General features: G+C 41.8%; 2 protein-coding genes, 1 long non-coding RNA gene and 2 pseudogenes across 9 annotated transcripts; 2 read left to right on the forward strand and 3 right to left on the reverse strand.

Annotated features, from left to right (window-relative positions):
* Positions 1 to 21610: 21610 nt before the first annotated feature.
* LOC118677559 lies at positions 21611 to 22854 on the reverse strand. Its single transcript, XR_004974418.1, has 2 exons — positions 22812 to 22854; positions 21611 to 21917 (listed from the first exon to the last, which is right to left on the reverse strand). It is a non-coding gene; the product is annotated as an uncharacterized LOC118677559 (long non-coding RNA).
* On the forward strand, positions 21854 to 21920 carry LOC118677921 (annotated as a pseudogene).
* A 6214-nt stretch (positions 22855 to 29068) lies between the features above and the next one.
* LOC118677000 lies at positions 29069 to 31411 on the reverse strand (annotated as a pseudogene).
* Positions 31412 to 44825: 13414 nt separating this feature from the next.
* SERP1 (stress associated endoplasmic reticulum protein 1) lies at positions 44826 to 49210 on the reverse strand. Its single transcript, XM_036347720.1, has 3 exons — positions 48798 to 49210; positions 48474 to 48549; positions 44826 to 46815 (listed from the first exon to the last, which is right to left on the reverse strand). Exons 1-3 carry the CDS (start codon positions 48879 to 48881, stop codon positions 46775 to 46777), a joined length of 201 nt encoding a protein of 66 aa, XP_036203613.1. The 5' UTR covers positions 48882 to 49210; the 3' UTR covers positions 44826 to 46774.
* Positions 49211 to 49417: 207 nt separating this feature from the next.
* On the forward strand, positions 49418 to 103291 carry EIF2A (eukaryotic translation initiation factor 2A). Of its 7 annotated transcripts, XR_004973852.1 has the most exons (15): positions 49421 to 49605; positions 63189 to 63258; positions 68578 to 68652; positions 72544 to 72662; positions 74157 to 74256; positions 74597 to 74679; positions 77194 to 77267; positions 77392 to 77536; positions 77729 to 77845; positions 82901 to 83472; positions 89141 to 89254; positions 98935 to 99063; positions 101748 to 101813; positions 102894 to 103016; positions 103089 to 103291. XR_004973852.1 is itself a non-coding variant. In XM_036347714.1 (14 exons), the coding sequence occupies exons 1-14, from the start codon at positions 49578 to 49580 to the stop codon at positions 102957 to 102959; spliced, it is 1758 nt and encodes a 585-aa protein (XP_036203607.1). In that variant the 5' UTR covers positions 49421 to 49577; the 3' UTR covers positions 102960 to 103291. The 7 variants fall into 7 exon arrangements, 6 of the variants coding, with proteins under 6 accessions (XP_036203610.1, XP_036203609.1, XP_036203608.1 ...); XM_036347714.1 differs by having other exon boundaries at positions 102894 to 103291; XM_036347716.1 differs by lacking the exon at positions 98935 to 99063 and having other exon boundaries at positions 49419 to 49605; positions 102894 to 103291.
* The last annotated feature ends 32399 nt before the right edge of the window (positions 103292 to 135690 follow it).

Raw genomic sequence — 135690 nt, forward strand, 5'->3', positions numbered from 1 at the left:
TGATCCCACTTCTAGGAATATATCCCAAGAAACCAGAAACACCAATCAGAAAGGATATATGCACCCCTATGTTCATAGCAGCACAATTCACCATAGCTAAGATCTGGAAACAGCCTAAGTGCCCATCAGTAGACGAATGGATTAGAAAACTGTGGTACATCTACACGATGGAATACTATGCTGCTCTAAAAAGGAAGGAACTCTTACCATTTGCAACGTCGTGGATGGAACTGGAGAGCATTATGCTAAGTGAAATAAGCCAGTCAATGAAGGAAAAATACCACATGATCTCACTCATTCATGGATAATAGAGACCATTATAAACTTTTGAACAATAATAGATACAGAGGCAGAGCTGCCTCAAACAGATTGTCAAACTGCAGCAGGAAGGCCGGGGAGGGTTGCGGGGCAGGAAGTAGGGGGGTAAGAGATCAACTAAAGGACTTCTATGCATGCATAGAAGCATAACCAGTGGACATAAGTCATTGGGGGATAGGGGAGGCTAGGGGACTGTCTAGGGCGGGGGGATAAAATGGACACATATGTAATACCCTTTGTAATACTTTAAGCAATAAAAAAAAAAAAACATTGGCTATTCTCTTTTCTTTAATATATTTTATTGATTTTTTACAGAGAGGAAGGGAGAGGGATAGAGAGTTAGAAACATCGATGAGAGAGAAACATCGACCAGCTGCCTCCTGCACACCCCCTGCTGGGGATGTGCCCACAACCAAGGTACATGCCCTTGACAGGAATCGAACTCAGAACCCTTCAGTCCGCAAGGCCGACACTATCCACTGAGCCAAACCGGTCAGGGCTCTTTTCTTTTTAATTGTGATAATACACACATCATACATTTTACCATATTAATCATTAAGAGTACAGTCCAGAACATTCACATTGTTGTGCTACCATCACCACCAGCCATCCACAGAACTCTTTTCACCTTAACAAATAAAACTCCATCCCCATTAAACAATAACTCCACATTCTCCATCCTCCCCCCGCCCACCCCCAGCCTCTGGCAACCTCCGTTCTTCTCTCTCTCTCTGTGAATTTAACTACTCTAAGTACCTCACCTAAGTGAAATCATACAGTATCTGTCTTTTGTGACTAGCCTATTTCACATAGTATGATGTCCTCAAGGTTCATTAATGTTGAAGGCATGTGTCAGAATTTCCTTCCTTTTTAAGTATGAATAACATTCCATTGTGTTTATCCATCTATCAAGGGGCATTCGGACCTTCTGTCCAATGCTGCTATGAACATAGTTGTAACATTGGCCATTCTTCCCTTTTAATGAAGAGATGGGGGTGTTCAGTAGACTCCTAAACATCTAGCTTGAATTGAACATTAGAACATTGTCTTATTATTTTTTTCTTTATTGATTAAGGTATTACATGCATCCTTATCCCCCCATTGCTACCCCACCCACCCACCCCCGCTCATGCCCTCACTCCCCTAGTGTCTGTGTCCATTGGTAATGCTTATATGTTGCATACAAGTCCTTTGGTTGGTCTCTCCCCCTTACCCCCACCCTCCCCTACCTTCCCTCTGTGGTTTGACAGTCTGATCAATGCTTCTCTGTCTCTGGATCTGTTTTTGTTCATCAGTTTATGTTGTTCATTATAGTCCACAAATGAATGAGATCATGTGATATTTATCTTTCTCTGACTTATTTCACGTAGCATAATGCTCTCCAGGTCCATTCATGCTGTTGCAAATGGTAGGAGTTCCTTTCTTTTTATAGCAGCATAGTATTCCATTGTGTAGATGTACCACAGTTTTTTAATCCACTCATTTGCTGATGGGCACTTAGGCTATTTCCAAATCTTAGCTAATGTACATTGTACAATACATTGGGGTGCATATATCCTTTCTGATTGGTGTTTCTAGTTTCTTGGAATATATTCCTAGAAGTGGAGTTACTGGGTCAAATTTTTAGTTTTTTGAGGAAACTCCATACTGTTTTCCACAGTGGTTGCACCAGTCAGCATTCCCACCAGCAGTGCACAAGGGTTCCTTTTTCTCTACATCCAAGCCAGCACTTGTTGTTTATTGATTTGTTGATGATAGCCATTCTGACAGGTGTGAGATGATATCTCATTGTCGTTTTGATTTGCATCTCTTGGATGATTAGTGACTTTGAGCATGTTTTCATATGTCTCTTGGCCTTCCTTATGTCCTCTTTTGAAAAGTGTCTATTTAGGTTTGTTGCCCATTTTTTGATTGGGTTATCTTCCTTTTGTTAAATTGTATGAGTACCCTGTAAATATTGGAGATTAAACCCTTGCATTGTCTTATTTTTATTGCATATGTTTTTATGGTTTTATTTTTATGGCAAGCATATTAGTTTATGAGGGCCGCTCTAACAAAAATAAAAATAAAAACCACAAACTGGGTGGCATAAGAAAACAAATGTAGCTTTCTGGTTTCAGCGGCAGAAGCAAGATGACCTTCAGCAGCGCAGCAACAAGGCGCACAGCAGTGGCTCCAAGACTTCCCACCTGCAAAGGCCAGATAGGGCAAGTGCCGCACAGGCGCAAGAGGCAGTGTAACTGGAGTGCCAGGGCCAAAGGACAAAGCACCACTGGAACTGGTCGTAGGAGGCACTAATAATTGTGTACCGCAGATTCAGGCATGGATTCCGTGAAGGAATGACACTGAAACCCAAGAGGGCAGCTGTTGCTGCATCCAGTTCATCTTAAGAATTTCAATGATTAGTCATTCGCACAATAAATGTCATGGTTTTAGGAAAAGAAAGGAAAAGAAAAAGAGGAGAGGAGAAGAGAGGAGAGGAGAGGAGAGGAGAGGAGAGGAGAGGAGAGGAGAGGAGAGGAGAGGAGAGGAGAGGGGAGGAAAACCAATATATTGCCATATAGTTAGACGCTAGAGGTTCAAAACCAAGGTATTGGCAGAGCCATGCTCCCCCTGGGACTCTCGGTAGAGTCCTTCCATGCCTTTTCCTAGCTCTTTGTGGTGACCGGCTGTCCTTGGCGTTCCTTGCTTGTAGCTTTACTCATCCAATCACTCTCTGCCCTTGTCATCACCGGACCATCTTCACATTGTCTTCCTTCTGTGCATACCTGTGTCTGCCCAAATGTCCCCTTTTCATAAGGACACCAGTAAAACTGGAGCAGGACCCACCCTAATGACTCCATTTAACTTAATTATCTCTGTAATGACCTTATTTCCAAATAATGTCAAATTTTGGGGTTGTGGGGGTTAAAACTTATCTTTTCAGGGGTCACAATTCGATCTATAACAACAATGAAAATTGGTTTTCCACTTAGATGGTGATATAGAGCAGCAGAATCGAAATCCCATAGTGACTAGATATCCATTATCAACTAAAAATGAACAAGTTCCCTTTTTTAAAAAATCATCAACCGAGGACATGTTCATTGATTTTAGAGAGTGGGGAAAGGGGGGGCAGGGAGGGAAAAAGGGAGAGAGGGAGAGAAACATCTATGTGAGAAAGAAACATCTATTGGTTGCCATATGCGCCCCAACCAAGGATCAAACCTGCAATCTGGGTATGAGCCCTGACCAGGAATCAAACCCACAACCTTTTGGTTTTGGGGCTGATGCTTCTACCAACTGAGCCACCCAGCCAGGACAACAAGCTCTCCTTTAACAGGAAGAAATGGCACATGGTTCCTTTTCACCTTAAATTTCCATTTTCTATTTCACTCCCCCCACAATATTGTAGCCTAATGCAGTGATTCTCAACCATGGGTGATTTGTCCCACAAGGGACTTTTGGCAATACCTAAATACATTTTTGGTTGTTATAACTTGGTGGGGATTGCTACTGGTATCTAGTTGGTAGAGGCCAGAATGCTCCTAATTATCCTTAAAAATACAGGAAAGATCCCTCGCCCCTCTACACAGCAAGAAGATGGCCATCTATGAACCAAGAAGCAAGTTTTCACCAGACACCAAACCTGCCAGAAGCTTGCTTTTGGACTTCCCAGCCTCCAAAAGGTGACAAACACATTTCTATTGTTCATAAGACATCTAGTCTAAGGTTCTTTTGTTATAGCAACCTGAACAGACTAGGACAGGGGTGGGCAACCTTTTTGTGAGTGCGTGCCAAAACCAGCAAAATCTCTGACTCAAAATTCTTTTGCGTGCCAACCCTAATTTTTTGAGAACATGTTAAGCCTACTTGATATCTCTTAAGGTGTACATATGTGAAGAACCTTGAAGAAATAATGAAATTCATTTGAGCGACAAAAACACAGTATATGATGATGAAAAATACATTTATTTTTTAATGTATACATATACACTGATAGTTCGACAGAAAACTTTATGACTCCGTTTGATATTATCAGTGGGACTTTTGCTGCTGTATCACTGATGACAGAGATTTTACATCAGGTTTATATTTCATGACCTTCAGAGATATGCACGAGCTACTACTTTCATCCATCAGACTACTCCTATTATGAGACTTAACAAAATTCATCACTGAGAACAAAGATTCACAAGCGTATGTGGATGAAACGAAAACACTGGTCGGATCTAGGAAGGCAGGGAGAGTTAAGGCAGAGGCATAGAAATTGCTCTTCCCCTCTCTCGTCAATCCATGTCTATGGTCTTTAAGATAACTTGTTATGTAAAATTATTTATTTATCTAAGATGCACCTACACTGAATTTATCTGAAAAATAAAGAAGTCGATATTAAGAAAAAAATTGTAAATGGAAGATTATAAGAGAGGGTTTCATGTGCCATCAAAAGTTACTGGCGTGCCATGTTTGGCACGCGTGCCAGGGGTTGCCCACCCCTGGACTAGGACAATTTTTATTGCCCGAGACCATACAGTTCTAGGTGTTAATTTTTTTCTCAATTAATTATAATTATATCAGCATAATTGTATAAGTATACAATTGATCAAAAAACTAAATATATTGAAAAGCATGATACATTTCAAACTTAAAAAGAAAAGCTGTACTGGAAACACACATCTTAGTAAGATGAATATGGCTTGGGCAGCTGGGAGGAAGGGGCAATGACGGCCACCGAGATTTCCGTGCCCCCGGGACCGCGGCCTTCCGGGCTGTCACCACCCCTGGGGTCGAGGCACAGCCCTGCTTGTCCCAGCCCCCGCGCCCACAGCCCCTCCTGCAGCCCAACAGCCCGGTCCTGGGTGACGCCCCCGCATGCCCTGTGTGGCCTCCGCCTAGCAGGCGGTCGAGCGCAGAGCAAGGGTGCCCCCTCGCGGGACGTTGCCGAAGTGCAATGGGTGAGCGACGGTGGCACGTGGACCGCTCTCAAGTAGGACAGCCACCGGGAAGGGAGTAGCAGCTGCCACTCATTTCACCACGGTCCTGAGACCCTGCCCTCTAAGGCTCAGCTGACGCTTCCAGGGAAAAGCTAGCGGATGACAGCTGCCACTTTCTCCTGCTTGGCCGGGCCACCGCTGTTGGGGGAGGAGACCAGAAGCCTGAGCAAAGCAGAAGCAGAAGCACCTGTGACCTCAGGCACCTGGGAGGTGACTTCGTTCTGTGTAATCATAGCACAAGGTATGAATCCTCCTGTGCTTGTCCTGAGCTGTCATCACAGTGCCTGACACAAACTTAAATATTTAACTGTGGTTGTTAAGTACAGCCTGCAGATATGTGAGAGGTTTTGAACGTGACTTTGCTGCTCCCCTCATCAAGAAGTTGAGTTTATTTCTCCACGTTTTGCCTCAGCTGAATATGACTTCTGGATAAAGGAATCTATGCCTGTTCCCAATCGAGGCCCCTAGAGGCCTGCTTGTTTCTGCTCCTTCTCTTAGAACCCTGAAGAGCTGCTCTGGGTACAGACTTGAGGTCACCTACGAGGTGGCAGAGACACACAGTGTGGTCCCTCTCCCATCGCTGGTCAGTAGTCCAGCGAAGCCACTCTGCTGACTTGCTGCACAGGTATGTGTGCCCAACCGAGACAGAGAGACCTGCTCGGCAAACCTGGCTCAACAAACCCCAGCCGTCATCCACAGAATCATGAACTAACAGTGATTGTTGTCAAATCATTAACCTTTGAAGTTGTTTGTTACACAGCAAAGCTCACCAATACACTATGTGCTTGTGACCTTGAGGTTTGGATCAGTATTTCTGAGGCTGAGCTTGGCTTGCCTACAAATGGGCCATGCTGATCTGGAAAAGAGCATGTTCTCATGTAGTCAGAGAAGAAAGGAAGGAGAAACCCTTGCCCCCATTCCTGTCAAGCCATTTGATACTGAACTATGTAACCTTCTGAATATGTGGGGACTTGGGTCAAGTTTAATTAGCATATATTGTGACACTTTGGTTCTGTAGCTAAATTACTGTCACATTTTAAAAATAATAAAAAAATTTTAAAAAGGTGAATATGGCTGGTAACATTTTTAAGTTAACTCACATATCCATGGATGAATATTGTTTACTGATTGAATGAGACAGATTTAGCACCAATTCTACTTCTGTTTTTCATTTTTATAGATGTTACCTCTGAAAAACCTGTTGACATAAGTAGATGAGAATCAGAATTTTCTTACAGTAATGATGATCTTTGAATTCACTGGAGTTCTACCCCAAAATGCACATAGTGATGTCTCCTCAGATCAGCAAGCTGAAAACTCAATTAGGTCTCTCTTCAATTGTGCCAAAACCAAAAGTGGAGAAACTCCTACCTTACACAATGACTCATTACCCATTAATACCAAAGCTGATATTTTCAATTGCCCATTTTGGACCCTGGAGATTTTTATTCCCAGGGCAAGTCCACACACTAAAAACAATGGGGATAAGGGAGAAGGAAGGACACATTCTCATTGTTAGTAAAAAAAAGTACCTATGGAAGTTTAGGGTCTGAAAAGCAATTGCCTTAAAACTATCCTTCCCTGAGTCCCTTTGTGAAGTCATTATTCCCTTCTTTGAAGATTACTAATTTCTTTTTACAATATGCTTATGTAAAACCAAAAAGAGTGGATTTTTTAAAAACTATATTTTATTGATTTTTTACAGAGAGGAAGGGAGAGGGAAAGAGAGTTAGAAACATCGATGAGAGAGAAACATCGATCAGCTGCCTCCTGCACATCTCCAACTGGGGATGTGCCCGCAACCAAGGTACATGCCCTTGACTGGAATTGAACCTGGGACCTTTCAGTCCACAGGCCGATGCTCTATCCACTGAGCCAAACCGGTTTCGGCAAAAAGAGTGGATTTAGAAATATACCTTAACCACCGGAGCAAATGGAGTGAGCAGCTGAAACTAATAACACCCACCCCGAATTGGCGAAATTGCTCAGCTGGTGAGACGGTTTGCAGCCGGGAAGAGCAGAACTCCCCTGGAAAGCAGATCCAAGCAACAGCAACCTCCTGAGCACCACACCCTCTGCTGAGGAAGAGCAGCTGTACGTGAAACCTCGCCCCACCAGCCAGAAGAGCCACCACAGCTGTGAACAGCACCCACCAGAGGAGCTGCTGCCAACTGAAGAGCAGTTGCTACCACAACTGCCCGAAGAGCAACCACAGACCAATAAGTCACTGCCACCAAGGGAGCAACCACTGAATGACTCAACGTCTAGATCTGTCAGTGAGATCAAACATGGGTAGACAAAGAAACCCCCAAAGGAAAGAGAAGGAGGACTCTCCAGAAAAGCAGCTAAGTAATACAGAGGCATGCAACATGACAGAAAAAGAATTCAGAATAAGGGTCCTAGAGTGCATAAACCGGATGGAGGAAAAAATCGACAACCTCTGCAAGAAGCAAGAAGAAACAGATGAAAAAATCAATAACATATGGAAGAAGCTAGAAGAAACAGATGAAAAAATCAACAACTTAAGTAAGACCCAAGAAGAAATGAAGAGTGATATAGCTGCAATGAAAAACTCCATTGAAAGTATCAACAGTAGACTAGGAGAAGCGGAGGACCGAATTAGTGAATTAGAAGACAAGGAAGCAAAACACACCCAAAATGTACTGCAATTGGAGAAAAAAATTAAAGACAGGAGGAGAGCCTAAGGGAGCTTTGGGACAACATGAAATGAAACAACATACGAATAATAGGGGTACCAGAACAACAGAAAGATGAACAAGGATTAGAAAACCTATTCGAAGAAATAATATCAGAAAACTTCCCTGAGGTGGGGAAGAAAAAGTCACACAAGCCCAGAGAGTCCCAAACAAGATAAACCCAAAAAGACCCACACCAAGACATATCATAATTACCATGGCAAATGTTCAGGACAAAGAGAGAATCTTACAGGCTGCAAGAGAGAGACGGAAAGTTACATACAAGGGATTTCCCATTAGATTGTCAAATGATTTCTCAACAGAAACACATCAGGCCAGAAAAGAATGGACGGAAATTTACAAAGTGATGCAAAGCAAAGGACTGAATCCAAGAATACTCTATCCAGCAAGGCTATCATTCAAACTTGAAGGGGAAATAAGAAGCTTCACAGACAAAAAAAGGCTAAGGGAGTTTATCACCACCAAGCCAGAAATGCAAGGAATGCTAAAGGGACTGGTATAAAAATAAGAAATAAAAAGCTCAGAAAGAAAACAGCCACACAAAAAAAGAAATGGCTACAAACAAATACCTTTCAATAATAACTTTAAACGTAAACGGACTAAATGCTCCAACCAAAAGACATCAAGTGGCTGAATGGATAAAAAAACATGACCCATACATCTGCTGTCTACAAGAAACCCACCTCATTAGAAGGGACTCACACAGACTGAAAGTGAAAGGATGGAAAAATATCTTTCAGGCAAATGGAAAGGAAAAGAAAGCTGGGGTAGCAATACTTATATCGGACAAAATAGACCTCAAAGTGAAGGCCATAACAAGAGATAAGGAAGGCCACTTCATAATACTAAAGGGATCAATACAACAAGAAGATATAACCCTGGTAAACATATATACACCCAATGCAGGAGCACCCTAATTCATAAAAAAACTCCTGGAAGATATCAAAGGAGAGATCGACAACAATACAATCATAGTAGGGGACTTTAATACACCACTGACAGCACTGGATAAGTCCTCTAGACAAACAATCAGCAAAGATACAGCAATCCTAAATGACTCAATAGATCAGATGGACTTAATGGACATCTTCAGAACACTTCACCCCAATGCCCCGGAATATACATTCTACTCAAGTGCTCATAACACATATTCAAAAATAGACCATATATTGGTCACAAGCAAAGTCTCCCGAAATTCAAGAAGATTGAAATCATAAAAAGCGTCTTCGCAGACCAAGATGGCATAATATTAGAAATAAACTACAATAAAAACAACCCAAAATACTCAAACACCTGGAAGCTGAATAGCATGCTATTAAATATTGATTGGGTTACCAATGAGATCAAAGAAGAAATTCGAAACATCCTGGAAACTAATGACAATGAAAACACAACAATCCAAAACCTATGGGACACAATGAAAGCAGTCCTGAGAGGGAAGTTTATAGCTCTACAGGCCTATCTCAACAAACAAGAAAAAATGGTAGTAAATCAGCTAACTCTACAACTCAAAGAATTAGAAAGAGAGCAACAAGAAAACCCCAGAGTGAGCAGAAGGAAGGAGATAATAAAGATTAGAGCAGAAATAAATGACATAGAGACCAAAAAAACAATACAGAAAATCAATGAAACCAAGAGCTGGTTCTTTGAAAGGATAAACAAGATTGACAAACCTCTAGCCAGACTCACCAAGAAGCAAAGAGAGAGGACCCAAATAAATAAAATCAGAAACGATAGAGGCGAAATAACAACAGACCCCACAGAAATACAAATGATTGTTAAAAAATACTATGGACAGCTCTACTCCAACAAACTAAACAACCTGGAGGAAATGGACAAATTCCTAGAAAAATACAACATTCCAAAACTCAATCAGGAAGAATCTAAAAATCTCAACAGGCCAATAACTATGGAAGAAATTGAAGCAGTCATCAAAAAGCTTCCAGCAAACAAAAGCCCAGGACCAGACGGCTTCACAGGGGAGTTTTACCAAACATTCAAGGAAGAACTAAAACCTATCCTCCTCAGACTACTACAAAAAATTCAAGAGGAAGGAACACTTCCAAGCTCATTCTATGAAGCCAGCATCACCCTAATACCAAAACCAGGTAAAGACAACACAATGAAAGAGAATTACAGGCCAATATCCCTCATGAACATAGATGCCAAAATCCTCAACAAAATCTTAGCAAATCGGATCCAGCAGTACATCAGAAAGATCATACACCATGACCAAGTAGGATTTATCCCAGGGATGCAAGGATGGTACAATATCCGCAAATCAATAAACGTGATACATCACATAAACAAATTGAAAGAAAAAAACCACATGGTCATATCAATTGATGCAGAAAAAGCATTTGACAAAATTCAACACCCATTTTTGATAAAAGCTCTCAGCAAGGTGGGAGTAGAAGGATCATACCTCAACATAATAAAAGCCATATATGACAGGCCCACAGCCAACATCATACTCAATGGACAAAAACTAACACCATTTCCCCTAAGAACAGGAACAAGACAGGGATGCCCCCTCTCACCACTCCTGTTCAACATAGTACTGGAAGTGTTAGCCATTGCAATTCAGCAAGAAGAAGAAATAAAAGGCATCCAAATTGGAAAAGAGGAAGTAAAACTGTCCTTATTTGCAGACGACATGATATTATACATACAAAACCCTAGAGACTCCATCAAAAAGCTACTGGACTTAATACATGAATTTGGCAATGTAGCAGGATACAAAATTAACCCCAAGAAATCCGAGGCATTTCTATACACCAATAGTGAACTTTCAGAAAGAGAGATTATAAAAACAATCCCGTTTACCATCGCACCAAAAAAATTAAGCTACCTAGGAATAAACTTAACTAAAGAGGTAAAAGACCTCTACTCAGAAAACTACAGGACGTTGAAAAAGATATAGAGGAAGACATAAACAGATGGAAGAACATACCGTGTTCATGGATTGGCAGAATCAACATCATTAAAATGTCCATACTACCCAAAGCAATCTATAAATTCAACGCACTTCCCATTAAAATACCAACGGCATACTTCAGAGATCTAGAACGAACTCTCCAAAAATTCATCTGGAATAAAAAAAGACCTCGAATAGCTGCAGCAATCCTGAAAAAGACCAAAGTAGGTGGGATCTCAATACCAGATATCAAGATGTATTACAAAGCCACTGTTCTCAAAACTGCCTGGTACTGGCACAAGAATAGGCATATAGATCAATGGAATAGAATAGAGAGCCCAGAAATCGGCCCGAACCAATATGCTCAATTAATATTTGACAAAGGAGGCAAGAACATACAATGGAGCCAAGATAGTCTCTTCAATAAATGGTGCTGGGAAAATTGGACAGATATATGCAAGAAAATGAAACTAGACCACCAACTTACACCATACACAAAAATAAACTCAAAATGGATAAAGGACTTAAATGTACGACAGGAAACTATAAAAATTCTAGAAGAATCCAAAGGCAACAAAATCTCAGACATATGCCGAAGCAATTTCTTCACTAATACAGCTCCTAGGGCACTTGAAACGAAAGAGAAAATGAACAAATGGGACTACATCAAAATAAAAAGCTTCTGCACAGCAAAAGAAACCATCAACAAAACAACGAGAAAACCCACTGTGTGGGAAAACATATTTGCCAATGTCATATCCGATAAGGGCCTAATCTCCAAAATTTATAGGGAACTCATACAACTTAACAAAAGGAAGCTAAACAATCCAATCAAAAAATGGGCAAAGGACCTAAATAGACACCTTTCAAAAGAGGACATTCAGAAAGCCAAGAGACATATGAAAACATGCTCAAAGTCACTAATCATCCGAGAGATGCAAATCAAAACAACAATGAGGTACCATCTCACACCTGTCAGACTGGCTATCATCAACAAATCAGGAAACGACAAGTGCTGGAGAGGATGTGGAGAAAAAGGAACACTTGTGCACTGCTGGTGGGAATGCAGACTGGTGCAGCCACTATGGAAGACAGTATGGAGTTTCCTTAAAAAACTGAAAATGGAACTCCCACTTGACCCTGTGATCCCACTTCTAGGAATATATCCCAAGAAACCAGAAACACCAATCAGAAAGGATATATGCACCCCTATGTTCATAGCAGCACAATTCACCATAGCTAAGATCTGGAAACAGCCTAAGTGCCCATCAGTAGACGAATGGATTAGAAAACTGTGGTACATCTACACGATGGAATACTATGCTGCTCTAAAAAGGAAGGAACTCTTACCATTTGCAACGTCATGGATGGAACTGGAGAGCATTATGCTAAGTGAAATAAGCCAGTCAATGAAGGAAAAATACCACATGATCTCACTCATTCATGGATAATAGAGACCATTATAAACTTTTGAACAATAATAGATACAGAGGCAGAGCTGCCTCAAACAGATTGTCAAACTGCAGCAGGAAGGCCGGGGAAGGTTGCCGGGCAGGAGGTAGGGGGGTAAGAGATCAACTAAAGGACTTGTATGCATGCATAGAAGCATAACCAGTGGACATAAGACATTGGGGGATAGGGGAGGCTAGGGGACTGTCTAGGGCAGGGGGATAAAATGGACACATATGTAATACCCTTTGTAATACTTTAAGCAATAAAAAAAAAATAATAAAAAAAAAATAAATAAAATGTTTGGAGACTAGTATTGTAGAAGAGAAATGTAAACTTTGTGTCATATCCCATTGCCATAGTCAGGGGGCAACTTGATTCTGACCTGTTGGGGCAGTTCCAACAGGAAGTACAGTTCTTTTTCTGGATTAGAAAACTGTGGTACATCTACACGATGGAATACTATGCTGGGGTAAAAAAGAAGGAATTATTGCCATTTGCAACAGCATGGATGGAACTGGAGAGCATTATGCTAAGTGAAATAAGGCAGTCAGAGAAAGATAAATACCACATGATCTCACTCATTTGTGGAATGTAGAGAACAACATAGACTGATGAACAGGGACAGATCCAAAGACAGAGAAACAGTGATCAGATTATCAATCCCCAGAGGGAAAGTAGGGGAGGGAGGGGGTAAGGGGGAGAGATCAACCAAAGGACTTGTATGCATGCATATAAGCCAAACCAATGGACATGGACAACAGGGGGATGAGAGCATGAGTGGGGGGCGGGGAGGTTGGGGATTAATGGGAAATGAGGACACATTTGTAATACCTTATCCAATAAAGAAAATTTTTAAAAAAATAAAAATAAAAAAATAAAAATATACCTTAACCAAAAAGTAAAGTCGTGCTACATGTGGCAAATGTTAGCAGTGAGTGATGACTGAAGCACAGGAAATCTTGCCATGGTGAATACAGGACAGACTTTGACATCAAGCAAGCACGAATTTGAATTCTAGGGACCTTGCACTAGTCAGTTGTTTTACCACTTTGAGCCTCAGTTTCCTCATCTGTAAAGTGGCAACACCACCTGATTCCCTTGCTAGATGTAACAATTGTGTCCTAAACCATTAAGATTCAGCAAATAATAAGGTTGCTTCCTACCCCAGAACGCTAGGAAATTGCAGAAGAAAAGTACTCATATGTAAGTGCATGAAGTGAATGCTGGGAAACACAAACGCTATCTGGTTACACACCTCTCCTGCATGACAACTGCTCCACAGCAGGTGTCTTACCACATAATAGCTACGCACCTTTGAAGTTACAACTTGAGGTTTATGACACTGCTATCAATATAATAAAAGTGTAATATGCAAGTAGACCAAAGGGCTGAACAGCAGAATGACCATCCAGACAACTTTCTGGATGAAGCTGAGGCTGTAAGGGCCGAGCCCCTTGTACGAATTTTGTGCATTGGGCCTCTAGTGTACTTATACAGATTTGTTCCTCATGGGCCTAAGGCTGAAAGAAAAAAGTTTTAAATGAAAAACAGTCTTGTAGTTCAAGAGCTTTGTGCAAATTAAAAAAGGAAAATAGTTGAACATGTCAACATAAAAATGAATGAATATAGCCATCAGATTCTAGAAAAATCAGCAGAGAACTATCAAACAGTATATAATTAAAGATTTTTAGAGTGTCTAAATTAAGAATATACGAATATCATGAAATGTCTATATTGTCTATGTGCTTCTTTCCTTTGTTATTGTGCTCTTACATAAAAATGGGATTTTTAAAATATTATGCTAAGACAACACATAACAAGAGGTCTGATATTTTACCACACATAAGGTTTTTACCCTAAGACAGTAATGCAGCTATTAAGCTATGTGATAAAATACCCCAAAAAGGTATTTAATTTAAGAGTTTTTTTTAATGCTATTCTATATAAAAAAGAGGTAATATGCAAATTAACCCTCACACCCTCACAAGATGGCTTCCTACAACCAGGCCAGCAGGAGGGACAACCAAACGACTGAACAAGCAGGCTGCATGGGGCAACCAGGCCAGCAGGGGGGCCATGAGGGGCAACCAGACTGGTGGGGGGGGGGGGCAGTTGGGGGAAACCAGGCCAGCAGGGGGGGGCTGTTGGGGGTGAACAGGCAGGCAGGGGGGCAGTTAGGGGTGACCAGGCTGGCAGGAGGGGCACTTAGGAACAACCAGGTTGGCAGGGAGGAGGCAGTTGGGGCAACCTGGCCAGCAGCAGGGGGCAGTTAGGGGTGACCAGGCTGGCAGAGGGGGGCAGTTGGGGGGCTGTTAGGGATGAACAGGCAGGCAGGGGGGACAGTTAGGGGTGACCAGGCTGGCAGAGGGGGGCAGTTGGAGGTGACAAGGCTGGTAGGGGGGGCACTTAGGAACAACCAGGTTGGCAGGGAGGAGGCAGTTGGGGGCAACCTGGCCAGCAGCAGGGGGCAGTAGGGGTGACCAGGCTGGCAGAGGGGGGCAGTTGGGTGCAACCAGGCTGGCAGGGGGGGCAGTAAGAGGTGACCAGGCTGGCGGGGAGCACTTAGGAGTGACCAGGCTGGCACAGAGGGGGCAGATGGGGGCGACCTGGCCAGCAGTGGAGGGCAGTTAGGGGTGATCAGGCCGGCAGGGGGGGGAAGTTAGGGGCGATCAGGCCAGCATGCAGAGGCAGTGAGGGGCAATCAGGACAGCAGGGAGGGCAGTTAGGGGCAACCAGCCAGGCAGGCAGGTGAACATTTAGGAGCCAGTGGTCCAGGATTGTGAGAGGGATGTCTGACTGCCAGTTTAGGCCCGATCCCCCGAGGGGTCCCAGATTGGAGAGGGTATAGGCTGGGCTGAGGTGACCCCCTGGTGCACAAATTTCATGCACCAGGCCTCTAGTATTTTATAACAAAATACAAAATGAAAACATTTTACTTAATCTCATTATACATTGTTCTTAGTAAAATGCAATGATTTAATTTTTCATCCTTATTATTCTTCCTGTTATAAACATTAAAAATTCAATATATTAAATTTACATCATTTCTTGCAGAATTAATCTCTTCAGGAGACATTGTTTACCTGACTCCTTTAATCTAAGCACACATTGTCTGCCTTGAGTTCTTGTGGATATGCAGTCAAAATACATTCTCATTTTCAAAGTGTTCTGAGGTCAGTTAAGTTTGGTAGACATTAAATTAAACATTTAAAATCTGCCAGTATTCAAAAGAATTGACTAGATATATAATGACACAGCAAAACATCCATGCTTTATTGTCTGCAGAAAAATTGTAGCATAACATCAATAATCATTCTATTTTTTAAAGGCTATATGTATGGATACTTTAAAAAATCAGAAAATAGCCTCAAAACTGTTAGAAATGGTTATTTGGGGGGTTGAGGCTGAGAATGGAAGTGGGGTATCAGAAGGTTTTCAGATTTTTAGACATATTTGTGTTGAATATATTTACAATGTGCAGATATTTGTATAAGATTTTATTCTTAATTATAGTCAATTGGGAATGTAGTTTTAGCAGTAACACAATCAAGTCAATGGTAATAGTTACTTTTACAAGTGGAGTCTCTACCCCACCAGTGTGTTTGAAACTTGCCTGAAGGAATTTGAGGACATCTACTCGAAGGCCTGCACCAAAGTCTCTGAGTCCAGGGGCTGTCCCACTGCCAGGAGCAATACTGTGGGCATGCAGGGCTCCCTCTGCTAGTGCTTCTCAAGCAGCCAGAGTGCCAGAGCTGAAGTGCTGGGCAGAACTGCAGGGCAACCGTTTCAGGAGAGAATCCCAGGCTCAGCTCACTCAAAATGAAAGAAAGTCCATTTCATTCCATTTAGAAATGTTTAGGTGGTTCCTAGCTTTTAATTTTCTGATTTGAATTATTTCCCAGCCTAAAATTTGTTTTCTCTGCAACAGCAGTTCTGCTCTGTAACAGTCATATTCTACAGACTCTCTAATTTCCATGTTTCTTGGTTAAAGTGTCTCCCAAACTTGTCTGATCACAAGAATCACCAGAGATGTTTGTCATCCTATCTAATAATAGACAAACATGGTAATTGATCGTACCTTTGCTACACCTCCCATTGACTAATCAGCGTGATATGCAAATTAACCACAACAAAGATGGTGGCTAATTTGCATACTGCAGGCAGATCCCGCTGCGCCGCCCCACCTGAGACTGGTGGCAGCGCGATTCCCCAGCCGCTGGCCGCCCCAGCACAGGATCCGGGCCTGCTGTGTGCAGAGCAAGGCGGGGCGGGGCGGGCGGGGCGGGTGGGGTGGGATTGGGCGTGCCATCTGCCACCAGGGGAGTGGGCCTAAGCCAGCAGGTGGTTATCTCCTGAGGGGTCCCAGACTGTGAGAGGACACAGGTTGGGCTGAGAAGCAACCCCCCCCCCCCGCCCCTGCCAGTGCACAAATTTTTCTGCACCGGGCTTCTAGTAAATAAATCCTATCTAATAAAAGAGAAACATGGTAATTAGCGTGTGACCGCTACCCTTCCCATTGGCTAATCAGGGTGATATGCAAATTAACTGCCAGCCAAGATGGCGGCCGGCAGCCAGGCAGCTGGAAGCGAACATGAGGCTTGCTTGCTTCACTGACGGAGGACTCCAACGTTCCCCGCCTGCCACTACCGGCCTCTGAGCTGCAACTCTAAGCAACTATGTTACAAATATAGAAGCTAAACAAAACCCCAGAAACCTGCTTTAGTCACCAGGCTTCAGCCAGCAGGATTGCAACATTGTTTCAAATACAGAAGGTAAACAAAGGCCAGAAACCTGCTTTCAGCAGCAGAGGCCTAAGAGCTGGAGCCTCAGAGCTAAAGCTGGCCCAGAATAAAAAAAAGAAAAAGAAAAAAAGGAGCGGTTGGGAGCTTCAGTCACCCGCCAGCCTGCAAACAGCCCTCAGCCCCTCACCAAGACTGGCCAGGCATCCCAGTGGGGACTCCCACCCTGAAGGCTGTGTGACCAGCTGCAAACAGCCATCATCCCCTCATCCAGGCTGGCCAGGCACCCCAGTGGGGACCCCCACCCTGATCCAGGACACCCTTCAGGGCAAACCAGCCGGCCCCCACCCGTGCACCAGGCCTCTATCCTATATAGTAAAAGGGTAATATGCCTCCCAGCACCGGGATCAGCATGACAGGGGGCAGTGCCCAAACCCACTGATTGCCCTGCGGCTGTGTGTATGACAGGGGGCGGGGCCACAACCTCCCTATCTGCCCTGCTCTGTTCATGACAGGGGAAGGCGCCCCAACCCCCTGATCAGCCCTGCTCTGTGCCTGATAGGGGGGAGCTCCCCAACCCCCTGATTGCCCTGTGGCTCTGTGTGTGACAGGCTGCGGCACTCCAACCCCCTGAGTGGCCCTGCTCTGTGTGTGACAGGGTAGAGCCATAACCTCCCCATCAGCCTTGCCCTGAGTGTGACAGGGTGCGGCGTCCCAACCCCCTGATCCGCCCTGCTCTGTGTGTGACAGGGGGCGGTGCCCCAACTCCCCTATCGGCCCTACTCTGTGAGTAACAGGGGGGTGCTCCCCAACCCCCTGATCGGCCCTGCTCTGTGCATGACAGGGGGAAGCTCCCCACCCCCCTGATCGACCCTGCTCTGTGCATGACAGGGGGCAGCGCCCCAACCCCCAGATTGGCCCTGCTCTGTGCGTGACAGGGGGTGGCGCCGCAACCTGCCCATCGACCCTGCCTTGAGTGTGACAGGGGGCGGTGCCCCAACCCCCCAATCGGCCCTACCCTGAGCATGACTGAGGGTGGCATCACAACCTCCAGATCCGCCCTGCTCTGTGCATGACAGGGAGCGGTGCCCCAACTCCCCAATCAGCCCTGCTCTGAGCCCGACCAGGGGCTGCACCTAGGGATTGGGCCTGCCCTCTGCCACCTGGGAGCAGGCCTAAGCCAGCAGGTCGTTATCTCCTGAGGGGTCCCAGACTGCGAGAGGGCACAGGCCGAACTGAGGGACCCCCCACTTGCCCCCGAGTGCACAAATTTTTGTGCACCAGGCCTCTAGTAAATAAGTAAGATTCCAAGTCCCTAGTCCCCCATCCAGACCTGATTATTTAGGATCTCCAAGGTACTTTTAAATCACCCAGGTGATTCTCATGATCAAGTAATTTTGAAAAATATTGCCTTACTTAAAGGAATATCTTAACAGAATCTTAAGCCTTTGTAACCAGATGAATTCTGGAATGTTCTAAGCCAGAGGTTCCATGGTCCAGCACTTGGCAGAACCACCAGGAATGTTCACTGAGCCATAATTGCTGGGCTGAACCCCACTTTCTGATACAGTGATTCTGGGGTGGGATAAAAGAATTTGCCTTCTTAACAAATTCTCATAGGTCTCTGCTGCTCGCCCAAGGATGGCACTTGGAGAACCACTGTTCTAGTCCACATTGTCTCAAATTTTTTTAACCACAAGCCACAATAGGAGAAAGATTTTATATCATTACCTAGTATTCACACATATTCATCTGAAAAGTTTCACAGAATAATACTTAATTCTTACTGTGAGCAATACACTCTAATATTTTATTTCACTCTTTAAAAATACACTAAATTTATCACAAACCAAAAAAAAAATAAGTTGCAACCAGTAATTTGAAAACACCAAATCTAGCCTAATCTTTGAAAGGTATAGATCAGTAATCACTTTTTTTTTTATTGTTGACAGCATTACAGATGTCCCCCATTTCTTACCCCCTTTGCCACCCTCCACCCAGCCCCGTTCAACCCCAGGCCTTCCCCACACTATTTTCTCTGTCCATGGGTCATTAACAGTATAACATTTTTGAGCATATACTTCCAAAAATTGTACATTTATAAACAAAGTAATTGTATTCTGTTGGTCCTAATATCAAATACTAGTAAAGCTTAATATTTTTCCTTGCATTTCAGATGGGGAAAAAAATATAAGTAAAGGTTCCAACATTTCCTCCAGCTGCCAGTTTCTCATCTTGGCACAGGCTCCAGGGACGCGCACTCCAGGGATAGGTGCTCCAGGGAATGTGTGCTCCAGGGACACCTGCTCCAGGGACACCTGCTCCAGGGACTTGTGCTCCAGCATCAAGACTCAGACACCCAGAGACATTCTATGAGTATCTCAAGGTCACACAGCTGCTTACAATGAGGCAATTTTGTTCTTGTTTTAAAGCTCTTACAAGTAAATAGGTACAGTGGGGCCTTGACTTATGAGTGTCCCGACTAACGAGTTTTTTGAGATACCAGCTGTCTCAGCCGATTTTTTGCATTGAGTTGATAATTTAACAAGCTCGGTCTCTGAATGAATTAAACTCGTAAGTCAAGGCCCCACTGTACTTGTTAAATAAAAAGACAGTGTTAGCTTTTTGGGGATTTTTGTTCCATTTTTTAAAATCCTCAGTTGGTATAGGACGAAATGTGAATACTGTTGTATATTTGTCAAAAGACTACCAACTTTCATGTGATGTAACTTCATAGAAGCCTCACATTATCTATGAGATGGGCTTTCCTGAAACAATGAGTCTAGTTCCAGTACCCTCATTACTTTCTAGTTACAGTGACAGCTGTGCCGGACAGTTTGCTAGACATTTCATGGGAACAGTAAGACCCTCCCAGAGAAGTTCTGCACACACCTGGGATCTGGCTCATTTCACTGCATCCAGTTCCTGGGAAAGAAAGAGAAGTGAGCTACAGACACAGGGCCATTTCCCTCTTTGCGGTGAGTTGTAATGACTGAAACTTTGGGATCCCTCCAGAGGCAGGAAGCAGGGTCTGCTGTTACCCCTGTTCCCCAAAGGGAAATTCTTTGTTCCAATCAGAGAACATCTTCACAGGGCTCTAATTAGGTATGCAGGCATGAGCTGTGGCTCTCTCACACACATAGACAATAGATTTGATTGGCAATGTATGGCCACTAGAATTATTATAACTTCCAATGGAATGAAAACCCCTAACTTAAAAAAAAAAAATAGACATAAGGCTGCCTGGCTGTTTCTGAATAATAAATAGCTCATCCCCAAAGCAAGCACTTGTAAAGTTACAAAGAGGGGACTTGAAAATCTCAAGTGGTTTCTTTATAGGGGTGAGAAATTTTTCACGTGTAAAGAAAAGGGAATTTTTGCTTTAAAATTAAACTTTGAAGTTTGCAAATAAAAGCAGACCCAATTCCCAGTCCAGAAAGGGGATGCTTGGAGGTTAGTCAGCCTTTGAAAGAGCTCTGTGGGGCTGCTGACCCGTATCCCCTCGATGCACAGGGACAAGAAGGTTCAAATGGTGCTGACCCCAGGACAGACAGTCTCCCCAGCACCCCCAGCTCAGCCTTCCCCACGCCCTGTGTTTCACTCTGTGTAGGCCTGTCTGTGTCTGCTGTTCTTCCTTCCTCTTTTTTTCCGACTGTTTTTCTCTACTTCATCTCACCCATCTTCTAACTGGCAAAAATGTAACATGGAAATATGTTTGCTTTTGTTAAACTTATTAAAAATACAGAGGTTTCCCAATTTCAAATCATTCATTGATTTGAACACATTATGGTTCCCTTTGAAAATTGTGTTTGTTTTGAATTGGCATGTGGCTTTGATTTAGGTGGTTTTATTCCCTGAGAGGTCAGTGGCTCACTCACGGACAAAAAAGTAATTCTCCGTGCTCCTGACTTAGCTTAAGGAATTGTTCAGTTAAAGAAGAAGAGCCCTAGCTAGTTTGGCTCAGTGGATAGAGTGTTGGCCTGTGCACTGCAGGGTCCGGGTTTGGTTCCAGTCAAGGGCATATGCCTATTGCTGGCTCAATCCCCGGGGAGGGAGGGAGGGGATGCGTGTTCAGAAGGCAGCCAATCAATATTTCTCTCTCATCATTTATATTTCTATCTCTCTTTCCCTCTCCCTTTCTCTATGAAATGAATAAAGATGTACTACTTAAAAAAAAAAAATGGCAAAAGACATACAGGGAATACATTAATTAGTTTTGTGTCATCTCCACCTGGTGGCTGGAAATCAGAACACAAGCCCTTAATGGAACTGGAAAAAAGACTCATTTCAGTTCCTCTGCAGACACAGAATCCACAAATAATGAGGGCACACTGTGTTTCTTTAATGTCAGTGTCCCTGCTGGACTGTGAGCCACACAAGGGCAGGACCTGTGGATCTGCCTGTTCCTCAGGGTACAGGGCCTTGCCTGTAGTCTACAAGTGTACTGTAAACAAACAAATCAGCACAAGGCACTTTACACAGTTCCACTTCTAATGTCTTTCCTATTGTTATAGTTCTTTTAATATACCATAATTATATTTTACATATATTTTTCATATTTAATGTTACAGAGAAATCAGGATGAGTCATATAACTTGACTGTGTCCTGTTTTCTGTCTTCAGGCAGCAGCTGTGGCATCGCTGTGCCATTAATATGACTGTCCATATTCTCTTCTGCTGAACTGTTTCATTGTCCTATTGGATGTGTTAAGCTTTACTGCCCTTTAAAATGTCTTCAAGTGCTTACAGCTCTTTTTGAATTTGTCCAGCAGATAGGTCTTCTGGCTTTTACAGGAAGGCCCTAAAAATAATAATAATAAAATAATAAATTAAAATGTCTTCAAAATTTTTATACTGTGATACACCCATCGAAGCAAAAAGTCATTGTATGCAAAGAGAGGCCTAGTAGTGAAGATGTGAGACTTAAATTTGATATTTGCAAAGTAAATATTTGTTGTTGGAGAAATTACTATAACTCTATGTTTTTTTGCAAAGCATTAATCAAGTGCTTTAGAATACCTAAAAAAAAGGAAGATACACATAAGCACATGAAGAGGAGTTCCATTTAGTTAAAAAGATATATGTAAAAGACTGCCTGTTACTCAACAAATGGTGTGTGACCAGGAGTATCAGCATTATCTGGGAGTTTATTAGAAATGCAGAATTTTAGCCCCACCCTAGACCTACTGAGTCAGAATCTGCACTCCAAAGTGATTCATGAGTTTGAGAAGCACTAGTATATCACACGCCAAGAAATGACCTGAATAAACTTGGCAATTTTGCCAAATCCCTCAGAACAGATGAAAGAATTGTCAAAGTAATGAGAGATTACTGTATTAGGACTTTGCTGAGGCACTGTGGCATAGAGTAATTGGCAGCATTCTTTTTTGTTCTTAGTGATACAGGCATGCCTCAGAGACATTGCAGGTTTGGTTTCAGACCACCACAATGAAGTGATTCATAATCTTTTGCTAGTGGAAGGTCTTGCCTTTAATTTGCAAACAAAGCAACATCTGTGAAGCACACCAAGTACAAGAAAACAAAGTATTCCTCTGTATAAAATAATGGTCCTTCCTATAATCAATGGCATCTTAGATTTGATTAAATGCAGTACTATTAGTTCAAGACCTTTTTTGCTCTAAATTATCATGGTCAGGTGTGGAGACCAAGAAGGAGATAATGTGTCACAACTTACAGTCATTGAAGCAGCAAGCTCTCAAATCAATAATGGTTTTCAGCTTCAGCTCTAGGGCGAGCCCAGGTTAAAGCATCTATGAAGCAGAGAGAGACAAAGGGCCATTCTTTGGGGAGAAGAAAGACAATAAGCTACCTCTTCACAGGTGATCAAAGTACATGAAAGAATTACTACTATGATTGAAGATTGAAGGAGGGGTTTGAAAGGTAGAAAAGAAAAAATATGCAAAACTGCTCTTTTAGAGAGGTAAATTGTCTTTAAAATTTCCATTAAAAATGTTACAAAGAACCAATAAATGCAGGTATTCACTGCCTTCCACAACCACATCAAAATTACAACTAAAATATAGCAAAACAATCATTCAGAACCACCTGAAAACTGGCTGAATGGAAGTCCTATAACTAGAGAAGTAAAGAAGAAAACACACTGAGACTGGTAGGAGGAGTAAAGGCACTGAACAGGCTGGTCCGACACCCACATGTGCTGTTTTTTTAATCTGGAGGGAGATCATCTCTGCAGAAGCCACCCATGAGAAACAAGGGGTCCCAACCCCACACCAGACCCCCAGCCCAGGGTTCCAGAGCTGGGAAGAGAAGTCCCTATAACTACAAGCTGTAAAAACCAGCGGGAACTGTGGCGGAGTGACACAGAGGCTGCCGAAGACCCAGGTGTTCCTCTTAAAAGGCTGGGCATGAATGTACTCAGACTCGATATCTCTGAGCTCCAGTACCAGGCATCTCTGGGGGACCCAGACACATACAGGGAAGAACTGGACTATCTGGCATCAGGGCAGGGACTCAGGGGTGGCTTTCTCCCAGATAGGGGTGCTCACAGGGGTCATTGTTCCTGCACTGGGACCTCCCCTGTTTCAGGGCTGACTGACAGCCATATCTGAGTTTCTGTCAACCTGAAGCACACTGTTTGCTCCACCCTGGTGATTCCCTGATACCCTGCCCCATCCAATTTGCAGCCCCATCCAAGCTGTTTGCCCCATCCAAGCAGCTTTTCCATATGAATGGCTCAGGCTTTGGAATTTGCTGAAATCTCTCAAACAAGCTGTAGCTGGTAACAGTGTGTCCCAAACCTATCAATAATAGGCCTAAGACCCAGCACTAGCAGCAGTTCAAGTTGCTTCACAGCTGGGCCTCACTTCCTGTACAGCAGCTCTCCCACTATAGTCACAGCTGATCCTCACAGCCAATTGGCCTGGAGGTCAAGTCCTCCCAGAGATTTCAATAGCAATCAAGGCTCAACTACAAGACTGCACACAGCCCACACAGGGGTGCACCTAGAGTGCCCAGCTCAGGTGACTGGGGAGGCTGAACCACTGGGCCCTACAGGATACCTACTACACAAGGCCACTCTACCAATTCCAGGAGACATCATAGCTCTACCTAATACATAGAAACAAACACAGGGAAGCAGCCAAATTGCAGAGACAAACAGGTCACAAATGAAAGAAAGGGAAGTAAGTAAACTATTGGGTACAGAGTTGACAACCATGGTTATAAGGTTACTCAAGGATCTTGATGAGAATGTCAATGACATGAAAAAAGACCAGTTAGAAGTTAAGCATACACTAACTGAAATAAAGAACAATTTACAGGTATTCAGCAGTAGAGTAGAGGATTCCGAGAATCAAATCAATGATTTGGAATATGAAGAAGCAAAAAAAAACCCCAATTAGAACAGCAAATAGAGGGAGAACCAAGATGACATAGGTAAACACCTGTACTCACTGCCTCCCACAACCATATCAAAATTACAACTAAAATATAGAACAACTATCATCCAGAACCACTGGAAAGCTGGCTGAATGGAAGTACTACAACTAGAGAAGTAAAGAAGAAACCACACTGACACTGGTAGGAGGTGTGGAGTCACAGAACGGTGGTCTGGTCTGGCACCCAGGTGTGCTGCTTTTTTAATTGGGAGGGAGATCACCTCTGCAGAGGCTGCCAGGATGAGCGAGGGGTCCCATCCCCACACCAGACCCCCAGTCCAGGGTTCCAGAGCTGGGGAAAGAAGTCCCTATGGGCAGTAAGAACTACGGACTATGAAAACCAGTGTGGATTGGGGCTGAGTGACACACAGGCTGCTGGATACCTAGCTGCTCCTCTTAAAAGGCCAGCACCACAAACTGAATTTACAAGTTCCCACTTCCTCTGAACTCCAGTGCCAAGCGAGGCTCTGGGGGACCCAGACACATATGGGGAGAAAATGGACTGTCTGGAATCAGGGCAGGAACTCGGGAGTGGCTTTCTTCCAGACGGAGGTGCTCGCAGTGGTCATTGTTCCCATGCTGAAACCTCCCTGGTGCAGGGCTGACTGGCAGCCATTTCTGTTTATTCTGCCCTGGTAATTCCCTGAGACCCCACCCCACCCAATTTACAACCCCACCCAAGCTGTGCACAGCGGCTTTTAAGCATATGAATGGTCTGTCCTTTCTCAGGCTACAAATCTGTCCAACAAGCTGCAGTTGGGTCAGGGAGCCCCAAACCTATCAATAAAAAGCCCAAGACCCAGCACCAGCACCAGCCTGCCTTGCTTCACTGCTGGGCCTCATCTGGGCACTTCCAAACCCCATACAAAGAAGAGGAATCTGCAGATCTCTCTGTAGCTTTTGCTGGATAGTCCCAGGTAGTGGCTGACTTTGCACCTCCCTGGAAACCCAAGAGCCAGTGTACCCAGTGGTCAGTATGAGACCATAGCAGATTACAACTCTACACATCCATAGCAACACACTCAAGGGGCAGACTCAGTGAGCACCAAAGCCCCACTGAAGCAAGTCCTGCCCCGTAAGAGTGTCTCCAGCACAGTAGTTCTTCCATTATAGACAAAGCGGGTCCTCACAGCCAATTGGCCTGGAGGTCAATTCCTCCCAGTGATACCAACAGCAATCAAGGCTTACCTAAAACAAGACTGTGCACACAGCCCACAAAGAGGTACACCAAGAGTGTCCACCTCAGGTGATTGGCGAGGCTGAGCCACTGGGCCCTATAGGACACTTACCACACAAGGCCACTCTATCAACACAGGGAAGCAGCCAAAATGTGGAGGCAAAGAAATATGTCACGAATGAAAGAAGTGGAGGAAAGCAAACTAATGGATATAGAGCTCAAAACCACAGTAATAAGGTTACCCAAGAATCTTCTAGAAACCTCCAAGGAACTTAGTGAGACCTTCAAGGATCTTCATGAGAATGCAAAAAAAATGGAAAAGGACCAGTCAGAAATTAAGCATACACTGACTGAAATAAAGGATAATATACAGAGATCCAACAGCAGACTAGAGGATCCCAAGAATCAAGTCAAAGATTTGAAATACGAGGAAGCAAACAACACCCAACCGGAAGAGCAAAAAGAAAAAAGAATCCAAAAATATGAAGATAGTGTAAGGAGCCTCTGGGACAACTTCAAATGTACCAACATCTGAATTATGGGGGTGCCAGAAGAAGAGAGAGAGCAAGATATTGAAAACATATTTGAAGAAATAATGACAGAAAAGTTCCCCTACCTGATGAAAGCAACAGACTTACAAGTCCAGGAAACACAGAGAACCCCAAACAAGAGGAATCCAAAGAGGACCACACCAAGACTCATCATAATTAAAATGCCAAGCACAAAAGACAAAGAGAGAATCTTAAAATCAGCAAGAGAAAAAGAGTTAGTTACCTACAAGGGAGTACCCATACGACTGTCAGCTGATTTCTCAACAGAAACTATGCAGACCAGAAGGGAGTGGCAAGAAATATTCAAAGTGATGAATAGCAAGAACTTACAACCAAGATTACTCTACCCAGCAAAGCTATCATGTAGAATTAAAGGAGAGATAAAGAGCTTCACAGACAAGAAAAAGCTAAAGGAGTTCATCACCACCAAACCAGTATTATATGAAATGCTGAAAGGTATCCTTTAAGAAGAGGAAGAAGAAGAAAAAGGTAAACATACAAATTATGAACAACAAATACGCATCAACAAGTGAATCTAAGAATCAAGTGAATAAATAATCTGATGAACAAAATGAACTGGTGATTATAATAGAATCAGGGACATAGAAAGGGAATGGCAGTTAACCTGGAGGTCAAATCACCCCCGGTATTGCTGACAACAATCAAGGCTTACCTACAACAAGACTGCGCACAAAGACCACAAGGGGGTGCACCAAGAAAGCATAAAAAATGCGGAGACAACGAAACAGGACAAAACTGTCAATGGAGGATATTGAGTTCAGAACCACACTTTTAAGATCTCTTAAGAACTGTCTAGAAGCCGCCGATAAATGTAGTGAGATCCTCAAGAAATCTAATGAGACCCTCGATGTTATGATAAAGAACCAACTAGAAATTAAGCATACACGGACTGAAATAACAAATAGTATACAGACTCCCAACAGCAGACCAGAGGAGCGCAAGAATCAAGGCAAAGATTTGAAATGTGAAGAAGCAAAAAACACCCAACCAGAAAAGCAAAATGAAAAAAGAATCCGAAAATACGAAGATGGTGTAAGGAGCCTCTGGGACAACTTCAAGCGTACCAACATCAGAATTATAGGGGTGCCAGAAGATGAGAGACAGCAAGATATTGAAAACCTATTTGAAGAAATAATGACAGAAAACTTCCCCCACCTGGTGAAAGAAATAGACTTACAGGTCCAGGAAGCACAGAGAACCCCAAACAAAAGGAATCCAAAGAGGAGCACACCAAGACACATCATCATTAAAATGCCAAGAGCAAAAGACAAAGAGAGAACCTTAAAAGCAGCAAGAGAAAGAAACTCAGTTACCTACAAGGGAGTACCCATACGACTGTCAGCTGATTTCTCAACAGAAACTTTGCAGGCCAGAAGGGAATGGCAAGAAATATTCGAAGTGATGAATACCAAGAACCTACAACCAAGATTACTTTATCCAGCAAAGCTATCATTCAGAATTGAAGGTCAGATAAAGAGCTTCACAGATAAGGAAAAGCTAAAGGAGTTCATCACCACCAAACCAGTATTATATGAAATGCTGAAAGGTATCCTTTAAGAAGAGGAAGAAGAAGAAAAAGGTAAAGATACAAATTATGAACAACAAACATACATCTATCAACAAGTGAATCTAAGAATCAAGTGAATAAATAATCTGGTGATCATAAATGAATCAGGGACATAGAAAGGGAATGGACTGATTATTCTTGGGGGGGAAAGGGGTGTGGGAGATGCGGGAAGAGACTGGACAAAAATCGTGCACCTATGGATGATGACAGTTGGTGGGGAGTGAGGGTGGAGGGTGGGGTGGGAACTGGGAGGAGGGGAGTTATGGGGGGAAAAAAGAGGAACAAATGTAATAATCTGAACAATAAAGATTTAATTTTTAAAAAAGTTTTAAAAAAGTTCTTACAATTCAATAATAAAAGTAAACAATTCAATTTTTAAATGGTCAAAAAAGATCTTGTATTAAATGTTCTTACCAAAATAAAATAAAATGAGCAAGAGGATCCGCATAGGTATTTCACCAAAGAAGATATACACATGGCCAATAAGAACATGGAAATCATTAGCCATCAGGGAAATGCAAATTAAAACCACAGTGAGGTACCACTTCACATCCACTAGGATGCCTAGAATAAAAAATACAAAGAATAATAACAAATGTGGGCAAGGATATAGACAAAATGGAATCCTCATACCCTGCTGGTGGGAATGTAAAGCAGTGCAGCAACTTTGGAAAACAATCTGGCAATCCTCAAAAATTTAAACATAGTTACCATTTGACCAAGCATTCTATTCCTAAGCATATATCCAAGAGAAATAAAAGCATATGTTCACACAAAAACAACAAATGTTCATGGCAGCATTATTTTTTCATTTATCAATTTTATTTTTTTATATTTTGTCCTTACACCATTTTTTCCCCCTTCACCTGATTTAATAGCTGTAAAACACCAACGAGGAGGGGCTTCGGTTTTGCTGGCTCTACTTTAAAACATCATGGCTTTCTGTTCTGTTTCATATGAGAGGAAAGGGGCGGCAGAGGGCCCAGCCCACGGGAGTGACTTTGGTTAAGCCCCTGATCTTGCTGCATAGACGAAGCTGGGGTTCGAGAAGACACCGAGGCACAGGTGCGAAGTTCCTGGCTGGTCCCACCCAAGCCGGACAATGTGCTACCTCACTCCACCACCAGGAGGCAACTGTTCCATCTGGCTTTTCTTCTTTTGGGGTTGCTGGCGGGATGGGGGGGGGGGGGGGGACAAGAAAAGGGATGTAGTGTGGGATCGCGGTAGGTGAAGCGAGACCTAGGCCTGGAAAGCTTCCTCTCTTTCTGCGGGGGGGTCCGATGCGTGAGGATTTCTCCCTGACTTAAGACTGGGAGAGGGAAAGTTATAGGGCCGGGCAGCAGTTAAAGTTGTCTCGTCTGCAAGGGAACCTCTTCCTTCAGAGGACGAGCTTTTAGGAAACGCTGCCTTCCCCGGTATGCGCATTACCCGGTCTGGGTCAGACTCCAGAATTTAACTGCGGTGGATCTGAGAGAGGCAGCCAAGCTGGTTTAACTACATAGATAGGGATGGCTCCGAACTCCCTCTTTCAGCCCCCGAAAGGATGGGCTGGAATTCTAGAAATTCCCAGAGGGAATACCAAAGTGAAAGGGAAAGGAAGTTATAAAACTAGATTGTCTTTCCCGATCTCCCTTCCCCACTCCTCGTCGGGGCGCCCCCTGCAGGCAGCCATCTCAGCACGCCTTCAGCACTTGCTGCAGAAGCGAGGCGCACGTCGTGGGCTGTCTCCCAAGGCACCAGGGTGGGCGAAACGAGCTGGGCTCGACCTTCCGCGCCTCCAGGATAAGGCAGTGCATGAGATAGCCACGGCGCGGGAGGGCCACGTCGCTGTTGGCTGAAAGGGCGAGGGCTACGCCCTCCATCTTACCCTGGATCCTCCATGTTGGGGCAGAGGCCATGTGCTCAGAAAAGTGCCTTCTTCCCGAGCCCAGGCCCCTGCTGGCCACGCCCAGGATTTCTTTGAACTAACCAATGACAAGCAAGGGATGTGCGTGCCATAGAGATGACCACATCCTGTGTAACAAGACCCGACTTGCGCCCGGCCAATCGGCAGGGCCACAGCCAGCTCCCCTCCCCTCACTATTAAAGCCCTGATTTTCACACGGGTCTCACTCGGTTTCCGGTCGCTGCGTCGACTGGAGGCCCGGGTCGGGTTAGCTAACTCAATAAAGGACCTTCTGCTTTTGCATCGGACTGACTCCCTGGCATGGTTTCTTGGGGATCTTGAATTCTGGGCATAACATTGGCCAGCAGTCCCATGGGAAGGAAGTCATTGGCGCTGTCGCCCACGTAGAAAAGGCACTCGAAGTGCGCGCCGTCTTGGACCCGCACGCGCAGGGAGTCGCTGAGCACCTTGTGCTTGCACATGTTGGTGGGGCACCGCGCGCAGCTGTGCGTGTGGAAGGACCGCAGCGCCAGCAGCCCCCCTGCGTTGGGCCCTGACAGGTTGCTGAGGATGCGGCGGAACAGGCCCAGGTGGCCGGTGGCGCTCAGAGCTCTCTACGACGAAGGTATTGGCAACCGAAATGCGAATCACCTCGAAGCCAGCTCCCTGCTTGGCCACACACTGCAGCAGGTCGCCCATGCCCCGGGACAGGGCGATGGCCTCACAGACGGCACGCAGGTCCCGCTGGCGCACGCCCTGATCATCCAGGTACTTGAAGACCCACTGCATGTACTCGTTGTAGAAGCCCTCGCGGTAGGTGGCATGCAGGCCGCTGGCCCCACGCTGTTTTCGTCCAGGATAGTTTCGTCCAAATCAAAGGTCAGTAGGTAGCGGGGCGCCCCTGCACAGCTATCCCGCCGTCCTGGGAGCAGGGGAAGAAGAGGAGGAAGCAAGCGAGGGCAGGCGCGGCAGGCGCTGATCCGGGAGAGGCTGGTTAGCAGGCCTCGGCCAGAGGCGCTGGCACATCCAAGACCCTAGCCTAGACAGACATGGAGGCCAGCAACCGGAAAACACCCACTCTTGGCTGGTACACCACCCGGAGCACTGCCTGTAGGGACTGTTGGTCTCTAGCCATCGTCCAGAGCTCCTCTAGAGCAGCGGTTGCCAACAGGTGGTCCGTGGACCACTGGTGGTCGGTGAGATCCGAAAGGTTGGCGACCACTGCTCTAGAGCAGTTTTGTCTTGAATTATCAAATCATTTTGTGTCACCCAAAAGAGTTCCTCAAATAAAAGGGGCACAGGATCTCTGAGCTTCTCCAGCAGGCTCGGTTGCAGGCTCCTCCCTGGCCGGTACCTGGCCAGAGCTTGTGCAGGAGGCCACCAGTTGACATGTTTCTCTCACATCAATGTTTCTCTCACATGGATATTTCTCTGTCTTTCCATCTCTCTTCCACTCTCCTGCAGAGCTGTGGTGGCAGAAATCTGTCCCTGCTGAGTTTGAAGTGCAGAGAGTGGAGAGATGTGGGGAGCAGATATAGGGTTAAGCCTCAGACTGACCTATTGGCAAAGTCACAAACAAGTCCCAGCTTAGAGGGCACAATCCTCAGCATAATTAGGCTTGACCTTATAACTCTCCCTAGATATTGTCTGGGAAGCTGATGGGCTGAGGGAGGTGCAGGAAGTGGCCAAAACAAGTGAAACTCACAAGAACAGTGTAACTATGGTCAAAACAAGTGAAACTCACAAGAACAGTGTAACTATGGTCAAAACAAGTGAAACTCACAAGAACAGTGTAACTATGGTAACCACTACCTTGTTTACCTCTGACTATAAAATGAAGGCTCAGCTTGCCTCTGCATCTCTCTCTGTGGCCTCAGCCAGGCACAGGGAAGATCCACGGAGAATAATGCTGTCTCCGTGTAAATCATGCTTCTTCCCTTTTTTTGTTTTTATAGAAAAGGTTTATATTGATGGAATTGTCAGTTTTTCTTTTTGTGTCAAGAGCTAACTTTGATGTGTTAAAACTAAGTAAAATGCATTTACTCAATCCAAAACAGGCATTAAAAAGAAAACCCCCAAATGCTCTCTTGTATCCATTTTAAGAGTAGGACTGGCACTTTCCGCTATTACCTGAGTCCTGATCTATCACCCCAGGGAGAGCTTGCCAATCCTGTACTTTCCCAGGGTGGGAAGGCTGCCAGTGGGGTTAAGGATAAGGCTCCTTCGGCCTACCTTCTCCCATGTCTTTACATTTACCTTTCCTTCCTCAGAAAGGTAAATGTACATAAAATAGACATACTTCTTGTATAAAACGTTCTGTCTGACTGGGAGTAACATTAACTCCTCTGCTAGCAAGCATATGTGTTAAAAGATAAATACAGTCTTTTTCCTTTAGACTCAGTATGGCACATCTTCTCAATCTAAGTTCTGTACTATCCACCTTCTTACCCTACTTATCCTCTATTGGGGGGTCTGCAGCACCCTGGTGGAGTCCTATCCATCCCGAGTGTGGGGTTTCTCAAGTTGGGGGGGGTTACCTAGGGGAATCCTGTTCAGGCGCCAGATGCCGGGCTCCAGCCCCAGTGGTCCAGTGGTTCCCAAATGTGTGGATGGAGTCAGCGAAGAATGATTTACACGGAGACAGCATTATTCTCCGTGGATCTTCCCTGTGCCTGGCTGAGGCCACAGAGAGAGATACAGAGGCAAGCTGAGCCTTCATTTTATAGTCAGAGGTAAACAAGGTAGTGGTTACCATAGTTACACTGTTCTTGTGAGTTTCACTTGTTTTGACCATAGTTACACTGTTCTTGTGAGTTTCACTTGTTTTGGCCACTTCCTGCACCTCCCTCAGCCCATCAGCTTCCCAGACAAGATCTAGGGCAGCTGTGGGCAAACTACGGCCTGCGGGCCAGATCCAGCACGTTTGAAATGAATAAAACTAAAAAAAAAAAAGACCGTACCCTTTTATGTAATAATGTTTACTTTGAATTTATATTAGTTCACACAAACACTCCATCCATGCTTTTGTTCCGGCCCTCCAGTCCAGTTTAAGAACCCATTGTGGCCCTTGAGTCAAAAAGTTTGCCCACCCCTGATCTAGGGAGTGTTATAAGGTCAAGCCTAATTATGCTAAGGGGACTGTGCCCTCTAAGCTGGGACTTGTTTGTGACTTTGCCAACAGGTCAGTCCGAGGCTTAACCCTATAGCTGCTCCCCACAGAGAGAGTGGCTCGGGGAGGTATTCTGGGGCAGGATGGAGCCCAGAGTGCTTACGGGAATTGGAGGGGATGCGGCATCTTTTCCACCCTCAGATTTTTGGGCTCATGAGTGCCTCAGGTTGACCGGAGGGGCTGTGGCTGATGTGCTTCTGGGGTGTCCCCTCCACCTGCCTTCCATCCTCCGCCCGGGCCTCCGCACGTCCCGAGAACCAGAGCTGGAGCCACACTGGCTCTGCCCCTCCACCATTTTTTATTATTATCCTCCTCCCCTATCCTTCGACAACTGTCAGCTTGTTCTCTATAGCTATGTGTCTGTTTCCATTTTGTTTTGTTTATTCATTTGTTTTGTTTTAGATTCCACATATAAGTGAATTCATATGGTATTTGTCTTTCTCTGTCTGACTTATTTCACTCAGTACAATAACCTCTAGGTCCCCAAATGGCAAGATTTTATTCTTTTTATTGCAGAATAATATTTCATTGTATATATGCACATCTTCTTTATCCATTCATCTATTTTTTAAATTTTTTATTGTTTAAAGTATTAGATATGTCTCAATTTTTCCCACTTTGACTTCTCCCTGGCCACCCCCACCCACAGCACATGCCCTCACCCCCTCTCATGCCTGTGTCCATTGGTTATGCTTATATGCATGCATACAAGTCCTTTGGTTGATCTCTTACTCCCTCACTCCTCCCCTGCCTTTCACTGAAGTTTGGTATCTGATCGATGCTTCTCTGTCTCTGTATCTATTTTTGTTCATCAGTTTATGTTGTTCATTATATTCCACAAATGAGTGAGATCATGTGATATTTATCTTTCTCCTACTGGCTTATTTCCCTTAGCATAATGCTCTCCAGGTCCATCTATGCTGTTGCAAATGGTAAGAGTTATTTCTTTTTTACAGCAGTGTAGTATTCCATTGTGTAAATGTACGATTGTTTTTTAATCCACTCATCTGCTGATGGGCACTTAGGCTGTTTCCAAATCTTAGCTATTGTAAATTGTGCTGCTATGAATATAGTAGTGCATATGTCCTTTCTTTTATATATGTGTGTGTGTGTGTGTGTGTGTGTGTGTGTGTGTGTGTATACTAGAGGCCCAGTGCACAGATTCATGCACTGGTGGGGTCACTTGGCCTGGCCTGTGGGGATTGGGCTGAAACTGGCTTTCCGACATCCCCCAAGGGGTCCTGGATTGCAAGAGGGCAGTTCTCAGGTGACACACCCCAGAATCGGGCTTCCTTCTCTCTGGTTACAGGTGCGTCAACCTAGAACCACAGCTGCCAAGTCACCACAGCTCAGCAGCTCCTGCATTGAGCATCTGCCCCTGGTGGTCAGTGCATGTCATAGCTACTGGCTGGTTGGCCGGTCGCTTAGGCTTTTAAATATAGAGATTTTTATTGTTTTTTTTTCAGAGAGGAAGGGAGAGGAATAGAGAGTTAGAAACATCGATGAGAGAGAAACATCAATCAGCTGCCTCCTGCACATCCCACACTGGGGATGTGCCCACAACCAATATGCCCTTGACCGGAATTGAACCTGAGACCCTTCAGTATGCAGGCCAATGCTCTATCCACTGAGCCAAACCGGTTAGGGCCATATGTCCTTTCTGATTGGTGTTTCTGGTTCTTGGGATATATTCCTAGAAGTGGGATTACTGGGTCAAATGGAAGTTGCATTTTTAAATTTTTTGAGGAAGCTCCATGCTGTTTTCCACAGTGGCTGCACCAGTCTGCATTCCCACCAGCAGTGCAAGAGGGTTCCTTTTTCTCACATCCTTGCTAGCATTTGTTCTTTGTCGATTTCTTGATGATAACCATTTGAAAGGTGTGAGATGGTATCTCATTGTCATTTTGATTTGCATCTCTTGGATGATTAGTGACTTTGAGCATGTTTTCATATGTTTCTTGGCTTTCTGAATGTCTACTTTCGAAAAGTGTCTATTTAAGTCATTTGCCCATTTTTTTGATTTAATTGTTTATCTTCTTTTTGTTAAGATGTATGAGTTCCCTATAAATTTTGGAGATTAGGCCCTTATCGGATATAACATTGGCAAATATGTTTTCCCATGCACTGGTCTTTCTTGTTGTTTTGTTGGTGGTTTCTTTTGCTGTGCAGAAGCTTTTTATTTTGATGTAGTCCCATTTGTTTATTTTCTCCTTAGTTTCCATTGCCCTAGACGCTGTATCAGTAAAGATATTGCTACAATATACATCTGATATTTTGCTGCCTATGGATTCTTCTAAGATTTTTATGGTTTCCCATCTTACGTCTAAGTCTTTTATCCTTTTTGAATTTTTGTATATGGTGTAAGTTGATGGTCTAGTTTCTTTCTTTCTTCTTTCTTTCTTTCTTTCTTTCTTCTTTCTTTCTTTCTTTCTTTCTTTCTTTCTTTCTTTCTTCTTTTTTTTCATGTATCTGTCCCATTTTCCCAACCATTTATTGAAGAGACTGTCTTAACTCCATTGGATGCTCTTGTCTGCTTTGTCAAATATTAATTAAGCATAATGGCTTGGGTTGATTTCTGGGTTCTCTGTTCTGTTCCAATGGTCTATATGTCTGTTCTTGTGCCAGTACCAGGCAGTTTTGAGAATTTTGTGCACTGGGCCTCTAGTATAAATATAATGTTCAAGAAGTAAATGAAAACCTGTAATTTTACATTTGAATTGGAAATATCAATATAAACTTATGATGTATTTTTTCCTAAAAATACTTTTTTTCTAGCTTTGTTCAACAAAAGTCTTAGAAGCAGTGAGAGCACAGTTGCAATGAGCTCCCCTAGCGTTCAGACTGTAAGCTCTAAATATCTTGGAAAAAAGAACCACAGCTCCTTGGAAAAATTGCTGATTCCAAGTCTAGGGGAGAAAATATATCAGGTGAATTGGGGGCATCTTATTATGCCAGTCTCTTTTCTATGTGCTTTACTTGTATTCACTCACTTATTTCATTTTATAGCTGAGAAAACAGCATTAAATAGAGTGCCCAAGATCACATAGATATAAAGTGGAGGGAAAAAATACAGCGCAGGGGAGGGGGGAAAATGGCAACCTAATAGGCAGACCTAATAGTGCACCTCGTCCCAGGGCTAGACTGGAAATACAACTAAAATGGAAAACATTCATCTGGAATTAACAAATGAGGCCCAGCTGAGGAGGTGATTTATAGTAAGGAAGTACAGAAAACATCTAGAGACCTGTAGGAAGGGCTGTGAGGTTGTGAGAGGGTGGCAGGCTGGCAGGCTGAGAGGGAGAGGGGGAAACTGCATTACAGGAAAATCTGTTCCCTCAGAAAAATAGAAGCCTGGTCCAGGCTGATCACCAGAGCTATGTCCTGTGGTAACATGCATAACAACCAACTGCTGGCTGCAGGGAATCTGGACCTGAGACCACAGCCACAAAAGGCAACCCCCACGAAAGGGGAAAGCAGTTCAGTGCTGGTGGGAGAGAAAGCCGATGTTTCATTATTGTTTTTGTTTTATTTTGTTTTTGTTTTTAATCTCTAAACCCAGAACACAGGAGTTTTCAGTTGCACCCACTCACCTGAGGCTTTGGTGCAGGGAGGAGGGCGCAGACTTGAAGTGCCTGAGGAGAGGCAGGGGAGGAAAAGCAGGGCAGGAAGAAGTGGAAAAGCAGTAGCCAGAAGTTCTGCATTGGGACATTCATAGGCTTCCAAACCTAAAGGGCCATTTCTCTGCAGAGGAGCTAGCCCCTCCCAATAGCCTCAGGGCAGGTGATAGAGCCTGCCACCCCCTGCATTTTGAGCTTTACAGAGGAAACAAAGGCAGAGGCCAAGCTTATGGGTTTGAACAGTCTTAAGGAACCTTCAGTGACTGTATTGAAACAGGAGCCATCCGCTTTGCTATTCTGGGGACCAGACTGATAAAAACTCCAGGGTCCCAGCTGACCCCATTGGTCTCCATACAAGAGTCTCTGACCAACCAAAGGCAGAGTAATATTTTGGGCCATCTCGGAGGAGTACCTCTGGGACAGGAAAAAACACCCATCATATTCCCTGAAAGCAAAACAGCACCAACCCCTGTCAGAAACAGATGCTTGAGTGATTAAGATTGACAGCTGGCAGACAGGCAAAGAGGGCAGATAGGTCCCACCTGCTTGCAGCCAAGGCCTGTGGAGACAGACACAGCAGTGGACCAGTGGATTGCTTGGAGCTTCAAGCAATGTGCTAAAAGCCAAAAAACAGTGCCTGACAGTGCTAGCACCTATATATCTAATTGGAAGCCCCGAATTGGCAAACAGGACAGAAGAGTGGGGTCCTAAGCCAGATCCCATGGGGCATTAAACTCAGCTGAAGTGAACAACACTTGACTTTATTATTTTTTATTTTCTTTATTTTTTTACACCTTTTTCTGCCTCTCTTCTCTTTTTTCCTCCTTTATTCTTCTCTTTTCTCCTTTTTAGTTTTTCTCCCCTTTTAAAAAATTGATCCTTTTTATCTATCTACTTTATTTATTTGTTATAATTCTAGTCTCTGTTGGTTTATTCATATATCTAATTTCTTCTTCCCTATTCTTACTCAGTTTCCCTTTCTCTTTTCTTTTTCATCACTACTCAATTTTTTCCCCTCTCCTCTGGCTCATTTCTTCTTCTCCTATTGTTTTCACTTGCTTCATTTCCTAAAGTTAGGCCTATCTGCTCTCTCCTCTATTCTCCTTTTCAAACTTTTTTTTCTTATCTTCTCATTTCTTTTCTCCCTTCTCTATTCTAAACCATGGTCCTTTCCCCATTCCTCTAATTCTTCAACCTTATCTTCTTTATTTAAGCTTGGCATCTATAGATTCTGCACCATCCCCCTCCCCCTTTTCTGGGTGTTTTTTGTTTGTGCTTTTTGGTTTATTTGTTTGTTCTGTTGTGTTTTCTCCACATATTTTTTCTTTCTTTTTTTTCTATCATTCTTGCTCTATTTTCTCTTTCTGGTGGTCACTTTTATTGTGGATATAGGGCACTTGTGTACATTCTTTTTCTGTGTTGTGTTTTGTCCTGTTATATTTTGTGCTGTTCGGTCAGCACCTCCACAACAGCTGGCACAACATGATACAGAGTGAGCCACATAATCAGACACCCTGAGTGGAGACTCCATCCACAAACAGGACAATTACATTCAAGACCCAGCTACAACAGGAGAACCCAAACATCACAAGTAGGGGACCTTCCTAAAACACCCAGCCCAGGAGACCTGAGGGAATGCACCACTGGGTCTCACAAAACATCTACTACATAAGACCAACCCAGAAAATCTGGGTGGCATGGAAGTTTGATCTAAGACATAGAAACAAATAGAAAGGAACAGCAAAAATGGGTAGACAAAGAAACAACCTCCCGAAAAAGAAAAGAAGGAATCACCAGAAAAGGAACTAAATGAAATAGGGACAAGTAATTTGTCAGAGAAAGAATTCAGAGTAATGGTTCTAAGGATGCTCAAACTTCTGAATGAGAAGGAAGAAGCACCTCAATGAGAATTATAAGGAGCTGAATGAGAAATACACCAACATGAATAAGAATCAACGGGAAATAAAAAATGACATAGCTGCAATAAATAAAACCATGGAAAGTTTCAACAGTAGACTAGAAGCTGAGGACAGAATCAGCAAGTTAGAAGTCAAGGTAGAATAAAACACCCAAGCAGAGCAACAACTGAAAAAAATTTTAAAAACAGGAGGAGAGTTAAAGGAGCTTTGGGACAACATGAAATGAAACAACATCCACATAATAGGACTATCAGAAGGAGAGGAAGCTGAGCAAGGAATAGAAGACCTGTTTGGAGAAATAACCACAGAAAACTTCCCTGACTTTGGGAAGAAAAAAATCACACAAATCCAGGAAGCACAGAGAATTCCAATTAAGATAAACCCAAAAAGAACTACACAAAGACATATCATAATTAAATTGGCAAATGTAAAGGAAAAAATCTTAAAGACTGCAAGAGAGAGGCAGAAAGTTACCTACAAGGGATCTCCCATAAGACTATCAACTGGTTTCTCAACAGAAACACATCAGGAAATGGCATGAGGTATACAAAGTGATGAAAAGCAAGAAACTGAATCCAGAATACTCTATCCAGCAAGGCTATCATTCAAAATTGAAGGTGAAATCAGGAGCTTCACAGACAAAAAAAGGCTAAGGGAGTTTTTTGCCACCAAACAACAATGCAAGAAATGCTAAAGGAACTATTCTAAAAAGAAGAAATAGAAAGGGATGACGGGACACAGGCATAAAGAATAAAATGGCAACAAACAAGTACCTATCAATAACTGCAATGGATTAAATGCTCTAGTCAAAAGACATAAGGTAGCTGATTGCATAAGAAAACATGATCCATATATATGCTGTCTACAAGAGACACACCTCAGAACAAAGGACTCACACAGATTGAAAGTGAAGGGATGGGAAAAAATTTTCAGTCAAGTGGAAATTATCAAAAAAGGAACTGCGGAAGCAATCCTTCTATCTGACAAAATAGACCTCAAAGGTCATAACAAGAGATAAGGAAGGCCACTTCATAATACTAAAGGGATCGATACAATAAGAGGCTATAATTCTGGTAAATATATATGCACTCAATACAGGAGTATCCAAATGTATAAAAAAAAACTTTTGGAGGATATCAAGGAAGAGATGGATAACAATACAATCCTAGGAATTCACTGGAAATCTTCTAGAAAAAAATCAACAAGGAAACAGCAATCCTAAAGGACTCACTAGTTCAGATGGAACTAATTGACATCTTCAGAACATTTCACCCAAAAGCTAAGGAATATACATTCTTCTCAAGTGCACACCGGACATTTTCAAAGATAGATCACATGTTAGGACACAAGATGTATAAGTAGCAAGGGATCCTAAGAAAGCTGGCAATGTCCTTCCTGCCAAGTAAAATACAGAGGCTGCAGGTCCTTCTTGTTTTCAGTGAGAAAGGCCTTTCACCCTTTGTTTTGGCAATTCACAACGTTACTGTCATTAGGTTTCATAACAGTTGCATGTCACAGAGAAGCCTGCGGAATTTGGGAATTTGCTTAAGGCCCTGGAACTAGAATGCTGAGCCCTCTTGAACACTGCTCACATGCTTAATTTGCATTCGATTCACCTGGGGATCCTGTGAAGATGAAAATTCTAATTTAATGGCCTTGTGTGGGGCCTGAGATTCTGCATTCCTAATAGGCTTCCAGGTTATTGTTGGTCCTCTGGCCATACTCTGAGTAACAGATTACTCCTTTTAGACCTCTGACAGAGGCTGGGTGTTAAACTGCACTAGTCTGCTTTCCCTGTCAGCCAGGTGGACTATAATGTAATGTTTAGCCAAAGAAAGGTATTTCACCTTTAAAAACATTCTGATTACTGTTCTCAGTCAAACAGAAATGACTTCAAGGTTCTGAGATGGTTTTCATTCTCTGTAGCACCTTGCTTCTTCATGTCATCCACCTGTAATTAACAGGTGGGGTGTGCATGAGTAACCAAGGCTGGAGGTAGGCAGACACATGCTTGGGTACTCCCAGTATTTACCTTTATGATTTGGGTTTTGTCAGAAATTAAAATCTCTCTCAGTCCCAGATGAAACTTGAGCCTTAGAATCTGGTCTAAGGGGCACTCCCAGGTGCCAGGAGGTAAGCACTCTTCCCAAACGAAGTGCTCTTTCCAAGCTCTGCATGTGTGTGTGGATGGCATTTTTCCAAACAGGCCCTGGGAATCTCCTTTGCACAATGTATGAAATCTATAATTTGGTAATCCTGCCACATTTTAAATGCCAGCCAACATGGCCTTACTGTAGAAAATTCCTTTCTGACGACAGAACAAGCTATCTCTGCCAGAGACTGGATATGGTTATGGGAGTACAGAGCCATTCTGGTTTTGTGGTCTGGTGTGAAGGGCACATATTGTGGCATCCTTGCCCCTCCTGCAACTTAGGATAAGATGGGACAGAGCCAGCTGAAAGCCCTCAAACACCTGCTGTAAACAGCAAGCATGGTTGTTTGACTTTTTCCTTATAACTGGACAAACTGGTGTGGTGAGGTGTCAGCTTTCTTTATAAAACACCTTTTGGTTTTCTCAGTGGCACTTACTATGAACAGGTCCTCAAATATGACTGAAGGACAAATACCTCTGTTGATACATTTCCAAAAATCAAACATATCCTGGGAGAGTTTGTTTCAAGGGCAGACTGAATTCTGGTGCTTAGCCCAGCCATTAAGCAGAGGTTGCCAGGATTGGAAAATGTTGAGGTAATGGCTATATCAGCGGTAGATGATTTTATAAAACATGTTCTTTTTTAAAGATTCTGATATAAGAGGGCATTCATCATTATCTTACACTTGATCACTCAACTAAAAAGGTGAGCTCTCCCTATGTGTGTAAAGTTTCATACTAACCTTGAGGGTGGTGAGAGTAGACGAGAGAGAGAGAGAGAGAGAGAGAGAGAGAGAGAGAGAGAGAGAGAGAGAGAGAGAGAGAGAGTTCTTAAGGATTCCATTCTCTGAGAAACTAAGAAATAAAATTTAAAAATAAAACAAATAAATATGGCAATATAATAAATGGTCCAGAGTCATAAATCCCAAAGAAAGTGTTTCTGATTTCCATGGCCAGGGAAAACTTCACAGAGGAGGTAAAATTTAAGCTAGACTTTGAAGAATAGGTATTTTAATGAAGGTAAACTGAATAAAAACACAGAGAGTTCAAGATATCTGAAAAATGAAAGTAGACTCTTTGGGCTAGAACGGGTCTATGGAGGGAAGCCGTGGGGAACAAGGCTGAAAAGGTAGGTTGTTGCCACGTTGGAAGTGTCCTGACAATCAAAGCTAAAGCTATTTCCATCGCAGTTGCAGTGGGAGCTCACTGAAGTTTAGTAAATCTTCAGATTTACCTTAATGGAACACTCATGGGGTTTCCTAAGATTAATATATATAATCTCCTAAAGTAAAGGGAGACATTCCTACACAACAATAATTCCTTGGCACTCAGAACACTAAAGAGCCAGTTTTTTGTGTTTTTTCTTTTTGTACTTTTCTTTATTAAGGTATTACAAATGTGTCCTTATTACATATGGTCATCCTCTCCACTCATGCCCTCACCCCCTGTTGTCTGTGTCCATTGGTTATGCTTATATGCATGCATACAAGTCCTTGGTTGACCTCTCACCCTTACCCCCACCCTCCCCTACCTTCCCTCTAAGGTTTGACATTCTGATCGATGATTCTGTCTCTGGATCTGTTTTTATCAGCTTATGTTGTTCATTATATTCCATAAATGAGTGAGATCATGTGATATTTATTTTTCTCTGACTTAAAGAGCCAGTTTTCTAATCCTTGCTCTGCTAAGGGCTCGTTGGTAATGGGAAAGGTAACTTCTCTAGGCCATAATTTCAACTATAAAATAAAGGGTTAATCAAGATCATTTCTAAAGTTCCTACCAGCCCTAGCTGTTTGGCTCAGTGGATAGAGCATCAGACTGCAGACTAAAGGGTCCCAAGTTCGATATTGGTCAAGGGCACATGCCTGAGTTGCGGGCTCGATCCCCAGTAGGGGGCGTGCAGGGGGCAGCTGATCAATGATTCTCTCATCGATGTTTCTATCTCTCCCTCTCCCTTCCTCTCTGAAATCAATAAAAAATATATATAGATAAAAATAAAGTTCCTTCCAGCTCTAAAATCAATTATTCTCATTCTCCTGTTAGAGACTTTCTCTAGTGAGGAAAGAAGAAAAACCTGTTATAACCTATTTAATGACACTGAAATCACAGTTTTAATTATTTAAATTTGCAGATTTGTTCTAATTCTGTCTGCACTGCAAAGTAGAAATTTGCACACTGGAAGTCACTGAACCTTTGATTTATTCACTGAACCTTTGTTATAAAAAGCACCTATGGAGAGCAAATGAAGGCATTTTTTTGACTAAATTATCAAATTATTTTTCAACATCACAGATGAACATTTTTAAAACAAATTACAATAAAATTATAGCAAAATACTTTTAAAAAGTGTACACTTGAATGTTATAGTAGATAACACTACTGATTTGATCTTTGTATTTTTTGTGCTGTACAGGAAATGCGAATACTAAATTTGTCACAAACTCATTTTCAAAAGAAATTGCATCCATAAAGGAACAAGTTCCTCCCTCCCTCCCTCCCTCTTTTTCTTTCTTCCTTTCTTCCTTCCTTCCTTTCTTTCTTTCTAATTAGCAACATGAAAAAAAAATTAAGAGCTTTTCTAAGAACAGAAGAAGAGTCATGGAAACAGAAGTGTTCTGTGTGAATGCTTCGCAGTCATCCCTAGGTTTCCGCAGGATACACTGAGGCAGAAAACCTTGTTTCTAGTTTCTTCTCTACCTCAGTTAGCTCTGTGAGGGCAGAAACCATTTATCAGGTTTTACCTCTCCTTTGAAATACTTACCACAATTATGGTCATCATTGTCTTTTCTCTCACTACTGGATTGCAAGATCTAAGTGCCGGGACTCCGTATTCACAGCTCTCTCTATCCAGCATGTAAGTTACTCAATATTTACTGAATGAATTTTTTAAATTAGCTGTAAAGTGAGGTAGTTGGACAGAATTTCCCATGTCCTTTCCACCTTTGATTCTAATAGATATGAACTTACTTTGGATTATCTAAGTCCAGACTGTTGAATTTTCTCCTTCAGCTTACTTTATAGCCTTTTATTGCATACTAGTACTTCTCCAAATTAGGACATTTTTGTTTTAATTCAACTTGAAGATAAAGCAGTACAAGGATTATGTCTAGACAAGGAAGGATTCTGAGGGAGTGATATTGCACATGCTCTTGAACCCAACTCCTACCTCTTGAAGTTGTGGTTTGTGTCTAAAACAAGTAAAAAACTAAAAAGGTAAAGGCAAATCAAACTTCAGAACAATTTATAAAATTTGATGATACTCTACATTTTACAGGTGCTAATGCACAATAAGTTTGTTGAACCTCCAAGAACATAATCCAGCACAATATGGTATTCCTTTGTACCAACAAAACTTAGTAAGAAGAATCATGAATTTTTTTATTTATCTGTAAAGGGATGCTTTGCACTTGAGTATACATATTTCTTTAATGTAAGTCAAAAGCCCATTACAGTGTATCCTGTTACAATGAAAATCTTTTACTTAATCTGGAAGCTCACTCAATTATTTTGAGCATTATATACAACTCAACAGATACAATGAAATCCTTGACAACTCTTTGAAATGTTGTAGCTAAATTACAAAGAGTAATTGGATAATGCAGACAACTGCAACAAAGCATTTACTCTCATACTGTGCTCAAAATTAGATGACATATAAAATTCAATTGGGAGCCCGGCCAGTGCGGCTCAGTGGTTGAGGGTCAACCTATGAACCAGGAGGTCACAGTTCGATTCCAGTCAGGGCACATGCCCAGGATGTGGGTTCCATCCCCAGTGGGACGCGTGCAGGAGGCAGCTGATCAATGATTCTCTCTCATCATTGATGTTTCTCTCTCTCTCTTCCTCTCTGAAATCAATAAAGATATGCTTTTTAAAAATTCAATTAGGAAAGGGAGTTAAAAAGAACCGTGCTTCTTCCTTGAATCAGACTTGGATAAACATGAGATAAGGGTAAATCCTAGGTGGGGAAGTATTTAATTCATTGTGCTTTTATATATTTTTCTTGTTACCTATTCCCAGTTATAAACTTTAAATCCGTGCATTTGGGTACTATTTGTTTTATCTCAAGTACAACATAATACTAGGCAGTCTTTAGAATCATTTTCTATTAATTGTAAAATATACATTCAGATAAGAACTCTGGTGAGCACTTGTGATCTTGGTTTCCAGCATGCATCAATTTGGTTCAAACAAATTCTTATTAAAAAAAAAAAAAGGAACTCTGTAAAATCATTTTCTTTTAGAAGGCATAAAATATCCAGGGAACTTTTATTTTTAAAGATCAAATAAGACATAGCTTTCATTGACCCAAACATGCATAATCCATCCTTAATATAAAATGCACTCAACTGGAAAATTACACATGAAATACAAAGGGAATGCAACTTTACATATGTAAAATGGTTGCTAGCTATAGCAATTTAACAAATTAATAGACATTGTATATTAAAAGACATCACCACCATCTTAAAGTCAATTACCTATGATACACCAAGGGAAATTCTGATATGGAATGGTTTGACTCAAAGCAAAGAATAAGGCACCTGCTATGAACTCAGAACAATAACTTTCATTTTAAAAGTTACAATAAAATAGAATTAACCAAGATACTTGTTTCAAAGAGGGAAACAAGTATAGGAGTTGACTTTCTGGGTGAGAAAGGCAGGTAACAATGAAGATAAAACCTGCTGGCCCCAGGTCAGCTGATTCTTTTCCTATTCTAGAGTAGTCAAATTCCTGACAAGCCTTACCACTCCCCTCCCACACTCTCTCCCATACCTTGGGGCATCAGAAGCTCTCTCTGAAGTTCACACTGAGTATAGACAAAGTAGCAGATTTCCCTTCTGTTCCTCTTAAAACAGCTTATTTTAAAAGAAATATCCTGAGGCAATTAAACAAAGCAAAGAAGCAGCTTTCTTTCCGATTAACAGACATCTCTCAGGTTTTTTTCATCAAGTTATGGCTAAGTATTTAAATAGCCAATACTTTCAGTTTTCAACAGTACCAGAAAACCCCAAATCTGCCTTCTTATTCCCCCTTACCATTACAATGGAAGTCTGATCATAACCTATAAAATTATACAACAAACGGAAAACTAAGGACTGATCCCTTATCAGTAAATCCATTTAATTCCAGATGATACATTAGTCTGATGTAACTAGAACCCCAACAATTTTAATCATAAATCTAGAAAAAACATTTCCAAACTAGGTGTAACTTTTTAGTTGTTGTGCCTTTTTGATGTTAAAAGTGCTAATAATATGCTAAGATGTCTTATGGCACATTGGGCTCAATAGTATGTCCTGATGAGGCATCCATTTTTAGTCATATTTTTCCTCTTAGACTCTGTCTACCATAGTAGACCTCTTTGATACACTAAAGTAATTCTGATGAAATCACTGGTGAGATAAACAAACCTTTCCTGACTGTACTCCACCATGATAGGTTTTAGTAAAACTGAAGTGACTAAATTACAAAATGCTCAACCAAGTTGTTTTCTTATGGCATCTCAGGTTAGTATATTCACTCATGCAAAATCCAGGGTAGTGTACCAGAAATAATATTAAAGTAAACATGGCTGTAAGCATCTCCTTTTACATTAGGCGTTTAGAAGCTTTTAGAATTTCCTAGGTGCTATAGATTGTGGGAAAACTAGGCTAACTGTATAGTTGTTCCATTTATAAGCACCTTATTACAGTACAGGTCCATGACCCTATATGGGAGTGTGCTTTCAATTCAAGATATTGTAATAAGTGCCTAGCTATATAAAAACCATAAGATTCCAAATTTTAAATTAAGCTAACTGCATGTACTCATTAGTTAACAAAATCTAGACCCTGTCCACACAGACTTAATCTAATTACCTATACTGTATACTGTTTTAATAACCACATTAAAAAACTTACTCTTTAATGACTGAATAAGTAGGGTCCACTATGGTAGCTTAACAATCAAATTTTATTGCTTTATTCATGTGGTGCTTTTGCAAGGCACTGTGGTATGAACTAGAAAATTTGGAATGACTTGTGAAAAAACCTTGGAATGACACATGAATGATGATATGAAAAATCATTCTGAGGCAGGATGATTTACTGAATTGTTTTTACCCAGGGTATCAAACATCGGGAATGAGTTCAAGTTAAAATTCACAGGAGAATGGAAACATCTTAAGGTCAGTCTCTTCACATGCCCATCCTGATACTTTGAATAATCTGGAAAATTGCTGTAAAGAGAAAGAACAAATATTAAAACATGCTTTGAATAAATTGGTCTGGCAAGGGGCAAATATTTATTAACACATTGCGTACCGCTCACGAGTTTTCTCGTGTATCGCGCGCCATCTGTTAAGGACGGCTCACGAGTGTTCTCGTTTTTTCACGCGCCATCTGTTATGGACCTTAGATGTCAGCACACTGTCTTGTCCACTGTGGGGCGCGGTTACAGTGTTTTGGCCAGGTTCAAGCCTCGGACTAATGAAAGGACAGGGTCCTCTCACTGCCACGTTTAAGTCCCAGCTGGAGGGCAGGGCCCTCCCAAGAACAATCATAGCCAACAGCTGGGTTGTAAGCTAGAACCTATGGTCCGAACACGTAGCCCCTAAAGTACTAGAAACTTTAATTGTTTAATTGTTTTTGTAAATAAAAATGTTATAATTATTGAAAAACAACACCTAAAGTGCATTATGATCTGTCGTTATGATGATTTAAATAACGTGCAGTTTGCCCAAAAACGTGCGGTCCCTGGCGTATGTCTTAGAGATTTCTATGCAGTACGCAATGTTAAGGTAGGGTACCCTTAAGTAACTCGCAAATGCTATGTAACTTCATTGTAATAAGAAATGAAGACACGCCTACCATAAAAAAACAAATGTCCATTAAGTTATTTTTTAAAATCTCAGCTTCTGAGTTTTCTATTTAAATGTCCCAGAGAGTTTGACAACAACATTTCAGAAAGAACTTAAAGTACCAAAGCAAACAGGTTTTTCAAGCACAGAATTATTTTGGTTTATCACTAGATATTACATGTCCTCTGAAGGCCTGGCCTGTAACATGCATGTTTCCTCATTCTCACAAGGCTGAAATTCAATCATCTTTAGGTTATATAAATTGCTTGGCTCTTGGCCATTTATCAGGAAAGCTTCCAACTGGTAAGTTTAGGAGACAGGCAAAGTGAAATGTTTAAAAGAAACCCCAATAAAGTTAGAATGTCAGAATTTGAAATGCAGAAACATGTACGTCAATATCAACAGCTTATATAAGATAATAAATGATATTCTGTAATGCATTTGCAGAATCTATAGCTAACAGCAGGCTGCCCTGATAACGAATTTTTCTACCATATGTCAAATGTTTCTTTTATTAATCTAAAACCATTTGTCACATATTAAATTGCCACGTTTCTTCTATAGTGAATCAGTTCTTCGCACTAGCTTTACCCTAAAATACACCTAGCTTTTGACATAAAGATGTTAGATTCTGGGGCATGTTAAATTAAGTTAGAACATCCATATGTACATAATATTCAAGCTTCTTTTTTTGCAAAGGGATTGATAATGGAATAGCAAACCATCCTATTTCCTTCTCTGAGATGTTTTCGTTTTTTGTTCTGCTCTACATTTTTCCAGCTTGATCATTACTAAGAACCTGACGACCTCCTTTTCTAGTATCCTGTGGGCACAAGTCAAGCTGGGAGAAGTTTCTGGAGCATCACCCTCTGCGCATATGTGGGACAAGTAAATTTGTTCGGATGAAAGAGAATTATGTGGAGCGCGCGGCAGGTGGGTAGAGAACTACGTGGTTCAGACTCACCACTGGGAGGTCACCACGTCATCCTAAACCCGTCATCCCACTTCCCACCCGACGTGGCCCCCAGAGCACTTACCAGAACCACAAACAACAAAAATGAAGAGAGCCAATAACCAAGGTCCTACAGACGCCTTCTCTTCGGGAGCATTTCTCTGCAAAAAGGAAAACCCATCGTTTCAAATGCAAAAATCCACTGCGACTCAGGACTCCCACAGCGGAGTCTCTCCTCCGTTCCCGAGCCGCCCAGCTCCGGCACCCCCTTCCCCGAACCCCCAACTTAGTGTCCAGCTCGCGGCCTCGGGCCCCCACAGCCGGCCGGGTCTGGGGAGGACTCGACGCGGCCCTAGACTCGGGCCTCAGCTCCGGCTGCAGCACAGAGGCGCGTCCGCTCTTTCCTTACCGAGGTCTTGGCTACGTTGCCGCGCTGGGTGATATTCTTGCTGTGCTTCTCGTTAGCCATACGGATCCGCTGTTTGGCGACCATCTTCGCGGCGCCACCACTAACCCAAACCACCCTTGGCCTCGCTCGCTCCCCCTCGGACCGCTGCGACGCCCCGCTCCCGGTGCCGCGCCGCGGAAACCGGGAGGTTCTCAGGCGGGCGCTAGGTTGGGCCTGAGAGCTGCAAACGCGGTGCTGAGCGCAGGCGGGCGTGGGCCGCCGGCTGCCTGGGAACCTGGGCGCGCCGGCGAGCGAGGCTGGAGCGCGGGTGGACAGCAGGCCCGGAAGAGGCTCGCAACGCCGCCGCCGCCGCCGCCGCCGCCGGGAGCGTGGAGTGAAAGAGGAAGAAACGAAACAAGTGGACCTCGTAACCCGTCAGCTCGAACTACTTCGGTTCGGCTGCCAACGTCAGCACTCGGAGAACTCCGCCCCGCGGAAGTGCGGGCCCCACCGGCAGAAGGGGGAGAGGGTGAAGGCGGGCGCAGGGGCCCTAGCCCAACCCTCCCAAGTTCTGTAAAAATGTGTTCCCCCCGCCCACACACACACACACCCCCCAGAGCTGCGCGTGCGCCTTGAGGCTCCTTCGCTGCTACAGTCTCCAAACGGAAGTGAATTGGCCCCGAGGCTGGTGACCCCGGAAATACTAAATTGCCGTGCCCACGCCGGAGTGGACGTGTAGAGGCCGGGTTTGGCCCTCGTAAACTCTGACCCGAGTGCATAGTTTTCTTTTTCCGGGACGAGATGGCGCCGTCCACGCCGCTTCTAACAGGTGAGTTCTGAACCAGCAAGGGTCTGTTTCTTCAGAGCAGTTTCTTTTTTGTGTCTTTGTCCTTGGGTTTGGAGTCCGATACGGCCTTTTTCTCGTAGATTGCGAAAGAGCCGGAGGGACGTTTGGGTTTTTTCGTGTTGCGTGGCAATCGGAAGTGAAGTCCCCGCCTCTGCGCTTCTGCGTTTCCTTTCCCTTTTGCTCATCCATCATTCTTTCCTGCCGTTTCAAGTTCTGCGGGATTAGAGGAAGGGTGATAACTGAAAATGCTAGTTGAATTTGTTACCCTGGGTTTGCAATCCTAGTATTGTAGGAACCCTTATTTGTTGACAGGCTTTGTTGACCGTGTGAAATCATTTAGCTTTGTAATAAGGAAAAAATATAAACACATGGCTAAGTTCACTAGAATGACCACCCAGGAAGAACACGTGAATTTAAGTAATACCAAGTTTTGTACTCCTCGCCTTGATGAAATTTGTAGGACTTAAAAGAGTGGAACTGTGGCAGTACGTGTGGTCTGGGATGGTAGCAGTGAGCATTATAGAGATAATATAGCACTGTTTGGTGTTGAAATGGTTATGAGCATTTTAGCATTAGAATATTAGAGGATTCCTGAGATTTTGAAGCTGACGCAGAGTTTATAATGTTGGAGAAGATAATAAACTTAGTCTTGGACAGTGTCAGGGAAGACTCTGGACTAGGGTAATGGCTGGGAGTCTCAAGTGAGCATCAAATAAAGACGGGGCAATTGAGAGGGGAAAAGACGGCTTTGATTAAATCACCAGCGGCTTAATAACTTATGTAGAAGGAAAAGAAAGTCATTAAGAGACAGGATGTTTACTTTTATGGAAAAGGATTATTTCTACCTGAGACATGAAAGGAACCTTTTTAACTTTTCAATTCTTCTATATTTTAAGATCGACATCAAGCGTGTGAAACTCAAAGGCTAACACGGGCCAAATAAACAAGGTTTAAGTTGATGTGGGCCGCAAAAAAACCAAAAGCTTCAATTTTCATAGAAACATAGGTTTATTTCGATAGAGACATGCTGAATACAAAGGGCTGAAATAAATGAGTAATCGTTAACATAAAATAATAGAACATTTTAATAAAAATTAATATTTTTTCTTGAACATTAACTTACCAGACACCGAATAACTGCACAAATTAATAAGTGTAACGCAAATAAACCTATTTTTCTTGTTCTCTGAAAGCAAAATATTTCCTGTTGCGCACACCAAACAAGTCAGTCCAAGACTAATGACGTGGCAATCGGCTGCTAAAATATTTGCTACTAGTATTAGTGGAGAGAAATGGTGCGCCTGCACATAAGGTGCGTACGGGAAATAAATGCAACACGATTATAGTAATCAGTCATTAGTAAATGTTCTAGTTTATTAATAATTATGTATAACAGGATATTGTAAAAATTAAGTTAGGAAATTTTTATTAAAATGTTCCTTATATACCATTATATTGGCTGGGCCGCAAAAATATTCATTGTGGGCTGCATGCGGCCTGCGGGCCCTGAGTTTGACAAGCTTGATCTACATCATACTACATTTTTAACATCTTTGTTATTATGTACTGTGCCCACTCACATTCAACCTGTCTACTATAGTTTATTCATCAAACATTTATCAAATACTGACTATAATTTGTTAGATAATATGCCAGGCAGATACTATTTAAAAGGCATAACTATATAATTAAACTGGAGGCCCGGTGTACAAATTCATTCACAGGTGGGGTCCCTTGGTCTGGCAGGCGATCAGGGCTGATTGGGGCCATGGGAGGTTGGCTGGCCGGGGGGAGGGACTTCAGGAGGTTGGCTGGTCAGGATAAGAGACCACAGAGGGGCTGCAGGAGGTTGGCTGTGGGAGCACACTGACCATCAGGGGGAAGCTCCTACATTGAGCATCTGCCCCCTGGTGGTCAGTGCAAGTCATAGCGACCTATCAACTGGTCGTTCAGTCGTTCAGTCGCTTAGGCTTTTATACATAGAGATTAGGTTTTTTTCCTTTAGCTTTATAAAGGTAATTTGTATGCTACTCACAATTTTAGAATACTAAATGCTTAAGGGTGCATATTTCAAAGGTGTGCTAATGTAGATGCACAGAAACAATGGACAGGGATTGCTTAAGGCAAAGATAAACCTTTTACTAAAATGTTATATGTCTGGACATGACTCCCCACCATGACTTCCCAGTTAGCAATTTATGATCTGATCACCCTGTGAGATTACTTTCCATAGGACTCCTCTTTTTCATCCACATGATTATATCTTTAAACACTTTTAGTATAGATATTTTAGTTAACAATAGATTCTTTTACTTCCAGAATCTTTTTAAAACTTATACTCATGGGATTTGTAGTTGTGAATAATTTAGAGATTATCCAGTAAATTGTATTAGTCATGACTTAATTGGAAATGACAAGGGGATTTTTTTTAGAAAACTTTATGTAACCTTAAAGCTTCAGTATTGTTGCATCTAGGTATTTGCATGACTCCAAAAATCTGTTTTTCTCATCCCTGTCTCTTGATTTCTTCACAGTTAAATTCATTCTCAGGCTAACATTCTACATGATAGCTCAAGGTTTGCATTCAACCAAATCAGTAGCCCCAAAGGAAAGAGCACATTGTTGCTAGTCACAAAGCTGGCTGTTTTTAGCTTGGCTTGACTCTTGCTCATCTTTGATTCAGTCATTTTTAAATCAGATCACCAGGACCAAGTTATATTCTAACCCCTGGATAGTTTTCAAAGGAAAATTAGAGTAATCTAAAAAAGGAGGGGGATTGGATGCCAAACAACAGTGGCCTTACACGAAACCCATACTGTCTAGTCAGCTTGCTTAGTTGAGGCCATTGAGATAATTTATTAAAAATTAAGCCCTAATCGGTTTGGCTCAGTGGATAGAATGTCAGCCTGCAGACTGAAGGGTCCCAGGTTTGATTCTGGTCAAGGGCATGTACGTTGGTTGTGGGCACATTCCCAGTAGGGGTTGTGTAGGAGGCAGCTGATTGATGTTTCTCTCTCATTGATGTTTCTAACTCTCTCTATCCCTCTCCCTTTCTCTCTAAAAAATCAATAAAATAAATTTTTTTAAAAATTAAGTCATTTTTTCAAAATTGATATATACTTCAGTGAATGTAAAGGTTGAAAAAAGTATCATTTATAATAATAAAAGCATAATATGCAAATTGACCAAACGGCCGAACAGCAGAATGACCATCTGACAACCATTTGGATGACCACGCTATGACACCCACTGGTGCCAGGCCAGCCAAGGCAGGTGCAATGCAATTGTTCCGGGGCCCGGCTATCGCCTCATGATTGCCCTGCAGAGGGAGGTCCAGGCCACCGGCCAGCGGTGCCATCAGTCAATTGGGGGGCTCCATGATCACCCCAAAGAGAGAGGCCCAGGTCACTGACCAGTGGGCTGCAGCAGGTGGGCAGGGCCTACCTTTTTGGAGCGATCGATCGTGGGGCTCCCGGACTGTGAGAGGGCACAGGCTGGGCTGAGGGACACACACACACACACACACACACACACACACCTACCTCTCCAGTGCACGAATTTGTGCACCGGGCCTCTAGTATTATAATAATCACCATATCCCTGCCATAGGACTCTTGTTAGTTGAAGCCCAGTAGTTTTCTCATATTAACTCAGGCCTAGAGCAATAAATTGAACGTGAGTATCTGGAAAGGATAGTACGTTTTAAAAATATGTATGTACAATATTTAATATAATTATTTTTAAATAGTTATTTTTTTGTGAAAGTCTGGCACTTATTTGCTTAATGAAAAAAACTTTAAATTCTAGGTTTTTCTTTTTAATTGGATTATCACCACATTCCCTTTGATTGAAAAGGGAAATCATTAAAAATAAGAAATCATATCAAGTCTCAATACATTATTAAGGTAGCTCCACATTCTATTCACTGTTTCATTCAGTTACTTCTAATTATTGAAGAATTTGTTTTGAATTTATGTTTTTGCTTTTGTTAACTTGTAATACAGTTTATAATCTGTTATGATCCTTGATTTTGTGTTTCTTCTAATAAACTTTGTATATCTGTTTATTTAAATTTGTGTAAAAAGTTGCTCAAACTGATTAAATCCAGTAAAGTATCTTTAGTGGTACCAAAATCTCTTGCAGTACTTTCACATAGTTATACTTCTATGAAGGGGGGTGTGAAGTAAAATAATTGTTTTGAATAATGTTTATATGTATGAACAAAACTGGAACAACTCAATATGATTTTTGTGATGGTTTCAGTGGATAATTAGCCCCCCTAAAATAGATATATCTATCTTAAAGCATCATGTACAAAGAAGGTTGTCTAATTTAATGAGTACTTTTGTCTCATGGAATATGTTCTTTATTACAAAAATCTTGGTCTATTCAATTTTTTATTTTAATTTAAAATTTTTGAAGAATGTTGCAAAACTTATAATTAGTTTAATTTCTTGTATTGTGAACAATTACCCCAAAAGATAGGCTTTTTATGGACCCTTTATTTTGATATAATTTAAGTATAAGAAGTTACAAAAACAGTTAAATAGAGTTTCCATGGACCCTTCACCTAGTTTTCCCCAATGAAGTCTTATATAATCATAGTACGTTATCAAAACCAAAAAATTGACAATAGCACAGCAGTATTTACTAAACTACAGTCTTTGTTTGAATTTCACCAGTTTGTGTATATGTGTGTATAGTCTAAGAAAATTTATCATGTGTAGATTGATGTAATCACCACTGTCAGAATATAGAACTGCTCCATCACCACAAATACCAACCTTTTATGTAACACCTGCTTCAAACTCTAACCCTTGGCAACCACTGATTTGTCTTCTATTATGATACTCTTGTCCATTTCAAGAGTGTTACATAAATGGAATCATAGCACATGTAACCTTTGGATTTTTGTTTTTAAAGTGTTCATTACGTCAAATGGGAATATGTGCGTGTTAAAAAGCAGTTGATTAGTTTGACTCAAGATTTTCACTTCTCCAGAAACATACTGAAACCAGGAATTGTAAACCATATGAGACTGAATGCTAATTGAGCAGGAAAGACATGACCCTTTTCACACTGACTTCTCTGTCAAGTGTTGCCTTGTAAGATTTGGATTAATCTACATGAAAGACTGTGGGTTAGGTGGGATTTCCACCCCCCCCCCCATTTCTGTCTTAGTCCATTTGGGCTCCTATAATAAAAGATCACAGGCTTATAAATAATAGAAATTTGTTTCTCACAGTCTAGAGACCAGGGAGTTCAAGATAAAGGCACCTGTAGATAAAGTGTCTACCGGAGCACTCATGTCCTGTTTTCTCTGTGTCCTCAAATGGCGGGAGAGGCAGGGGACCTCCCTGGAGTCTCTTTTATAAGGACACTTACGTTACCTCACAAAAGTCTCACCTCTAGATGCGATTGAATTAGGGATTAAATTGCAACATATGAATTTGAGGGATGGAGAACACAAGCATTTAGCCTGGCAACTCCTTTGGGGTCTTTTGCCTATCTTAGTTTGGGGTGTAGGTATGAAATAAGAATTTAGAAAAGGAAAGAAAGCCTTGTTTCAAAAAACCCTGAAATTTCAGTTTTCCCCAGGTAAGCATTGTGGTCACTGATAATGGTAATACAAGTATGAGGACCAAGGTCACTAATTACAAGTGTCATGAGAACATAAGCCAAGTTGGGCAAAGCTTTTTTCTTTTTCTTTTTTGCCAGTCACCTCAAGCATATGGGGTCAGCAGTTAAGTCAATAAAACATGGTTTGATTATATCACCATACTAGAGGCCCGGTGCACAAAAATTTGTGCACTCAGGTGTGTGTGTGGGGGGTCCCTCAGCCCGGCCTGTGCCTTCTCGCAGTCTGGGACCCCTCGGGGGATGACCACCTGCTGGCCTAGGCCTGCTCCCTAGGGGGGTTGGGCCTAAGCTGGCAATCAGACATCCCTCTGGCAGCCCGGCAGCCCTCGGGGGATGTCCACTTGCCAGCGGGGAGCAGACCTAAGCTGCAGTCGGACATCCTTAGTGCTACTGAGGAGGCAGGAGAGGCTCCCACCACCACCGCTGTACTGGCAGCCATCAGCCTGGCTTGTGGCTGAGCAGAGCTCCCCCATGTGGGAGCGCACTGACCACCAGAGGGCAGCTCCTGCATTGAGCATCTGCCCCCTGGTAGTCAGTGTGTGTCATAGTGACCAGTCATTCCCAGTCTTTCTGCCGTAAGGGTCAGTTTTCATATTACCCTTTTACTATATAGGATAGAGGCCTGGTGCACGGGTGGGGGCTGGCTGGTTTGCCCTGAAGGGTGTCCTGGATCAGGGTGGGGGGTCCCGCTTGGGTGCCTGGCCAGCCTGGATGAGGGGCTGATGGCTGTTTTCAGGCTGGCCACACCCCCTTCAGGGTGGAGGTCCCCACTGGGGTGCCTGGCCAGTCTGCGTGAGGGGCTGAGGGCCGTTTCCAGGCTGGCCTGTGACTGAAACTCCCAGCCTCTCCTTTTTTTTTTTAATTTTGGGATTTATTTACCTTCTATAATTGAAACTCTGTTGCCTTCACTGGCGCCCCAGCTCTGAGGCCGCTGCTGGCTGAAAGCAGGTATCTGGGGTTTGTTTAGCTTCTATAATTGAAATTTTGTTGCTTTTGGAGCTGTTGCTTTCGGGCTCAGAGCCGGGCCGTGGCAGGCGGGGAACCTTGGCTTCCTCCATCACTGGAGTAAGCAAACCTCCTGCTTGCTTCAGCTGCGTGGCTGCCGGCCGCCATCTTCGTTGGCAGTTAATTTGCATATCTCACTGATTAGCCAGTGGATAGCATAGTGGAGGTACGGTTAATTACCCTTTTTGTCGTTTATTAGATAGGATGGCATATTTTCTAATTACATTGCAGCTTAGTTGGCGATATGCCATTTTGTTTTCCTATGCCTGTATGTGGTTTCTCAAAGAGAGCTCTCAGTGTGTGCAGTTGCCACTGCAGCTTGTGGGAGGGACCTCATTAGGCTAACAAAATGTTAAATAACCTAGTTAAAGTAAAATCTGGTAACTGAACTCCTTAGTTTGGAAAATTCATTTTTTATTAATCCCTCAAATAAATGTTTGTTAAAAACTTAATTACAGTATTAAGAAAAGAATCTCCTGTTCTCTTTTAAACCATACTGTATGGTACATGATATTGCAGCAGATGATTGATTTTGATGATAAGAAATAGCATCATTTTGCCTGTGTAGTAAGAGAATAGTCAAAAGGCCAAGAAGTGATTAAGAATTTTCATGCTAGCCCTGCCAGTGTGGCTCAGTAGTTGAGTGTTGACCAATGAACCAAGAGGTTACGATTCTGTCTCATCATTGATGTTTCTGTCTCTCTCTCCCTCTCCCTTACTCTCTGAAATCAATAAAATATATTATAAGAAAAGAATTTTCATGCTAAAGAATTGAACTTCATAGTTTTAATTTTTATTATTTTTTTGTTAATTCTCACCTGAGGATATTTTTCCATTGATTTTTAGAGAGAGTGGAGGGGAGGGGGAGAGACAGAGAGAAACATGACATGAGAGAGACGCCTCACATCCATTCATTGCCTCTTGAATGTGCCCCAACCAGATCTGGGGATCAAGCCTGCAACCAAGGTACATACCCTTGACTGGAATTGAACGTGGGACCCTTCATGCTACAGTCACTGAGCCAAACCGGCTAGGGGTTTTTTTTTGTTTTTTTTTTTATTTTTTTAAATGTTTTTATTGATTTCAGAGAGGAAGGGAGAAGGATAGAGAGATAGAAACATCAATGATCAGCTGCCTCCTGCACGCCCCCTACTGGGGATCGAGCCCACAGTCCAGGCATGTGCCCTTGGCCGGAATTGAACCTAGGACCCTTCAGTCCGGAGGCTGATGCTCTACCCACTGAGCAAAACCAGCTAGGGCTTTTTTTATACTTTAAACGTATTTCTTTATGGATTTCAGAGAGGAAAGGAGAGGGAGAGAAAGATAGAAACATCAATGATGAAGAGAAACATTGATCAGCTGCCTCCTGTACACCTACACTGGGGAATGAGCCTGCAACCCGGGTATGGGCCCAGACTGGGAATCAAACCATGACCTCCTGGTTCATAGATCAACAATCACTGAGCCACACTGGCCAGGCAAGTTCTTTTTCTTTCATTCTAACTTTAAATTATTTTCTTTGGGAGTGAAAATTTTATCACTTTTGATAGCTAAAAATTGAGTTAATTAATTCTCAGATAGAATATTAGCAATCTGAGAACTGTCCGTGGAGAAGGAAAAGGAAATATGGACTAAAGTTGGAGCCAAGAGTGGCCCCTCTCTACTAGTAACCAAGAGAAGAGTGGAAGATTTATGAATAGCTGGCAGAAAAGAAAGCAGCTGTAATTGTGGCCATGGACCTCAGTAAAACTTTTCTTCTTTTCAGCTCTTATGCTATTGCTGAATTCTAGCTCATAAAATAGTAACTCTAGCTCATAAAATAGTAAATCTCTAGGCTAAGTCTTGTTAGTTTTATATTTTACATATTGAACACTCATTCTCTGCCTTCCATTTCCACTGCCCCACCCTAGCCCAAGTTTTCTTAATCTCTCCTGTGAGGCTACTGTAGAACCGCCTTGATTAGTCTCTTCACATCCACTCTTACTCCCGTCTAGTTTATTCTCTAAACTGACCTTTTCAAAATGCAAATCTAGTTTTTAAAATCTGCTTAAATTCCTCTTAAAGTCTCCCACCATTCTTAGGCTACGGTGAGAGACCAGTACTGCCAAACTTAGGCCACAAAATTCTGCTTGGTCTGAGCCCTTTTTTATTCCCCAACTCCATCTCCTTCTAGCCACACATGCCTTCTTTCCCTTCCTCTGATGTTTGGTCATCTCTCTTGCCATGGAGTTTTTGCACTTGTTCCTGTTCTCTTTGCTTGTTAACTGCTATTCAGCCTTCAGATGTCAGCACACAAATTACTTAATCAAGAACATGTTCCATAACCTTCCATTTAAAAAACTTTTATTATTCACTCTATTAGTCCCTTATATCTTTCCTTTCTAGCACTAAACAGTAATAGAATTCCATATATTTGACTAATTATTTGATTAATGAGGTCAGGGACAAGGCTGATTTTTCTCCCTGTTGTACCTTTCCAGTATTTCAACATAGGCTCTGAGAGGTAGTTTTTTGTTCCTGTTGTTGTTTTCCCCCAATAAGCATTTGTTGAATATTGAATGAATTTAATTGGTTCAGCTTTAGAAGCTTCTAATTCAGCCATTTTCAAAAGTATAATCTAGTTCTATAGATGTTTATGCTTATTAAATCTTTAATTTTGTTCACACAATATTTTAGGACATTACTATCATTGGGGACTTCGTAAATGAATGTGTCTAATCCCACTTGCTTTCTTAGTTTGAGAAAGTATAAATATATTAATAATGCCTTACATGTTTATTGATTTCAGAGAGGAAGGAAGAGGGAGAGAGAGGTAGAAAGATCAATAATGAGAGAGAATCATTGATTGGCTACCTCCCACACATCCCACTCTGGGATGGAGCCTGCAAGCTGGGCACGTGCCCTGACCAGGAATCAAACTGTGACCTAGTTCATAGGTTGACGTTCAACCACTGAGCCATGCTGCCCAGGCATGCCTTACATTTTTAAGAGCTTTGAATATATACTGTATTTTGATGTCATCATCTATATACTAGGGGCCCGGTGCACGAAATTCGTGGGTGTGGGGCGGTGTCCCTCAGCTTGGCCTGCACCCTCTCCAATCTGGGACATCTTGGGGGATGTCTGGCTGCCAGTTTAGGTCCAATCCCGCAGGGACATCTTTCTCACAATCCGGCACCGTTGGCTCCTAACCACTCACCTGCCTGATTACTTCTAACTGCTTCTGCCTGCCAGCCTGATTGTCCTCTAACCTCTCCCTGCCAGCTTGATCGCCCCCAACTGCCCTCCACTGCTGGCCTGATCGCTCACAACTGCCCTTCTCTGCTGGCCCGATTGCCCACAACTGCTCTCCCCGGCCCGATCGCCCACAACTGCCCTCCGCTGCTGGCCTGATCGCCCACAACTGCCCTCCCCTGCCGGCCTGATTGCCCACAACTGCCCTCCTCTGCTGGCCTGATCACCTACAACTGCCCTCCCCTTCCACGACCCGCCTCCTCTGCGGGGACCTGCCTCCTATGTGTGAGGTGGCGGGGACGCCGGGACTGGCCTCCATGCTGTGCAGAGCCACGCGACCCCCAGGCCTCACCACGCGGAGCGGCCACCGGGCCCCGCCTCCGCTGTGTGCGCAGCCATCTTGTGGCAGCGTTGCGTGAGGGCATTGCGTGAGGGCATGACGCCAACTAGGCTTTTATTATATAGGATATAAAAGCCAAGTGACTGGAACAACCAGTCACTGTGACACGCACTGTGGCTGGTCAACCTCCCGCAGCCCCTCCCTCCGGCTGGCCTGGCCCCAATCGGTGCACTGGGCCTCTAGTTTATATAAAGCACACAACCACCCTCTGTTCTAATACTTTCATTTTTACAGATTAGGGAACAAATTTAGAGGTGATATAGCCAGGGATTCACAGCCAGATAGAAACAAAAGTCTGCCTTTGAGTTCAGGTCCTTTCTATTATAGCACAATTACATTTTCATGAATAACAGCTAAGATTTTGAGTTGTTATTTATAAAAGTTACTTGAAAACTTAAGCTGATACAAAGAAAATTGAACTTAGACTCAGCTTCTAATTCTGTTTCCAACATCAACACATTCTGAAAATGAGATTAAATATGTAAAAATAGCTCTGACCAGGTAACTCAGTTGGTTAGAGCCATCACCCTAATATGCAGAGGTTGCAGGCTTGATTCCTGGTCAGGGCACACACAAGAAGCAACCAATAAATGCATAAATAAGTGTAACAACAAATTGATGTTTCTCTCTCTCTCTCTCTCTCTCTCTTTCAAATCAATAAATAAAAATTTATAGAAATGTGAAAATGTAACACTAAAATCACTTTTTTCATTTGAATGAAGTAATACAAGTATGAATGTTGTATCTCAGTGTACTTGCATATCCTAGCTAATAATAGACAAACATGGTAATTAACCGTAACTTCGCTACCCTTCCCATCGGTTAATCAGCGAGATATGCAAATTAACTGCCAACCAAGATGGCGGCCGGCAGCCAAGCAGCTGAAGCTTACATGAGGCTTGCTTGCTACAGCGATGGAGGAAGCCGAGGTTCCCCGCCTGCTGTGGCCCAGCTCTGAGCTCCGGATGCAACAATGTTGCAATTATAGAAACTAAACAAACCCCAGAAACCTGCTTTCAGCCGCCAGCGGGCTCAGAGCTTAGAGCGCCAGTGATGGCAACAGAGTTTAAATTATAGAATCTAAACAAACCCAGATACCTGCTTTCAGCCTGCAATGGCCTCAGAGCTGGAGCCGGCTCTCAGTTCCAGTGACAGCCATAGAAGGTAAATAAATCCCAGAATAAAAAAAGAAAGAAAAAAGAAAAGAAGAGAGCCTGGGAGCTTCAGTCACCCGCCAGCCTGAAAACGGCCCTCAGCCCCTCACCCAGACTGGCCAGGCACCCCAGTGGGGACCCCCACCCTGAAGGGGGTGTGACCAGCTGCAAACAGCCATCATCCCCTCATCCAGGCTGGCCAGGCACCCAAGCGGGACCCCCACCCTGATCCAGGACACCCTTCAGGGCAAACCAGCCGGCCACCACCCATGCACCAGGACTCTAGTCTATATAGTGTAAGCGTAATATGAAAACTGACCCTAACAGCAGAAGGACTGGGAATGACTGGTCACTATGACACACACTGACTACCAGGGGGCAGACGCTCAATGCAGGAGCTGCCCTCTGGTGGTCAGGGCGCTCCCACATGGGGGAGCTCTGCTCAGCCACAAGCCAGGCTGATGGCTGCCAGTACAGTGGTGGTGGTGGGAGCCTCTCCTGCCTCCTCAGCAGCACTAAGGATGTCCAACTGCAGCTTAGGTCTGCTCCCCGCTAGCAAGTGGACATCTCCCGAGGGCTGCCGGGCTGCCAGAGGGATGTCTGATTGCCGTCTTAGGTCCAATCCCCTGGGTAGCGGGCCTAAGCCATCAGGTGGTCATCCCCTCTGGGGTGCCAGACTGCAAGAGGGCACAGGCTGGGCTGCGGGACCCCCTCCCCTCCAAGTGCACAAATTTTTGTGCACCAGGCCTCTAGTCCTATATAATAAAGAGCTAATATGCAAATGGTTGTCAGGCCTGCATGCCGTCGTGCTAGAACTGCTCAGACACTCAACACTGGGGAGAGAGGAATGGGGACAAGCCAGGCACAAATGAGCTGGGGAGAGAGGAGTAGGGACCAGCCAGGCAGAAATGAGCTCATGAGAGAGGAATGAGGACCAGCTAGCCTGCGGCCCGGGATAGGGACAAACCGCCCACCCCACGGTCCCAGGCACCAGCGGCTGCGCCTGTTGCCCGGAGAGGGACAAGCCACCTGCCCTGCAGTCCCAGGCACCTGCGGCTGGGGCCCAGGCAAAACTGCCTGCCCACGGTCCCCTGCCGCTGTGGCCAGCCCAGGTGAAGCTGACCCGGGTCCTAGGTGCCTGTGAACAGCCAGAGGGAGCGAAGCCCGGGTGCTGGGCGAGGCAGAGGTGGTTAGGGGCGATCAGGCCAGCAGGGGAGCAGTTAGGGCCAATTTGGCCTGTAGGGAAACAGTTAGGGGCAATCAGGCAGACAGAGGTGGTTAGGATCCATCAGGCAGGCAGGCAGAGGGGTTTGGGGCGATCAGGCAGGTAGGTAGGCGAGCAGTTAGGAGCCAGCGGTCCTGGATTGTGAGAGGCAGTTGGACATCCCTTGGGGGGGTCCCAAATTGGAGAGGGTGCAGGCCAGGCTGAGGAACGCCCCCCCCCCCCCCACACACACACACACAAATTTCGTGCACCGGACCTCTAGTATTTCTTATAAAATAGTAAAAGTGGATTTATTGAAGTAATCTCCTTAGAGACTAAATGAATATGCTTTATAGGAAAAGAAATGAGGGGTATTACCTGTCTTAATTTGGACTTCTATAACAAATTGAGTAGCTTATAAACAACAAATTTATTTCTCACCGTTCTAGAGGTTGGAAGTCTGAGATCAGGGTGCCAGCATGGTTGGGTTCTAGTGAGGGCCCTACTCCAGGTTGTAGACTACCAACTACTTACTGTGTCCTGACATGGCAGAGAGCTAGCTAGCTCTCTAGGCTCTTCTTACAAGAGCACTAATCCATCCCATTTGTAAGGGCTCTGCCCTTGTGATCTAACTACCTCCCAAAGACCCCACCTTCAAATATCACCTTGGGATTAGGGTGTCAGCTTGAGGATTTGGGGTGGACACAAACATTCAGTCTGTTGCATTACCTATTTATTCTCAGCAGTTATATGATTTCATGCAATAGGGTAAGAAAATTGTGCCCTTTTCACACTAACATTCTATAAGTCTAAGAAATGTTTTATAATTTTATTAATATTTTGACAGAAAGCTTTTTGTTTCTTAAGACATTTGTGGTAACTATTTATTAACAGAGTCATGGTGATTCTTTTCATTTTATTTCTTTAGTCCGAGGATCAGAAGGACTGTACATGGTGAATGGACCACCACATTTTACAGAGAGTACAGTGCTTCCAAGGTATGGTTTGAGTGATGTTAGCTGGAACTATGTAATACACTCTAAATTATTTTTGTTGTTATATTCTAAGAAGGAGAAAAAACGGCTAGTTTCTTGTGGCACATTGTATAGTATTAACAGAAGTTGGAAAGAATGCATATATTCTATCAAGAAAAATGATCTTTAGATTTGAAAATAATAGATTAAGCATGTTTAAAAGAAAAGGTGTAGACCAGCGGTTCTCAACCTGTGGGTTGTGACCTCTTTGGGTTCACCTAAGACCATCGGAAAACACATATATAATTACATACTGTTTTTGTGATTAATCACTATGCTTTAATTATGTTCAATTTGTAACAATGAAAATACATCCTGCATATCAGATATTTACATTACGATTCATAACAGTAGCAAAATTACAGTTATGAAGTTGCAACAAAAATAATTTTATGGCTGGGAGTCACCACAACATGAGGAACTGTATTAAAGGGTCGCGGCATTAGGAAGGTTGAGAACCACTAGTGTAGACAATAGTGTAGTTGAGATCAACCACTACCTTCGAAGAATTTTGTCTTAGAGAATGAGGAAAAACTTACAAAAAGCACTGTCTATAATTTTCATGAAATCACAGAATGAAGAAGGTATTAAAAAGGAATAAAAGAATGAATATCCTATCTAATAAAAGAGAAACATGGTAATTAGTGTACGCCCGCTACCTTTCCCATTGGCTAATCAGGGCGATATGCAAGTTAACTGCCAGCCAAGATGGCAGCCAGCAGCCAGGCATCTTGAAACTAACATGAGGCTTGCTTGCTTCAGTGACGGAGGAAACCAATGTTCCCCGCCTGCCTTGCTGGCCTCTGAGGTTGCAGTTTGAAACATAGTTACAAATATAGAAGCTAAACAAAACCCCAGAAACCTGCTTTCAGCGAGCCGGGATGTCAGAGCTGGAGTTGATACAGTGTTTCGATTATAGAACATAAACAAACCAGATACCTGCTTTCAGCAGCAGAGGCCTCAGAACTGGAGTCAGAGCTAAAGCTGGCCCAGAAGAAAAAAAGAAAAAAAGGAGCAGTTAGGAGCTTCAGTCACCCGCCAGCCTGAAAACAGCCCTCAGCCCCTCACCCAGACTGGCCAGGCACCACAGTGGGGCCCCCCACCCGTGCACCAGGCCTCTATTCTATATAGTAAAAGGGTAATATGCCTCCCAGCACCGGGATCAGCGGAGCCGCGAGGCCTCCCGGCACCGGGATCAGCGTGACAGGGGGCAGCGCCCAAACCCCCTGATCGCCCTGCGGCTCTGTGTGTGACAGGGGGTGGGGCCACAACCTCCCTATCCACCCTGCTCTGTTCGGGACAGGGGAAGGCGCCCCAACCCCTGATCAGCCCTGCTCTGTGCCTGATAGGGGGGAGCTCCCCAACCCCCTGATCGCCCTGCAGCTCTGTTTGACAGGGTGTGGCGCCCCAACCTCCTGATCGGCCCTGCTCTGTGTGTGGCAGGATGCAGCGCCCCAACTCCCCCCCCACCCCCCACGGGCCCTGCTGTGTGTGTGATGGGGTAGAGCCATAACTTCCCCATTGGCCCTGCCCTGAGTGTGACAGTGGCGATGCCCCAACCCCCTGATCCGCCCTGCGGCTCTGTGTGTGACAGGGGGTGGGGCCACAACCTCCCTATCCGCCCTGCTCTGTTCCGGACAGGGGAAGGCGCCCCAACCCCTGATCAGCCCTGCTCTGTGCCTGATAGGGGGGAGCTCCCCAACCCCCTGATCGCCCTGCAGCTCTGTTTGACAGGGTGTGGCGCCCCAACCCCCTGATCGGCCCTGCTCTGTGTGTGGCAGGGTGCAGCGCCCCAACTCCCCCCCCACCCCCCACGGGCCCTGCTGTGTGTGTGATGGGGTAGAGCCATAACTTCCCCATTGGCCCTGCCCTGAGTGTGACAGTGGCGATGCCCCAACCCCCTGATCCGCCCTGCTCTGTGTGTGACAGGGGGCGGTGCCCCAACTCCCCTATCGGCCCTACTCTGTGAGTGACAAGGGGGAGCTCCTCAACCCCCTGATCGGCCCTGCTCTGTGGGTGACGGGGGGAGCTTCCCAACCCCCTGATGGGCCCTGCTCTGTGTGTGACAGGGTCCAGAGCCCCAACCCCCTGATGGGCCCTGCTCTGTGGGTGACGGGGTGGCGCTGCAACCTCCCCATCGACTCTGCCTTGAGTGTGACAGGGGGCGGTGCCCCAACCCCCCAAACAACCCTACCCTGAGCGTGACTGAGGGTGGCATCTCAACTTCCCAATCCGCCCTGCTCTGTGCATGACGGGGCGGCGCCCCAACTCCCCAATCGGCCCTGCTCTGAGCCCGACCAGGGGCTGCACTTAGGGATTGGGCCTGCCCTCTGCCACCCGGGAGTAGGCCTAAGCCAGCAGGTCGTTATCTCCCGAGGGGTCCCAGACTGCGAGAGGGCACAGGCCGAGCTGAGGGACCCCCCTCCCCGCCGAGTGCACAAATTTTTGTGCACTGGGCCTCTAGTTAAATATAAAGGTAGGGAGTAAATTCAATAAAATTGGCCATGAGTTAATTATTTAAGCTTGGTGTTAAGTACATTATCATACTCTTTCTCTTTTTTTTGTATGTATATTTTAAGTTTTTCATTTAAAAGATTATACCAGAAGGCTCTAGCGAGTTTGGTTCAGTGGATAGAGCATCGGCCTGTGGACTGAAGGGTCTGGGGTTTGATTCTGGTCAAGGGCACATGCCCGGGTTGTGGGCTCAATCCCCAGTAGGGGGAGTGCAGGAAACAGCCACTCAGTGATTCTCTCTTATTGATATTTCTCTTTCCCTCACCCTTCCTCTCTGAAATCAGTAAAAATATATTAAAAATAAGTAAATGATTATATCAGATGGAAATAGACCAAATAGCCTAATTGCCAAGATTGAAAAAAAGAATTAAATTCTGGATTCTGTAATCTAGTAAGCTTGCTTTGAACCTTAAACACTATTCTAGAATAAGTTATTAAAAAGACAGTTTATAATCATGATATAAAGGGCTGATTATTAGAATCAAAAAGAGCTTGCTAAGAACAAATTGTGTTTTTTTTATGACTTTAATTTTTTTTAAATATATTTTTATTGATTTCAGAGAGGAAGGAAGAGGGAGAGAGAGATAGAAACATCTATGATGAGAGAGAATCATGGATCAGCTGCCTCCTGCAAGTCCCCCACTGGGGATCAAGCCCACAACCCGGGCATGTGCCGTTGACCGGAATTGAACCTGGGACCTTTCATTTACCAGGCTGACGCTCTATCCACTGAGCCAAACTGGCTAGGGCAGCGGTCGGCAAACTGCGGCCCCTTGGGTGTGGCTCTTCCACAAAATACCACGTGTGGGCATGCACGTACAATGCCTTTGAAACTTCGTGGCCACACTCAAGGGGCCAAAGAGCCGCATGTGGCTCTTGAGCCACAGTTTGCCGACCAGTGGGCTAGGGCAAGACCAAATTGTTTTAAGTTTAACTCATTTCCTTTCCGAGTAGAATTTCCAGACACATCAGAATAAAACTAAGATCATGATTTTGGCAAAGTATCTGAGAAATGATAGTCTTTTGTTGTTGTTGTTGTCAATCGTCATCCAAGGATATTTTTTCCATTGAATTTTAGAGAGTGAAAGGGAGGGAGGAGAGACAGAAAGAGAGAAACATCAGTGTGAGAGAGACTCATCAATTGGTTACCTCCTGAATGCCCCTTTTACTGGGGCCAGGGATCGAGCATGCAACCGAGGTATGTGCCCTTGACTGGAATTTAACCTGGAACCGGGTGTGCGGGCCAATGTTCTATGCACTGAGCCAAACCCGCTAGGTTGACAGTTTTTTGGGTTATATGATGATAATGACAGTGTTTTTGGTTAAGAGCTGTGAAGTCAGCTGATAAATGAGTTGATTTTATTTTGAGGGAAGGACTATTGGTGAGCCACAGGATCTTAAGAGCTCATTCAGCATTCTTAATACTTAATTTAAATGATAGCTTAGGATGATGTTTTCTTTTTGTTTTTTTTTTTTAAATTTATTTTATTGATTTTTTACAGAGAGGAAGGGAGAGGGATAGAGAGTTAGAAACATCGATGAGAGAGAAACATCGATCAGCTGCCTCCTGCACGCCCCCTACTGGGGATGTGCTCGCAACCAAGGTACATGCCCTTGACTAGAATCGAACCTGGGACCCTTTAGTTCATAGGCCGACACTCTATCCACTGAGCCAAACCGGTTAGGTTCAGGATGATGTTTTATACTTCATGCATTCCATAAAGCTGTAAGGAATAACTAGTGTCTTAAAAGAGAAAAATCAAGATGTAAGTACATCTCTGTAGGCTAGAATAATAGACCCAAACCTGAGTGGAATTGACTATGATAATTGTAAAGTTCTGCCTTAAGATTCAGAAATGATTTTCACAATATAGGATGAAGGACATCTTGGTCATAGCTGTAAGAGATAAAAAATAATATTTTGGTAACCACAAAATGAGTATAAGCTGCCATTACTGTGTGATTGCAGAAACACAAATGTCATGTTCAGATGAATTAATGCAAAGATAATAACCTGTTTAAAAGGGGCGTAGTGGTTAGTTCTCAATGCACTGTTGTTTAATAATTTAAATATTTATTAGCCATGAAGTACTGATCTAATGTTGTGACTAAACATGGACATCAACATGTAAACACATACACTTTCTGTTTGGATCCTCACTATCACTGGGAAATCATAGTAGCCATCTCCAGTTGAGAGATACGGTACTTAGAGTTTTAACCATTTGGTAGAATATTGCCAAAAGTTAGTGTTTTCTACAGAATCCTGCATCTGCATTTATTAAATGTGAAGATCCTCATGTTATACTTTCTGTCTCTATATATGATAACTCCAGGGGAACTTCTTAGCCAATTGAGGATATTCTATTCACCATTGTTTTTTATGCAAGTGGTCTGGGACATTCTTCAAAAAGTCTCCCTTTTGAAATCCTTTGCCCTCTCAGTTTCAGGGCTGATAGCTGGTAACTTCCACATTCATTTACATTTTAGGGTTGTCACACAAACTAGATATTCACCCTAAACAGCCCCCCCCCCCCCCCTTAATATTGACCAGTTGGTATAAAATAAATTTCCAGCTTACTTCAGTGTTTGTTGAAGCTGCATTTTAAGAGATAAAGTATTTTGGTAGACAAAAGCATTTTAGAATTATTTTCTAAAATTTATATAAATTCTTAGTTATTAAATTAGTAGTAAGATTGTGAATTTTTAATCAGTTGTTTTTAAGTATTAATGCTTATTAATTTAAACTTTTTTTATTGTCCTTTTCAGGGAATCTGGGAAAAATTGCAAAGTCTATACCTTTAGTAAGGATGGGACCTTGTTTGCCTGGGGCAACGGAGAGAAGTTAGTGTTCATTTACATAAAATTTTATGTATGTGTCATGAATGTGAAACATAACCAGCATTATTTGAGTAATATGTATTTGGGTGTCATTAATAAAGTCCATCTTTTGATGTCATGATGCAGTTAGGTATTATCTCCAACATAATTTCCATGGCCTACCTCCAAAGTTGTTAGTTTATACTTATATGCCTGATTCATTTGAGTTATCTAATTACTTAGAATATAAAAGTAACATATGAGAAAGGGCAGTTAATTTAATGCTGAATAACCTGAGAGGTTGTTTTAAATAGTGCTTTCAGTTATTGGGTTTTTTAACACATTGTTTGCGGGTAGTTTTTATCGCGCACTAACAGGTGGCGCGGGCCATTTTTGCTAATTTTTTGCGCAAATGGCAACGTTCAGTAAAATTACGATAACTTTAGTTTACGTATTTATACATTACCCGCATTCTACCGCTAGTCTATAAAAAACGTATTAATACGTGTCCCGTGCTCTACTACACTGGTAGAACGTATAAATACGTAAAACGTGTAAACACCTTTCCCGCATACAATGTGTTAAGTTCCATAGTAACACTTAGAAAATAATTCTTGCTTGTTCAAGTACTAGAAGCCTGTTGCACGAATTCGTGCACGGGTGGGATCTGCCTGACCCTCCCCGATTGGGGTTGGAGAGGCTGATCAGGGGCGGGACTGGCCAGGGGGAAGAGCCATGGGCGGTTGGCCAGCCAGCCCCGCCCCCTGGTCGAACTCCAGGTAAAAGGGACAATTTGCATATAAGCCTCTTATTATATAGGATTTGTAAGGCATTCAAAATATGTTTAGTATAGTCTATATTAATATACATAAAGTAATTGAAAGTATGTTTAGTACAGTCTATATTACATAAAATAATTAGATTACAAAATTGATCTTGCAAAAAAAAAGTATTTTGATTAAATGCTCATATTTTACTAAGAAAACCAGTCCTTTTGAATTTTTCCATAGTCAGTATGTCAGTTAACAGAATCAAAAAGATGCCCAAATATTTGTTGCTCAGTTTAAAGTTATTTTGTTGTTGTTTTTAACCAGATATAATATCTTTTTTTTATTTCTTTATTGATTTCAGAGAGGAAGGGAGAAGACGGAGAGGGAGATAGAAACATCAGTGATGAGAGAGAATCATTGATTGGCTGCCTCCTGCACACCCCTTAGTGGGAATCGAGCCCGAAACCCAGGCATGTGCCCTTGGCTGGAATCGAACTTGGGACCCTTCAGTCCGCAGGCTGATGCTCTATCCACTGAGCCAAGCCAGCTAAGGCCAGATATAATATCTTAGGGTTTTGTTTTTTTTTTAAGGGGGAAAATACATACATTAGTCCCAAAAGCACATTTTAAATGATTTTTACACAGTGGTATTATATTCTGAAGTCTTTCAACTATCAGGTCATATTGGATAAAACACATGATTTTAAAAAATTAATGCTAAAAAGATTGTGCTGCATTAGCTGATTCACTTTTTTAAAAAAATATATTTTTATTGATTTTTTACAGAGAGGAAGAGAGAGGGATAGAGAGTTAGAAACATCGATGAGAGAGAAACATCGATCAGCTGCCTCCTGCACACCCCCTACTGGGGATGCACCCGCAACCCAGGTACATGCCCTTGACCGGAATCGAACCTGGGACCCTTCAGTCCTCAGGCCGACGCTCTATCCACTGAGCAAAACCAGTCAGGGCAGTTATATATTTTTAACCTTTTATTATTAAAAATATTAAATCAGTTTTTTATTTTTTAAGTTATTAAATCCAACCAATAAACTACTATCAAATTATTAAGTATATAATCATGTTGAGTCTTATCTACAATGTTGACAATCTCAATCTCAGCCTCAATGAAAAATGTACTGTCAAGACTTTCTTATTACTTATTTTACTTATTTATATTTTGGTGAACCTGTTGTGGGCATTTGGCTTTTATTTTTTTAAATCCATATTTTAATTTATGCTATTTGAGTAATGAATTCATAGAAATTTACTGTCTAATGGGACCTACCATACTTCTTTTCATTGTCTGTTATCTTTTTGTGGTAACCCTATCCTGTTAGCTTAGAGTTTATTGAGTAATCTGTTTTTACCTTGGTAGTTATTGTAATTATTTTATCTATTTCACATCTCCACTTGGCTTTCTCTTGGGTTCAACTCTGAATATTTTTTATTTTTTAAAAATATTTTTAAAAAATATTTTTATTGATTTCAGAAAGGAAGAGAGAAACCACACCAGCCAGGCATCAACTCTGAATATTTTTAATATGTCCCCATATGTTATGTCCATCTTTTTAATAGATATTTTCTGTACCTGGTTCTAGCATTTATTTCCTTAAGTGCTGTGGCTCAAATACATATCATGTCCCTGGGACAGGAAAAACATGTAGTGTATGTGGTCTTTGCTGAATTCATGGTTAACTAAGTCAGAAACTCTAGGTGATTTTTCCTTAAATATGTGATTTTTTTAAAAAATTTCAAAACAAACACCTTTCATTAAACATTCTAAGAATAACTATTCAAGGTTATCAACTACAAAAAAGAAAGCTTTATGTAATTCTAAAATATGAAATTCACAGTAAGTTATAAAAAATTTCAAGTGTTAAAACAATATGCAGTAATCTTGTATTCTTACCAATTTCTGCTTATCCTGATCCAGTGTCCTCAAACTTGAGTAGAACAAAGGAATTTCTGGAATAAAATGGATTATATCTTTTTTTTTAACCCCAGAGAATACATATTAGTAAGTCACTAAGCTGGTTTTAAAGGTTAACTCTGGCATTTATCAGTAGTATGATCTTGGGCAAATCATCAAATCACTTAATTTTTCATCAAATCATTTTTACCATTTGTAAAGTTGAGATGATAATACCTATTTTATAAGGTGTTGTGAGGATGAAATGAGAAAATGTGCATAAAGTGATTAGACTAGAAAAGGGTACATAGAAAGCATCAAAGAAAATGGAAGCTGGTACAGTTATTCTAATATTTATCATTATCATACCAAAATAACTCTTACAGTCTATCTTTTCAAGACTGCTTCTAAAATTTTAATAAGCATCCAAAGTCTCTTTGCTGATTTCCTCAGGGGCTACTCAGTTTTTAACATATACTTTTTCTGCTCAGCCAGTGTGGCTCAGTGGTTGAGCAACCCATAAACCAAGAGGTCACTGGTTCAATTCCCGGATAGGGCACATACCTGGGTTGGAGGCTCGATCCCTAGTAGGTGGAGGGGCAGGGGGGAGATGTGGAGGTGGATGCAGGAAGCTGATCAATGTTTTTCTCTCATCAATGTTTCTATCTCTCTATCCCTCTTCCTCTTTCACTAAAAATCAATAAAAACATATTTAAAACATACTTTTTCTGTGCAATGTGAGAACTAAGAAAGAAGGCAGCTTTCTACAAGCCAAAAAGAGGGCTCTCACCAGAAACCTAAGCTTCCAGCACCTTGATCATGGACTTCTTAGCCTCCAGAACTTTAAGAAATAAGTAACTGTTAGTTAAGCCAAAAATAAAAATTAAAAATTAAATAAAATGTGCTTTTGTTTTAGCATCTCTGTTTTCTCTTTGGTTTGATACATCTCATCTTGTCTTTAGGTAGCTCTGTTCAATTAAAATCTTATTGTGATTGTATCTTTCTATTAATTGCATGTAATTTCGAAGCACCAGCCTTATATAGGGGCCTTTTGGTAAAATGTATACTTTTTTTTAGTTAAGGTGTTTATTGGATATTTTCTAGAACTAACTGAAAATTGATTTTATGAAAAATAGATAGAGTGACCTATATTTGAAAGAGTTAAATGTTTTTGTTAGTGCTGGCTATTGTGAAACAGTATTTTGTTGCTGAAGTAATTTCTTTTGAAACCAGAATAAATATTATCAGTGTCACTAACAAGGGACTACTGCACTCCTTCGACCTCCCTAAGACAGTTTGCCTTGAATTCTCACCAAAAAACACTGTCCTGGCAACATGGCAACCTTACACTAGTAAGTATTTTCCAATTATAAAAATATTCTAACAGGCCCAATTCAATTCGGTGGGAAAAAAATGAGAATTTATAACTTATAAGAAAGTAATTAGTCTTTATGGTAGTAAATAGTGTGTAAATATTTTTAATCAACAGTGAATCTTGTATTCCCCAAATGTAATGTACTTTAAGTAATTGCATAGTAGGTTAATGAAAAGATCCATCATGAAATAGAGCAAAAGAAAAAGCCAAGGGAAATTTTATAAAGTAAATAACACTGGATAGAGAAGATCTCAAAAATTAAGAATAATAACCTTATAAATAAAAGCATTTAAAAAATGATTTCAGAGAGAGGAAGGGAGAAGGAGAGAGAGAGAGAAAAACATCAGTGATGAGTGAGAATCATTGATCTGCTGCCTCCTTTACGCCTCCCACTGGGGATCAGGCACACGTGTGCCCTGACCAGGAATCAAACCCTGACCTCTCCTGGTTCATAAGTTGATGCTCAACCATTAAGCTACGCTGGCTAGGCCATGTTTCTTTTTCTAAGTAGATAACTTTGAGTACTCACGTGCCAGACACTGTGTAAGTATTTTGTTATCATCATCTTATTAACTTCTTAAATAATGTGTATCTGAATCTAAAACATGTTTCTTAAAATAAACCCCGATACCAGTTCCCAGTATTTTATTACTTATCTATGAAGTACAGCTATATAAAATGTTTATGTAACATATTATATCTCTAAAAGTGTTAGACAATGGCACACCATTACCTGTTCTTTGTCATACCATACACATTTCTTAGATGTTGAATCTACTCTACTTCCTCTTTCATTTATAATGATTATTTAAAATGTTTATTTTAGCTGGCCCGTGTTGCTCAGTGGTTGAGCATCAACAATGAACCAGGTTGCAGGCTGGATTCCCAGTGGGGCATGTGCAGGAGGCATCCAGTCAATGAGTCTCTCTCATCATTGATGTTTCTATCTCTCCCTCTCCCTTCTCTCTGAAATCAATAAAAATATATAAAAAATAAATTAATTAAAATAAGTAAATAAGAGAAATGTGTCCTAATTTATGTGGATATTAAGCAAAATATTATAATAGCTCCTTGTTGGATTGTAAACCTCTTGGGTGTGTTCTTCCAAGAGGCATGGACTCTAATGAATCTTCTTTTTCCAAGTAAATAAAAGGGAAATTAAAAATCATGAGTCATATAACTCTGTGTGTGACTTATAGATATAAGCTTTCATATAAGACAGTTTAATCTACTTAACAGTAAACCTCACTAAACAAGAAATCTCTTTTAAGTATTCTCAGCTGTCATATTGTTATGGCTTTAGGAATGGGGGAGTAAATCCATAATTAAAAATAGTGGGGAAAGTTGATTTAAAGCAACTCTCTTACTTGACCTGTGTAATCTTGTTCAAATTGTTTCTAAAAATGACATCTTTTTTACTAGTGTTAGGAGACAATTACTATAAAAAAAAAAAATGTTGTTTCTACTTCAGCTTCTAAAGATGGCACAGCTGGAGTTCCCAACCTACAACTTTATGATGTGAAAACTGGGACATGTTTGAAGGCTTTCATCCAGAAAAAGATGCAAAATTGGTAAGTAAATGTTTTAGAATACTTATTATTATTTACAAAATATTTTAAATATCTTCATTGTATAATACTTGTTTCTTTGGTATTGGTTTAGAAAATAACTTCTCAGACCAAAATCTAGATCTATTAAGAAATTTGTACATAGGAATGTAATAAACACTTGATCTTTCTTTTGTTTAGTATTTTGTCTATTATATATACTGACTAAAACTATTAGTAACTGACTTAACATCATCTTATAAGTATTTTTCCTTAAATAGTAAGCAATATCACAAACTTTAACATGTTAACATGTGGTATTACATTCTGTTTAAATGTTTTTTATATTTTCTTTTCAATGTAGGTGTCCATCCTGGTCAGAAGATGAAACTATTTGTGCCCGAAATGTTAACAATGAAGTTCATTTCTTTGAAAATAACAATTTCAGTATGGAAAGATTTATGAAATAATTTTATTATTTACTATAAATGTATATAGTTTTTATTGCTTTATATGTATCATAGAGTTCTCTAAAATACTGTTAACATATTAATATTAATACATTGCTATATATTTATATACATACTATATGTAAACATAAAATATATTAAAATTACTATAGTAATTCATTTGAATAACTTATAAACACTAGTGAAATTTTGTAACACAAAAATTTTCTTTCATAATAACTTTTTATTCCCTAAATATCTATTAAACCAAGACATTTTAAATGTCTCTTTCTGTATTTATTTGCTATTGAAATTCTGTGATACAAATGAATGTTTTATTGTGTAGAATTTGAAACATAAATTAGACACCTAGTCCCAATAACCATAAACTCAATGCCAATCCTCTCTTATCCCTCTGTCCATCTTCCATTCCTCTTACTCTGCTACAGCAAATCCTAGAGGTCATATAATTTTACCTATAAGCATTTCAGTATGTATCTCAGGAGATTAGGACTCTTAAATTTTTTATAACTTAGCCAAAAGACCATTATCCCAGACTATAAAATACCTGTTCAGTGTTAAATTTCTAATAATCACAATGTTACAGTTATTTTAAAACTTATAATCCAAATAAGATTTTTCACATTGCAATTAACTGATGTATCTTTTAAGTTTCTTTTAAGCTACAGGTTCCCTCTCCATCTTTCCATCTCCCCTCTTGCAGTTTATTACTTAAACAAGGTTACTTGTCCTATATATTTTCCCATAGTTTGAATTGTATCCCATCCTATAATTTAACTTGTTCATCTGTCCCCTATTAGTAACTCATTTGGATCCAGTGTTGGTCAATTTCAGCATCTTTTCTGGGGGAGATTAGAGTAAGATTACATCATAAGACAGTATTGAATTATTTTATCAAGAAGCACATACTGTCTTACTGTCTTTAATTTTGTAGGGTTAACTGACATTAATGTTCAGTGCCTATTTCATGAGTGGTTGCGAATTGGTGATATTCTGATTATCCTCCTCTCTCATATTAGCTGTACTACTTCTATAAAGAGAAATTTTCTCATCTACTATTTGGTTGCCTAGTAGTACTGTATATATAGGAAAGGTAAGATCAATATTCTTTCCTTTTATCACTTTTGAAAGAATGAGTTCTTTCTTTGGCAATCTTCATTGCAACCAATTGTTCCCCTATCCCCGCCCCCCCATCTTTGTGAACTAGAAATTTAAACATGTGTTTCAGTCCACTGCAATTATTATTCTTATTGATGGCTCAGATTATCCCATGATTGGTCAATTATTCCTTAATGACTATTTTGCTATATAGTAAGACAAGCTGTTCTGAGACTACCGTGTTTATTATTTCCTGCTGTATACCTAGAATCAGTCATTTCTTTGAAATACTCTGGTTTCTTTTAGTGGAAAATGGTATTTAGAGACCACAATATGGGTGTGTGGGGGTTTTGTTGATCATTGTTTTTAGGCCTTTTTCTTTCTTTATTTTTTTTTATATCTTATATCTGTATTATCTTTTGCCAACACCAGGAATCCTGGTTCTCTGGAATTTCATTTGCTTTATTTCACACGAACCACATAATATTCTAAGAATAGCAATGCGAACAGTAATACCAATAACATGATTACTGAAAATGATTTAAAGAAAAAGTTTTGTAATTTCTTTTGTCCTTAGGGTATCCCATTAGTGACTGTACACTTTTGAGTATATTACAATAGAGTAGGAATTGGTAACTCTGTTAACATATACCAAAGGTGGCATTATTCACTTAATCTTTATAGCTGTACACTTCATTATCTTGCTTTTGAGGCTCATTCTAGCCCCCGCTGATTTTGGGTTCACTTGCCTGCCTCTTTGTGAGCATGCCAGAAGAAGGGCGCTGCAATTTGGCAGTTTAGTGTGCTACTTTTGAAGAGCTGTTGATCTCTGAATTTGAACAAAGGAAGAATAACAGCTCTTGATCCCATTAACTAGGGAAGTAGTATTATTCATAACATGGGTTCTGACTGCCTGGCACAGAGTTAGAACTCAAAAAAATGTCCACCACTGTTACTCTTGTTATCATTATTGTCATGTAATTAGTTATAGAATATCTATATCCACATTTTATATTAGTCTAAAAGTCATCTTTCCCATCTAATGGGCTCTAAAACTACTTTATTTCAGAAGTTGAAGAGAAGGGAACTGATGTTTATTAAATACCTATTATGTGCCTGATACTGTGCTCTTAAAAACCAATCACTGGGAATTAGGTGTGTAATCTCATTACTTGCCCAAGCTCGCACAGCTAATAAGTGACTGAGTAGAAACTCAAGTGTAAATCTGTCTACCCCCACCCATGCTTTTTCCACTATTTTGCTCTGCCTCATCTATATGAGACTACAATGATCATTATTGTGTATAGTTACACTAACCTTTTAAAATGCATTCAGAATTTAGCATTCACTATTAGCATCTCTTATCAATCTAACACCACTTCCTTTTTTTTAGATACAACTGCAAATAAATTGCATTTGCAAAAAATTAATGATTTTGTGTTATCACCTGGACCCCAACCATACAAGGTAATGGCTATGTTTGTTTGTTTATGTGGAATATTATAAGATTAACCTCTTTTTTAGTTTTTAGTGATATCCATCTTAGTTTATATGCTTCATAAATTAAATTATTCGTGTCTGTGTATCATAGGTGGCTGTTTACGTTCCAGGAAGTAAGGGCGCACCTTCATTTGTTCGATTATATAAGTACCCCAACTTTGATGGACCTCATGCAGCTTTAGCCAATAAAAGTTTCTTTAAGGCAGATAAGGTTACAATGCTATGGAATAAAAAAGGTACAATAAATATATTTTCTCTCATTTTGTTTATCAAGTATTGATTTAGACTTGATTCCTATGTGTATAGGAGAATGTGTCAATGCTTATTTAATGAACTTTTACATGGCTGTATTATATTGTTTAATATATTTTTTATCACCATTAGGTTAATTTGTGTTTTAAATCTAATTAAAGTTTTCACTGTTATAGCTACTGCTGTGTTAGTAATAGCTAGTACAGATGTTGACAAGACAGGAGCTTCCTACTACGGTGAACAAACGCTGCACTATATTGCAACAAACGGAGAAAGTGCTGTGGTACAATTACGTGAGTATTTCAGCCATCTTCCTTTGATAAAAACATTAGGGCAGTGAAAAAGATGATCTAGCCCAGCTGGCATGGTTCAATGGTTGAGCGTTGAACTATGAACCAGGAGGTCATGGTTCGATTCCAGGTGAGGGCACATGCCCTAATCCCCAGTGGGGGGCATGCAGAAGGCAGCTGGCTGATCAGTGATTCTCTCGAATCATTGATGTTTCTATCTGTCTCTCCCTCTCCCTTCCTCTCTCTGAAATCAATAAAAATATATGTTTTTTAAAAAAGATGATATAATCTAAATTCTTGATCAGGTGATAAGACTAACATGTTTTATAATCTTTATGATAAAATTCCTCTTGATTAAGAAACTTAAAGTCATTTCCAGACACACCTGATTTTCGCATAACCCAGTTAATTTAGTTATGATAGTTCTTTAGTAGGAAACTTGCCAAGTTAGGTAATTCAGTTGCTGTAGCTCTTTGGGGACTTATTGAACCTATTAGGACAGTAAGTTGATCTAGTGAGTTTAGCACCATCTTCAGTACTGAAGAATGTTAGTACTTCATCTTTGTTTTGTTAGGCTAAATTAACTATAGAATAATATAGATCTAAAATTCTGGCAACTCCCTAATTTTTTCATTTTGAATTGAACATGTAAAGAAAACGTTCTAATGAAGTCACAGACAAAACAAGGGTGACTCCCCGTTCCACTCTTAGTTAACATTCTGAAAGATCTACTTAGTATAACTGATCAAAAGATAACATATATAACCCAGCTGGTGGCTCAGTGGTTGAGCTTCGACCTATGAATCAGGAGGTCACAGTTCCATTCTTGCTCAGGGCAAATGCTGGGTTGTGGGCTCCATTCTCAGTAGGGGGCATTCAGGAGGCAACCGATCAATGATTCTTTCTCATCATTGATGTTTCTGTCTCTCCCTCTACCTCTCTGAAATCAACAAAAATATATATTTTTAAAAAAGGTAAAATATGCAGTCTTACTTATTTTTAGTTTTTAATCCTCACCCAGGGATATTTTTTCCATTGAGTTTTAGAGAGAGTGTGTATGAGAGGGAGGGAAACAGGAGAGAGAGAGAGAAACATCAAAATTGGTTGCCTCCTGCACACACCTCAACTAGGGCCAGGGATCGAACCTGCAACCCAGGTACATGCCCTTGATTGGGAATGGAACCCGAAACCCTTTGGTCCACAGACCATGCTCCTAAACACTGAAGCAAACAGGCCAAGGCAAGTATGCAATTTCATTTATTTTTTTTTAATTATTTTTAAATATATTTTTATTGATTTCAGAGAGGAAGGGAGAGGGAGAGAGAGAAACATCGATGATGAAAGAGAATCATTGATCGGCTGCCTCCTGCATGCCCCCTACTGGGGATTGAGCCTGCAACCCAGGCATGTGCCCTGACTTGTACTAGAACCCAGTACCCTTCAGTCCACAGACCGACACTCTATCCACTGAGCCAAACCGGCTAGGGCAAGTGTGCAGTTTTAAAAGGAAGAAAGAAAATCATCTCTGCTCATAGATGAAGTCACCATATAACAACAGCCACTTAAACATAATGGAAGGGAAGATTTCCTGTATGTATAGCAACAAAAAACAAATAGTATAGGTCCAATGGGGAAAAAAACTTCTGAGGAACAAACTGTGACCTTTAAGAATTTTATAAAGATGTCATTTCCCTCCAAATTGATGTAAAAGTGAAATTAAAATGCCAGTAGATTTAACTAGGTAAGCTGATTCTAAAGTTGATACTGAAAAATAAACTTGCAATAATGTTTTGAAAACTGCAAAAGAAGCCGAAACCGGTTTGGCTCAGTGGATAGAGCGTCGGCCTGCGGACTGAAGGGTCCCGGGTTCGATTCCGGTCAGGGGCATGTACCTGGGTTGCGGGCACATCCCCAGTGGGAGATGTGCAGGAGGCAGCTGATCGATGTTTCTCTCTCATCGATGTTTCTGACTGTCTATCTCTCTCCCTTCCTCTCTGTAAAAAATCAATAAAATATATTTAAAAAAAAAAAAAAAAAAGAAAACTGCAAAAGAAGAATAGGATGGGGGGATTCTTACACTATTAAATATTAAGATGTATGGCAGTTGTAATTAAGTCACTTTGGTTCTGCCTGCTGGATAGACAGGTAAACAATAAAACAGAACCGAATTCAGAAAGAGATGCACATTTCCATTGCTGCTGCTGTGTAAGAAAGTCAGCATTTGAATCAATGGTGGAAAATACTGATTTTTTAATATGTGGTATGGGAACAACAGTCTAGCTATTTGGAACAAAATATTAATAGTGTTGCCTCTTTCTGTGCACCGAAAGGTCATGAGTTTGATTCCCGATCAGGGCACATGGTGGGGTTGTAGGTTTCATCCCTGGTCTGCCAGAGGCAACTGATGAATATTTCTCACATCAGTGTTTCTTTCTCCCTCTTCCTTCCTCTCTTAAAAAAAAGAAAAGAAAAGAAATCAATAATGCTGCCTCTTCATCAAAAAAAAAAAAAAATCAAGTTGGGCCAAAAAATTATATCTAAAACTATAGAACTAGAAGCAGATATTTGTGATTTTCTAAAAATGGAAAAAGACTTTGTAAAGACTGAAGTTATGAGGGAAAAGGAATAAATTTAAATATATAAAAGTTATAGATTTCTACATTAAGGGAAGAAAAGAATTTAAAAATTAAGCAAAGCAAACAATAAAAATTGGGGGGGGGGATTTGTTTAGACTGCAAGAGATGAGTCTGAGAAAAGGTGAATACTGTTACTGTATCAAGTAAAGCAATAAAAGACCAATAACTGAAGAAAGAAATGGACATGGAACATTAAAAAATAGTCCACAGAAAGAGAAATGAAATTATGTATAAACTAGAGGCCCGATGCATGAAAATTCACTCAAGAGTAGGCCTGCCTTCCTCTGGTTGCCAGCACTGGCTTCCCTACGGCATCCAGGACCCACGCTTCCCTCCTCCGGCCACTGGTAGGCACCCAGGAACCAGGCTGGCTTCTCTCGGGCCCCGGCTTTGCAAGGAAGGACGTCTGGAAGACTTCTGATCTAATTAGCATATTGCCCTTTTACTATTATAGATTACTATTATAGATATATTTAAAAGGTGCTTAGTTTATAAGAAAATAGAAAACAAGATACAGTTTGCACCTTAGTAGGTTGGCAAAAGTAAAAATAAGAAACTACAGAGCATGAGTGAGAGTGAGGGAAAACTCCATATTGTCAAAAGTTATTCATAGTGTAAATTGGTATGTCTTTAAAGGAAAGTTTGGTGGTATGTCATCCAGTGACTGGGTGCGCCCTTTGACCAGGCAGTTGCACTTCTACAGATGTGTTTGTGAACACTCACAGAATTTGTAATGGAACACGGAACATCTGAAAAAGAATGAGGCAGATCATAATGCGCTTATGTGAAAAAATCTCCAAGATAGAGTATTGAAATGAAACAGGCCGAAACCGGTTTGGCTCAGTGGATAGAGCGTCGGCCTGCGGACTGAAAGGTCCCAGGTTCGATTCTGGTCAAGGGCATGTACCTGGGTTGCGGGCATATCCCCAGTGGGAGATGTGCAGGAGGCAGCTGATCGATGTTTCTCTCTAATCGATGTTTCTAACTCTCTATCTCTCTCCCTTCCTCTCTGTAAAAAATCAATAAAATATATTTAAAAAAAAAAAATTAAGAAATGAAACAGAGGGTAGAACTTTGGGGTTTTTTTGTATGTGTTTAAGGGAGAGAAGCTAAATTTCAACAAAAATATTCAGGAAGCATCCTATCTAATAATAGACAAACATGTTAATTGACCCTACCTTCGCTACGCCTCTCATTGGCTAATCAGCACGATATGCAAATTAACCACCAACAAAGATGGCGGTTAATTTGCATATGTAGGCTCCAAGCGGTGGAGCGAAGCCTCACGGCCCCGGGGCCGGCAGAGCAGCGAGGCCACACGGCTCTGGAGCCGGCTCCGGCCAGAACTCGGCCAGAGCGAAGGCCTAGGCCCCAGGTGCTGGAGGCAAACCAGTGCCAGCAGCCAGGGAAAAGGAAGGCCTATTGCACGAATCTCTTTGTGCAACAAGCCTCTAGTCTTACCTAATAATAGACAAACATGTAAATTGACCGTCCCTCCACTACGCTAACCAGCCAATCAGGAGAGTACGCAAATTAACCCAACAAAGATGGTTAATTTGCATACATAGGCATGAAGCGGCGGAGCAAAGACTGAAGGCTCCGGCCGGAGCAGTGAAGACCGAAGGCACTGGCCGGAGCAGCGAAAACTGAAGGCTCCCCGGAGCAAAGGCCTGGGAACCAGCTGCCAGAGGAAAAGTGGTGCCAGCAGCCAGGGGAAGGGAAGGCCTATTGCACGAATCTCTTCATGCAACGGGCCTCTAGTACGCAATAAATATATCAGAGAAGCCCTGGCGGATGTAGTTCAGTGGTTAGAGTGTGATCCCCCATGCAGATTCCTGATCAAGGGCATATATGCAGGTTCAAGTTCAATCCCCCGCTATGTCAGCATGCCTGTGGGAGGCAACCAATGTGTCTCTCCTTCTCTCTCCCTCTTTCCTCCTTCCTTCCTCCCACTCTCTCTAAAAATCAATGGAAAAAATACTGTTGGGTGAGGATTAACCAAAAAAAGAAAAGAAATATAACAAGTTTGCCTTTAGTGTAGAGGGGTTTATTTTTGTGGTGTGTCTTTTTATATAGTTCATATTTTTATTGCTATATGCATATACTACTACCTATTTCAATAAAAACTAGTTAATAACTAGTAGTAATAACCTATGCTACTATGAGCCCACATTGCCAAAATGTAAAAGAAATTAAGGTTTATTAGAGATTCTTAAATTTATGATTATACATTAATTTTTATATATATCATGTACAAATATTTTAATTTTAACATACCATGAAATTTTCGGGGTTTTTTGTTTCTTTTTTTTTTTTTTTTTTACTGTTTGACATGTTTGAGTGTTATGTGATTATAATTAGTGCTAATAAATATTATATTCATATAATTATTGCTAATTTGGGTTTTATATAATTTTTCCAGCAAAAACTGGCCCCATCTATGATGTAATTTGGAATTCGAATTCTACCGAGTTTTGTGCTGTTTATGGTTTTATGCCTGCCAAAGCAACGATTTTCAACTTGAAGTGTGATCCTGTGTTTGACTTTGGAACTGGTCCTCGTAACGCAGCCTACTATAGTCCTCATGGGCATATATTAGTACTGGCTGGATTTGGAAATCTGAGGGGACAGATGGAAGTATGGGATGTTAAAAACTACAAACTTATTTCTAAACCAGTGGCCTCTGATTCTACATATTTTGCTTGGTGCCCAGATGGTGAGCATATTTTAACAGCTACATGTGCTCCCAGGTTACGTGTTAATAATGGGTACAAGATTTGGCATTACACTGGCTCAATCTTGCACAAGTATGATGTGCCATCAAATGTGGAATTATGGCAGGTTTCTTGGCAGCCATTTTTAGATGGAATATTTCCAGCAAAAACAATAACTTACCAAGCAGTTCCAAGTGACCTACCCAGTGAAGAACCTAAAACTGCAACAGCTTACAGACCCCCAGCTTTAAGAAATAAACCAATTACCAATTCCAAACTGGTAAGTCAAGTTTACTACTTTAGTGGGAAAAGGTTTTCCAGTATGTGGAGCTTTCTAGACCTTTTTTTCCTCAGGCATGTGCTTGTGTTACTTAGTACCTGATAAGAGTATAAACTCTAGGGTAGAAACCATGGAGAAACTATTGCTGAAAATGGTGAACAGCTCATATTAGATTGATAGAGTAGTTAATTTGAAGCAGTTCACATTTTGCATGTCTGGGAAAGATAACTGAGTATATAACATACCAGCTTTGTAGACCGTGGGCTCAAATTCAAAGGCCTGCCAGTGTAAGACCATGCTGACTAGAAGAGATCATGCCCTCCTTAAAGGCCACAGCAACCACACAGCAGTAGTTCATTGTTTCCATAGGAGATTTTAGTCCCACTTTGCCAAAATGTTTGATTTTTCAAGACTAAACAAGTCTGGATGTTTATGTAAAGTTTCTGTTTCTGAAACACTGTTGCTCAAACAAAACATTTATTGTCCTTAGGCCATCAGTTCCCAACTTTGTTGTAAAGTTATGACCATAGTATTGTTCAGATTCTTATCTGCTCTAAAATGTTAGTATTTCAGAGTTCAGGAGAAGGCATTTGTAAATTACTTAAGTTTCTGTGGTGATGTTAAGGAACAAAGGTGCTCTGTAAGTCTTTCTATTATCTATTAGAAAGGTGACAATACAACAGGCTGGGACTGTTCCAAGTAAATGGTGTTATACAGCTACTTCATTATTAAGCACTCAGGGAAGTAATACTTTTTTAAAGGATAAATATTCCTATGCCTTCCTTGTGCCACTCCTCACCCTCTCAAAAACAAAAGAACCACTATCCTTTTCCTTAAAATGTAGCAGTGGTCTGTAACTTCTTAAAATGTTCTGTTGAAAATTTTTTGTTGTATTATTTAGTAAATATATATAAAAACTTATTTAACCAAGTAAGCCCTATTTATGATATTTTTAATAGGCCAAAAAAGAAAAGTATATTGTAATCAGATTTGTCCCATGTATATTGAGATTTTTCTTACCTAAATTGAAAACAGGAATAACCTCAACCTATCCTGCTTTCTAAATTCATGTCAAATAGCACAAGAGGAAGAAATTCTGAATTGGTGTGTATTTTTTTTCTCTGATCCATAAAACTAGTTTGTTTTAGTGGAGGAAGGTAGAGAAATTAATATAGAAAGATTATAGTTTGAAAATTGTGATAAAACTAGGTAAGAACTTCTTAAAACCAAAATTTTTTAGCATTTAAGATTTTCACTAAGCTTTTGCTTTTGTATGTGACATGGTAATTATGTGAGCCTAACAAATCATTTTAGTCAGTAACCACTCATGAGAAATTTTTGTTTGTATCTAATTACAGAAATTAGGTAAATGGCAAAGAAAATACTGTCAAGAAATTACTAGAAACAAAGATATTCTAGTTGATAACTTCACAAAGGAAGGGGGTTACACAGCAGACAGAAATAAAAATGTTGGGATTTTTCCCCTTGAAGAAAAAAGTTACTTTAAAAAAAAATATATATATATATATATATATATATTATTTCAGAGAGGAAGGGAGAGGGATAGAAACATTAGTGATGAGAGAGAATCACTGGCTGCCCCCCACTGCGGGGGATCGAGCCCACAACCCAGTCATGTACCCCTGGCCAGAATTGAACCTGGGACCCTTTAGTCCACAGGCTGACTCGACGCTCCATCCACTGAGCCAAACCGGCCAGGGAAAAAAGTTACATTTTTATAAGTAAATTTTTTTGTATAAATTATACTTAAGGAAGTATTTATTGGCTTTCGAAAAAAACCACCTTCACTTTTATTATATGTTCATCAAAACAGTCACATAAAAATTGTTATAACTGAAGAAACAAAATTTATTGATTTTTAATCCTCACCTGAGGACATGCTTAGAGAGAAAAACATCAATCAACTAGAGGTGCCTGTGCATGAATTCATGCACGGGTGTGGTCCCTAGGCCTGGCCAGCAATTGAAGCGCGAGCATCTGGCATGGAAGGGACAGTCCCAGCTGACCTCTGGACCCTGGGCAGCACCTGGGCCCCCACGTGCCACCCTCCACCTGAGTCAGGGTGTCCCCCACCCCCCACATGGAGTTGCGGTGAGCGTGACTGGACACTGTAGGCCGGGGCACAGCATGGACCTCTGGACCGCCCAGCAGCGCCACACGGAAGCCAGGTGGGCAGCACGCTCTCTCCAAGCTGGCCTCGCAGACCAGCTCCTATGTGAACCCACGGGGAGCCCAACTGGCCCCTGCAGCCCCCTGGCTGCTGTGCCCAGCTCACCCAGAAGAGGCTGCGCAGGTGTGGGGTGGGCTTCTCGCAGGTGCCTGGCACCTGAGTGGGAGGACTTCCCCGGCACACGAGCCCTGGTGTCCCAGGGGAGGGTAGCAGAGGGAGTGAGAGTGAGCTCAGTGGATACCCTGCATTCTCACTGCACCCCCGCCCCCAGGTAGCTGGTGAGAGGTTGCAGAGCATCTCTGACACCCGCCATGTTCTGCACTGCCCCCTGGTAGTCAGTGCACGTCATAGTGAGAGATCGAACTCCCGGTGGAACGACTGCCCAAGGGGACCATTTGCATATTAGGCTTTTATTATACAGGATTGCCTTTTGTACGTGCCCCAACAGGGGATCAAACCCAATACCAGGAATGTGTCCTGACCAAGAATCAAACCTGCAATCAACTGAGCTATTCTGGCTGGGCAAAGAAACACATTTTATTAGTAAGGATGAAATATGTACAGTGGTCACATAGAACTAAAGCCAGAAAAGGTCATGTTGCTTAGGAGCTGTGTGGATTTTTTGTTTTGTCTTAACTGAAAGTCTGTCAGTGGCTACATGGTTTGGAAGAGATTTGTAACTCATTCTTTCTTCTTACATCATTTTTTAATTGCTTTGTCATTTTTTAAAAAATATTTTTATTGATTTCAGAGAGAAAGGGAGAGGGAGAGAGAGAGAGGTAGAAACATCAATGATGAGAAGGAATCATTGATCAGCTGCGTCCTGCACACCTCACACTGGGGATCGAGCCTGCAACCTGGGCATGTGCCCTGACTGGGAATGGAACTGTGACCTCCTGTTTCATGTCAGTGCTCAACCACTGAGCCATGCCAGACAGGCAGCTTTGTCCTTTTCTGAAGTTCTTTTGAAATGAGTAGAAATTTTCTGCTGAAGCAAGATACTATACAAGAGCCACTATTGAAAGGATTCAGATGTATAAAACAAATGTTCAGCACATTCCCATTGTACTCAGAGTGGAGACAAAAAAAGACGTGACAGAGGCTTATCCTCCAAGTTTCTCTGTTTTACAAATGTGGGTTTTTATATATAGGGTGGAGCAAAAATAGTTTTATAGTTGTCTGTATGGAAAATAATATGATAGCCCAGTCAGTGTGGCTCAGTGGTTCAGCATCGACCTATGAACCAGGAGATCACGGTTCAATTCCTGGTTAGAGCCTGGGTTGTGGGCTCAACCATCACGGGGGGACGTGCAGGTGGCAACTGATCAATGATTCTCTCTCATCATTGATGTTTCTGTTTCTCTCACACTCACCTACCCCCTCTTTTCCTCTCCCCCTTCATCTCTGAAAGCATCTCTGAAATTAAAAAAATGTATTTATAAAGAACGAAAATAATCCTATATAATAAAAGGCTAATATGCAAATTGTCCCCATGGGCGGGAGTTTGACTGACCGGGAGTTACGCATGCGCTGACCACCGGGGGGGGGGCGCAGAACATATTGGGTGACCGCAGCGCAGCGCTGGCAGCAGGCGGCAGTGGAGGCACTGCCGGCCCTGATGAGCCTGACAAGAGTGGTACCACAGCAGGATGGTGGAGCAGGTGAGCGGGCGGTGCCAGGCCAAGGCAGGTACAAGCGGGGGCCCCAATCACCCTGCCCCTCGCCCACAGATGGCGATCAGCGGCAATGGCAGGGGGCAGGGCCAGCGAGTGGGCGATGCCAGGCCAAGGCAGGTGCAAGCAGGGGCCCAGATCGCCCCACCGGTCGCCCCACAGATTGGCCCTGATTGCCGACCAGGCTTAGGGACCCTACCCGTGCATAAATTTCGTGCACCAGGCTTCTTCTGGTATATATATATATATATATATATATATGCCTAAGCGACCAAACAACCAGTTGACCGGTTGCTTTGACATGCACTGACCAACAGGGGGCAGACGCTCAATGCAGGAGCTGCCCCCTGGTGGTCAGTGCACTCCCACAGCCAACCTCCCGCTGCCCCTGGTGGCCAACCTGTGGCCCTGATCGGCCAGGCCGAGGGACCCCACCTGTGCACGAATTTGTGCACTGGGCCTCTAGTACAATAAATAATAATAATACAGGAATAAATTCTGTGTTTCACGTACTCACAACTGTAAACCTCCTTTTGCCCCACCCCGTACTCAGCGGCTCCAAGTAGGAAATTTATATGCTCAGAATTTTAATGATCTGAAATAGTTAATGCAGCTGTTAAGATAAAGTCACTATGGTTTCCTACTTATTCCTCTGTATCTTAAATGTTTGAGCCCTGCCCATTTCCTGATAGCACTTTCAAGTTCAACACAGATCTGAGATCTAGTACTCAAAAACGTCATGAAGTTCTGGTCCTTTGATGTACAAGTATGATAGAGCCTAAAGAGACAGTTAAAACTAAGATAATAGCAATGTAGATAGAATCAATTGTTAGATGAATTTTTTTGTTTTGGGTGAAAACATTTCAGTTCTCTCTTAGCAAATTTCAGTTATACAATACAGTGTTATTTACTATAGTCCCATCTTCTACATTAGATGCTCCTCGATCCTATACTTAATTCACCCTCTTTCTGTTGTGGAATGTAGTTGATAGGTGTTTATATAAATATCCGGTGATGGAAATGACTATTTTCATTGTATAATCTGACAAGTTATTTAGTTTTTTATAGACCACTTCATTATGTTAATTCTAGATTTATAATTATGCAGTCACTTATTCCTTACTATTTGATCTGTTTTCTTGATGCCTGTTGTAGGTTTTCTATTTGCTTTTATTTTTAATCTCCTAATCTGATTTTGTAAGTAAAGATCTAGCAAATAATTCTTAGTTCAAAGAAAATAAATCAGGAAACTGAGTTTCTGTTTGCAGTAGTCAGATCCAAAAAGATTCCAGAAGAAGCTATTGTTGGTATCTAATTTAATTTCATAAGGATCATGTGTCAGTAGTAATACAAAAAAAAAAAAATGAAAATATTCCAGCCCTGGCCAGGTGTCTCAGTTGGATGGAGCATTGTCCTATACACCAAAAGTTGGTGGGTTCAATCCCTGGTCAGGGCACATGCAGGAGGTAACTGATCGATATTTTTCTCTCTCTTCCTCCCTTCTTCTCTGTAAAAATCAATTTTAAAAAATTAAAGTAAGGAAATTCCATTGTTTAAACAAAATTGAATTTTGCCAGTTCTTATGTAAGATACATCTATCAACTAATAGGCAGAACCTCATTAAATCCACCCTGACAGTTGGAATGTGCCTACTACTAATCAGAGTTTTGAAATATTCTTTGCTGGTAATCTTAAATTTGATTAAATAACTTTATCCCATACTAGCAAAATTGTGTAATTTGTTGTATATGTTTTTTAAAACATGGACTCTATTTCAAAATTGTTTCTTTTACATTTTCCATAGCATGAGGAGGAACCACCTCAGAATATGAAACCACAACCAGGAAATGATAAGCCATTATCAAAAACAGCCCTTAAAAATCAAAGGAAACATGAAGCTAAGAAAGCTGCAAAGCAGGTATTTGGGGATACTAATCTCTTCAAAACAAAACCTGTTAAATTAGCTTCAAGCCTTAAAGTTTTGTTGACCTAAAGACTTGACTGTTATGTTGTAAAATAATGTTGGAGTTAGACTTACTTAGAATGTCTTTCTTTTGTGTTTGACTATGAATTTTTAAGTATTCTCGTGTATATAATAGGAGAGTAAGGAAACTGCATCTGACCTTAAAACCTGAAACCCTAATGGCATTATGTAGTACTAGTGGCCCGGTGCATGAAATTCATGCACGGGGGGTGGGAGGGTGTCCCTCAGCCCAGCCTGCACCCTCTCCAATCTGGGACCCTTCAAAGGATGCCCTACTGCCGGTTTACAGGGATCGGGCCTAAACCGGCAGTCAGACATCCTTCTCACAATCTGGGACTGCTGGCTCCTAACCACTCACCTGCCTGCCTGCCTGATTGCCCCAACCACTCTGCCTGCCGGCCTGCTCACCCCCAACTGCCCCCCACTGCCGGCCTGCTCACCCCCAAATGCCCCCCCCGCCAGCCTGATCACCCCCAACTGCCCCCCCTGCCAGCCTGCTTGCCCCCAACTGCCCCCCGTGCCAGTGTGCTTGCCCCCACCTCCCCTCCCCACTGGCCTGCTTACCCCTAACTTCCCCCCTGCTGGCCTGCTCACTCTAAATTTCCCCCCCCCCCCACTGGCCTGATCACCTCCAACTGACCCCCACTGATGGGCCTGCTCGCCCGCACCTGACCCCCCCTGCTGGTCTGCTTACTCCCAATGGCCCCGCCCCCCATCAGCCTGATCACCCACAACTGCCGTCCACTCTTGGCCTCTAACCACCTCTACCTCGGCCCCGCCACCATGGCTTTGTCCAGAAGAACCGCTGGAAGGTCTCCCAGTCTAATTAGCATATTACCCTTTTATTAATATAGATAGAGGCCTGATGCATGGGTGGGGCCAGCTGGTTTGCCCTGAAGGGTGTCCCAGATCAGGGTGAGGGTCCGCTGGGGTGCCTGGCCAGCCTGGGTGAGGGACTGATAGCTGTTTGCAGGCTGGTCAAGCCCCCCAGTAGGGACCCTCACCCCATGGGGGTGTGGCGAGCCTCGCTGAGGGGCTGAGGGCCATTTTCAGGCTGGCCATGCCCCCCTGGCAACCCAAGCTCCCAGCCTCTCCTTTTTTTCTTTTCTTTTTTTTCAACACCTCCTTGAGCGGAGGCTGGGGCGGGCTGGAAGCAGGTATCTGGGATTTATTTATCTTCTATAATTGAAACTGTAGCCTTGAGCGGAGCCCAGGGCCAGCCAGGGCAGGCGGGAAGCCTGGCTTCCTCCATCTCCAGGGACAACCCAAGTGTCCTGCTCGCTCCATCTCCGTGGCTGCTGCCATCTTAGTTGGGTTAATTTGCATACTCACTCCTGATTGGCTGGTGGGTGTAGCAGAGTGATGGTTAATTTGCATGTTTCTCTTTTATTAGATGTTACTTGCTGTAGACTTCTGTGGGTAAACCTTTGTGAAGTGGTGTAGTTGCTTTATTGAAAATGTGTTTGTTAAGAGACCAAAAAGTGCATGCCTACAAAGCCAATTTTTCACTCAGCATTATATTACTATAGGAAATTATTCAGTTGGAAATCTAAATACCAGAAGTATCCAAACAATGGGATTGTTCTAAAATAAATTTTTTAGTATATATTTTCATTGATTTCAGAGAGGAAGGGAGAGGGAGAGAGAGATAGAGACATCAATGATGAGAGAGAATCATTGATCAGCTGCCTTCTGCATGCCCCACACTGGAGATAGAGCCCACAGTCCAGGCATGTGCTCTGACCAGGAATCGAACCATGACCTCCTGGTTCATAGGTCAACGCTCAACCACTGAGCCACACCAGCTGGACATAAAATAATTTTTAATACGACTGTAGTTGCAAAGCCACACCAGTGTAATAGTTGACAAATTGCAGTCCTGTGTGGCTTACAGTTAGACCTGCTGGGTTGGGACTCTGGTTAGTGAAGTCATAGTAACTACATATTTGAGATTCAAACAATACTATTTTGCTGATAATACTTTAACTTTTTTGACAATTCTAGGTTGCTTATGTATTTTGGTAGGCAAGTAACTGTTTTTAGGTGTAGAATTGCATTTGCAACCATATTCTGCTAAAATGTGGACTTAAAAAATCAGTGTGCTCTTTTGTAGTTAATAGATTTCATCCAGAAATATCTTTAAATAGCTCAGGTTTAGGTCATTCTGAGTAAAATAATCTACTCCACGTATTAAACTTGTGTAAAGCAGGACTTGTCCTTTCATCATTATGGCCCTGAATGTTACAAGTTACATTATTCTTATAACTCGTAGGTAACTTTCCTTCTTACTTTTTTTCTAGCTAATATAATTGACAAATAACATTTTTTTCTTTAAATATATATATTGATTTTTTTACAGAGAGGAAGGGAGAGAGATAGAGTCAGAAACATCGATGAGAGAGAAACATCGATCAGCCGCCTCCTGCACATCCCCCAATGGGGATGTGCCCACAACCCAGGTACATGCCCTTGACCGGAATCGAACCTGGGACCTTTCAGTCCGCAGGCTGACGCTCTATCCACTGAGCCAAACCGGTTTCGGCAACAAATAACATTTTTAAAGTGTACAACGTGATGATTTGATATATATGTACATGGTGAAAGGGTTCCCACAATCAAGTTAATTACACATCCATCACCTCACACATTTATCTTTTTGGGGGGTGAGAACATTAAGTTCTACTCTTTCAGCAAATTTTAATGCTACAGTATTGTTTTATCAACTATAGTCACCATATTCTACATTAGCTCCTTAGACACTATCTTATAACTGAAAGTTCTATCAACTCTTTTATCAACCTCGACATTCTCCCACACCCATCCCCTTGCAACTACCATACTAAATTTGAATTTCAACTTTTTTTTTAGATTCTACATACAAAGTGATACCATGTAGTATCTTATCTTTGTCTGGCTTATTTAATTTAGCATAATGCCCCCAGTTCATTCTTGTTAATGCAAATGGAAGGATTTCCCTTTTTTACCTTATTTTTTATAACCTGGGCTATTGTGCATAATAGTGAACATGGGAATACAGGTATCTCTTTGAGATAATGATTTTATTTCCTCTGGATATATACCCAAAAGTGGGATTGCTGGGCCATAAGATACCTCCGTTTTTAATTTCTTGAGGAACCTCCATACTACTTTCCATAGCAGCTGAGCAAGATTCTTTCTAATAGAGATTTAAGGGCCTTCTGAAACCCACCCACCTTAGAATCCTATCTTATAAATGATATTCTTGTTATCAGATATTTTCAATATGACTATCATTTGTACTGCACTAATAAAATGTTAGTTGTTTATTTTGTGTGTTTTTCTGATAAAATTTGTGTCGGGGGTCATTTAATCAGTATCTCTTATTTATAAAAATCAATTATTTTAAAATATTTACATTTTCTTAAAGAGAGCCCGTGTGGATGTTTTGAAAAAAACAAGCAGTGCCATTAATGTAAAATATAATAACTACAAAAACCAACCCCACCCCATACAACATGTTGTCATCCACACCTGTTACATACCAAAGATAATACCATCATTTATAGAGTTGCTCTTGGTGTGTTTTCCCAGTGATGGCAAAGGTTTTCTACTTGCAAGATAATCCTTTCAGTATGCATTTTTGAGATGACCGGCTGGAGTTAGCAAAAGTTATGATTGTGTGATAAAACAAAGTAAGTGGTCCATGACAGTGTCACCGTGACCACACCTTCTCAGCCTGGCTCCGAATATACTAACCAAAGATAAAGGAGTCAGATGTATATAATCTAACCAAGTACTTTTATAAACTGGTGATGATTTTATAAGTTTACCAACTGTACCAAAAAGAATTGAAACTAAAAATTTAGTTTTACATAACCTTTCCAGAGAATGACCAGAACTTAAGTATTATAATGCAGACATTTTAACTTATTCTTGGCATTTAAAGTATGGTAGAAATTTAAATTTTATATTTTGCTTAACTTTAATAGTCTTTCATATTTCTAACATTAATGTTACTTCTTACATTACAAATAACTAAATTTAAAATTTTTTAACCTGATGTCAAAAGTGAATTTTGATAGCAAAATATTTTTCTTCTCCTTTTATTCACTCTTATTGAGAGTAGAAACTAGTTTATTTCTAAATACTTTGTTAAAGTGCTCGGTAATATGTTTTCTATAGAAGGTAAGGAATTAATGTTTGCTGCATTGGAGTGTATAAAAAAGTTCAAATAAAATGACTTTCTAAACATGATTTTGTACTCTAAAAACTCTCAGGCACACATTTTTAGATTTGGAAATCTAGGAGTGACACTTGTTCCATGTTGCCCGGATGCTTTGGGAACTCTGAATAAGAGGTTTTGGATTCTTGGGGTTCTGTGTATTCCACTAGGAACTCTATAAAGAAGTAGAAGTTGGAGAAACCAAGATGGCGGCATAGGTAAACACCAGAGTTTGCTGCCTCGAACAACCACTTCAAAAATACAACTAAAAGACGGAACGGACATCATCCAGAACCACAGCAAGGCTGGCTGAGTGGAATTTCTACAACTAGAAGGAACGAGAAAAACATACCGAGACTCAGAGGAGGCGCAGTGCAGAAGTAAAATACGAAGGTATAGAGGCGCACACGGAGCGGGCTGGCGGCTGAGGGCGCGGTTGTCGTTTTCAATCGGGAGGGAGTCTCAGGCTCTGAGCTCCAGTTCCGGGCGAGTCTCAGGGGACCCAGACTCATACGGTAGAAGCGGGACTGTCTGGCATCAGTCGGAACTCGAGGGCAGCTTTCTCTCGGAGGGGCTTGCAGCAATTGCCATGACACTGAGAAGGGGGCCTCTGAGAGCAGCCATAACTGCTAGCCCCGCCCTGTTGATCCTGTGAGACCCGCCTCACCCAAGCCCTGCAGGGAGTCTTTTGCTGGATAGCCTAAGACAGAAGCTAGATTAGCACCTCACTAGAGATCCAGGAGCCAGTGTACCCAGAGGTCAGAGTGGGACCATCCAGTTTGCAGCTCCGTGGAACCATAAAGGACACACTCAGGGGGCAGACTCAGCACCAAAGCCCCACTGAAGCAAGTCTTGCCCCAGAGGGGTGTCTCCAGCACAGAAGTTCTTCCACTGTAGACACAGCTGATTCTCATAGCCAATTGGCATGGAGGTCAATTCCCCCCAGTACTACCTACAACAATCAAGGCTTAACTACAACAAGACTGTGCACAAAGACCACAAGGGGGTGCACCAAGAGTGTCCTCAGGTAATTGGGGAGGCTGAACCACTGGGCCCAGAGGACACTTAGCACAAAAAACCACTTTATCAACACAGGGAAGCATAAAAATGCGGAGACAAAGAAAAAGGACACAAATGACAGAAATGGAGGAAAGCAAACTACTGGATATAGAGTTCAAAACCACACTTTTAAGGTTTTTCAAGAATTTTCTAGAAACTGCCGATAAACTTAATGAGACCTACAAGAAATCTAATGAGACCCTCAATATTGTGATAAAGGACCAACTAGAAATTAAGCATACACTGACTGAAATAAAGAATATTATACAGACTCCCAACAGCAGACTAGAGGATCGCAAGAATCAAGTCAACGGTTTGAAATACGAAGAAGCAAAAAACACCCAACCAGCAGACTAGAGGATCGCAAGAATCAAGTCAACGGTTTGAAATACGAAGAAGCAAAAAACACCCAACCAGAAAAGCAAAATGACAAAAGAATCCAAAAATACGAAGATAGTGTAAGGAGCCTCTGGGACAGCCTCAAGCGTACCAACATCCAAATTATAGGGGTGCCAGAAGAAGAGAGAGAGCAAGATATTGAAAACCTATTTGAAGAAATAATGACAGAAAACTTCCCCTACCTGGTGAAAGAAATAGACTTACAAGTCCAGGAAGCACAGAGAACCCCAAACAAAAGGAATCCAAAGAGGACCACACCAAGACACATCATAATTAAAATGCCAAGAGCAAAAGACAAAGAATCTTAAAAGCAGCAAGAGAAAGAAACTCAGTTACCTACAAGGGAGTACCCATACGACTGTCAGCTGATTTCTCAACAGAAACTTTGCAGGCCAGAAGGGAGTGGCAAGAAATATTCGAAGTGATGAATGCCAAGAACCTACAACCAAGAATACTTTATCCAGCAAAGCTATCATTCAGAATTGAAGGACAGATAAGAAAAAGCTAAAGGAGTTCATCACCACCAAACCAGTATTATATGAAATGCTGAAAGGTATCTTTTAAGAAGAGGAAGAAGAAGAAAAAGGTAAAGATACAAATTATGAACAACAAATACACATATATCAACAAGTGAATCTGAAAATCAAGTGAATAATCTGATGAACAGAATGAACTGGTGATTATAATAGAATCAGGGACATAGAAAGGGAGTGGACTGACTATTCTTGGGGGTGAAAGGGGTGTGGGGGATGCGGGAAGAGACTGGACAAAAATCATGCACCTATGGATGAGGACAGTGGGTGGGGAGTGAGTGAGGAGGGTGGGGTGGGAACTGGGTGGAGTTATGGGGGGAAAAATAGGAACAAATGTAATAATATGAACAATAAAGATTTTTTAAAAAAAATAAGTAGAAGCCCTAGCTTGAGAGCAATAAAGACTTAAATAACTTTGTTCCCCTTTTGTCAAAATGCATGTCTTGTCTGAAATGCAAAAGGAATGTCATTCTTCTCTTTCATTTATTTAGCATGTGCAGTAAAGCACATATTATTCTGAGGCACAAATAGAACAGTGAACAAGGAAACCTCAGGTACAGATAGTACATATCTATAATAATGAAAGCGTAATATGCTAATGAGACTGGACGACCTTTCAGACAAAGCCTCGGCGGAGGGGGCCAAGACAGGTGGCTGCAGCGGCGGCAAGGGCCAAGCCCCTTGCACAAATTTTGTGCATCGAGCCTCTAGTAGTGTTAAAAAGAAATACATCTACATGTTGTGCAACTAATCTGATCTCTGGAGAGGCAGAAAATTTTGGGGGGAGGCCTAAAGGATAAGTAGGGTCAGCCAGGTCCCCTAAAGGTATTCTAGGCACAAGGAACAGTCAACAAGAATAGTGAACACAAAAGCTAGGAAACAAGAGTTTAGAGTACTTTAAGGGAAATAAAAGCGGTTCAAATCATGGTTCCCTTGTTAGGAGGGTCGAGGCCAGAAAGATCACCAATGTTCTGATCACGTTGAGACTAAGCTAGGCTACGGAAGCTTCAGAACCAATGCCAAGGTTACCTCCTGGGCTTAGTGAGGACAAGTGCAGGTTTCTTGTACCAGAGGCTGGACTTCTTCCTCAGCAAGAGGGAGCTGAACCACCTGGTCGTGGATGAAGCAATGTGGCAGCCTCTTCAGGGTCATCTCTGCCCTTCCATTAAATCTGCCACTATACCTTGTATCTTCCTATGCGTGAGTATCTAAAGGGCTTTTCTTGTGACTTCGCAAGAACCCATTTCCAGACTGGTCCAGCATATCTGCCTTGATCCTCGTTCACGTTCACGTTCAACAACAATATGGTACCCAATGCAGGGGGGTAAAGGGGGTGCTTCCATGGCACTTTGTTGCAGAGTTCAGCTGACCTGATTATAAATAAACTAGAGGCCCAGTGCATGAAATTTGTGCACTCGGGGCGGGGGGTCCCCTGCGCCCTCTCACAGTCTGGGAGCCCCATGGAGCAGGCCTAAGCCGTCAGTTGGACATTCTTAGCACTGCCACGGAGGCGGGAGAGGCTCCCGCCACTGTCACTGCACTCTCCAGCCACGAGCCCGGCTTCTGACTGAGCGATGCTCCCTCTGTGGGAGTGCACTGACCACCAGGGGCAGCTTCTGCGTTGAGCATCTGCCCCCTGGTGGTCAGTGCACGTCATAGCCACCAGTCGTTCTGCTGTTCAGTTGATTTGCATATTAGCCTTGTATTATATAGGATCTCTATAGGACTTGTCCTGTAGCATCATTCATTACATGCACTTGATTATGCATATGCATTATAGTTTTTGAGGCTATTACAAGAGTCAAATTTCAAATACCTTCATTAGAAAAGCCTTCTCACATTTCCAAAGCATCCATATAATGGCACCTCCCAAAATATCTAGATATTTTGAGTACTTATTGGCTAAAGCAGAAACCTCCTAGATTACCCTGTTATGGCCATTTCATTTCTTTTCATTTGTTCTTTTATTATTGCATAATGTTTTTAAAAAAATGTTGATATGTTACTTTAAATTCTAGATCTAGCAAAGTCTTCCTTGTTATAAATCCCATCTAATAATAGACAAACATGGTAACTAACCGTACCTCCGACACGCTTCCCATTGGCTAATCAGGGCGATATGCAAATTAACTGCCAACCAAGATGGCGGCCGGCAGCCAGGCAGCTGAAGCGAACAGGAGGCTTGCTTGCTCCAGTGATGGAGGAAGCCAAGGTTCCCCGCCTGCCACTGCCAGCCTCTGAGCTGCACTCTAAGAAACAATGTTGTAATTATAGAAGCTAAACACACCCCAGAAACCTTTTTTCAGCCAGCAGGGCCTCAGAGCTGGAGTTGCAACAGTGTTTCAATTATAGAAACCAAACAAACCCACATACCTGCTTTCAGCAGCGGAGGTCTCAGAGCTGGAGCCGAGCCTCAGAGCTAAAGCTGGCTCTCAGTTCCAGTGTCAGCCATAGAAGGTAAATAAATCCCAGAATAAAAACAAAAAAGAAAAAAGGGAGAGTTTGGGAGCTTCAGTTGCCCACCAGCCTGAAAACGGCCCTCAGCCCTTCACGCAGACTGGCCAGGCACCCCAGTGGAGACTCCCACCCTGAAGGGGGTGTGACCAGCTGAAAATAGCCATCATCCCCTCATCCAGGCTGGCCAGGCACCCAAGCAGGACCCCCACTCTGATCCGGGACACCCTTCAGGGCAAACCAGCCGGCCCCCACCCGTGCACCAGGCCTCTATCCTATATAGTAAAAGGGTAATTAATATGCAAACTGACACTAACAGCAGAAGGACTGGGAATGACTGGTCACTATGACACACACTGACGACCAGGGAGCAGACGCTCAATGCAGGAGCTGCCCTCTGGTGGTCAGGGCGCTCTCACATGAGAGGAGCTCTGCTCAGCCACAAGCTAGGCTGATGGTTGCCAGTACAGCAGTGGTGGTGGGAGCCTCTCCTGCCTCCGTAGCAGTGCTAAGGATGTCCGACTGCAGTTTAGGCCTGCTCCCCACTGGCAAGTGGACATCCCCGAGGGCTGCCGGGCTGCCAGAGGGATGTCTGATTGCCATCTTAGGCCCAATTGCCCGCTGAGCGGGCCTAAGTCAGCAGGTGGTCTACCCCCGAGGGGTCCCAGACTGCAAGAGGGCACAGGCAAGGCTGAGGAGCCCTCACCTCCCCCCCGAGTGCATAAATTTTTGTGCACCAGGCCTCCACTATTATATAAAAACCTTTTGGGTGTTTCTTTGTACTGTGGTATTTTTTTTAAGCTGCATTATATTTATTGTGGTAGAATGTCACATATTTTATGAAACCTTCAATTCAGATCCCTCCTTTATATAAAATGTAGCATAAAAGATAAAAATCACATTTTGGTTTCTGCATGTTATGTATCAAGGCAATGTTTTCATTTTAGACAATTGAATTTTTCCTGCAGGAAGCAAGAAGTGACAAGAGTCTGGATTTGTCACCTACACCTACATCACAGAGCTCAGCTCAAAATACAGTCTCTCAGCCAACTTCTGGAGACCCTGAGGTAGACAAAAAAATCAAGAACCTAAAGAAGGTGAGAATTCAGTGCAAGTCAGATGTGTTTATTGAAAGAAATGTGTGAGGATTCTATAAAGAAAATAATATTTAGACACGTAAATAGGCATCTAAGAAGTTTATAGCAGTTCTCGTTGCTTTCTCACTATGAAATGCTGTCATAGGAATGGCACTGATTTAAGTTCTATTCACAATCATCTAATGCCTATTCTTTTCATTATTGATTTTGAAGTAATAAATGTACATTTGTACAGAAATATGCTGAATACTTATACTTAGTATTTTATTAGACACATATAAGACAGGTAGGAACAGACCTTTGTCCCAGTTTTAAAGATGAGCAAACAGAGACAGAAATAAGTTGATTAGCTTGTCAAATTGCAACCAGGTAAAATGGAGGTAAAATCAGAGTCCTAGCCCTGACTGGTTTGGCTCAATGGATAGAGCCTCGGCCTGCAGACTGAAGGGTCCCGGGTTCATTTCTGGTCAAGGGCATGTACCTGGGTTGCAGGCACATCCCTAGTGGGAGGTGTGCGGGATGCAGCTGATCGATGTTTCTAACTCTCTTTCCCTCTCCCTTCCTCTCTGTAAAAAATCAATAAAATATATTTTTTTAAAAAAATCAGGTCTCTAGAGCCCCTTCCCAGGTTGCACTATTAAGTTTCTCTTAAAGCCAAAGATGTCATCCTGGTACAATGAAGTGCTAAAATAAATAATGAAGTTGGTGATATATTTACATACATATATATGTACATATATACACTCGCACACACACACATACATATATAACATTAATTAAAAACTTAGAAAATATTTTACCAAATCTATATTCTTTTTTCTCAGAGTTGGAGCACATTTTTTTAATTAATTAATTTATTTATTTATTTTTTCAATTAAAGTTGACAGTCAATATTATATTAGTTTCCGGTGTACAGCATAGTGGTCAGACATTTATACAGCTTATGAAGTGATTCCCCATGTCCCCAATAAGGCTGGTACCCACCTGCCACCATGCATACTTATTACAATACTAGTGGCCCGGTGCACGAAATTCGTGCACAGGGGAGGGTGTGTTCCTCAGCCTGGCCTGCACCCTCTCCAATTTGGGACCCCTCGAAAAATGTCCTGCCAGTTTACAGGGATTGGGCCTAAACCAGTAGTCAGACATCCCTCTCGTAATCCGGGACTGCTCTGCCCACACTGCAGCCACCGCTACTGCCTCAGCCACTGCCTGCCCAAGATCCATGGCTGTGGGGAGAGGGCCCGCGCCCACGCCTCACAGAGAATCAGCTGGGTGTGAGTGCTGTATGCTGGCAGTGGGGCCAAGGACCGGTCCCTGGACCCCGCCAAGTGGGCCCAGCTGCAGAGGAGCCTGGATAAGAAGCTGGGCGAGCTAAGCAGCCAGAGGAGGAGCAAAAGGAGGGAGAAGGAGATGTGAGCCGGCCCTCACACCCTCCGGCCTTGTCTTAGCAAATGCAAGTGTAAGCAAGCGGCTGTCCATGGTGCTTTCTGTGCCTTATAGCTGCTCCGGTGATGTGACCAGGGCTGCATGAGCAAGCCAGGGCCCTCTGGGAGGGGGTGGGTCCTCTGGCCCAGTGTGCCATGCCTTGCGCTGGGGTGGGGGCGGGCTGCAGTGGCTGTTCTCTGGACCTTCTGGGGAGAGCCGCCCTAGGTCTCAGTTTTGCTGGCACCAGGGCCCTGTGGGGCTCTCCGAGGTCCCTCGCCAACTGCCTTAAGAGAACCTTTAAGAGAGGTTCCGGGAGTCCAGGTTGCGGCCTGGCCTGCGCCCCGCCCTCCTGCCCTCGGATTGCCATGGCGATCGAGGGGCGCAGGCCCTCCCGCCCTTCAGTTGCCATGTTGGGGGTTCGTGGTTGCTGCCTGGACTGCGCCCCGCCCTCCTGCCCTTCAGTTGCCATGGTGGGGGTCCGCAGTTGCTGCCTGGCCTGCAACACGGCCCTCCCACCCTTCGATCACCATGGCGGGGGTCCGCAGTTGCTGCCTGGCCTGCACCCCGCCCTCCCGCCCTTCGACCGCCATGGTGGGGGTCCGGGGTTGCTGCCTGGCCTGCACCCCGCAATCCCGCCCTTCGACCACCACGGTGGGGGTCCGCGGTTGCCACCTGACCTGCGCTCCAGCCCTCCTGCCCTCCAATTGCCATGGCGATCAGGGCCGCAGGCCAGCTGGCAACCCCAGCTTTCCCATGGCGATCACCCACTGGGGGGTGGGGAAAGGCAGCCGTTGCCCACCCCGCAACTCTTGCCTGCCGCCTGGGTTGCCGATCACCATTCTTCAGTCCTTCCCCTTTCGCCTCTCATCATTGCGAGTATGCAAATTAACCGCCATCTTTGTTGGTGGTTACCACCATCTTGGCTGTCAGTTAATTTGCATATCTCGCTGATTAGCCAATGGGAAGGGTAGCGGTAGTACGCCAATTACCATGTTTCTGTATTATTAGATAGGATTATTGACTATATTCCCTATGCTGTACTTTACATTCCCCCACTTCCCCCCCATATTGTTAATATATCTAATTTTGCATTTAATTTAAAAAAATAGTTTACCTTAGCATTTTAACAGACTATTAATACAAATGTAAGATAATTGATTCTCCTTATTCAGGGTTCACATTCATATAATTGAGTTATTAATAAGGACATTTGCATTCTAAAATGACTTACTCTTCCTTCCTCTTGATATTTGTAGAAACTGAAAGCAATCGAACAACTGAAAGAACAAGCAGCAACTGGAAAACAGCTAGAAAAAAATCAGGTATTTTCTGCATTTTTAATTTGAGCTCATAGTCATGACTACTCTTCCCCTTTTTATTATAAGCAATTGTTTCATTGGGTAAAAGAACACATAGGTTTTAAAAACGTCTCTTGGAAAATATATGCCATATATTTTTTAATGTTCTTACTCTTAAACATGGATAGAGGGAGACATGATGTAGATAAGTGACTGAGAACGTCACTGTTTCTAAGAGGTGTATTAATGCTATTGCTGCTGAAAATAAGAGCATTTATTATGTTAGACAAATAGAAAATTCTCTTTTTTACTGTGTCTCAGGTTGCACTGCTCTTTTTTTTTTTTTTTTTTTTTTTTGCCCTTCCCTCTTCCTTTCCTCAGCTCTTTTATCCCCAGGTGTAGACTGGAAAGTTTACTGGACCTGAAGGAATGCAGTAAGACAGCTTCTGGCCTAGCTGGTGTGGCTCAGTGGTTGAGCATGGATCTGTAAACCAGGAGGTCATGGTTCAATTCCTGGTCAGGGCACATGCCAGGATTGCGGGTTCAATCCCCAGTGGGGGGGCATGCAGGAGACAGCTAATCAATAATTCTTTCTTATTAATGTTTCTATCTCTCTCTCTCCCCCTCTCCCTTCCTCTCTGAAATAAAGAAAAATACACTGAAAAAAAAATGACTTAAAGACAGCTTCTTTCCTTTGCCCCCTTTATTCATGCCAGATAACAAATTAGAACGTGTTTCCAATCTACACTTTTATTTTTGTTTTTTTAATTGATTTTCAGAGAGGAAGTAAGAGGGAGATAAAAACATCAGTGATGAGAGAGAATCATTGATTGGCCGCCTCCTACATGTCCTCTACTGTCATGTGCCCTGACTGGAATCAAACTGTGACCTCCTGGTTCATAGGTCAACACTTCACCACTGAACCACACCAGCTGGGCATCCAATCTGTACTTTTAAATCTATTTACCAGTGGATCTGATAAACTGTCAACTATATTCTCTGTAAATATTTTCTTCTTTGCTATTTGGCCATAGAGCCAGTAATTATTTTATTTCCTTTTTTTAATTTCCTTTTTAATAACTTTATTGTTTTAAACTTTTCTAGTTGGAGAAAATTCAAAAAGAGAAAGCCCTTCTCCAGGAGCTGGAAGATTTGGAATTGGGTATTTAAAGAGTCACAGAAAGCAAGTTATTACCAGAAATCAGTGGGAACTCATCTTCTGTTAAGTTCATTGGTGTATACGGAACGTTCATGTGCCCACATTTAACATTCATCTCTAATTTTAACCATTTTCCAAAGTTCTGCATATGCGTGAAATTACTTAATAATGCCTATTAAAATTGATTTTTGTGTCCTGCATCTTAGATCATGTTAACATATGAAATAAAAAAAAGACACATGACATATTGAAGTTTGACATATTGAAAGACAAATGTCATTGTTTTTTAGGAGGAAACAGTATTTACCATATAAATGAATAAAGACATTTTAAATTTAATCAATTTTGGCTTTGTTATAAGTTTTTCACTCAAGAAATCCTTTATTAATTTAGAAGGCAAGTTTAGGAAAATTGCCTTTGAATATATAATGTGGCTTTTTTGATCCTAAAATATTAGTGTATTAAAATTTTAAATTTTAAAAAAAAACCAGGTGTAGTAAATGAGTTAAAGTATTAATATTATTTGTATTATCTGAAGTAAAGTTTTTCTTAGTTCTAAAGTAAATATAGACTTTAAAAATAGAGTAAAATATTTTGTTCTGGTATTTCAAATAATAAACCTAGAGATGTGAGGATGAGGTAAATGTGTTCCAAACATGGACTATGATTGTTTTGGTTGTATTTTCATATGATGACAAAATGATATAATGATAATGCCAGACATTTGATTATCAAAACCAATTCATATTACAATTAATTATTTTCATCAGGTTTACATTTGAAATTATTTTTATTTCATTTGCATTGATATAGGTTTTCATTTTCCAGGGCTAATATTTAATCTGGTATGTAAAGGAAAAGAATCCAGAAACACCTTGAGAGACAAGCAAAACAGATGACTGAGTTTGCTGATGCCCCAAAGTTTCTATCAAGCTTTGGTCAAGATCTAATGCATTAAATTTGAGTGGCATTTTAATTTTTTTCTTTGTGGAGTGTATGTGTGCATATATGTACATATAATTGCTTTCAACATTTATTTCTGATATTAGAAATTGACACATTACTTTTATAATATATTACTTTAAAAATATTTTTCTAATAAAATGTTAAATAATGCATTCTGAAACAGTGTAATGTTTTTTTGGCTTAGAAGCCTAACAGTTGTTTTGGTTAATTCCCATTCATAGCACAGTTTATAATGAACTTATTAATCATTTATAAAATGTTTATCTCAGAGGTAGTATCATAGAAACTTTGTTCTTTTCACCAGAGTTACTGTTCCCACCAGAATTCTTAGACTCATTTTTTAAAAGAATTTTCTTTATTTCTGTAATGATTTAAGCCATTTAATTATTGGTAAAAAATTACTGAGCACACATCAATATAAAAATCACTGAGGTGTTCTTTGACTACCATTTTGTTTGGTTTTTCTTTTAAATACATTATCCTCAGGGAGTAAAAGTTAGGTGGTAGAAATAAAAAAGAGTGGCGATGAAAGTCTGCTTGAAATGAGATTTAAAATACAGTAGTCCCCTTTTATCCAAGTGGGATACATTCTTAGACCCCCAGTGGATGCCTGAAACTGCAGATAGTACTGAACCCTGCATATACATTTTTTCCTACACATACATACCTGTGATAAAATTTAATTTATAAACTATGCACAGTAAGATTAACAATAATAATAAAATAGAACAACTATAACAATATACTATAATAAAAGTTACATGAATGTGGTCTCTTTCCCTATAATAACTAAGACAGCCATTAAGTGGCTAACGGTTGGGTGGGTTATAGCATATACAGCGTGGATACGCTGGACATAGAGATGATTCACAACCCAGGCAGAGTAGTGAGATTTCATCACCCTACTCAGAGTGGTGTGCAGTTTAAAACTTGTGAATGGTTTATTTTTGGAATTTTCCATTTAATATTTTCAGAACACAATTGACCACAGTAACTGAAACCACAGAAAGAAAAACTGAATAAGGGGGGAGGGGGGGGCTGGCAGTGTGGCTCAGTGGTTGAGTGTTGACCCATGAACCAAGAGGTCACTGGTTCGATCCCCAATCAGGGCACATGCCTGGATGCAAGCTCAATAGGTAGGAGGCAGCATATAGATGACGTTTTTCTGTCATCGATGTGTCTATGTCCCTCTCTCTAAAATCAATAAAAACATTTTTTAAAAAACTAAGAACAGACTACTGTATTTCTTTGACTTAGTAAAATACTAGAAAGACAGAAATATTAAGAAAATTTTATATATATATATATATATATATATATATATATATATATATATATATTTTATTTCAGAGAGGAAGGGAGAGGGAGAGATAGATAGAAACACCTCCAAATACCTGCCCCACTTCCAAATACCATCATAGGATGAAAGAATCATTGGTCTGCTGCCTCCTGCATGCCCCTCCCCCCCGGCCACTGGGGATCAAGCCCCCAACCTGGGCATGTGCCATGACCAGAAAACAAACCGTGACCTGATAAAAGAGATTAATAGATCGACGCTCAACCTCTGAGCCACACCAGCTGAGCAAGAATTCTTATTCAAGGGAGAATTCAGAGCAGGTTCTGAGTTCCTCCACCTGTGCAAATTAATATTCAGAGCAGAGCAAACTGGCAAGAATTGGGTGTTTTGTTCTGGAAGGAAGGAATAGTGGAATAAGTTGACAGCAGGTGCCTATTTCTTGGGGTCATCTGCAGCTACCAATACAAAGTCAAACCAGATTTATTTTTTATTTTGTTAATCCTCACCCAAGGATATTTTTCCATTGATTTTTAGAGAGAGTAGAAGGGAGAGGGAGAGACAGCGAGAGACATCGATTGGTTGCCTCCCGCATGAGCCCACAACCAAGGTACATGCCCTTGACCTTGACTAGAATCAAACCCGGACCCTTCAGTACATGCGCTGACACTCTATCCACTGAGCCAAACTGGTGAGGGCAGTCAAACCAGATTTAGAAGTAATGACCATCACACTGTTTTTAAAGCTACTTAAGTACAGTGCAGGCTATAAAGGAAATACAGTGTACCATTCAGTAATGTCAAGCTATTTGTAGATGTAAGATTGGTTCATGAAAAAGAAGAAAATTGAAGAATTGAGGCCTAGTACCAAAAGATATGGCAAGTTCATCCAGGCTCCCATAACAAAATACCATAGACTGGGTGGCTTATAAACAGCAGAAACATTTCTCATAGTTCTGAAGGCTGTGAAGTTTAAGATCAAAACACCTGCAGATTTTATGTCTGGTGAGGTGGTTCATAGCCATCTTGCTGTGTGGGCATGAGGAGGGAGCTCTCTGGGTTCTCTCTTGTAAAGGCACAGGTCCCATTCATTAGGGCTCTGCCCTCATGACCTAATCACCTCCAGCTGCCCCACCTCCAAATACCATCACCCTGGGAATTAAGTTTCAATATAAATTTTGGGGAAACAAAAACATTCAGTCTTTAGCACCAGGGGAAATCATTATAGCAAGCATATACTAATTTAAAAAAGATGGGAGATCCCTGGCCTGGTTGGTTGGAACATCCTCCCATACATCAAAAGTTATGGATTTGATTCCCAGTCAGGGCAACATACCTGGGTTGTGGGTTCAGTCCCAGGTTGGGATGCATGCGGGAGGCAGCTGATCAATGTTTCTCGGTTCAATATATCTCTCCCTCTCTCTAAAATTGATAAAAACATTTCCTTGGATGAGGATAAATAAAAATTAAGAGATGAGAGATATTCTGATATTTCTTGTTCCCATCTGGGCATGTGGAGAATTATACTTCCACATCCTCTTGAAGTACTTCATGGGTAAGTGGCTTGCTTCAGCCACTGAAATGTTAGGGAGAAGTGAAATGAGTCATTTAAGAGCCAATATATGGGTTTCATGCCTCCCTGCTGTGGTGGACCCTGATTTCCAAGTTTTGTTGCACATTAGAGTCATCTGGGACACTTTTATAACATCCAATGCCCAAGTCCTTCTTTATGCCAATTAAATAACAGTGACTGATCATAGATATCCAGAAGACCAGTTGCTGGGTCATATGGCAGCTCCATTCTTAATTTTTTTAGGAACCTCCATACATACTGTTTTCAATTGTATTCTTTAAAGATTCCCCAGCTGATTCCAGTATGTTAGCAAAGTTTGGGAACCACATACCTAGCCTATGCTAGTCAATCTCCTACAGTGTTAATACATTCATGAAAATATATGTGGAAGTCAAGTGATTTTTTTTTTCTGTTGTAGGGTGTGTTCATCCTTATAGAGCTTAAAATATTAATGTTTTGCATCTTACCTTGTGGACTAGTCACTAAATAATGTTTTATATGATTTTAATATATGTTTTTGCTTACATTTGAACACAACAAACCTGTGAGCATAGATTTGCTAAATATTTTTCTTTTTTGGCACACCTAGTAAATTCATTCTTTTATCAGTGTTAAGTTGAATTTTAAAATGTATTGGGATAGTATCTACACTAATAAAAGAAACATGCAAATTGGTGTCACTCTGCTACACCCACCAGCCAATCAGAGTGACTATGCAAATTAACCCAACAAAAGATGATGGTTAATTTGCATACGCAGGCACAGAGTGAAGACTGAAGAGGCTTGGCTTCTCCACGGTGGCCAGACCAAAGGCCTGGGTCCCGTGTGCCAGAGGAAAACTGGTGCCGGCAGCCAGGGGAAGGAAGGCCTATTGCATGAATATTAATGCAATGGGCTTCTAGTTGGTTCATAATTTCAGATGTACAGCTATACTATGACATTTATATAATCTATTTCGTGCTCACCCACCTGAGGTCTAGTATCCTTCTGTCACCATATATTTGATATGCTTTACCCTCTTCATCCTCCCCCCGAATTCCCTTTCCCTCTAACCATCATTCAGTTTTTATCTGTAGGTTTGTGGTTTGTTTTGTTTGTTTTTGTTAATTTGTTGCTTTGTTTTATATCCCACATATGAGTGAAATAATATATATGGTTCTTGTTCTTTTCCATCTGACTTATTTCACTTAGTATAATACTCCCATGATCTACCCATGTTGTCATAAATGGTAATATTTTATCTTTTATGGCTGATTGATATTTCATTATATATATGCATCACATCTTTATCCAATCAAGCATCAAAGGACACTTAGGTTGTGTCCATGTCTTGGCTATCCTCCTTATATAGTAAAAGCGTAATATGTAAATTGTTCCCTTGGGCCATCATTTGACCAGGAGACCGGGAGTTCCATTGCTCACTATGATGTGCGCTGACCACCAGGGGCAGTGCGGAACATGGCGGGCGTCAGCGATGCGCTGCAACCTCTCACGAGCTACCTGGGGGCGGGGATGATGGGGACAGAGGTGCAGTGAGAATGCGGGGTGTCCACTGAGCTCACTCTCACTCCCCCTGCTACCCTCCCCTGGGACGCCAGGGCTCATGCACTGGGGAAACCCTCCCGCTCAGGTGCCAGGCACCTGCAAGGAGCCCACCCCACACCTGCGCAGCCTCTTCTGGGTGACTGGGCCACAGCCACCAGGGGACCACAGGGGCCAGTCGGGCTCCCCATGGGTTCACATAGGAGCTGGTCTGCGAAGCCAGCTGGGAGACAGCATGCTGCCCACCCAGCTTCCGTGTGGCGCTGCTGGGCAGTCCAGAGGCCCATGCTGTGCCCCAGCCTGCAGTGTCCAGCTGTGCTCACTGTAACTCCATGTAGGGGTGGGTGGCACTGTGTTTCAGGTGGAGGGTGGCGCATGGGGGCCCAGGTGCTGCCCTGGGCCCAGAGGTCAGCTAGGACCTTCCCTTCCATGCCAGATGCTCACGCTTCGATCACTTCCAGGCCTAGGGACCACACCCATGCACAATTTCATGTACTGGGCCTCTAGTTGTGAATAATGGCTGTAATGAACATAGGAGTACATGTATCTTTTTCTTTCTCAGAGGCTTGATTTTTTTTTTAGAGCAGTTCTGGATTTACAACAAAACTGATGGGAAGAATATATATATATATATATATATATATATATATATATATATAACCTTACCTAATAATAGACGAACATGGTAATTGACCATACCTTCGCTACGCCTCCCATTGGCTAATCAGCAAGATATGCAAATTAACTGCCAACAAAGATGGCAGCCGGCAGCCATGGAGCTGGAAAGAGCAGGAGGCTTGCTTGCTCCAGTGATGGAGGAAGCCAAGGCTCCCTTCCTGCCATGGCCGGCTCTAAGCTACACTCAAAGCAACCAAGTTTCAATGATAGAAGGTAAATAAACCCCAGATACCTGCTTTCAGCAGGCCATGGCCACGGAGCTGGAGCGAGCAGGAGGCTTACCTCCCGACCACCCTGGCTGGCTCTAAGCTCCTCTCAAGGCTACAAAGTTTCAATTATAGAAGGTAAATAAACCCCAGATACCTGCTTTCAGCTGGCCGTGGCCACTGAACCGGAGCCTTGGGTTGCCCCTGGCGATGGAGGAAGCCAAGCCCTGGCTGCCTCTGAGCTCCACTCCAGGCTACAAAGTTTCAATTATACAAGGTAAATAAATCCCAGAAAGAAAAAAAGGAGAGGCTGGGAGCTTCTGTCGCTGGGGAGGCTTGGCCAGCCTGAAAATGGCCCTCAGCCCTTCACCCAGACTGGCCAGGCACCCCAGTGGGGACCCACCATCCTAAAGGTGGTGTGGCCAGCCTGAAAACAGCAATCAGCCCCTCACCCAGGCTGGCCAGGCACCCCAGTGGGGACCCCCACCCTGAAGGGCAAACCAGCCGGCCCCCACCCGTGCACCAGGCCTCTATCCTATATAGTAAAAGGGCAATATGCAAACTGACCCTAACAGCAGAAGGACTGGGAATGACTGGTCACTATGACACACACTGACGACCAGGGAGCAGACGCTCAATGCAGGAGCTGCCCTCTGGTGGTCAGTGTGCTCCCACATGGGGTAGCTCTGCTCAGCCACAAGCCAGGCTGATGGAGGCCAGTACAGCAGTGGTGGTGGGAGCCTCTCCCACCTCCTCAGCAGCACTAAGGATGTCAGATTGCAGCTTAGGTCTGCTCCCCTCTGGCAAGTGGACATCCCCCGAGGGCTCCTGGTCTGCCAGAGGGATGTCTGATTGCCAGCTTAGGCCCAATCCCCTGGGAAGCGGGCCTAAACCAGCAGGTGGTCATCCCCTGAGGGGTCCCAGACTGAGAGAAGGCATAGGCAGGGCTGAGGGACACCTCCCGCCCCCATGCACAAATTTTTGTGCACTGGGCCTCTCGTATATATATCCTATCTAATAAAAGAGAAACATGGAAATTGGTGTACGACTGCTACCCTTCCCATTGGCTAATCAGGGAGATATGCAAATTAACTGCCAGCCAAGATGGCGGCCGGCAGCCAGACAGCTTGAAACTAACATGAGACTTGCTTGCTTCAGTGACGGAGGACTGCAACGTTCCCCGCCTGCCTTGCGGGCCTCTGAGCTGGCAGTTTGAAACATAGTTACAAAAATAGAAGCTAAACAAAACCCCAGAAACCAGCTTTCAGCTAGCCGGGATCTCAGACCTGGAGTTGATACAGAGTTTCGATTGTAGAACCTAAACAAACCAGATACCTGCTTCCACGAGCGGAGGCCTAAGAGCTGGAGCCTCAGAGCTAACGCTGGCCCAGAATTAAAAAAAAAAAAAAAGTAAAAAAGGAGCAGTTGGGAGCTTCAGTCCCAGCCTGAAAACAGCCCTCAGCCCCTCACCCAGACTGGCCAGGCACCCCAGTGGGGACCCCCACCCTGAAGGGTGTGTGACCAGCTGCAAACAGCCATAATCCCCTCATCCAGGCTGGCCAGGCACCCCAGTAGGGACCCCCACCCTGATCCGGGACACCCTTCAGGGCAAACCAGCCAGCTCCCACCCATGCACCAGGCCTCTATTCTACCTAGTAAAAGGGTAATATGCCTCCCAGCACCGGGATCAGCGGAGCCGCAAGGTCTCCTGGCACCGGGATCAGCATGACAGGGGGCAGCGCCCAAACCCCCTGATGGCCCTGCGGCTCTGTGTGTGACAGGGGGCGGGGCCACAACCTCCCCACTCCACGGGCCCTGCTCTGTGTGTGACGGGGTAGAGCCATAACCTCCCCATCGGCCCTGCCCTGAGTGTGAGAGTGGCGGCGCCTCAACCCCCTGATCAGCCCTGCTCTGTGGGTGATAGAGGGCGGCACCCCAAACCCCCCACCCCACAGGCCCTGCTCTGTGTGTGATGGGGTAGAGCCATAACCTCCCCATCGGCCCTGCCCTGAGTGTGACAGTGGTGGCGCCCCAACCCCCTGATCGGCCCTGCTCTGTGCGTGACAGGGGGTGGTGCCGCAACCTCCCCATCGACCCTGCCTTGAGTGTGACAGGGGGCGGTGCCCCAACACCCCAATTGGCCCTACCCTGAGCATGACTGAGGGTGGCATCACAACCTCCCAATCCGCCCTGCTCTGTGCATGACAGGGGGGCGGCACCCCAATTCCCCAATCGGCCCTGCTCTGAGCCCGACCAGGGGCTGCACCTAGGAATTAGGCCTGCCCTCTGCCACCCAGGAGCAGGCCTAAGCCAGCAGGTCGTTATCTCCCAAGGGGTTCCAGACTGCAAGAGGGCACAGGCCGGGCTGAGGGACCCCCCCCTCCCCCCCGAGTGCACAAATTTTTGTGCACCGGGCCTCTAGTATATATATATATATATATATATATATATATATATATATATATAGAGAGAGAGAGAGAGAGAGAGAGAGAGAGAGAGAGAGAGAGAGATATCCCTTACCATCACACATAGCCTTTCCTGTGTCAACATCATTCACCTGAATTGTATATTTTTTTAACCAAGGATAAGCCTATGTTGACACATCATAATCACCCAAAGTCCATAGTTTACTTTTGGGTTCACTCTTGGTATTGTACATTCTATGGGTTTGGACATATGCATAATGACATGTATCCACAATTATGCAGAATATTTTTTACTGCCCTAAAAATCCTTGGTGCTCCACCTATTCATCTGTCCCTGCTCCCTTCTCCACCAGCAACCAATTATGATTATGTTTTCAAATTTTCTGGGTAGATACCCAGAAGACCAATTGCTCGGTCATATGGCAGCTTTATTCTTAATTTTTTTAGGAATCTCCATACACACTGCTTTTTATAGTGGCTGCAGCAATTTACATTCACAGCAGCAGTGTATGAGGGGTCCCTTTTCTCCATATTCAATCCAACACGTTATTTTTTGTCTTATTGATAATAGCCATTCTAATATGTATGAAGCAGTTTCTCATTGTGGATTATATTTGTATATCCCTTATAATTAGTGATGTTAAGCATCTTTTCATACATCTTCTGGCTATCTGTGTGCCTTTCTATTCAGGTCCTCTTTATTTTTTAATCCAATTATTTGATTTTTGTTCTTGAGTTGTATGAGTTACTTTTTCAAAAAATATATTTTTATTGATTTCAGTGATGAAGAGAGAGAGAAACATCAATGATGAGAGAGAATCATTGATTGGCTGCCTCCTGCATTTCCCTTACTAGGGATTGAGCCTACAACTTGGGCATGTGCCCTTGACCAGAATCGAACTTGAGACCCTTCATTCTGTAGGCTGATGCTCTATCCACTGAGCCAAACTAGCTAGGACTTGTATGAGTTATTTATATATAGTGACCCCTTATCAAAATGTCTTAATGTACTGAAGCTCTTTAGTTTGATGTAGTCCCATTTATTTATTTTTTTATGAGATACATAAAAGATAAAGTTTACGATACAAAACGCAACAGTTAACCAATTGAGGATGAACAAATACTGAAGGAAATGATTCTTGATGTTTGTGATTCCATTGCTTCACATTATCAGCAGTGCCTGGACCAGAACGGTCATCAGTTTAAAAACAGGCATTGATAAAAGTAATTATTCATTTCTGTAGATTCGTTTAAAAATTGAAAATAAACTGTATCTTAATAAACACTGACTTTATAATCATTCAAAGTGTGTATACATTTTTTATGGACACCCTGTATATATGGGTTTATTCCTAAGCTCTCAGCTATGTTCCATTGGTCTGTGTGTCTGTTTTTCTGCTGATATCATGTTGTTTTGATTATTGTAGCTTTGTAGTATAGTTTCAAGTCAGGGAGTGTGATACCTCTGGCTTTTTTTTTTTTTTTTTTTTTTTTTTTTTTTTTTTCGAGATTGCTTGCCTATTCTAGTCTGTTGTATTCCGTACAAATTTGAGAATATTTTTTGTTCTAGTTCTGTAAAAAGTGCCACTGGGATTTTGAAAGGGATTGCATTAAATTTGTGTATTCCATTAGGTAAATATTCCATTAGGTAATATGGGCATTTTAACTATATTAATTCTTCCAATCCATGAGCACAGAATATCTTTCTATTTCTTTTTAAAAAAATATGTTTTTATTCATTTCAGAGAGGAAGAGAGAGGGAGAGAAAGAAAAATATCAGTGATGAAAGAGAGTCATTGATTGGCTGCCTCCTGCATGCCCCGCACTGGGGATCGAGTCCACAATTCATGACTAGGGATCAAACTGTGACCTGGTTCATAGGTTGATGCTCAACCACTGATCCATGCCGGCCAGGCTCTATTTCTTTATGTCTTCAATTTTTTTCAACAATGTCTTGTAGTTTTCAGTGTACAGGTCCTTGACCTTCTTTGATAAATTTATCCCTTGATATTTTATTCTTTTTGTTACAATTGTAAATGGGATCGTTTCTTTTCTATTACTGATAATTTTTTGTTAGTATATAGGAATATAATAGGTTTGTGTATGTTGCTTTTGTAATAACTGCAACTTTACTGTATTTGTCTATTTCTTCTAACAGTTTTCTTGGTGGAATTTTAGGGTTTTATATATATAGAATTAGCTAATCTGCAAATAGTTTTTCTTCTTCATCCAATTTGGATATCTTTTATTTCCCTTTCTTATCTAATTGCTCTGGCTAAACTTCTCTTGTTTATGCTCTTAGAGGAAAAACTTTCAGTTTTTCACCATTGAGTATGATATTAGCTGAGAGTTTGTCATGTACAGTCTTTATTATGTTGAGGTACTTCTTTCTATATACATTTTATTGAGTGGGGTTTTTTATCATATGTAAAGTGATGTTATTTCTTATAAAATGAATTTTATGCATCTGGTGATATGATATGATTTTTATCTTTTAGTTTGTTAATGTTGTATTTCACATTGATTGATTCCCTGGAATGAACCCCACTTGGTTGTGAAATATGATCCTTTTAATGTATTATTGTATTTGATTTGCTAATATTTTGTTTAGGATCTTTGTACATTCATCAAAGATATTGGCCTGTAATTTTCTTTTATTATGTTTTCCTTGTTTGGTTTTGGTATCAGGGTAATGTTGGCATCATAAAATGAGTTAGAAAGTATTCCCTCTTCAATTTTTTGGGAGAAGTTGAAAAGGATTGGTATTAAATCTTCTTTCAGTGTTTGGTAAAACTTGCCAGTGAAGCCATCTGGTCCTGAACTTTTTTTGTGTGTGTGTGTGAGGTTTTTGATTACTGTTTCAGTTTTCTTGCTTGTGATATGGCTATTTAAGTTTTCCACTTCTTCATGATTTAGTCTAGGGAGATTGTATACTTCTAAGAATATTTCCGTTGCTTCTAGGTTATTGAATTTGGTGGCATTTTTCTTGTTTCTTGATGTAGGCTAGTAATGCTGTACACTTCCCATTTAGTACCACTTTAGTACCGCTTTTACTACAACTTTAAAATTTTGGTGTGTCATATTTCATTTTAATTTGTATCTATGTTTCTACTGACTTGTTCTTGTATTTCTTCTCTGACCCTATAGTTGTTTAGTAGCATGTTGTTTAATCTCCAGGTATTTGTGGTTTCTCCAACTTTCTTCTTGTAGTTAATTTCCAGTTTTATATTGTGGTTGGAAAATATGCTTGGTCTGACTTCAGTCTTCTTAAACTTATTGTGCCCCAATATATGGTCTGTACTTGAGACTGTTCTATGTGCACTTGAGAATAATTTGTATTTTGTTTTGGAATGGAAAGTTCTATACATATCAATTAAGTCAATTTGGTCTGATGTGTCATTTAAGGCCTATATTGCTTTATTGACTTTCTGTCTAGATGATCTATCTATTACGGTTCAAAACTTTATTTTTATCAGTTTCTCCCTTTAGGTCTGTTAGTAATTGCTTTATATATTTTGGTTCTCTGAGGTTGGGTGCATATATGTTGATAAATATAAAATGTCCATCTTTGTCTCATTACCTTTTTTATCTTGAAATATATTTTGTCTGATATAAATACTGCTACACCTGTTTTTCTCTGGATGCTATTTGCTTGGAGCATCTCTTCCACCCCTTCACTGGGCCTTTGTTTGTCTCAGGAGCTATGATTTTCCTACAAGCAACGTATAGTTGGGTCTTATATGTGTTTTTTAAATAGTGTTGTTGTTATTATTATTATTAATTTGAGAGAGAGAGAGAGAAATGGATCCGTTGCCTCGGTTGCCTCCCATACATGCCAGGACCAGGAAGGAACCTGCAACCTAGGTACCTGACCTGTGACCTTTCTGTGTACAGGATGACACTCCAATCAACTGAGCCACACCAGTCAGGGTGGGTCTTGTTTTTTAATCCATCACTCTACTCTGTTCCCTTAGATTAGTGAGTTCAGTTCATTTACATTTTAGGTAATGATTGATATATAAATATTACAGCCATTTTATCTTTTGTTTTATGGTTGCTCTGTATCTCCATATTTTTCCCCCCTTGTGTTTCCGTTTGCTATTTTGGTTTAGTGCTTTTCTATGCTATTTTTTTCTTTTTCTTTGTTTCCTCTCTTATGTTTTATGTCTCAGCTCTAGACATTTGTGGTTACCATTAGGTATGTGTAAAATGTCTCATATATACAATAGTCCTTTTTCTTCTAATTTCCTTGTATGTTCATTCACCTACACACATTCAGTTCTTTTCCTCCTCCTGTTATGATTTTGTTGTCACAATTTATCTCTTTTTATTTTTTTATTTATTTTTGTTTTAATATATTTTATTGATTTTTTACAGAAAGGAAGGTGAGAGGGATAGAGAGTTAGAAACATCAATGAGAGAGAAACATCGATCAGCTGCCTCCTGCACAGGCCCCACTGGGTATGTGCCGGCAACCAAGGTACATGCCCTTGACTGGAATCGAACCTGGGACCCTTGCATCCGCAGGCCAATGCTCTATCCACTGAGCCAAACTGGTTAGGGCAATTTATCTCTTTTTATGTTGTGCATTCATTACCAAAGTGCAGTAGTTACAGTTTTTTTTAAAATCAAGATGAATTTTTTTAAACCAGTCTTGTGCTTTTATTTATTTATTTATTTATTTATTTATTTATTTATTTATTTATTTATTTATTTTTGATTTCAGAGAAGAAGGGGGAGAGAGAGAGAGAGAGAGAGAGAAACATCAATGATGAGAGAGAATCATTAATCAGCTGCCTCCTGTGTACCCCCTACTAGGGATTATTGCCCTCAATCTGGGCATATGCCCTAACAGGGAATCCAATTGTGACCTCCTGGTTCATAGGTCAATATTCAACCACTGAGCTACACCAACCAGGCAGTTATCATTATTTTTAATGCCTCCTTTACCCTTAAACTTTTGGTTGTAATTAAATGTTTAATATCCTGTTCTGAAGTAAAGTTGTAATTTCCTGCTTGTCTGTTTGTTAGTTATCTTACTCAAAGTTTTGTATCCTTTTGTCTTTTTGTTTCCAGTGGAAGAGCTTTTGACATTTCTTATAATGTATCTCTTATGATGGTAAATTCTCTCTGCTTTTGTTTGTAGGGGGAAGGATTACTTTGCTTGGTATGGTATCCTTGTCTGCTGTTGGTTCCTCTTTTTCAATATTTTTAATATTTCCTTTCTCACAGCTTGTAATGTTTCTAGTGAAATATCTGATGATAATTTAACGGAGTTTTCTTTGTATGTTATAGGCTAAAATCTTTCCCTGCTGGCTTCCTTGAAAATTCTTTGTCATTAATTTTTTTTCTTTCTTTTTTTCTTTTTATTTTTTTAAAATTCTTTATTAATTAAGGTATTACAAATCTTTCCTCATCTCGCCCCCCACTCATGCTCTCATCCCCCTGTTGTCCATGTCATTGGTTTGGCTTATATGTGTGCATACAAGTCCTTTGGTTGATCTCTTCCCCTTACCCCCTCCCTCCCCTACTTTCCTTCTGGGGATTGATAGTCTAATCGCTGTTTCTCTGTATTTGGATCAGTCCCTGTTCATCAGTCTATGTTGTTCTCTATAATCCACAAATGAGTGAGATCATGTGGTATTTATCTTTCTCTGACTGGCTTATTTCACTTAACATAATGCTCTCCAGCCCCATCCATGCTGTTGCAAAAGGCAAGAGTTCCTTCTTTTTTGCCACAGCATAGTATTCCATTGTGTAGATGTACCACAGTTTTCTAATCCACTCATCTGCTGATGGGCACTTAGGCTGTTTCCAAATCTTAGCTATGGTGAATTGTGCTGCTATGAACATAGGGGTGCATATATCCTTTCTGATTGGTGTTTCTGGTTTCTTGGGATATATTCCTAGAAGTGGGATCACTGGGTCAAATGGGAGTTCCATTTTTAGTTTTTTGAGGAAACTCCGTACTGTTCTCCACAGTGGCTGCACCAGTCTGCATTCCCACCAGCAATGCAGAGGGTTCCTTTTTCTCCACATCCTCTCCAACACTTATTGTTTATTGATTTATTGATGATAGCCATTCTGACAGGTGTGAGATGATAACGCATTGTCGTTTTGATTTGCATCTCTCGTATAATTAGTGACTTTGAGCATGTTTTCATATGTCTTTCGGCCTTCTGTATGTCCTCTTTTGAAAAGTGTCTATCTAGGTCCATTGCCCATTTTTTGATTGAATTGTTTATCATCCTATTGTTAAGTTTCACGAGTTCCCTGTAAATGTAGGAGATTAAACCCTTATCATTGGCAAATATGTTCTCCCATGTAGTGGGTCTTCTTGTTGTTTTGTGGATGGTTTCCTTTGCTGTGCAGAAGCTTTTTATTTTGATGTAGTCCCATTTGTTTATTTTCTCTTTAGTTTCCATTGCCCTAGGAGCATTATCAGAGAAGAAATTCCTTCGGCATATGTTTGCGATTTTGCTGCCTATGGATTCCTCTAGTATTTTTATGGTTTCCCATCTTACATTTAAGTCTTTTATCCATTTTGAGTTTATTTTTGTGTATGGTGCGAGTTGGTGATCTAGTTTCATCTTTTTGCATGTATCTGTCCAATTTTCCCAAAATCATTTATTGAAGAGACTGTCTTGACTCCATTGTATGCTCTTGCCTCCTTTGTCGAATATTAATTGGGCATAGTGGTTTGGGTCGATTTCTGGGTTCTCTATTCTATTCCATTGATCTATATGTCTGTTCTTGTGCCAGTACCAAGCTGTTTTAAGAACGGTGACTTTGTAATACAGTTTGATATCTGGTATTGAGATCCCACCTACTTTGTTCTTCTTTCTCAGGATTGCTGCACCTATTCGGGGTCTTTTTTTATTACATATGAATTTTTGGAACGTTTGTTCTAGATCTGTGAAATATGCCATTGGTAATTTAATGGGGATTGCATTGAATCTATAGATTGCTTTGGGTAGTATGGACATTTTGATTATGTTGATTCTACCAATCCATGAACACGGTATGTTCTTCCATCTGTTTATATCTTCCTCTATCTCTTTTTTCAGTGTCCTGTAGTTTTTCGCATATAAGTCTTTTACCTCCTTAGTTAAGTTTATTCCTAGGTATCTTAAATTTTTTGGTGCGATGGTAAATGGTATTGTTTTTTTAGTCTCACTTTCTGTAAGTTCACTATTGGTGTAAAGAAATGCCATGGATTTCTTGGCATTAATTTTGTATCCTGCTACATTACTGAATTCATTTATTAAGTCTAATAATTTTTTATGGAGTCTTTAGGGTTCTCTATGTACAGTATCATGTCATCTGCAAATAAGGACAGTTTTAATTCTTCTTTTCCAATTTGTATGCCTTTTATTTCTTCTTCTTGTCTGATCACAACGGCTAGTACTTCCAATACTATGTAGAACAGGAGTGGTGAGAGGGGGCATCCCTGTCTTGTTCTTGTTTTTAGGGGGAATGATTTTAGTTTTTGCCCATTGATTATGATGTTGGTTGTGGGTTTGTCATATATGGCTTTGATTATGTTGAGGTATGATCCCTTTATTCCTATGTTGCTGAGAGTTTTTTATCAAGAAAGGGTGTTGGATTTTGTCAAATGCTTTTTCCGCATCAATTGATATGACTATGTGGTTTTTTTTCTCTCAATTTGTTTATGTGATGTATTATGTTTATTGATTTGGGATATTGTACCATCCTTGCATCCCTGAGATAAATCCTACTTGGTCATGGTGTATGATCTTTCTGATGTACTTCTGGACCCGATTTGCTAGAATTTTGTTGAGGATTTTGGCATCTATGTTCATGAGGGATATTGGCCCGTAATTCTCTTTCATTGTGTTGTCTTTACCTGGTTTTGGTATTAGGGTGATGCTGGCTTCATAGAATGAGCTTGGAAGTGTTCCTTCCTCTTGAATTTTTTGGAATAGTCTGAGGAGGATAGGTTTTAGTTCTTTCTTGAATGTTTGGTAAAACTCCCCTGTGAAGCCGTCTGGTCCTGGGCTTTTGTTTGCTGGAAGCTTTTTGATTACTTCTTCAATTTCCTCCATAGTTTTTGGCCTATTGAGATTTTTAGCTTCTTCCTGATTAAGTTTTGGAAGGTTGTATTTTTCTAGGAATATGTCCATTTCCTCCAGGTTGTCTAGTTTGTTAGAGTAGAGTTGTTCATAGTATTTTCTAACAATCCTTTGTATTTCTGTGGGGTATGTTGTTATTTCTCCTCTTTCATTTCTGATTTTGTTTATTTGGGTCCTCTCTCTTTATTTCTTGGTGAGCCTTGCTAGAGGTTCATCAATCTTGTTTATCCTTTCAAAGAACCAGCTCTTGGTTTTGTCGATCTTTTGTATTGTTTTTTTGGTGTCTATGTCGTTTATCTCCGCTCTGATCTTTATTATTTCCTTCCTTCTGCTTACACTGGACTTTTCTTGTTGCTCTCTTTCTAACTCTTTGAGTTGTAGGGTTAGGTAATTTATTCTCATTGTATCTTGCTTCTTGCAGTAGGCTTGTAGAACTATGAACTTCCATCTCAAGCCTGCTTTCGCTGTGTCCCATAGGTTTTGAATTGTTGTGCTTTCATTGTCATTTGTTGCCATGATGTTTTTTATTTCTTCTTTGATCTATCTGGTAACCCAGTCATTGTTTAATAGCGTGCTATTTAGTCTCCATGTGTTTGATTTTTTGGGATTGTTTTTATCGTAGTTGATTTCCAGTTTTATGCCATTGTGATCTGAGAAGATGCTTGCTATGATTTCAATCTCCTTTAATTTGAAGAGACTTTGCCTGTGACCCAATATATGGTCTATCTTTGAAGATGACCCATGTGCACTTGAGAAGAATGTATATTCTGTGGCTTTGGGGTGAAATGTTCTGAAGAGGTCAATTAATTCCATCTGATCTAGTGAGTCATTTAGGATTGATGTTTCTTTGCTGATTTTTTGTTTAGACGATTTGTCCAATGGTGATAATGGGGTGTTAAAGTCCCCTACTATGATTGTATTGCTGTCAATCTCTGCCTTGATCTCCTCCAGAAGATTTCTTATGTATTTGGGTGCTCCTATATTGGGTGCGTATATGTTTACCAGAGTTATATCTTCTTGTTGGATAGCTCCCTTTAGTATTATGAAGTGGCCTTCCTTATCTCTTTTTATGTCCTTCACTTTGAGATCTAATTTGTCAGATATAAGTATTGCTACCCCAGCTTCATTTCCGCTTCCATTTGCCTGAAAAACCTTTTTCCATCCCTTCACCGTCAGTCAGTGTGAGTCCTTTTTTCTGAGGTGGATTTCCTGTAGACAGCAGATATATGGGTCATGTTTTCTTATCCACTCAGTTACCTTATGTCTTTTCATTGGGGCATTTAATCCATTTACATTTAAAGTTATTATGGATAGATACTTGTTAGTCACCATTTTTATTCTTTACCCCTGTGTTCCTTCTTTGTTTCCTATGTTTTTTCTTTTTACAGCAGAACCTTTAGCATTTCTTGCATTGCTGGTTTGGTGCTAATAAACTCCCGTAGACTTTTTTTGTCTGTGAAGCTCCTGATTTCACCCTCAATTTTGATTGATAGCCTTGCTGGGTACAGTATTCTTGGATTCAGACCCTTTGTTTGCATGACTTTGTATATTTCATTCCATTCCCTTCTTGCATGATATGTTTCTGTTGAGAAATCAGTCGCTAGTCTGATGGGGGATCCTTTGTAGGTAACTTTCTGTCTCTCTCTGGCTGCTTTTAAGATCCTTGCTTTGTTGTTGGTGTTTGCCAATTTAACTATAATGTGCCTTGGTGTCAGTCTTTTGGGGTTCATTTTGTTTCAGACTCTGTGAGCTTCTTGGAGTTGTATGAGTTTTTTCTTCCTTATATCAGGGAAGTTTTCTGTCATTATTTTTTTCAAACAGGCTTTCTATTCCTTGCTCAGTTTCCTCTCCTTCTGGCACCCCTATTATTTGGATGTTGTTTCGTTTTGTGTTGTCCCAGAGTTCTCTTAGGCTCTCCTCCTGCTTTTTAATTTTTTTTCTAGAAGCTGCTCTGCTTGGGTATTTTTTCCTACCTTGTCTTCTAGCTCACTGATGTGGTCCTCTGCTTCTTCTAGTCTACTGTTGATGCTTTCTATTGAGTTCTTTATAGCAGTGATGTCATTTTTCATTTCTTCTTGGTTTTTCTTCATTTCCTCTTGGTTCTTACACATATTGTTGAATTTGTCTTCCATTCGTTTCATCCACCTTATGGCCATTTCTCTGAATTCTTTCTCTGACAGGTTGCTTGCCTCCATTTTGTTTACTTCTTTTTCTGGTGATGCCTGTTTTTCTTTCATATGCGGGCTGGTTCTTTGTCTCACCATGATCTCTCTTCTCCAGGTGTTTGGTTATGTAGTTCTCTCTCTGCTGCATTTATTTAAAGGCACAAAATACAACACAACAAGGCACAACGTACAAGGCACTAAACACAAATGTATTCACGATATTAATATCTCCAAATAAAGGTGACCACCCAAGCAAAGAGAATTAGGAGATAAGGAAGAAAGAAGAGAAAAAGATAAAAGAGAAAAAGAAAAAGAAAAAAAGAAGTGCAGAAATGAAATTGGGAAAAGGGAGAAAAAGAAAAAAAAACAAAAGTAAGATAGAAAAGAGAGAGAATGAAATAGAAGAGGGGAAGAGACTATTTATATGGGTAAAAAACTCCAATAGAACCACCACTAATCCCAACAAATTCCAGCAACAGATCTCTGGAGATGAATGCAAGCTACAAACAACCACTAATATCAAGCAAGGCGAGGGAAAACAGAAGCAAAAAAGTAACCAGAGGAAAAAAAAAACCCAACAGAAAAATTAAAAAAAAGCAAAACCATTTCACAAACAAGCATGAAAAAAACCAATATACTCAACAATCAAGCAAACAATAACAAAACAACAGAGAGAGAGAGAAAAAATATTTGGATAGTGAAGAAAGATAAGAGAGAGGTGTATATGGATTTAGAGCAGGGGATTGGAAATTAGATATATAAATAGGGTGAAATTTAGACAGGGGGTAAAAAGAAGGAATAGGGAAAATCTAAAGCAGGAATAAGGTAAGAGAAACAGGACAACAAAAGGGGAAACGTGGGGAAGAGAGTTTTGGCATAAAGGTAAAGTTGAGGTAGAGAAAAATGATGGTAAAGGAATGATGAAAATAGAATGTAGAACACTAATCCCAAAATAAAATAAAGGGAAAATAAAATGACACTTTTAAAAATGGTAAAATGGTAGTAGTAATAATACTGGTTAAAAATAAAAATGTAGTAATTAAAAAGGTAAAATCAGGTGATGAAAAAAGAAAAAAAATAGTTTCTTAATTAAAAGATGAAAAAAGAATTTTAAAAAAAATAAAAATGTGCAGTAGTGAAGGTGCTTCAGTTCCTCTACTCTTCTATTTGGCGCGCCTTAGTCCTGCCAGGTATTCAGGAGAGTGTTGAATTTCCCTACGATACACTGTTCCTCCGTGTTGTAAACCACAGTCCTGATTTTAAGGCAGGCCGTATTTGTTTCCCAGACTGCCTTTATTTGTATTTACAGAAGAGTCAGTTCATGGATCAGCCCCTGGGTGGCAGTGTTTCTGGATTGACCTCCGAGGTTATAAGTCCTCTTTATCCAGCAGTTAGGGTTTATCTTCCCTATTGCACTTAAAACTGGTTTGGGAGAGTTGACTGCCCTAGAGCCTGTTCTTTAATCGTTACTCCCTGCTCTGTTTCCCAGTTTCCACAAAAACAACTTTCCCCTGTAGTCTCTGCGAGTTAGCCCAACTGGGAAATCCCATGCACTGGGTTTAATAATCAAACGCAAAGATTTAAGGGGAAGAGAAAAAAACAAGAGCCTGAGAAGTTGCGCGAATTCGCAACCCTCCACCTTCCAGCTCTGTGCGCAGTCTCTTCGTCGCACCCTTTCTCCCCTGGCACTAAGCAGCCGGCACACTGGCAAAATCTGAGGCTGCTTTTTTGCATTCAGTCAGCTATGGGCTTATTTTTAGCGTTCCCTTCTGCCAGCAGCCCTGTGGGAGCCCTTCCACACTCGCGGATCACGCTGTCCCCAACGGCTGTGGACTTTGTGGGGCTCAGATTTCCCCTGTGCGTGTTCCTCTCTCCAACCTGAATTGCAAACTGCACCTTTAGGAGAAATCTGACCTTTCTGTGAGGAGAAGCAGGGTTCCTCTGAGTCCATGTAGTCGCACTGCTTGCGATCTGGTGTTTCTGGGTTAGTAGCTGATCTCTGGATCTGTCATTAATTTTTAATAGTTGGAATAAAATGTTTCTTTGAGAAGATCTTTGGTTGATATAAGTAGTTGTTCTGTTAGCTTTCTCTATTTTAAGTTTAGTTATTTCCATGGGTTTGGGAAGTTTTCATCTATTGTTTATTTGAGTAGGCTCTCTGTTCTCTTCTCCCTCTTTTACCTGTCTGGTATATCCATTATTCTTATGTTGCACTTTATAATGGAGTCAGATAGTTCTTGTGGAGGTTTTTTTTTTTTTTTCTTCTTTGCAGTCTTAAATTTCCTTTTTCCTTTTGGGTCATTTCTAGGTTTCTATCTTCAAGCTCACTAAATCTTTCTTCCATGTGGCCTTCTCTGTTTCTAATGCTCTCTAATGCATTCCTCATCTCATTTATTTAGTTCTTCAGGTCCAAAATATCTGTTCGATTCTTTTTTTTTTTTTTTTATAGTTTTAATCCCTTTGGTAAAGTACTCCTTTTGTTCATTGATTTTACTCCTGAACTCGTTGAATGGCCCTTCTGAGTTCTCTTGTATCTTGTTGAGTTTCTTCATAAATGCAGTCATATATTCTCTGTCATTTAAGTCACAGTCTTCCATGATTTTGTATTTGGTTTCTGGAGATTTCATTTTATTTCTGTGCTCCAATGTTGTCTTGATTGTTCATGGTATTTGATGGATTGTTTCTCTGCCTGCACATTTGAGGTAGTGAATTCACTTCTTGTTTAGATAATGTTTTGTTCTCAACAATTCAAGTTGAGAGGTTGGGTGCCTTACTTTGTTTTCCAAGAGATGGTCTTATAGTGCAGGTTTTTTGTTGTTGTTGTTTTTTCTTACCTGCAGTATTTGTGCCTCTGAGATCATCACTTCAGTTAAGGAAAATGCTGTGTACCAACTGGGATGGTGGGTCCCCTCTGTGACCAGCTTGCCTCAGTTATAAGAGAGCACCAGTGGGACAATGTGGCAGATGGCAGAGAACCCATTTTGCATGCTTTCAGTGCTACCTCCATTTTACTAATTGTTCCTGGCCCCACTGTGTTTTTGAAGGTGTCCCCACTGGGCTTTTCCATGGGTCAGGAGAGGCAAGCTCACAGTTTTGCAGCTCTGCCTCTTTGCCAGCCATGGCTGTTTAAGGCATCTCATTTTTCTCTACCTGGCTCTGTCTGGATGTGGCTAGGGAAACAAGTTCATTATCTTGTAGGTGCACCCTCCTGACAGCACTGACTGGTAGCACCTCTGTACTGTTGGGGTTTCTCAGCTTTTTTTTTACCAGCCTCTGCCAGGATGGGTGGGGCAAGATAGGCAAGTTTGCAATCTCATGGTTCCACCCCTTTGCTATCAATGGCTGTTGGCACAGCTGGATGGTTTAAGGCTTACTAGGGTCTGCTAGGGTCTGCCACAATGGGGTATTGGGAAGGGAGGTACCTTTTCCAGGGGGAACACTGCTTTACCCCTCTTACACTCCAGGCTGTAGTGTAAAGGCTGCAGCCCAGCTTCTCCACTGCTACCACACTTTCTGGAGCCATGGTGGGCACTGAACTGTATCTGTGGTCACCGTGCCTGTCCTTCTACCCATCCTGCCTCCCCTATTCATTCCAATCTTCCCCACCTTTAGATGTATTTCCCACCTTCAGATGTTTTTCAGTTCTTTCAGGAGTTTTTTTGTGTGTGTTGATCAGGGAAAACACGTCAGCTATAACTCAACTGTGTTGAGTTGTAAATTGAAGGGCAGAAACAGGCATCTTCTCATTCACCATGAAGCTAATGTGTCAGTATTAAATTTATAAGACTTATAAGAACTTATTTATAAGTTCTTATTCCAAGCATCAGCACTATCTATATTCATTGTCCAATCATTTGAGTAAAATGTAATGAAATGTTAGATAGAAATAATAGATGATTGCACACATCCTGGTTAATTGACTGAGAAGGCAACACATATTGGTTGTCAAGGAGTAGCACTATGTGATTGTTCAAAATGTTCATCCTTCAGAGTACTTAAATATGAAATTGGCATAAGAAAGATAGGCTGGGGTGTGTTATAAATTGAATGTTTGTATCCCCCCAAACTTCATGTTGAAGCCCAATGTGATGGTATTCAGAGATAGATCCTTTGGGGAAGGCATTAGAGTTAGATGAGCTTATGAGGATTGGGCCCTCATCATGGGATTAGTGCCCTTAGAAGATACCAGAAAGCGCTCTCTCTCTCTCTCTCTCTCTCTCTCTCTCTCTCTCTCTCTCTCTCTCTCCCTTTCCCTCTCCCATGTGAGGACTTACTGAGAAGGCAGTTGCTGCAATGGAAGAAGAGATGTCTCACCAGAACTTCACTGTGTAGGCGCCCTGATCTTGGACTTTCAGTTTTCAGAATTGTGAGATAAGCAATTTCTGCTGTTTAACACACCCAACCTAAGCAGACTAATACAGGGTGGATGTATAAATTTCAGGTTGTTTAAAAGTCAAGGACAACCAATTAATCAGGAAGACTTCATGGAAATAAAAGATTTAACATGTATCTATTTGGGATGCTCTATATAGGAAAAAGTTTGCTTTGTTTATTTATGGTTTATCACATTTATCATGGTTGGTAGCTAAGTAGAGGACAGGCCGAGACAGAATCATTTGGATTTTCCTTCCATATGAACAGTGATGGAAATATTTACAATCCTGTTCTTTTCTCATTCATTTGTGTATCGTTATAAAATTTTTATTCTGCAGTCATATTGGGTAGAGTAGTTATCTTTCATTGTAAACTCAGTGAAAGTAGGGACAGCAACACCATCAACTTTACAGCTTTTCTCAGCTTCAGTTGAGTGGCTGGGACAAAATCATTTGGATCAATGACAACTTCACTGGCTTTGTATTTTAAAAAGGAAGCTAAAAGAAATAAATCAAAAGAATTTGAACTTAAAGAGGATGAAATAAAAAATGGGGGTGAAGAAAAGACAAGATAGATTAAGTCAAAAGAAGCTAACAAAAAGAGGGGTAGGGTTGCTTACACCTTTGTATATCCCTTTGACCCAGATAGTTCACCTCTAGAAATTTGTCCTAAGTAAATAGGGATGTGTGTAAAATTATACTACAAAAAAAGTTCATCCTAGTGATGCTTTTAATAGTGAATTATTTTAATTATAGAATGGAATTTATGCAGCCTTTTAAAAAATGATACTATAGACCAGGGATCAGCAAACAACGACCCTTGGGCTAAATCCTGTGTGTCACAGATTAGTTTTTACATTTTTAAATGGTTGAAAAATCAAGCAATTATTTGGTGATCTGAAAATTGTATAAAATTCAGATTTCTGTGTCTTTAAAAAAGGTTTATTGAATACAACCACAGTTGCTTTCAGGCTACAATTGCAGAGTTAAATAGTTGCAATAGTCCCTCTACTTTGCAAACTCTAGAGAACATGTATTCTCTGGCTCTTTACAGAAAAGATTTGCTAACCCCAACGGTACAATAATACAAAGTAACAAGGAAATAATCATAACATATAGTTATTTTGCTTCTTATATTCTTCACTACATAAATTCCTGGAAGTGGAATTGCTGGGTCACATCATAGTAAGAATTTCAAATACTTTTTTATTATATTTTTCTTCAGTAACCTCACCTGTTTGATAATTTTTTCTCAATCAGTTTTCACTTTTTTGTTTTTGTTGTTAATCCTCACCTGAGGATTTTTTTTTTCGTTGATTTTTTTTTTAAGAGAGAATGGAAGGAAGGGAGAGGGGAGAGAGAGAAACATAGATGTGAGAGAGACATATCATTTAGTTGCCGCCCGAAGGTTCCCTGACCCAAACCTGCAATCCAAGTACATGCCCTTGACCAGGAATCTAACCCACGACCCTTCGGTATGCAGGCTGATGCTCTACCCACTGAGAAAACCAGCCAGAGCCAGTTTTCACATTTGGTACTATTATTAGAGACTGTTGTTTTTATTAGGTGAGTGTGGAAATTGGCATTTTAACACCTAAACTTTTTTTTTTAAAAGAAATAAGGTAAAAGGTGAAAGGATTAAGCAAACAAACTCATAGACACAGGTAACAGTTTTGTAATTACCAGAGGGAAATGGGGAGGCGGGCAGATAGAGAGGGAATAGGGGGATAACTGGTGACTTTGGGGTGATGAACACACAATACAATATACAGATGATGTATTTATAGAATTATACACCTGAAACCTATATAATTTCATTAACCAATGGCACCCCAATAGATTCAATTAAAAAAAGAAATAAGGTAACCAATCTGGTGTGGCTCAGTGGTTTAGCATCAACCTATGAACTTGGAGGTCGCAGTTCGATTCCCAGTCCAGGTCCATGCCTGGGTTGCAAGCCTGATCTCCAGTGTGGGGTGTGCAGAAGGCAGCCAATCAATGATTCAATCTCATCATTGATGTTTCTATCTCTCTCTCCCTCTCCCTTCCTCTTTGAAATCTAAAAATATATTTAAAAAATAAGGTAATACTCCAGATTAATTTTTATATAGATTGAACATTTAAACATTTATTGCTTAAAACATTAATGAAAGAAGTTCATGGGCCAACCTGCTTCAGATAAAATGTTATGCCACTTTTTTTTTTTTGAAGCAGAGATAAGAAATTTATCTAAAACAGAGTTCAGAGTAATAATGGTAAAAATGCTCAACAGTATGAAAAAAGATATAGTAACTATGAAAAAAGAACAGCCTGAGATATAGAATGATATAACACAAATAAAGCAGATTATGGAAAGCTGAGGATCAAATCAGTGAATTAGAAGACAGAGTTGAAAATATCACTCAACCAGAGAACCAAAAAGAAAAAAAAACATTAAAAAACAGGAGGACAGCTTAAGGGAGCTGTGGGACAATGTGAAATGTAACAATATTAGAAGAGCAGGTGTGCCAGAAGAGGCAGAAAGGGAGAAAGAAATAGAGAAGGTGTTTGAAGAAATAATGGCAAAAAACTTCCCTAACTTGGTAAAGGAAAAACTCACACAAGTTCAGGAGGCACAGAGAACCCCAAACAAGGAGAATCCAAACAGACCCATGCCCAGACACATCATAATTAAAATGCCAAATATTAAAGACAAAGAATCTTAAAGGCAGCAAGAGAAAAGTAAACTGTTACCTACAAAGGAGTTCTCATAAGGCTGACACCTGATTTCCCATCAGAAACTCTACAGGCCAGAAGGGAATGGCATGAAGTACTCAAGGTAATGGTAAGCAAGGATCTGAGATCAAGATTACTATACCCAGCAAGGCTATCATTGAAAATAGTCAGTCAAATAAGGAGCTTCCCAGTCAAAAAAAAAACAAAACCCACCACAAAAGGCTAAAGGAGTTCATCACCATCAAGCCAGCATTAGAAGAAATGCTAAAGGGATTGCTGAGAAAAAGAAACAGAGAGAAAAACCTAGCCATACAGAATTAAAATAGCTATAAATACAGTGGGGCCTTGACTTACGAGTTTAATTCATTCAGAGACTGAGCTCGTTAAGGAGCTCATTAAGAAGCTCGTTAACTCAAATTACTCTGTCAACTCAATGCAAAAAATCGGCCGAGAGACAGCTGGTATCTCAAAAAACTCATTAGTTGGGATACTTGTAAGTCAAGGCCCCACTGTAGATGGCGGAGGAACAGGCAGACGTGTCCCAAGGCTTGTCCTGGAGCAAATAGAATGAGCAGCTGAAACGAATAACATCCACCCCGAATTGGCAAAGCAGACTCAGCTGGTGAGACAGTTTGCAGCCAGGAAGGGCAGAGTTCCCCTGGAAAGATAAAAACCAGGGACCTGGGCAGGAAAGTTTGCCAGATCTCTGAGCCCAGAGGGTCAGAGGGAAACCACGCGGCAGCACCCAGCCGCCTCCCTTGGGACAGGCGCAGCCTCTGACTGGGGCGGGGGTGGGGTGGGGGGGGAGATCCACAGTACTGTTGGTGCCAGGGGATTTGAGATCTGGGTTCCATAATTACGAAAGACTAAGCCCAGAGTGGGCAGCCTGAAGCGTTGACCAGACCATGCAGTGCCAGTAAGAGAGGGGCTCCCAGAGACTCAGTCTTCCCCGTTTCTGCGGCTGGCGTTTGTTTGTTTTTCACTGAACCCTGTTCATAGGACATTTCAGATACAGACACTCACCCATGCAGAGGAGCGGGAGAAGGTGCAGACAAGTGGAACCTGGGGAGAGGTTGGGGAGAGAAGGGGGTCCAGGAGAGGTGGCAGCAAGTTGAGTGCTGAGTCATGCCCGAGCCCAGGACCTCTGTTATGCCACTTTTTAAAAACTAAATTGTTGTTGGGGTCCAGCCCCAGCAGGTCCAGGGGTTCCCTAAGGTGTGGACGGAGTCGGCGAAGAAGGAATGACACAGAGACAGTGTTCAGTTGATCAGCAGCCTAGCCAGGTTCTCTAGCCAGGTTCTCTCTTTATTCTCCTGTTACATCTGTATTTATACCATTTGATCCTATAAGCATGCCTCTATAATCACATCATGGTATGTTTTGGGTCCTCCCTTGACCTCCTACAGTTTCTTGTTTCATGTCCATAGCTTATCTGACCTTTGCCAAAAATCCCATCTCCATCTAGTTCTGTTTAATTTAATCCTATCCATTCTATTCCAAAGGTTACGGCTAGTTATCTCCATTCCAAGGTCACTACTCTACTGTTCTGTTAAGCTACAAGGAAGTAACTGAAAGAGAGTATCCTAAGTAAAGATTATGTAGCTTAAGCTACATATGTGATTGTTTGTAGTTAAGGTGATTAACTACCCGCCTGGCACTTACTTAAGGGGTTTTACTGATTTATTCCCTTCCTTAGTCCTGTTAACTCCTAACTCCAGGGAAATATCCCTACCTGAGGAAACAACCTTTTTCGGGGAGGGGGGGCCTTGGTTAAAACACATAGCGCTAAGAAGGGGAGCAAACATATGCCATATATGCCAGGTCCCTTGAAACATATGCTGTGCAGATGTTTCTTCCCTGCAGTGACTGTGTCAAGCAGCAAGGGTGGACCGGCTTCTGGCAAATTGTACCCTTCCTGAACTTATATCCCCTACCAAGTAAAAATAATATACCTGTTTCGAAAGAAATTTTATATTAGAAAGTCTAAGAAACATGTGAAAACAGATTTTGAGTTCTCCATAAGTAGATAGAAAGGTGTGCATATTACTCATAGCTCTTCAACTGTCTACCTAAAGATACCATCCATTAACAGCCATTGTCCAGAGACTACCCGTAATCCTACCATCATATCAGGTATCAGTCCCATAAGATTGCCATTCCATAGGGACAGCTCAGCTTTGCAGAGTCTCTAAGGTTGTCAGGCATAGATGTTGCTGTAGTTGTGGAGACCTGTTTACACTGAAGGCCACTCCTGAAAGGGGGCCAACTGCCTATTCTAATTAGTTACTCAAGTTGCCACTTTACAGCCACTCCTTCCCTTTATATTACTTTATTTGGTTCTTGTTGACTCTCTAGGCCAGGGTTTCACCAGCTTCTGTCTGCATCTTTTTCCTAGTATGTTTTGGAAATGATAAGTAAACTAATTAGTATGGTTCCATCTACTTTCTGTTTTCTAGAGATTGTAGTCTCTGGCCAACTGCTTTCTTACAAATGTGATGGATTCATTGCTTCTAGTACTTTCCTGTTATGTCTCTGAGCTGCTGAGAGAGGAGAGAGGCAAATGCATGTGCTTATTTTGCTATCTTAAATTTAAGTCAGAAAAGCACATGTCCAATGTTTTTTTTTTTATAATATACTAGAGGCCCGGTGCACAAAAATTTGTGCACTCGAGGAGGAGGGGGGGTCCCTCAGCCTGGCCTGTGCCCTCTCTCAGTCTGGGATCCCTCAGGGGATGACCACCTGCTGGCTTATGGCAATCAGACATCCCTCTGGCAGCCCAGCAGCCCTCGGGGGATGTCCACTTGCCAGCGGGGAGCAGGCCTAAACTGCAGTCGGACATCCTTAGCACTGCTAAGGAGGCAGGAGAGGCTCCCACCACCACTGCTGTACTGGCAGCCATCAGCCTGGCTTGTGGCTGAGCAGAACTCCTCCCATGTGAGAGCGCCCTGACCACCAGAGGGCAGCTCCTGCATTGAGCGTCTTCCCCCTGGTGGTCAGTGTGTGTCATAGTGACCAGTCATTCCCAGTCTTTCTGCTGTTAGGGTCAGTTTGCATATTACCATTTTACTATATAGGATAGAGGCCTGATGCACGGGTGGGGGTCGGCTGGTTTGCCCTGAAGGATGTCCTGGATCAGGGTGGGGGTCCCGCTTGGGTGCCTGGCCAGCCTGGATGAGGAGATGATGGCTGTTTGCAGCTGGTCACACCCCCTTCAGGGTGGGGGTCCCCACTGGGGTGCCTGGCCAGTCTGGGTGAGGAGCTGAGGGCCGTTTTCAGGCTGGCAGGTGACTGGAGCTCCCAACTTCTCCTTTTCTTCTTTTTTTTATTCTGGGATTTATTTACCTTCTATGGCTGTCACTGGAACTGAGAGCCAGCTTTAGCTCTGAGGCTCGGCTCCAGCTCTGAGACCTTGGCTGCTGAAAGCAGTTATCTGGGTTTGTTTGGGTTCTATAATTGTAACACTGTTGTGGTCCTGCTGGCTCCAGCTCTGACGGCTGAAAGCAGGTTTCTGGGGATTTTTTAGGTTCTATAATTGCAACATAGTTGCTTAGAGTGCAAGCTCAGAGGCCCACAGCGGCAGGCGGGGAACCTTAGCTGCCTCTATCACTGAAGCAAGCAAGCCTCCTGTTTGCTTCAGCTGCCTGGCTGCCAGCCGCCATCTTGGTTGGCAGTTAATTTGCATATCTTACTGATTAGCCAATGGGAAGGGTAGCGAAGTTACAGTTAATTACCATGTTTCTCTATTATTAGATAGGACTAGTAGCCCGGTGCACAAAATTTGTGCACTTGGGGGGGGGTGTCCCTGAGTTATTAAACATTTTACAGCACAACACTGACCACATTGGTGGTGGTGGTGGTCTTGTCAGAATGTGTTATATTATGCAGATGAAAATCTATTTAAACAGATTTGATGTAGATATTTTCAAAGACGGAAGAATTGTCCCTGTCAACTATTTTAGTTGATTCATATCTTCAGTAATTGTCATCATTGCAAAGTTTTCAGTCCCCATATGGATTGCTGGATATAATAGGTCATGTGCTGTCCCTGTCCTTTGTAGCCTTTGTTACCTTAAGGACTCTAGTTTTCCATTTATATGTCTAAGTACCAACCTTACCGGCTTAAAAATGTAAGCTTTTAACACTGCTCTCTCTGTTCTGTATCCTTCCGATGAAAAGTGGAATTGGGTTGCAGCACAGGAGAGAAATTCAGAAGTGGAATATTGAAGTAATGACTACAGTAGGAGAAGAGGGAACTTGTTTCCCTGACCACAGATGCTGGTGCCCTGGACCACAGGGCTGGCAGCTTCTCCGGGTGCTGCAGCCTGGGACCTCTGGCCAGTAGCTTGTCCATCTCCTGGGCTGCAGCCAGCCCCAGGCGCTGGTGCCTGGACCAAAGGTGGGTGGCTTCTTCTTCTGGGGGCTTCTTCTTCTTCTGGGCTTCCAGGGAGGGCAGTCAGTTATGTGTCATGCAAAAATAGACATCACCAATTGCAGAAGCTGGGTGCGGGGCAGGGAAGCCACGGCCGGGGAAGCTGGCGGAGGCTGCTTTCCTACCCACGCACCTGGCTTCTGTGATTGCCCCTGCACCCGGCTTCTGCAGTCATGTTCGCTGTCTGTGTCCGCTTCCCTTCCCCACCCCCCCAGGCTTCTCCAATCACCAGTTTGTGGCAGGGCAAAGGTGGCCTCCAGGGCCAACCTTTGCCCTGCTCCCTGGCTGTTGCCTGCGCCTGGGTTTCTGATCACTGTCTTCCATTCTTCCCCTTTCTCCTTCCATCATTGCGAGTATGCAAATTAGCCGCCATCTTTGTTGGCGGTTAACCAAGATCTTAGTTGGCAGTTAATTTGCATATAACCCTGATTAGCCAATGGGAAGCGTGTCAGAGCTACGGTTAATTACCATGTTTGTCTATTATTAGATAGGATAATATCTTTATCTTTCAAATGAATTTGAAAGTTAAAAGCATTTAATAGGTTTACCCAAAACACTATTCCTGATATGGCCACTAGAAGATTCCAAAGATCAGGGTATATGAGAATTAATAAAGAGTTAGATATTTTAGAACATATCTGGAAAATACACATACACTTGTATGTTCACTCACTTAAAACTTGCCAATTTAGCCCTAACTGGTTTGGCTTGGTGGATAGAGCATCAGCCTGCAGACTGAAGGGTCCCAGGTTTGATTCTGGTCAAGGGCATGTACCTTAGTTGTGGGCACATCCCCAGTAGGGGTTGTGCAGGAGGCAGCTGACTGATTTTTCTCTCACATCGATGTTCCTAACTCTCTCTCTCTCCCTTCCTCTCTGTAAAAAATCAATAAAATATATTTTAAAAAACCTTGCCAATTTAATAGCCTGTGCTGCTGCTTTTTTTTTCATTGCCAGACTTCTTATGTGTGTGTGTTTTATTTTTATTTTTTGCCAAAATTTTTGAATTAATCCTCTTTAGCCCCTTAACCATAAGACTTATTTCTACACTTCCTTTGAGTTCTGTCAGCAATCTCCTATTGGCTGCAAATGAACCATGTCTGAAGAGTTTATTTGTAGGTTAACTGTTTACAAAATGGAATGTATTTTCTCATAGAAATAATACTGTAAGTGGTTATTGGTGCTGAGGCGAGCCCATGAAAACCTTAAATAAAAGAACTAGGTATAGATTGAGTTTTTTAAGCAGTTTAAAATTTAATTTTGAAAAATTAATGCCAGAATAAGAAATATGAGAAAATAGTATGAGAATTTTTTTTTTGAAAATTTAAGTGCTAACTTTTATTTAAGTAGATTTAAAAGAAGGAAATAAAGAATTTTTAGGAAATTTCTGAGGATGCTTTATATCATTTTTGTGTGCTCTAGATACTGGTTCTGTTATATTGTAAATCAGCAACTTAACCGAAGACACCTTAGTTAGCCAATTAATTGGAGTCTTTTATTACGCTACTGGGCCCAGACTGCTTCAAAGTCCGAGCAAAGCAACATGGAAGAAGTTTTCCTTTTATACCCTCCAGTCCCTTTGTCTTCCAAATATGGAGTTTCTGGACCTTTGCATGTTTTCAAAGAGCCCCATGTGTGCTTAGCAGATATCTTGCAGGAAGCCTGAGTACGACACAGTTCTATTCAGATAAAACACCTGGCATGAGAGTATGGGAGTATCAGTTCCTAGCCTACAAAGTCAGATAGCTAAGTTTATCTTCCCTATTATGCAAGTAAGTAAAAAGTGTATGTTTACAGAAGCTAGTAAGCAGAGTTAATTCACAGAATAAGGGACCGTCTAAGAATAGCAGAGTTGACTCACAGAACAAGGGACAATCTAAAATAGAAGAGAATTTCAAACAGCAGTTATACAAAATAGAGATTACTATTTTTCATTTCCCACTAGTTTTATGTACATGAGTCATATCATTGACTCTTGTGGGTCATTGTTGGGGAGGGGGTTGTACTGGCTCCTAAGGATCATGAGCTTGATAGAATTAATTCTTTGTTGAACAAAGCTAGTCAACCAGTTTATAAGACAAGGACCCAGAATGAGGGCAAGAAGTAATATGGTTAAAGGTCCTATAGCAGCAAATAGGAGGGCAGTTAGCCAGGGGGACCAATTGAATAGTTTCTGGAACCAATTCTGGGAGCTTCTTAGCTGCTGCTCTCATTTTTCAATATTTTTTCTGACTAGGGCCAAGCTCTCCTGTATGACTCCTGTGTTATTGGCGAAGAAACAGCA

Source organism: Myotis myotis, unplaced genomic scaffold, assembly GCF_014108235.1.
Source record: "Myotis myotis isolate mMyoMyo1 unplaced genomic scaffold, mMyoMyo1.p scaffold_m19_p_2, whole genome shotgun sequence".
Taxonomy (NCBI): domain Eukaryota; kingdom Metazoa; phylum Chordata; class Mammalia; order Chiroptera; family Vespertilionidae; genus Myotis; species Myotis myotis.

Coding starts and splice junctions, on each gene's coding strand:
- SERP1 (XM_036347720.1), bottom strand. CDS start 48,881: ATGGTCGCCAAACAGCGGATCCGTATGGCTAACGAGAAGCACAGCAAG. Junction 48,550..48,797: donor GCAACGTAGCCAAGACCTCG/GTAAGGAAAGAG, acceptor TCCTTTTTGCAG/AGAAATGCTCCCGAAGAGAA. Junction 46,816..48,473: donor TTTTGTTGTTTGTGGTTCTG/GTAAGTGCTCTG, acceptor TTCTCTTTACAG/CAATTTTCCAGATTATTCAA.
- EIF2A (XM_036347714.1), top strand. CDS start 49,578: ATGGCGCCGTCCACGCCGCTTCTAACAG. Junction 83,473..89,140: donor CAATTACCAATTCCAAACTG/GTAAGTCAAGTT, acceptor CATTTTCCATAG/CATGAGGAGGAACCACCTCA. Junction 101,814..102,893: donor AACAGCTAGAAAAAAATCAG/GTATTTTCTGCA, acceptor AAACTTTTCTAG/TTGGAGAAAATTCAAAAAGA.